The sequence below is a fragment of the Petromyzon marinus genome, chromosome 1 (genome assembly GCF_048934315.1).
Source record: "Petromyzon marinus isolate PM22_M1 ecotype Great Lakes invasive population chromosome 1, UKy_Petmar_22M1.pri1.0, whole genome shotgun sequence".
Classification (NCBI taxonomy): domain Eukaryota; kingdom Metazoa; phylum Chordata; class Hyperoartia; order Petromyzontiformes; family Petromyzontidae; genus Petromyzon; species Petromyzon marinus.
The window spans coordinates 21000051-21144229 of NC_133667.1; the positions used below are offsets into that span (position 1 = coordinate 21000051).

Here is a 144179-nt window from a genome sequence, read left to right on the forward strand (position 1 = left end):
CGGATGAAGACCTCCCCATTCTATGCTGTTGTGCTGGTTGTATATATGTTGAACTTCATTCGCACCGTATGTAACCAACCGTGCAAATCAGAGGTGTGGGGGAAGGCCAACAAACTAAACACAAAAAGCAGTTCCAAAGAAATTAGTTTTCAATCTAAATTTAAGAGTGCATAGCTCCAGTGGTTTCCTCATATCGGAAGGAAGAGGATTTCAAACTGCCGCAGAAGCGCATCTGAAAGCGGAGCGATACAGCGACCGTCTTTGTTCGATGGCTCGCGGCCAAAAGCCTCTGCGAGGATGACCGAAGTTCGCTTGATGGTTTATGCTCCTTGGCGAGATCAGCAAGGTATTGTGGCTCATTTGTGGCGAACACATTTTGACCATACGTTACCACGGTGGTCACTGTGGGCTCGTGATGTGGGGGGGGTAGAGTAAAAAAAAACTGTTCAGATATGACTCCACCGATGTTACCTGCGGCAGTGGGAACACAACTCGCGCCACCGGGGGGTTCGTAGAGAATTGTTCTGCTGCTCAACCCACATGCACGCTACCTGTACATAGACTGAATTATGACTGCAAAAATAACTTTCAATTCATGCAAATTGTATGCGAGTTGTCTCTTCATATATTTAAAACAAATGAGACAGACCAGAGTCAAATGTTACAAATGAAAAACAATGAGGCAGGCCGTGCTCATGAGACAGAATAAATGAGATGGTTGGTAAAAATGAATGAGTGCACACAGGACAGCACAAATGAGAAAATAATTCATTCCCGTATTGAAATGTGATGAGGGGACATGCAGGGGAGTTAAACCATTACATACCAACGAAATACCTTTACTTTACGAGCAAATTTTTTCATTCAATTTATATGAGTATAGAAGGCATATAAACGCCTTGAAAACTGAGTTTTTTTTATTGGAACCATATTTATTCACACATTCCACTGTGCAAAGCAGTGAAAGATATTCATAAATACCTTACATTAAGTTTAAATAGTTTGTGGAAACCAAGCCTTCGTGTACATTATATCATAAGAAACAGGCATACTTTTGGCATATTCGTAATTGTAATGGCTTATCCTCATTTTGGTTAAAGCCTAATAGCTAATTGAACAAACCTTGCTCTTAAATAATCATGTTTCTGGTAATGCTAATATTTACTTAAGGTACATTATCTTTGATGCTGCACGTACAGCGGCTACTTAATTATGAGCATGCACGTTTTATCCAGCACATAAACAGGAGCTGGTTGAAAGGCTGCGTGCAAATAGAATCCAGCAGCAGGAAATGTTCGTGCTCAAGAAAATGCTCTTACATACAAACATAATTTGATTATACTTAGTGTGTACGTAGTCGCATATGTATTGCATGCATTATAATTCAAATGTTGGCTATTTAAACAAACTGCGAACTTAATTGGCAGAACTGCTTTTCACATGATTTCCCATCTGAATAGCAGCAGCATGAAACTCATTTTAAATAATGACCCATTAAAAAAGACATTATGCAACGAAGAATGATATACCATTCCGAGGAGTCCCATCAGCTGTCAAACCATTCCACAGAATTGTTTAACAGCTGAAAGACATGCTGATTGATGGAATGCTTTTTTGGGAGTGGACGAAGAACGCTTGAAAGAGCAGGAATTTTAGCATTGCACCTGCAAAGCGTTAGTTAGGGTCCACATTCTGATTAGTTAGAGGTCCTGTTTTATTAAAAAAATAGCAGGTGGCAAAATCGAATGTGAGCGGCTGACGTTTTCGCATAACAATGAATCTCATAGGAGCTGCAAAGTTGGACATGTATATGCCTTTTTTGTAAATAATGCCAGACGGTTGAAATTAGTTGGCTGTGTTACCCTGTGGTCTGGGGCTGAAGGGTGGACAACCACAATGGCAAGTGAATGGTCACACGGAGTGCCATGCATGGACTTACACCGGTGTTTATAGCCTTGAAAGATACTTGTATTCTCAATGGGCTGTCACTTGGTCATACATAAAGACAACTATACAAACCAAAGTAAGTGCATCTGCTTACATCTTACTCCCCATCCATATCCCTGTCTCACCCCTCCCCTCAAAAACCACTCCTCTCTTCCCGACCTGAATTTTGAAACACTCATTCATACGCATATATTAAAACATACATCTAGTGTTCCATGGTTTATTGAACCAGAATGCAGATTGAGCTGTATACGTTCCCCAAGATAAGTCCATTGGAAAGGTGGGGAAATTTCAACCGGATGAATTTGATGTTTGCTATTGCAAAATGCCTCATTGTTAAGAGGTTGGCACGTCACAACTCGTCATGTGTTCATACTGCCATCCGTATTCATTTAAATTAATGTTTAGTTTTAATAACACGAAAGCGTCCATAGTTTCATGGCACTATGAATTCAACATGGACCACAGTGGCAATACAGTAATATAATCAGAACTCACATCGTGACAATGCCTCAAATTGCAGACAAGGTGAGTCATTTCACCGCGGCTAACAAATCTGAGGGGTGGAGTGTTGGCAAAGTGATTAATTAGCGTGCTGCACGATGAAGCCAAGAGTAAAGTGAAGAGTAGCAGCATCTGAACCTGCCTCTGCACCCCACCACTTCATCAACCAACATCGACCAATGCGGCAAATTACGCTGATGACGTCCGTTTGTGTTATGGTCGAAACGTCGTGAGAAATTTTTTTATTGTTTATATATATTTTATTATTTTATTGTTTCCCTTCAACGTGACTTTACCGAAAGAGCTAAGAACATAAATATTATCTAAATAAAGTTATTTTGCAAATTAAGGTGCGTACGGTCAGATACAGCATTGTGCCATAAACGGACATGGTAAAACTCTAAGCTCATCATTTGTAGGGAATTCGAGATGTACATGTCACCACTTGGAAGTGCAACGTCTTATCGTGAACTGTTCTAACAAATGAATCTTTTGGCGGTACCCCGGGGTACCATAGTAACCCGGCTCTCGCACAATGTCCGTGATGCAGTCGTTTTTAGTCTGTTGATGGTCGGCGATGCGGCAATTGACTCATCTCGACGAGCTGTACACTTAGAGTTGTACACACTACGAGTTGTACACTACGAGTTGTACACTTACAGTTGTACACACTACGAGCTGTACAATTAGAGCTGTACACTACGAGTTGTAGCTGTACACTACGAATTGTAGCTGTACACTTACAGTTGTACACTTACAGTTGTACACTACGAGTTGTACACACTACGAGTTGTACACTTCGAGTTGTACACACTACGAGTTGTACACTTAGAGTTGTACACTTAGAGCTGTACACTTAGAGTTGTACACACTACGAGCTGTACTCACGATGCACCACCACGGTGCGTGCGAGCGTTCAGGGTTTCAGCGCAAACGTCCTCGATTTATTGTTACCCCCAGTCGCGGAGTGAAGCCCACCCCTGGGTAAAAATAGTGTCCCAGAAATACAATATTTAATTGTCTCGGATATTTTGTGTTATTTGGTACCCCGGGGTACCGCCATAAGGATCACTGGATGTGCGTTTGTACTGAGGCAGTTCCAAAGCTATATACTTATTTGTTGCATGGAATGCAGTGACCCTGTGGCCTTGGATGTTGTAGAACATCCACGTGCTTTGCTACTGCTATCTATATTTTTTCACTGGTTTTTTATATGTATAAAATGCATTCTTTAAGCATGTTATATCCAGTGAACATCGGCCTTCCATGTATGCAAAATTCTAAATATTTATTCCATTGCCATATAACGATTCACTCCCTCACGATTTGATACAGTGTTATGATTTTGGGTCGTGATGTGATTTTATAAAATGAAGCTTCTCTATTATTTGAACCAATAATACACAATGTAAATAAATACAAAATAATATATTCGTACATGCAATGTGCAATGCGCTATCATGCATTTAAGAAGCGATATTAATTGGCGAATCGATGCATCATGACATGTCTCGTATTTATACTCTACCTTTTCATGTAAATTCCGTAACTGCCGCTACGTATTCTACATTTGAAATGACTTGCATGACCTTGCATGACCCCGTCTCGTCTGCGTTGGCATTAGTTAACCACCTCTCCAAAGCCAAACTTACCGTTATTGCTGGAATTTTCTGAAAGAATTTCACCACTAATGAGACAGTGACTTTCTACTGGCACTGGGTGGCACAAGATCTCATTAATATTCATGACATGCGTGCTTGGCTTCACGTCTCCAATTGATGGTATGCGCTGTCGTGAATATGAATGTAATATACATAGTATACTGCATTTTTTTGTTTACTTGAGATCTTAGTTTTTCATTGGGAGAATAAAATTCTCTAGGACATAAAATAATACTGTATACATATCTGGAGAAAAGTCTTATGCTGCTCTGGTCTGCTGCCTTCTTCAACAATGTGACCGGCTTCAGTATAAAACGTCTGACATGTAGCCATGCACTTGAGAGAAACCCTGTCAGACGTAAGCATATTCCAGCTAAAATTAGTTTACATGGATTAAAGGCAAAACATTACCTGCAATTAAAGCTGACAATAGGGTATTGAGTATTGCAATTGTTATCCATGTGTAATGACCGAAAAATTAGCCCAAGCCAATGTGCAGCCTAACGGCCATTCGAAAATAACCAAAAGGTTCTCCGATGGGTATAAAGAGGCCTACGGGGTGTATTGGTCAGGAGGCAGACTTTTAAAGGGATTGGAGGAATATGGTTTGAACGGGATTAGGCGGAAAACAGAGAGGATCCGCGAGAGTGGAAGGACAAGGGATTGGCTAAGGGGGAAAAAAAAAACTGTGACAGAAGGTTCCAGAAAGTGGGGCACGGGGAGTGCAAAAGGGGGAGAGCACGAGGAGTTGGGGACGTTCGGATGAATTTTACAAGCTGAAGACAAGAACGAAGCCGGGGGTCCCGTTATTGTGGCAGTGTCCCAATAAAGTGGCTCTCATTATATTGTCGTCAGAGTCGTTTCACATGATAACCATGGATAGCGAACATAAATAGGACATGAGGCATGCAGTGGTGAAAAGTAATTTAATGAAGGAAAGTATCCACTGACCTTTCTCTATTAACTGCTGGACGAATCTCTCCACACCGTAGGTCATGGGGGGTTGTTTGGCCATACTTCATCACACTGGTCAATGTGTTTGTGAAGGGGGGGGGGGGGTGAAAGGGCCATGACTGGTTCAAATATGACGAGGTAGTAATGTAAGCTGTAGCCAGGAATCTTATTCAGGAGGCAGCATACATAGGAAAGCATGCAAACACAGTGTTTCTAGTGGAGTATAAATGTCTCCATTTCGCAACCATGGTGGTGATGAAATACAATAATTAAAACTCGTTGAGCAACCACCGACGACAAAATAAACAGCTGCTGTACCACAGAAAAAACAGTCACCTCTGCCACAGGAATGCAGCGTTGACAGTGCAAATGGATGCACTGAATTATTAAATGCATTACATAAATGTAATGCATATCACCACATCGGAGGATTATTTCATCTTACAATCATGAGATGTGATAATGATTGTGAGATGGAGCATATGCACTTTCAAATCTAGATTCAAAACTCATTTCTTTACAACTGCTTTTTTGTGTTTAGTTTGTTGTTCTTCGCTCGCACCTCCGATTAGCGCGGTTGGCTACGTACGGTGCGAAAGAAGTTCAACATACATGAGAGATGGCAGCGACTTTTGGCGATCTTCATCTAGCAATGGATTGATCATGGTTGCTATCACAAAATAGTGTAGCTTGACTTACACGAAGAGGACATGGGTGTAACATTAATGTAGGGGGGTGGTGCACACTACCAGAAGTTTCCTGGGCACGTTCAGGACTGTCACAGACTCATATTTGGGGCAAGTGCTGTTATCGAGCACCTATGAAGGTTAGAGCGCCCGGCCGCCTTTATCTACCCAGTGGCGATGTTTACACTCAGCGCCAGGTACTCTCGTTTTGAGGCTGAGTCGACCTAGGGGGAGACCCACGAAACTTTCAAATATTCGTCACAGACGTTCGGTGCGCAGCGCGTCAGTGTTAATCCCCCCCCACCTCCGCTTCTCCATCGTCACAACAAGCGCTTCTGTGTTGCCCGGCAACTTGCTTTGTTGTTGACACGCCGAGAGAGTTTGTAGCTCTCGACTGGCTTCAGAAACCCCCCCTCCACCTCCTCCTTCTCCTTCACACTGATCTCTGTGGCACTGATTTTTTCTTTTTACTTCGGGTGTTTGTTTTAACCCGGAGGAAACATCGCATCGCCACACAGTGGGGGTGAGACTCAGCTGCTGGAAACGAAACCTCGGCAAAAGAACGTGGAGAAGGTACACGGCCGTGGAAGCGTTTAAGTTGTCACATTTGATGGGCTTGTGTCTCTGCTTTTAGAGTTATTTCTGCGGGTTTGTAAGGACGCCTTCGGTTGACAATTGTTCACGAAAGTTCTCTTTATGTCAAATTTAATTAATGTATTGTGTTATGTTTGTGCCTCTTATACTACTAGAGGTTTAATTGGATTGCGTTTGCTATTGTACAGAGTTGTGCTTGTATGAAATCCTGGTGTTTATTCATGAAATTACCAATTGATAGTACAGTATATGTGTTTTTTGAAAAACGCAACACTTTAGCCTGATGTGAAAACATTTGTAACAGGGGACGTTTCGGGCAAATTACCCTTTGTAGCACGCAAATAGAGGGTCCAGCGAGATGGAGTGGATAATACGAATTGGAGACTGTACTAAACACCATGGGGCCTGATCATAATAAAATAATGGTAATGTGATATGATGACCAGACTTTAAATAGATATTTGCATAGTTTCATTACAGTAGGTATTAAGTAACAGACAACCCCTTTAAAATAAAATATGTATAAATAAACCCATTTCTATTAAAAGTATCATTATTTAACAAAATATGTTGTGTGGCAGGTCTGTATTCCTGACTATTTACCGTAAATTCATTGAGGGTACACATGATGACCGGTGTGATATTATTCCACATTGTGATCAAAGTACAATATAGTATTTTACTTTTAAGAAGAAGTAACACATTCATATATGCGATCTAAATACATTTGAAAGTGATCTTTATTAAATATTAGACATCCTGTTAAATGTAACTCGTGTCTTGCGAATACATGAACATCTGCAAATGTGTAAATACAAAGTCATATATTTACAACACATGTTTATTTTATTTAAATGGTCTTGATAACAAAAATACTCGGTTTTTCCAAAGGCAATATTTAAACAACCAGATGTACAAATAGATATGAAGATCAGCAATCGTGTTGCAGTGCCACAAAATCTGGCATTAAGTTAACATTTTAGTAAGCAATGCTGGATTTGTGGCGAGGCATTTTTGAAGGAGAATCATTAAAAGCGTAAATTACATAAGAGGCTTCGTTTCTTCAGGGCGTTTATGCCCAATTGAGAACACTGAACTAGCACCAGTGAAATCCATGAATTGAATGTCCTATGTCTACCCAAGATGAAAGTCCACATACGTACTTGCCTTTGATGGTCTCACTCCAATGGTTGTGTGAAATACACCGTTACCATTGTAGTGTACAAAGCAATTGCAAATCCACGTGATGCAATTTTTGAGTTTTCCAAAATCTTTGTGGATCTGCTGATACAGACGGTTCCGAAATAGAAAATTATGGATTGTTCACGTGGATATCAGTATCATGACTGAGATATAGCTTGTTAAAGCGCAATAAGTATATTAAAGAGGACAGTGCAGTACTGAAACCGACATAATATGTGGGAAAAAAGAGAAGGTGAAAAGAGTTTCTGGGTTCGCAGTCCCAAGGCCTTTGCCTTGTCGGCCTTGGTTGTTAATGATCAGAATGAAGGTGCTAAGCGAAGGTAGTGTTCCTGGTGGGTGAGGATGGGAGTGGAACATTTTGCCACATGAGTGATTATGAATTGTCGTGATTCAAATTCGCATTTAAATTTAAGAATCCCATATTGAAGATTGCAGTTAACGTTAATGCCTCAAGTGGTTAAATGGGGGGCATGAACCATTTAAATCGAGCTTATATAAATATGGTTTATTATGCACAGAATTTTATTAAAGTATTATGAGCATAACAATTAATTGTATTTTTCCACACATTGTGTATGGGGTAGGGCAGCTCGATGCTATTGTCAGGTTAGATCATTCAGCGTGCATGCTCGGTACTAAATCCTACAGTTAGTTCAGATTCTGCCAATCAATCCTATATTTTGATTTAAAGCTTTTGTGACTGTAGGGATTCATATTCTTGGTTCTTTCGGTAAAGTCACGTAGAAGGGAAACAATAAAGTAATTTTTAAAAACGCCACTTTTTTCAAATTTTCTTGCTGTGGTTTTCACACCTGATGATGATTGCTTGTGTTGCAGTCGAAACGTCGTGATAATTGTATTGTTTTATATTTTTATTATTTTATTGTTTCCCTTCTACGTGACTTTACCGAAAGAACCAAGAATATCAATCCTATATTCTCACAGTTTACCTGACAGAACACATCTCAGCAGCTCTAGGGTGGCCTTTCTGTTTGCGTTTCAGGGATGCCAGTCCAAAGTTAGTATTTACTCGGCAACGTTTGAGTGTTAGCCACGAATATGAACTTGTTTAAAGAGTACATCTGCAAGACAAGTTCAGATATTTTGGTTTCAAGAACAACATCATTTGAGGACAGTATATGAGGTATCTTATATCTATACACATTTTCCACATCATTAAATGAATTCGTTGCCATCATCATCGTCCTTCATTCTCTTCATCATATTCATGCATATCTGTAATCGTCATCTTCTTTCCGCGGCTTTGTCAATCGATACGCACCCTCATCGTCACCCACACCTTTATCTGGGAGGCTCAACCATGACACATGATGAGCTAATAGCTCGCCCCTCTGTTATCCTAGCCCACATTTACATAGCAACGCCCGCTAAATCACAAAGCCCTGCACACGCATTTAGTTGCTTCTCTTATGTATAACGTTGGCCCTGCTTTTTGGTCATAGGCAACACCTCCTCCTCTGCCAACCCCAACCACTACTCAGGTTAGCCCCGCCCTTTGTCCGTATACGAAATGGCACATGAGGTCAGACAATTTAAATCAGGACAGCATCCCAACAATACAAATATAGACCACCACATTACCTTAATCTTTATCAATCATTGACAGCTAATTGTTGAGAACATAACAAAAAATTTGAATACTTACATTGCACAGCTGAAATTATATATATAGAATTACATTAGGAACAGAAGACTTATCAAAATCCTTGTGAGTCAGATTATTGTGTTAGTCTAACATGCAATGATTATATTTTTTGTTTCACGTTCTGCAAACAAAACAACGTTATACGTTGCTCATATGTTTTATTTATGTTTTCATCCTGCACATTCAGAACAAGCCCACAGTGCTTCCTGCGGGTGCCGGTACCATTATCACCTATTTACCAGGTTTTTTTCTTGCGTGTGTTATTTTTTGCCACCCACGCGGGAGCATTGCTAGGTGTCGTAGTAAATCAAATTAGACACGCCAACCCTCAACGGGGCAGGAGAGATGCCTAGCCAGCAGTGCTTTTGCGTAGGAAATGTATGGGGTGGAATTATCGAAGCAGCATCGTTTATTTGACCATCGCATATGCGCCCTGTTGTGCATGGTGTAACACACATTGTCTATAGATGTACACCAGCTTTTTCACGAATAGTTTTCCATTGTTAATCTCTTGTTCACATACTTCTATTGTCAAGCATCCCCCCCCCCTCCTCCCCCCGTTCAAAGGCGTTTTTCACTTTATTTATGTCCTGGTACCTTAATTGTACATGATGTAACCGTCACTTCATGTACACATTCACATTTCTGGCCTTTCCACATATCTACCGGTATCTCAGTCGCCAGCGAGTCTGGTGTGTGACGCACTCGAACCGAGCATGCAACGCTTCTCGTCTTTTGAAGTTCGCTGGCAATGTGTGAGGGCCGGCTCAGGTGGGGGCTCTGTTGCCATGCCACCTACGAGGCACGCCGTTTGTCAAACGGAGTAACACCATCGACAGCAGTTGTTTTTGCACACTGCCCGAGGGCATAGTGACCCCAAATCCCCCCCCCCCCTAATCTCTTTTGCAGGAAAGTAATAGTTATTATGGATACAGCAAAAACAGGGCAAAACATGTGTGACAACATTTTCAAGTAAAAAAAACGATTGTGCTAAATGAAAAATAAACTAAACGCAGCTTCAAAAGAAATGCACTGGGCATGGGGTGACATTGCCAGGAAGAACTTGTGGGTGTCCCTCACTCCGATTCAGTCGAGCAGCATTTTTTCATCGGTTGCATAATGCTGTGTGGAAGCTACCTGGTTTCTCGCTACGCACGAAGCTCCAGGTCTTCTCGGCCACGGTCATTCCTTCTCTACGCTTGCGAAACGTGGACCCCCCTCATGGAACATCTTCGCCGGTTAGAAACATTTAGGCTGGCCTGCCTACGATCCATCCTGAGTTTTACTAGGCTGGATTGTGTGAGGAGCTCACAAATCCTTGAAAGATCTGGACAAAGTCCCATCGGTGAGCTCCTACGGCAGGCAAGGCGGCGTTGGCTGGGCCATGTAGCCCGCATGCCCAGCCACCGCATGCCTAAACAGCTTTTGTTCGGCCGGAACGAGGGGGCTAAACGGGCACGGCACGGGCTAGAGGAGAGATGGAGTGATGTGGTACAGGAGGATGTGGAGCTGAGTGGACTTGCCGATGACTGGTACCAGCGGTGTCAAGATCGGCCTCTGTGGAGGAGGCTCATGAAGGATGTTACTGGGCAGTTGGAGGCAGTCGGCCCTCCAACAACAATGGAGGGTGGAGGAGCGACGCTCACAACAACGAGCGGAGCGCCAGGTGGCTAAAGCACAGCAAGTTGGCACAGTAGGGGGCACAGGTGGTGTATCAGCCAATCATCTCAGTCAGTCGACCCATGGCACCTGGGTCTGCCCCGTGACCTCCTGTCAGCGGGCGTTCGACACTTCACGTGGCCTTAAAGTGCACATGGCCTGGCACAAGCGTCGTGGTGACGTCACCATGGCAAATGGCGGTTGTTGTTGTCTCTCTCTGTGTGTGTCTCCTGCTGCGCACTCTATCCCCCTATTGGCTGATATAACGTTATTACACTCGACCCTCGATCATCTCCGCGCCTTTCCTTCACCTTGTTCAGCTCTACCTTTCCTTCACCCTGTTCAGCGCTCTAGCCCCCTAGTGGCTGACATACCGTCAATAAACATTGACATGCTAATCTCTCACAATACAATGGCCACCTCCTTAGCACAAGCTCCAGCCCCCACCCTCTTGCCCGATGCGGCACCCACCCTCCCGCCTCTATATATAAGGACTTGTTTCAGCAGCCTGTTTCTCGCTCCCACCTGAAGACGGTTGCTTGTGTAGCGATCGAAACGTCGTGATCTATTATTTTTCTACCTATGTGACTTTATCGAAAGAACCAAAGAGTATGGATTCCTGCAGTCACGAAAGCTTCAAATCAAGTATGAATCAGCTTGGGTAATTTGAAGATAGATATATGCAGCATTTTGTCAAATAAGTGAGTCTATGGGAAAATTCAACATTGTATGTATACAGATTGCAAAGCATTGATACATTTTTAGAGGCCATTGCATAGTTTGGTGGACTGTGCTGCCTCATCCACTAATCTGCAAACCTGGTATAGCACATCCAGATGATCATAATTTTGTCCTTTGTGGAATTGCCTATGTGAACGATGTTCCAAAAATGGCACTGCAACACATAGTGCTCTTTGCAAATATTTAAGCATCTATGTATGTATGTAGAACTTCTTTCGCACCATACGTATCCAACACTGCTAATCGGAGGTGCGGCTGTTGATTTGTTGATGGAGCTTAACGACGACTAAATGCATTCACCGTTAATACCTTGACAAAGTGGCACTGATAAAGCCTTCAAACATTATGAAATGCTACGCCAGGTTCCCCGTATGTGTATGTGCATCAAAAATAATGGCGTAAATTTTGAAAATAGCCAAATGTTCTTGCCATTCCCATGAATATATATCTACAGTTGTGTATCATGAGCTATGTACTGTCTACTGCTGAATTAAGAATTCCCCACAGTCACCAGTCCTGCAATGCCACAAATCATCTGGCACCAGCGCATAAGCTGATCTTTCCTTTGGCTACCACACCTTCACCAGGTTTGTCCATATTATATCATTTTTTCCAGTAATGCATCCTGCCCAAGACCACTTTATTTTCTGAAGAGTCAACATGATGTATTTAATTTGTGTATATTCTCTGATCCATGTATTCCTATTTATGTCATCACAAGCATACATCTCTGCATGTTTTGCAGACTTTCCAGCTGTTTCCATGTACGTTATCAGAGTCCATATTTTTAATTCGCTTTATGTACTATAAAAATTAAGATGAAAGTTTATACATAATTCTTCCACTAGTTTAGCCTTTGTATGCGTTCTATAGAAATGTATTGAGGCATACAAACAGGAGACATTACTTTTGTTGTATAGTAGAACCACGCAGAGACGGAATTTACTATAAGGGCTGTTACCGTTTATTAAACACTTACATTCAGCACTCAAGCTCACACCAGGGGTAGGTGCTCTCTATTCTAGGTCCTTACCCTGGACCCCCGAACACTATGTCGTCCTACCCTCGGCTATCCCTTGGGCTCTCTCACTCGGGCCGGGGGCTCATCCAACACTTCCTGGCAACGAGGAGAGAAGAACCCACTCTCTCACTCAGCTGATCCTCACTGAATACTTGGAGCCCTACTCCCCTTGGCTCTCCCACTCGTCTGCCCTGGACGGGGGTTCAGCCAACACCGTCCGGCGACGAGCGGGAGAGACCTCCTGCAGCTGATCCTTACTCCGGGCTCCCACAACGACCCCGCCCTCGTCACGGGGTCCCCATTAAGTACCCCTTGGGCGGCTCCTCCCCCTAACTCGGACCCGCCTTTGTTCCCGAAGGTACCCCCTTACAGCACCCGTGACATGACCAGGGGCGGAGCCAGGATTTCAGGCCGGGGTGACATTCGACAAATGTTAATTTCAAGAATGATTAGAGCGTCAGGCTGTTGAACTAGACGCCATCGGTTGGCGACGCACTCTGACAATGCAGTTGCACAGAGTCCGCCAGACCGAGTGTCATACACTTATATGGAGAATGTCACCCCTGTCACCCCCCCTGGCTCCGCCCCTGGACATGACGTCATCTTCCGCTGTCAACTCGCTTGCACTTCCCTCTATATGCCCTCTCATGGTTGCTCACATTACTCCTCTACATTTTTAAGGCATCCTGCACACTTACCATGACCGTTACATCAGAACTATACTATAGTTGCATTATAACCGCTTGAGTTCAGGGAAATGGCATACATTTTATTTGAATACTGTGGCAAGTTTTTCCTCCGCATATAATAGTTCTAGTTGGTGAGGAAGTATACAACCTTGGACTATTGAGTCTTCACACTTGCGTGACTTCACAAATTCATATTCCTTGGTTCTTTCGGTAAAGTCATGTAGATAGACTTTACCGAAATAACCTAAGAATATGGAGTCCATTTAGCCTACTCAGAGTATAATTTCATATATTTAGGGTTAATGCATGACAAAATCATTCAAATATTTACACATCAAGCTGAATAAATATGGCCAAAATGCAGTCGTACTCAGTCATGGAGATAATTTGTTTTGTTTTATATCGTGTGCTCTTTTATACGAGCCAGCAAAATCAGGCCATGTCTTTGCATCAGATGAGGCAACATGTGGAGGAGGATAAAGGCCTCGCCACTGGTCCGCCCTGTGGAATCCACTGCAGCACTGAGAGCACCACACTCACAAGAGCAAGGGGTGTTGAGCCCACCAGACAAGACATCGACAGCCTGCCAACTAACACAGCTTTTCGCACCAAAGGTGAGTAGCGAGAGGCAGGTTGGTGTCTTTAGTATACAGTATCTGAAATACTGGAGCATTTAAAAAACAATGCTAATTTTATACAATTAAACCCAATGTGCAACCAATGTATATGTTATTATGATGAGGAACATTTTCTCCATAACACGTGTAGTGAGTTCTAATCAGGCGCACACCAAGACTGGGAGGCAACACGTTTTATTCTCTAACACAACCAACACTATTCAACGTTCCAAGGTTAACTATGTACATTCCTAGCGACTATGCACATTACAGGTTAACTACATAAGGTGGTGGCCACCGTTCCTAACCACCTAACCACTTGAACGGATTCTCAATATGGTTGAACCAGAACTGCCGACACGCCGTCGTGTCTTTGCGTACTTAAGAGCGAAGATCGGAGAAGACGACTTCTTCCCGGGTTGAACAGCCACGCTCCCTCTCGGGGCTCAGCTTATATCTCCTGTGGCGTGACCGAGCTCCACCACTGGTCACGCCCCCTTCTCGATCCTTCGCGAAGAGTCTGGGTCCACATCACGTGGCCCGCTCGCCCCCTTCTGGGGGCCCCCGTGCCCCCTCGTCCGGTCACGTGCTCTCGCGGGTTCACCCAGAGTGTCATGTCGTGACCCGACCTCCGTGACATCCGGAATCTTCCCTCTAGTGAGCCCTCGTGTATAGTAAACACACCATCGCCATAGAACGGCCCATTTATGTCGTTACACATGCACTCGTACTCACGAGGTGATGGTTTTCTGGCCAGAGTATGGTATACTTTCACTTACGATTCCAGTGCACTGCTGATTTAAATGCCTTTCCAATTTATAGTCGAGTTAAACTCCTTTTAGCTACAGCTAATATCCATGGAATCGGGTTGAACCATGATTATTTCTATTCACAAAGTGGCCCTTCTATTAACACAACTTAGAGGTAAATGTTGCGAATGGGCACTACATCTACCCTATTATCTGTGGAGCACAAGCGATGATTGTGGGAACTCTACATGAGTCGTGGGAGGGATGATGATGGTGACAATGATGGATGAAAATGATCATCAAGATTATGATGATGATTAATGTTGAATTGAATTTAATGATTTTGTCCAGACCCCCAACTTATGCAAGCATAGTATCATGATCATGTATCTCAACGTAAAGATTGATGAGTCCCAGTGTGAATACTAACGATTGTGAATTAACTTCTCAGAATATTGTCCAAAAACCACTTGGTCAAAGAAAATAAACTACGCAAAAAGATCAAACACAAATGTTTATTGTTGACAAATGTTATACGGTACAGCCGCTGGACACATTTCCATAGCAATCTGTGCCCATTCCACTACGATTATTATTTTTTTCCCCAGGAAAAAGGGAGATGCTACTTGAAAAGACTCTTCGTGACAGAATAAGGTACGGAAAGTGTAAAGATTAATATTGCATGGTATCATACCACATGCGTGTAACCCAGTACCATGGAGGCAGGATTTGTGGATCATGCTGATTTAATATGCATGAGACTCTCAACCTGCAGGGCTGCTAGGTGTTCAGTAAATGGCAGTATAGCAAGTAGGCTGTTAACCCTCATACGCTATGGTTTGCTGTTGTAAGTTTCTTATGACATGCAATATTTGAAAAAATGTGTCAGTTTTGCTTTATCTAAATATATGTGTAACCTTTTGTTTTCAAAACACGCTTACCGTGTGTTTACTTAAACAGGGTTTTTTTTAATAGTGAAATTCAAGGTCTTGTAGCTATGACAGTGCATTGAATATATTATTAAAGCTGCCACATATTTATTTCTTGACATCCAGTACAAATATAATCTCCATCCTGATATTATACATGGCAGTCTATTACAGCATGACCTTTCAATATGTTATGATAAATAATCATATAATGCAGATGCAATTTCTGTTAATGGATTTGACCAATCTATAATTGTCATTTATCATTTTCAATGCTTGCTTTTCTGGAACAAATATACAGTATAAACATATTGGGCTTCATCACATCTTAAAATTAAATATTACACTTTCAATATAGACTTCGTAATACATATGAATTTTTATTGAATTCACCTCTAACATCAATATACTAAATCTATTATTTAGTGCACATTTGGGGGTAGGGCAGGAGGGAAAGTACAGTTTAGTACAAAAAGGCTAATTGAAAGATATTTGGTCCATGTGGCTTTTTGGTATCTCTGTCTCAACAAGTTTTTCACTGCCCTGATACAGAAACTATGCCAATTAAGGTGGAACAATTATGCAATCGGTAATTTATTAATCAGTTCGAGTTTAAATTACTAACAAAAGTGGGTGAACACAAACCACTGCTGACAATAGTAAAGGAGAAGAGACATGTGACACGAAAGGGGGAACGATCAAACATTATCTCACAGGGCAGGGGAGAAGGAAAAAAAGTGAATGACCCCAGATCAACTGTATGACAAATGTGATATCATGGACTGACAAGCCGCCACAACACCTAACAAAGACCGCAAAGGACAGGCAACTGTTAACAGAGATGACAGCCCAGGCATCGGTGGTGCCCTCACGACCATTGTGGTTAAGAGAGAGGTGAAGGATGAACAGGTGTTGTGGGTAACACTTGGAAAGGAACGAGGCCACAATATCATCACTGTTTCCCTTTGCTCAATATTGTATCGAAAAGTCACTTTACATATTCTGTATTACCACATCACCACACGATTTGCTTAGCAGCAACTAGTTTTACAACGTATTTCATCAGGGATATTTGTGACAGATAGATATACTGGTGTCTAATAAGTGCTTTATAGAGTGCACAATAATCATTTTTGTCAAATGCTGGTTCTGTATGATTTAATGAGCAGCAAGGAGGTGCTGGAGAAGTCAAGTCCAATTCCTCCACCCAAGCAATATTCAACAACAAAGCAAGCTTTCTTTCATTACACCTTCAAACCAGAGCCCCCTGTGCCCAATAAGGTAGGCCAGAGGCTTGACCACTTGTGATTAACAGTTAAGTTTGACATATCGTCTGCAACTGCAAAACGTATTTTTTATGTATTTTCTGAGTTTATTATTACTACTACATATACGGAAACTAAAATCCATTTGACTCAGAAATGAGTCAGTGCTTTCTTTCATTCTCTTTTGCATTTTCCTTAGCCGATAGCAAATTTACATTCAATTAATACTTCTCTTGCTGTTTGCAGGCACATGATTATCACACAGAGCAGCCAATCACCTATTGGTCCAATAATGTTAACAACATACAGGTGAGAGCCTACACTGTTTTTCCGATCTAAAGAGATAAACCGTGAGTTTTGATTTTACATCCAATTCTGTATTTGGACATTGAAATGAGTAATCTTCATTTTGTTATTCAGAAGATACAATGTATGAACCGACAATGCATTTTGTCCTTTGTTTTAATATCTGTGCTGCTGCATAAGAGACTAATGCCATCAAGAATGGAAGAACAAATGTTACTGGAAAAAAGTATACATTCCATGGTGCCCAAAGTTATTGAACGCTTTCGAAACGTGTTTCATATTATTGTATAATAGAAAATACCACAGCACATTTTGCAATTGGAACTGTTGCAATAGCATACATATAACATTGATTATAAACAATAAATGTAAAAATACAATCATTTTTCGAGTTATACTTCATATTACTTCAATCTCATACGAATAATGTGACTTCATGAACGAGCAATTCGAAGGTAACTACGTCGCTGTGCTGCACTGGAGAGTTAGTCGATGAGCGATTGGGAAACGATGGGGAAGGCTGACAAGAGATTTTGTTGAGGAAGAGTTTTGTACAGTTGTTTTCGATCATGCACAGTAACATTTTTACCGTCATCATCATCATCATCAGTACCACCTTTATGCTTATCGTAAATTGTACTACCATTTAATTCCATCTTGATTTTATGAGGGCAAGAACGCTTCATTTCCCCAGTGTCTTATTTTGAATCCTCACAAAGGCTTGTCTTCCACCTCTACAGAATTGGGTTTTTACTGTTATATACATGGTCATCTCATTTCCCACAATCGCATATGCATTTTCAGTTGTACGTAATGTGATTTCAATTTGTATTTCTTCACCTCGTATTTAAAAAAAAGTTTTAATAGATATATAAAGGTTGAACATGTTTTATTGGCTACACTCCCAACTGTTTGAGCCGTGTGTTGGCAGTAAGGCAGTTACCACATATTTTCAATGGAAATAGCAAAGGATGCAAAATATAAGACTAATTTTCTATTGGCAAAAACTACGGTAATTTTACATAAACGCATTAATTAAATCCATTATTTTTCGCTGGCATCATCTCCATAATATTGTTTGTCCTGGCCATATATGTAATGTTTTGGTAATGATAACAATCTAAATAAACAGCATTCATACGGAGTACATCTCTACAGCAGATGTGAAATTACCCACGTAATGGTTTTATGTCCACAAAAAATATATGATTGTTTGTCTGCAAGATTATCTTGATATTGTTTGATGTTTATTGTACTATAGCCATAAGAAAATATGCACAATTTTAATTCAAAGTTGCAAGAAAGTATTCCATATTGTAATACCACTCACATATGTAACTATAGATGTGTTAGGAAACACTCCTTAATAAAGATATTTTAATGTCCTCTATTATATACAGTACTTGGATTCTTTATAATGTGCATTTTATTTTATTTTAGGGAGTAACAGACATCAAGTCAAGAGAGAAACCCTTTCTCAAGAACACCACTTTTAGCAAACCAATCAGCGAGCGCCTGGACACACCATTTTAATGAAGCAATTTTAATATTTAACCCATAAAAAGTGGACGCCAGTGAATTTCATTTTATTACAGGATACAGAATAATATATACCAAGGATACAATAATTCACATACCTTTTACCTTTAGACTGCACATATTTTATGCCCGCCAAACAAAATTGTAATACTAAATGTGTGCGAAATGAAACTGTAAATCATATCAAATCCATCGTATTAAAATTCCAAGTGTTTTTGTTACATTTTGTTTTTATATTCATCACGTGTTGCTAAACACAGTATTGCTACAAAGTTACATGTTGTTGTGGTGTTCATGTCAATATAAATTCAATAAACATATCACATTTAGAATGTTTCACATTTTAACAAAATAGTTTAAAGTGTTATTTACAATATGAACAATAGAATGCAATCCCATTGGAGTCCAGGCTACATTTTCAGGGTTAATTTCATGATTTATCATGGTATCTTCCAAACATCCATAGTGAATGTAGGTATGCAAATGATTTGAAAATATCCCGTTACATATACAAAAGTGCAATAAATACAGTACTAATAAACAGAAACAATTCCATCTGCTCTTCAAGGAAGGTTACAATCAAAATAATTCAAGTGATCAAATATAATAAAATATTTACATCTTGGTTGAATCATTTGTTATGCTTCTGGATTCTCCTCAATTTCTCCCAGAAGCCAGTATGTCCTCATTTTCCCCTTTCCCTGCAAACAACGACAGTTACGAGGAAGAGAGGGAAAGCGTTCCCAAGTGGTGAATGTGTAGCAGGCAACACAATTACAATAAGCAGTTATCATTTACAAACGTAAATGCAGCACAATGAGCTCCTCTTATCTGTAATGATATGGGAGGGACCCTATAGCAGTTATACAAAGCTATGGATAAATAAAGATGCCATCTCAACCAGGTAACAGCTTGTTAAGACCAGGAGGCTCTATTTTTTTTTTTTAAAAGCTCCTATCAGAGATTTAGGAGATACAAAAAATAAACAGCCATTTGTCAATCCACTGCTGGATTAAATCCTACACATGCTGTCTCAGTCATGGTGATTGTTTGACTGAGCATTACCACGCTGATTAGTGTAGGTTTTAGTTGAAGTGGAGCCCAGGACCAGTTCAGATATTATTCCCCACCGATGTTTATTCTGGCCAGTAATCAAATCTAGGTCACTGCGTTTATAGTACAGTGTGCTAACCACTGCACCACTGCTCCATCCCATTTCGTGAAGCTTTTATGAACGTATCTAAACATTGTATTTTGCAATTGACAGCCAAACAATGGTTAGGTTGTCACTAACACCTATCCGAACATTATCATTTGTATGCACATCTGATGCACATATTTATTTATTGAGAGCAAAGTGTAATACTTCACCTGTTATGAAATTCATACAACACATTTAGTACAAAATTCCTCTCCATTTAATAACATCTTCACATTATTCATTGTTATGACAATGCCTCTCTGTATTCTTTCTATTATCCATGAAAAATAGATCGCAGGAATAATTACTCTGCAAATAATCGGATTATTTGTGGGTCAGTACAATCTTAGGGATAATAGGCATCAAAGACATGATGGAAGCACAAACATGAGTCTAAATTTTTATTGTTTTCAAAACAAAGTCAGGCAGAACACAGCTATAAATAGGAATTTTGCTTAATGGATTTTAAATTGCCTTTGTACATGTGCAAATTCAGCCCTTCGGTCAATTTATTGCTGTGATAGATTATGAATCAAGCAATTCGAAAATACGTATTTTATTTATTATATGTACATAAGCACATGAGTAATAAACAGTCGTTTTCATTACAAGCTTATGAATGGCATTGGGATAATCAAGACTATATTAATTAACCAATTTGGAGCTAATTTGGAATATATATGTATAAAGCCATCACATTACATTCATGAGACCCTATATTTAAATACTATTACTCATGAAAGATTGGAATGTATGCACATGTATGAATATTTAAGAAATTATTGTTAAAATATGCAACAGTAAATAACAGTAAAATATAATTTCAAAGTGCAGAATGAATGCAGTTGCAAAAGAAAAGGCTCTTTGTATACCTTCATTTCCACATCACCACGCAACTCCAGCCTGAAACAGCCAAACTCATCCAAAACTTCCTTTGTAGTTTGTGAAACGTGAATTTTTAAAGCTGAAAAATACAAGAGTGGAGATTATTATTATTTACAAACGCGAGCAGCATCCCCCATCAATGTTTCAAGTTTATTTGACTTAACCAGGTGAGAAATCTAGAGACCAGGACAGCCTCATTTGCAAGAGTGACCTCGGGCATTCGTCTTACAGTGGGGGGCAATGATTGCTTTGTATAATCCAAATTGAGTAATTTTGTGGCAATTATCAAATTTGACAAATATGAACCTGATGCCAGCACACAATGGTCTACTCGTGTGAATGACGTCAGGGGTCTTTAACGTCCACTGTGAATTAGCCTGCATATTATATGTCTTTTTTCACCCGCAGTAATAATCAGGGCAGCCACTTGATTTCAGCTGTGAACCTCTGCAACAAGCAGTGACACACTACCACTAGCCCATGTCACCGCCCTTTATGTGATGAATAGGACAGTCGGACAATTCTTAGGATGTGCTAATTACTTGGTTTAAGGACAGCTCACAATGATTGGGGACTTCTCTCTGTAGCAGTTCAATTTCAGATTGTTATCATCATATCTACTACTGATGTAATTGTGAGGGGAGAGAGCGAGATATTAAAATTGGAGGATTGGAAAGTCTATGGCCTGGGATTGAAAGCAATTACTGACCTTCATTAAACTGTCATTTTTTTCTACATAGTCCCCGTTGACATCCAATGTAATTGATCCATTGACATCCCAAGGTTTTAATCTCCACACAGGACAACTCTCTGTCTCACCCCCTCGACCATGCATTGACATTACACGACTTCACTCTCACGAGCATTGCAGGAGCTACTCCTGACCAATTAGGTCAGGAGTAGCTCCTTGTCTCACCTGACCAATTAGGTCAGGAGTAACGACCAATTAAAATGCATCGTGCAATGTCCCAGCTTGTCTCACCTTTTTTACTGCATTGCACAATTTTTAAAGTATGTATAATACTACCCTGTGATTATTCCAACATGCTGCAAATAGTTTGACTCAAACTGCATCATTAAAAGTTGAGTTCAATGCGTTTACAGCAGAGGCTTACACTCTGAAAAGGCAATGCCTAACTATGCCAAACTGGTTCATTTCTGGTTGACAGATTACATTCTAAACGCCCATCTTACAGACACCTTGTGTATCCTCAAATTGTCAGCTTGTATGGTATCATATAAAAGGTCAAGATTCTCAGAAATCTTTACAATTGTCAAACAGTTGTTCACAAGGGGATCATGAACTGTATTGACATTTGAGTTGCTCAAGTTGGAAGATGCCCAGGCTGTGGATCGATCATCTTAACGAGCCTCTTTCAACACTAAATTTGTGTACCCCTCTCTTAACCATAGAACACGATGGAACAGATTCACATAATGCATGTCCCATGTCAGTAATGGATTTCAGGCAGGGTCATGTCCTTTTAAATATATTTTATGGCTGCTTTCAGCTCAGAATTCCACATTTTTCAGTTCTCACAAAATGTGATTTCCGATGTTGTAATTCTCTCATAAATAGTATAATTTTAGGTGAACACTCACCCTTTATTGTAGAAAATACTTGTATGTCAGGCCACAGACTTCAATCACACCTGGTAACTGCCTTGTTGCTTTATCGTCATGAAATTTAAATAGACCACCCTTTCAACCTCAGGGTCTGTACCTAACACATGTATGCCAAATAGGAAAAGCAAGCTATAGGACTATCCACAGTGGAAATGTGAAATTCACATACCTCAGTGGGGATGAGTACAGCTACATCACATTGGAATCATGACCTCTCAACCTGGTGTTTTTATTTGATACAGTTTCAGAAAAATGTGTTACACTTAACTGAAATCTATCTTGCTGTGGTCAATAAGCACACTGTAAACTTTAATCAGGTCCTTTACACAAACATTGTTGTAATTTTAACATCTTTCAGATAATAAAGCTGCGCGTATCAATCACATACCTTCACCATTGGACTCCATGCGCGAAGCAGTGTTTACGGTGTCACCAAACAAACAGAAGCGCGGCATTTTGAGTCCTACCACACCGGCACAGACTGGACCTAAAACACAACGACATGACTAACATTACACTGCTCATTTTGGAGGCTATGTATTGTCTGTGAAGCCAATTGTTATTTGGCAATGTCAGAGGAGACATTTGCACCCTGTAAATTGTTCGCAGAAGTGATGAAATGTAAATTGTACTGTAAACATATGCGTAACGTCAGGTGGACACATAATGCCATGCACATATATTAATGTACTGTAATTTAAGCAATGCAAAACGTATGATTGTCTCAGCAATACACAAACAAATCAAGTGATGCAAAGTGTCACTTTTGTCATTAACTTAAAAAAAAAACTCTTCAATATGTTTAAAATATATATATTTTTGTAAATGACAAATTATGTTGAATTTGATTTCACAATACTTGCGTACAACATCCTTATATTGAACACTGTTGACATACTCAAAAAAGCTCTCGGTAAAATATGCTTATATTCTAAGTTTTTTCGGTAAAGTCACGTTGAAGAGAAACAACAAAATAATAAAATATATATAAAACAATAAAAATTCTCACGACGTTTCGACCATAACTCAAACGGTCGTCTTCAGGTGTGTTGGTTTGCATAAATGTATTTGTAAACGGCGCATTTATTTATTTATTTAAAAAAATTACGCGGACCAACACACCTGAAGACGACCGTTTGAGTTATGGTCGAAACGTCGTGAGAATTTTTTTATTGTTTATATATATTTTATTATTTTGTTGTTTCTCTTCAACGTGACTTTACCGAAAAAAACTAAGAATATGAATTACTGCAGTCACGAAAGCTTTAAATCAAAATTTAAAATATGCTTAGTTTACCATGAAATAGACTGTCTAATGCCTTTTTTCTGAAGCCTGTTGGCCAAGTGACTGACCAGTAATTTTGAGTGAGAGAGCCTTACCATTTAAATTTTACTTCTGCATAAACCAATCTAATGCAGCACCAACTTTAGTTTTTTTTATCACCATTACTCACACATGTAAATACCCATGGCCTAGCTGTTGTCACCTCCCCTTTAACACTGGTAGGTATTTAACAAATTTCATTACATTGTATAAATCATAAATCTGGCTGTCGCCTGATGAAGCTAGTTGTAATTACTGGCGAAACGTCATACTCAGTTTGTAAATTTTGTGGATTGTCTCTCCAACACACTGGTGTGCTGTACTAGTGACGAATTGGCACGTTCTGTTTACGTGACAAACCTTACTAATTGGCTGTGTCGGGTGGTGGCGTGTTTAATGATGCATTTATATTTACGCGATCTAACCCAAAAATATATATTATGGAAAGATCCAGGTTCGTTTCAACACAGTACACAAAATCAGTGATTTGATCCCATCTGTAAAGGATGTGATTCCTGACAAGCAATTTCCTGGTGTCTACAAACTAAGTTGTGGCTGTGGCAGTAGTTACATTGGGGAAACGAAACGACATGTCTCGGACCGTGTTCGCGAACACAAGGCAGATCTGAAGCACGGTAGGACCAATACCTCTGCCGTTGCGGATCATTGTTTTAATGCTGTGGGCACACACGAAAATTATTTTTCCAAGACAAAGGTACTCTGAAAACCCACTGGTTATCATCAGAGATTTGTTCATGAAGCCATCCAGATATATAAACACAGACACAATTTCAACTGAGAAGATGGGTACAAATTGAGCAATCATTGGAAGGACGTGATTAACCAGGTACAGTGTTAACCTGCTGTGATGTTTCCATCCTTCCTGCGATTTTAGCTGACTCTCTGAGTTGCATGATTAGGTTGGATGTCTTTGTATTGACGGGCTGGATGTTCTTCTCGCTCAGTCACGGATGCTGTGACATACTAGGCAAGTCACCGATGCTGCAGTATACGAAGCTCATTCATATGCTAATCTCTCACAATACAATAGCCACTTGCACAGCCTCAGGCAGACCATCTCTAGCCCCGCCCTCTTACCCTGAGGCTGCACCCATCTCAAGCCTACATAAGACCTTGTTTCAGTAGCGTTCTCTCTCTCTCACCTGAAGACGGTCGCTTGTGTTGTGATCTCAACGTTGTGACCTATTAATAATGTTCTATCTACGTGACTTTATCGAAAGAACCAAAGAGTATAGACTCCTGCAGTCACGAAAGCTTCAAATCAAGATTGAAACCTTTAAGAGTCGTAATCACAGCCATTTATCCGATGCTGTGTGGACCGCCTAATTATATCCGACTAAAAACCATTGCCACAACTTATGATTGATACGATTATTGAACTGCGATTGTAATGAAAAATGTCTTTGTGGTCTACCTGTGTGAATGCCTATCCGCAGTTTGAGCTTGTCTTCTTGTCTGTGCCGTATTTTAAATGTTTTCACGGCATCTAGAAGTGCCAGGGACATGCGGGCGATCTCTTTGGCGTTGAGCTTCCCATTCCGCACGGGCAGCCCCGACACCACCATATAGGCATCTCCTATTGTCTCCACCTGCAGGAGATGCCACAAACACGATGCCACAAACATGTCACCAAAGTGGATTAAAGATGTCGTCATAAAATTCTCGGAAGAGAGGCAAAACTGGGAACCAAGGAAAAATGAAGCACTGAGATTTGCAGAGGGTGAAGTCATCAATATGCTGATCTTGACAAAGCTATGGTACTGGAAGGAAATGCACATATGCAGTAGAAGTCTGTGTGAGCCCTGTGTGAAAGCTGTGAAATGGCAACCGAAGCATTTAGAAATTCTTCATTTGAATCTTTCCATATTATAATAAATACAGTTGCATGAAATAGCGCTCTTGAAAATGCATTAAAGAAGAAACTTGATTAGCAATTTTGTGGGGAGATTATTAAATAATGTTATTTATCTTCTGATCATATTTTATACATATATAATTCCACTAAAACATTTCCAAAGCATGTACTGGATATGCAAGGCAATGTTATCAATCTTTATTTTGCTTTCCCCAATGCTTTATTGCTAAGTGTAATGATCACATTTTTGTTGTTGTTTAACAATTATGTGAGCACTTTAAGTAAATTCCAATATTTATACAACAATGCTTTTGGTCACCGCAATATACTATTATATGGTATTATACATGTATTATATTGAAAAAGTGTTAATATTTAATACTTTTAAAATACAACGTTATGTTATAATATGAATGTATTATGACATACATGAATGCCTTAATGTGAATGCCAATGCACGTACGGTTGCTTAGTCCTAAGTCTAAATAGTTTCTTATATGGTTGAAAAATAGAGGATGCCATGCATGTGTAGTGATGCATGGCATCCTCTATTTTTCAACCACATAAGAACTGTACAATGACATCCCGCGATGTCACTACACATATATATGTTGTGAGTCCAACTGAGTTGCAGACATTATCTTGGGAGCAACACTATTTATTCACATAACAGTACGTAACATAACACAACCTACTCTTGGGTCTCGAATGCCCATCTGGAGAGGCACCACTATGGTGTGGGTGTAGTACGGGCCCTAGAGGGCTCAGTGAGCGCTGGTTGACAGCACTAGGTAGCACCACGCTTGGCGTGCAGTGCCAGCCCTACAGGATAGGGTGTGGGAGTGCCGGCTGTAGGAATGAGGTTACTAAAGGCCATGGCACTCTGGTTGACCCAAGAGGACACGTGACCAGTTAAGTCGACAAAGAGGCCGCAAGTGGGGGCTAGGGGTGGTCACGTGGTCTGGGGCCAGATCCAGCTCGAGGATTCTGGAAGGTGGTCGTGGCCAGGGGCGGAGCCAGCCACGCCACAGAGAATATAAGCCGGGTCCCCCAGAGGGGCCGGCGTTGTTGTTGATCCTGAAGAAACCTTCGTCTACGTGCTACATCCTACCGAGTCTCCAACACGTGGACCTGGAACAGAGTTGTGGTCCCGGTCCGTAGTAGCTAGTTACGTTGTAATTAGTGTAGTTAGCCTGGTGGTCACCACCATAGGTTGTTATTCTGTTAAGGGGCAGTTACCCCATGTGTTGGTGTTAAATAAATGTGTTGCCTCCAAGAGTACGTCTGCGACTCAGTTGAACTCACTACATATGTATGAAAAATGAGAAGAGTTTTTAGCCTTTCTGGCAATAAAAACAGGGTTTAAGATGTTCAAACACCAAATAGATACATTTTGCAAGGAATAAAGGCAAACATGCAAACAAACAAATGCTGATAATTATATATGCATTGACTTTGAAACTGATTGGCTTACACCGGAGACAACGTTCTTTATGGCCTTGTCTCACCAGTGCCAGACCAGAGAATGCCAAAAGGTATGTATGTTGAACTTCTTTCGCACCTTACATAACCAACCATGCTAATTGAAGGTGCGGGGGAATGTGTGTGTATGTATGCAATCCTGTGTGTACAAAGTATTTGGTTCTGTGTGCATCAATCATGGTTTACACAGCATTTACCTTGTATACATCAAAGTTATCGATGATGGCATCAAAGCATGTGTATAGATCATTCAGCAGAGTGACCACCTGCAAAAGAGAAATAATTTAGTGACCAATAACGACAGAAAATAAAATATGCTTCCACCCCATTGTACACAGGCATACAAGACACTCATTGCTCAATTGAAAAGAGGTAATGCAGTAGTGTTTCCTTTAGCACAGAGAGCGATGACACTAAAAAGCGCATTTTTAAGTGAATTAAGATAATTATATTGTTATTGTTGTGTAGAAAGCAATATCAGTACCTTTTAATGGATATGTTTATTACAGTCACTAACACATGATTTGGTTAAAAGCAATACTTTGCTATTAAAATGCTGGTTATTTATTTTACAGCAACTGTAGAAAGTATTAGTAAATACAGTTACTGGGGGAAATGCATTATGATAGTTTAACACGTAGGCTTTCGCGACCAATATTATTCATAATAAAGTTTTTTGAGGTAGATCCCGTGAGTATGAATGTGTCGTACCCCCTGTCACGTAAAAATGCACAAATTATTTACTACTTCAGCTCACAGGTGTGTTTGAGAGTAAAACCACAACATTTACAATTTGAATGCTCTATTTAAGACCGAAAGCTGGTGGATGGCTTCACTATTCTGGCAAATCGCCCGATGATGTTGGATATAATTACTAGAGAAACGTCGTATTCAGATTGCAAATGTTGTGGTTTTACACTCTAACACACTAGTGGACTAAATTAGTAACTGATTGGCGCGTTGTTTACGTGACAAACCTTCCTGACTGTGTCGGATGGTGGAGGGGTACGACACATTTATACTTACGCGAGCTAACCCAAAAACCTTTATGCATTAAATTAATCAAAGTTCTTTGGGTCGTTCGGTAAAGTCACGTAGATAGGTACAAATTAATAAAAAATATAAAATAAAATAATAATTAAGATGTTTCGATCGTCATCAGGAGGAAAGAGGGGGAAAGCTGAGGAATGCAGACTGTTTTATAGGTTTAAAATGGGTGACCCTAGGACTACACCATTTTAAACCTATAAAACAGTCTGCATTCAGCAGCTTTCCCCCTCTTTCCTCCTGATGACGATCGCTTGTGTAGTGATCGAAAAGTCATAGTTTTTGGTTAATTGTATTTTTATTATTTTTGTAGTGGGTTCGATTGAGGCGCACACTCAACTTGGAGACAACACTATTTATTAACGCATAACAACCAACGTGAACACTATATATAAGGTGGTGACCATCGTTCCTAATCTCACTAACACTCGGGGAATACTACACAGCGTGACCAAGGCAGGTGACAGGTTGCCTGGTCACGAACGACGATCGGAGACTCGAGGACCGCTGATGGCGTCTTCATCCCAAGGTTGAACAGCCCCGCTCTCTGTTCACGCCCCGCTTAAAACCGCTGCGGCGTGGCCGGCTCCGCCCCAAGCCACGCCCCCCTTTCTCGATCCTTCGAGAAGGTCCGGGCCCCCAACCACGTGACCCCCAAGCTCCCCCCTGGGGCCCCTAATCCCCCTTTATCCGGTCACGTGTCCTGTTGGGTTCACGCAGAGTGTCACGGCCTGACACGACCCCGGTGACACCTGCCTACAGCACCCATACCGAGCCAACACAGTAGTGACGTCATGTGTCCCTACGCTCGTACAGTCCCGACACAGTAGTGACGTCGTATGTCACTACATTTTTATTAATTTGTACCTATCTACATGACTTTACTGAAAGTCCCCAAAAATATGAATTCCTGCAGTCAAGAAAAGCTTTAAGTCAAGATATAATCAAAGTTGTTTGGGGAATGGATCAATTGCCAAATAACTGGAAAAAGGATATCATACGATGCAGAGAATTTAGAGAAAACAGCGGTCGTGGTAAAACATATTTCCTATGAGGCAGAGAATACAGAAGAGTGGGGTAAATAAGGTTATATGAATTCAGTATTTTGATGTTAAGCAAGCAAATCATTCTGGTTGAATTGAAATGCTACGATAACATCGAGCATCAGTAACCTTTAAGGGTAAGATATGTTGACCTGCTTAACAACTATTTTGAGGTCAGGACTTTGATCATGGATGTGCTTGACTATGCTTTTCCTAAATTCAAGGTGGATTTTAGTGATGATAAAATATCCAGGAATGACAATGGGTAATTTTCCACCAGAGAATTTGATTATGTATATGATGAAGATTTTTTTTACAAGCACTTTGGTTGGGGATTCGTGGGTACACCTTTCAAAAACACAACAACAAAAGCCTCAATAATGAGGTTGAGTTATTTTGGTTAATTGTGCTTGCGCACCACCGCCAACGTTGCATCACCAAATAGTAGTTTCATTTTCAAAAAGTAGGTTACTGGCAGTGGTTGTATGTTGAAGTTCTTTCGCACCGTACGTAGCCAACCGTGCTAATCACAGGTAGTTACAGATTTCGTTCATACAACTTTATCACGTGTGCCATCAGGAAGTTAACATTTTATAGTAAGTCATATTGTGAATTGATCATAATTGAATATTGTAACGTGCACAGTATTCGTTCATTCTCAAAGAAAGAGAATGACTCAGAGCAACGAGGAACCATAGGACAAGCAGGAAAGGGAGCCAAGCAGTGAGCTAGGGCTAAATTCATCCCCGAGCTCTGTGATCCTCTATATATTAAAATGCTATTGGCCAACGAATGATTGTTTATATATGGGAGGAAACTGGAATACCCAGAGTAAACCTACGCATGTGAGGGGGCAATACTTTATCCCATGCAGACAGCACAGGTGGAGTCCACATTTGCTGTAGAGCCTGCTCCTGCCAAGCCAGAGTATGGCACCTCGATTCCCACGGGAAGGGTGTTTTACAACATTTCTGAGCCATTAACCCTCACCTCCACAGTGCTGGATTATAGGCATGTGCCACGGCCAGAAGGAGTGTAAGAGAAATAGCATTTACATGGTAGAATTGTAATTTATAAACAAAAATAAATACGTTTTAAAGAGTGATTATCGTTGATGTAAAATTTGGGTGTTTAAGAGAGTAGAAATATCGGTATTTCCTGATAAAAAATGTAATTCACAAACGAAAATGGACTCCTCTGTAAATTGAATAGAGATGTGCGCAAGTGTTTAATGGATTACCATGGCAATAGCGGATGAACATCTTGGAATTTTAAACGGTTAAACACGGCAGGAAAGTACTATATGGTAGAAATAATCAGGTATATATGTTTAGATGGGCGGAGCACGTGTGCTGGATTTGCGGAAGGCAGGCTACTTAGACAACATTAGCTTGGACACTCACGGGTTAGCAACTCAAAGGGAAGACGAAAGCCAGGTGGTGGTTTGTTTTTAGAGTAGTCCTTGGGGGAGGGTTGTTGAATTTGCAACAACGGTGGGTTTGGGATCCAGCAATATGAAAGCAGCGATGGTGAGGTGTGGCAGCACTAACGGCATTAGCTTTAAATATTACGTGATTATTAGGGGGAGGGAGAATAAATATATCTGTGTGATATAATGCTATAATTAAAGTGCCTTCCTACTCAAGCAAGCGATGGAGCAGCACTTGCCTATGTTGACAGCCCTTAGCTAGAGGTGAAAATTCCACATTGCCGTGCAGGTGCCAGGCTATCCAAATTATAACTACTGTTAACTTCCCATAAAGTGGCAAGCATTTGTATCTACACTTGATAAATAATGGACTAAGTCGACTGCCAACAGGGATTTGACTTTCTGATTGTTACTCTGGGGCTACAACTGCAACACCACCCGGCCACATGATGATATATTGTGGTCGTATATTACATTATAAATACGACGCCACAATCACATGACGAACATTAATCTCCACGCACACAGTGTACGCTTTATATTTTTTAGGAATTTATGTTAATTGTGAATGACTTTCAGAAAGATGATATACTAGCAAAGACGACGCATCAAAGAAGGGGTTGCCGTTGCTGCTGACAGCCCATTTACAGGGGTTGCACTATGGAGCAGGGGACTTGTCAGTTGCCCTCATTTTCCATTAGCACGTGCTTCCTGTGATGCATACAAACTCTAAATGTATCAACAAATATGAGAAAGTGGCAGAACTGATGTAATAAAAACGCGGGCAATTGAAGCAGACAGCAAAGGACAGAGCCACTTCACTTACGCATGTCGCTACAGTGCCATGCTGTGTCGTGAACAGGCTCAGAGTGCTTGGTTGCTCACCAAAACGTATCTCAATCTAAAGGCTTAAAATCTATGAGGAATATGAATATAACCAAAATGGGTTTCACTGTAGCTTTTTTGAGACGCAGTGTGGTAGAAATAATGTAATAAAAATGTGAAATAAAACAGTGATGTGTCACACATTGCATACATTTTTAATTATTCCTTGTATTTTGTTATTTTCACTAACAAGGTATGAACGAAAATGCCATTGAGCATGACTGGCTAAACAAAAACGTACCCGTTTAACTCCTGGTTGTGTGATTTAGCTTCGCTACAGGAAAGTGGTATATGCCAACCAAAATATTGTTGAGAAGCGTTTTTGAGCAAAGCACTCTGAAGATGGAAGCTAATCCTTCGTTCTGCTCGAGAGTGCAGTTCCCTTAAATGTTTACCATCACAATTTCTGAGACAGTATAACTTTGCTTAATAGTGCATTCCAACTGTGGAAGCTTGATAAATAAAAACAAGACAAATACTGTGCAACCAAACTGAGGTGTGTACGTTGAACTTCGTTCGCGCCGTACGCAGCCAACCGTGCTAATCGGAGGTGCGGGGGAAAGGACAACAAACTGCTCAATAGAAATGAGTAAAAGAAAACACATCGGAGCTTATAACATACACGGTAACTCATTAGTTACTTAAAACAGTGGTTACTTAACGAAGAGCCTGCTAAGGTTATTGTCAATGGATATATTACAGAGGTTTCTTTGTCAGTCTGTCATACTGCCAACCCACAGGAAGTCATAGGGGCAGGCACCTGGCTAGAGCTGGACTAACCAATTATTTAAGTAACCAATTGCTCGATCAATTAATGGTTCGATTACTGAACTAATCGACAACACACAAAAAATGTTGGGAAAAAAAAATCCTCACCTCCTTTCCCACGTGTGCTGCTGGATGGGAGGTGATGGGTGGAGGTACGATATCATCAGGATCATCAGCTGTGTCATACTGGGTGTGGTTTTGGTGGGGGTTTCCCACCTTCAGGAGGTAGGATGTAGAAGGTTGGCTACCAATTTTAAAGGCGCATGAGTAATCTACCATAGAAAATATGTAGTTGATTGCAATATTTTGTTGATTAATCGACTTAATCAACCAACTGCCCAGCTCTACACTTGTGCAAGGTTTCATCAAGATGGGATATAGGTTCAAACACGGGTGAATCTAGTCAGGGATTAATCTCCTTCGTTAACATTTTGACAGTCAATGTGTCTGCAAGTTCCAACAAGTATGAAGTGGTGTTCATCTCCATTGTAGAGCCAGTGTTAACAATTCTACATTTGGTATGTTAACCAGGAGCCATTTGTATGAGCAAGGACATTCTGGCACTGGTTTTGCACTTCTGGGTTTCATCTGCAGTCAGACTTGTTAAATAAATAAGGCTAGTTTAGTCTGGTTCTTTAGGTAAAGTTATGTAGATCTAACTACGTGACTTTGCCGAAAGAACCAGAGAGTAAGGCTAGTTTACCAGACGTGATTAGTAAGAGCACTTTTTTACTGAAACAAATGCTGCTGGTTAACATAAGTCATTAATTTCGTCTACAGACCAAGAGGCCAATAGACTAGACAGCATATTATTTTGGGTGGAAATACAGAACGGTGATGGATCTGTTTATTCACCAATTACACAGAATGCACCACACCAGTGCATAACGAGTTGTAACCTATACAAGCTGTAGATTCACAGCACTCTGGATTATATATCACAGTTGTTTTGAATCTATAGGATAATTTAGTCTTGTGGATATATTGCCACTTCAACAGAGCACTCTTGCTGCGGTGAAGAGACTTGATTGCCTTGGAGACCTGACTAGCTCTGCTGGACAGAGGCACCTGTACCAATCAGGTACTCGGCAAAAGGGCGCAACATAATATTTTCCCTTCACCAATCTGATCTGACCAGCGTGGTGAAGTTGTTGAACCCCCACTCCCCCCCACTGCCAGAATCTCTGCCTCCACCAGCCACAGCATTGGGTGGGTAGGTGAAGGAGCATGGGGTACAATTCATCGCTCGGTCAGTTTGTGTACAGGTGATTGGTAGATTATTACATCGCAGGACCGTGAAAGGTGGTGGCTAATTGGGGAGGCCTTCATCTACCAGTGGATTCCCCATGGCTGATAGTGATGATTGATAATGATGAGAATCTAAAGTAATATAAAAAAAAACTATAAACAAGTAAAAAATAGAAGTCATTTCTTATGAATCGATGCATGTATTGTGAGCATCAGCACTTATCGTGGTTAATTGCTTGGGGGCCGTCCATAAATGACGTCACGTGATTTTGGACGAATTTTGACCCTCCCCCCTCGCTCGTCACTCGGCGTCACAAAAAGTCAGACCCCCCCTCAAATATGACGTCACAAAGCTCCGCCCCCCCCCAAAAAATATATAAAACATGCTTCAAATCGCTTTAAACTATTGTCATTGTAGTGCGTATTTCATGTGGTGCTGCACTCTGATGTTGTAGGAGAAAATATTTACTAAAAAGTCTATTTAATTAAGTAGAACGTGTTGTCTATATTTGTTTAAAGTTGCGCATTTTGAGGTGACGTCACATTTCTTAACCCCCCCCCCCCTCGTCACACATCGTCACAAATGTCTGACCCCTCCTCCCCCCCAGGTGCGTGACGTCATTTATGGACGTCCCCTTGTGGCTAAATATTTCCCTGGTCTTGATTTTCCCTCCATGATTCATTTCATTGTCACATATCTGTTCCCTGATTCTACCCATGAATCAAATATAGTTTCTCCCTCTTCGGTGTATGTACAGTTAACAGTAGCGACAGACTTTACATGAACCAAGGAACCGCTCACGTACAATACTGTATATATGAATAGGAAATTATCGATTCTTACACGCACGGTTTGGTGCATTATCGTGAATATAAAAATAACATATTTAAAATTAATAGCTAATGCCTTAACACTTAAGGTAATACAGGTATTGCAGTACAATGTGTAATAAATATAATCATGAAATCTGATCCCAATTAGTCAATCGGGATTGGGTTTCAGAAATCATATAACTAAAGTAGGGAGGGTGTGCAGATTGCGATTGGAAATTTGGTCTTGTTATATTTATGAACTAATTGTCTGTGTTAATTTATGGTTGATTAAACGCTATGCTAACTTTTGGACATGCCAACAAATGTAATTCCTTACAAGAAATACATTTCATTTTAATCAATGAAATTCATTATAAATATATTTGTGACACCATTGGAACCTCCTTTGCCAGTAGCAAAATATGATAATTGTTTTTTTACCGGTTTATCTGGCAACAAAACTGACACCTTTTTTTACAAGGAGTCATGTTTGCATTGACCACAATACCTGCGGTCGGAATACAAACAAAACACATAACTCTGCTAATGTATGCACTGTCCTTGAAATTGATTGGTCTCACATGGTGTTGGACCAGTGCGCCTTTTGGCGTCATCTGGTCCAACACGATGTGAGACGAGGCTCTAAGGAAAGCTGTCTCGGGTGTGGACCAATCAATTTCAAGGACAGTGCATACATTATCAGAGTTATGTTTTTTGTTTGCATTCCGACCGCAGGTATTGTGGGCAATGCAAACATGACTCCTAGTAAAAAAAGGTGTCAGTTTTGTTTCCAGATAAAAGGGTAAAAAAACAATTATCATATTTGTGACAGTTGACTCCAAACAAATGCTATTTAGAGATGTACTGGGATAATAGCAGACTATCTGTAATTGGAGGCAATTCACTTTTAGTGTTCAATGGTCCATCATGTTTGAGTTAACTGTTTTGAAATTTTTATTTAAAGCTTTTGTGACAGCAGGGATTCATATTCTTGGTTCTTTCGGTAAAGTCACCACGTAGAAGGGAAACAATAAAATAATAAAAATATAAAACAATATGATTCTCACGACGTTTCGACTGCAACACAAGCAATCATCAGGTGTCAAAAGCACAACAAGAAAATTTGAAAAAAGTGGCGGTTATTTTAACGTTAGCACCACAGATAGCGATTTGGTAGTTTGTTCAGATGGACGAGTCCAACCAAACGACATGTCTCGGACTACATTCGTGAACACAAAGCAGACCTTAAACACGGTAGGACCAACACCTCGGCCGTGGCAGATCACTGTTATAATTCAGTAGGCTCACATGACATTGACTTCTCCAAGACAGAGGTTCTTTGCAAGCCATCTGGCTACCATGAAAGATTCGTTCATGAGGCTATCTACATATACAAACACAGAGACAATTTCAACCGAGAAGATGGATTCTGGCTTAGCAATCATTGGAAGGATTTGATAAACCATTTCGGGTCTTAATTGATTGATCACGCTTAAGGTGGCTTTCAGACCGCATCCATTATTTTTCGTCTCCCCCCTCCTCTTTTCCGAACATAGATGGACTCATCCATCTGAACAAACTGTCAAATCCCTCTCCGTGGTGCTAACGTTAAAAAACCGCCATTTTTTTCAAAATTTCTTGCTGTGGGTTTCACACCTGATGATGATTGCTTGTGTTGTAGTCGAAACGTCGTGATAATTTTATTGTTTTATATTTTTATTATTTTATTGTTTCCCTTCTATGTGACTTTACCGAAAGAACCAAGAATATGTTATATAATTATGAGGAAAGCACCGAGTCTTATAATTATGAGGAAAGCATCGAGTCTTATAATTATGAGGAAGGCATCGAGTCTTTGAATGTATCATACGTTTTTCTCTTCCCTCTTCATGGAACACTCCCCCCATGCATCACCACGGCTGACAAGTATTATGTGCACAAGCTCAATTCTGCATCCCCAGAACCATACTTTCTCAATTACCCTGTCAATCACCAGCTATTTGCCTGTTATTTCTCTGACAAGGTTTAGAAAAAAGATTATTGACATTTCAGCCCATGATTATCCTTCTTGTATTGCCTGCCCTTTTCCTGCCTCACCACCTCTCCCACCTTACATTGCTGTCAGTCCACCTCCAGTTACACCACTGCTATTGTCTCAAACAAAAACATCATCTTTCATCCTTGATCCACTACATTGATTCCCAATTTGTTGGTCTCCTACATAAAGGCATTTATAAACGCCTCTGGTATTGTTCATCGCACTCACTTGCATGATTGCAGCTTCACTATAATCTCGAAAATATTATCATCAGACCCCAATAATCAGAAAACTTTTGCTGAATCCCTAGCATTGCTTTCACAGAAAAACGAAAATATGTGAAAATGTATATATTTCCACTTTTCCAAACAAAACTTTTATTCTGCTCATTCTATGCCTGAATACATTCCTAACATCTCTAGAGTGGCTCCCAATCCAACAGTACTCGCTCAACTACACATTCACCATTTAACCCTTCCTTAGCTCAACTACACATTCACCATTTTAACCCTTCTTTAGCTCAACTACACATTCACCATTTTAACCCTTCTTTAGCTCAACTACACATTCATCATTTTAACCTTTCTTTAGCTCAACTACACATTCACCATTTTAACCCTTCTTTAGCTCAACTACACATTCACCATTTTAACCCTTCTTTAGCTCAACTACACATTCACCATTTTAACCCTTCTTTAGCTCAACTACACATTCACCATTTAACCCTTCTTTAGCTCAACTACACATTCACCATTTTAACCCTTTCTTTAGCTCAACTACACATTCACAATTTTAACCCTTTCTTTAGCTCAACTACACATTCATCATTTTAACCCTTCTTTATGCTCCTCCATGGATGGACCTACCCTTGCCTACCTCTCCCATCTCATCTCACTCTTCTCTTCTCCTAATGCCATCAACTACAGAAGCCAAGGTCTTTTATCGAAAACTCGCAAAGAACCTCTGCTCAATGAGATAATATTTTCCTCTGCTTGCCCTGCTACCTCTGGAACTCAATCCCTCTAACTATCTGTATGGCCGACTCCCACTTCACTACATACCCAGGCTTTTCACTGTCACTGTCTACCCAATACATTATCTCTAACCTATGTGACAGTGCACATTGTATGTTGCCCCATCGCATCTATTCTTATAACTCTCGCCTCATAAACACCCTCTTCATTCTTATAAAACTCTATTTCCCAGTTATCAGCTGCCTTTGAAGTCCTCTCGATGTGCATGTCCACATTCGTTCTACAGGTTCTTAAGAAGTTATTACATTTGCCAGTCTATAGATCAGCATTGTAATGTTTTGTAAAGGTCTTATAAAAAGGTATTTCCCATGAATGTTGATGCGCGGTTGTCGTAAATTAACACACCGGCTGCTTAGCACACAATGCTGTTGATGTACTGTGCGCCAATCTAATACATTTCAGGTCACCCCATAGACTCCCCACTTTGACAGGTCCAGATTTCGCCCCCCCAGCACTAACCTGCATGGGAGTGCTTTCAGCTGATAAAGATGTAAACCCCACGATGTCACTGAAGTAAATGGTGACGCTGTCAAAGGCCTCGGCCTGCACCGTCTCTCCACGCTTCAGCTGCTCCGCCACGGAACTGCCCAACACAAAGCACATCTTCAAATCAAGGTTGTGAACTCAGACCATGCACACCTTGAACATGAGGACAGAATCACCATATGCATCTTTTCATACCAATATTACCGTCGCGCAGGTTTTTGGCTCAAATTCATACGTAAGATGATTCAATAATTTCCCATGAGTCACGATTCGGTTAAACTGTTTTTATTATTTACATCGGGGTGAATGGTAGCACCTAACGCCAATGCTGTTTTGAAGCGAAACCATTACATATATAGAAATTGAAAATATTGATTCTTATACTTTTATTGCGTATATTACCCAATTTTATTATTTACCATTAATTGAATAAACGTTTTGGTTTCAAATCAGAACATGTATTTATACTGGAAGAATTCTATGAGCCATAAAGCTCTTTTCCACAGATGTCCAGTAGGGGTGGGTAAGAACGTTATAAAATAAATCAAAGCAAAAACATAGAAGTAGTGCAAAGTACAAGCAAGGTAAACAAAATCACCCAAAAACATACAAATTAAACTAAACCATCCCCATCCTACCAGGCAATGCTTCTATTTGATGGCAGTATCGAATCTGGGCAAGCTCTATGTGCCAGTCGTGCAGGTAAGCGAAGGTGAAAAAAGTAAGGACTCACACCTATCCTAGCCTATAATATATACACGTTTTGAAAAGGTATGTTGTGGTTGGCTAGAATGGCTCTAAAACATTTGCAGTCTGTCTAAAAACAGATCGGGAAAAAAAGGAAACACCACATATAGGCTTTTGACATGCATTTCCATATCAGCAGGGTAAGAGAGCCACCCCTGCTGTTCTCCATTAGCCGCAAGCTGTACCCCTCGCCTTGCTCAGCATGTGTGCTCGTGAGATGCGGTCAGTGGCATCTTTCACGCTGCCGTGCGTGTGCAGGTGCCTTTTTGAGTGCCTCTTTGTCAAATCAACAATAAGGCACTCTTATGTTGTTTATTGAAAATTCACTCCATATATGCAGTCGTTTTACCAGTGCCCCATTGGCATTGGATGAACAGTTGGACATTCAGAGCAACACGTACACACAGTCAAGCAATGAATGTGTTCTATAGCCATATAGAATTAACATTTATGCATAACACGTGGGGTAATTCTGCACTTTCTAAGCAGAAACCCTATGGCCTATAATGTAATGCAGCAACAGAAACATAAGAGACTAACAATATGAACTTCTTAATTAAACGCACAAATAAATACATACAAGCGAGCATGAGACAAGTATCTTCTGGCACCTACCAAAATGTTAGATTAGGACAAATAAAGATAGATACAGGTGGTGGCTTAACCTCAGGCAGTATCAAACACCTACTAATTTGTGACGAAAAAGAGCAGTTCCCACCAAATATTTTGTTGAGTAAATGCTCAAATAATTGTAAAGTTTAGTATTGTTTTTGCCATCATTCTGAAGAAAATTGTCAGACAAACAGTTGTTTCTTAACCAAGCTGTATTTTTTTTACGAGAAATACGTTTGGGGCACTGTCAGTTTAGATTACAATCGGATTCAACATAGTTTTTGTGACAAATTAGGTTCAGATGAGATGGTTGGACTGACAGCACATGGATCAGAATGTTGCCCAGTCATCAACCTGATCAATATATTAGAGATGAGTCAACTTTAAAAAATATTTTTTTTTTTACATAAATCTATCATATCCTTTGAAATGTGATGAATTATTCATACATACTACAATATGGAAGTAAGGAAGTTCTTCCTTCCACAATGTTATGATCTGTCCCAATTCCGGTTATGAAATAAATTAACAGATCACTTGTTTTTTGCCCTTGAGAATGCAGAGATAGAATCTGTGGTGGAGTGCATTTATGGACTCAAATGTGGAGATGCATCTATACTGTGATAATTATCTATAACATGCACAGTGGTGTGAATAAAACATATTTCTAGTGGTGTCTATATAATAAACAGTCGTGCAAATCTATAAGATATATAGTGGTGGAAACATTTTTAATGTTCAATGTTTGACTGAGTGGGATCTATAGTGGTATAAATATATATATAAATTGTGCAACACGTATCAATACATTTTTGTAGCATTAGCATAAAATTCGAGTATAATTTCTGAATCAACAAACCATTACATTCCTGAAGTGAACACTTTTTCTCTGTCTTAGTCGGGATTAAATAATACCCCCAGGTTGCTCAACTTTTAGGATTAAAGGTCACAATTCCATTCACAAAGTGGTTATTTAGCTGCCGTTGTATGCTAGGTCAATTTATGTCAAAAAATATTGTATGGCATACTTTATACACGATAATACAATAGTTTATCGTGATTACATGTTTCTGCCAAGCGATCATATGTGAAAAAAGATAAGGTCATCTCAGAATCCGATTCAAGTTGTCGTTGAACACAATGTGTATTAGGTTCCTTTAGAGTTAAACAATACACCCTGAGTAATATTCTTAAATTAATTTAATACATGCGTGTTATCCTAACTTAAGTATTGTTAATATTAGTTTTCTCACCTCTGTAGAGGAAAGTGAGGATCAAACGTTACAATATAATTTGCAGTTACTAAGGGTCTAAATCTAGCTGCATCTCAAGACACTGTCGACGTTACGGTGATATGTGCAATAATATGATCATAAAATGTCAAACTGACACTAAATTATGTTATACAAAGCACACGTGAATGTTATTACTTTGTTATTGTACTCGTTTACCCCTCACTGAGTCTCAGGAAGGTCCTGCAAGTTTCTGCAGTAGGAGGGCAGTGTTGCGATGTGTAATCCCAAATTGAGTAATGTGCAGAATTTTTTTAGCATTGGCACATTCGGCCAATACCAGTGGAAAGCCAAGCAGAACAGGGGGAGAACATACAAACTCCGCACAGAAAGTGCGAGCTGAAAAGACATACCTTTAACTTCAGCTGGTAATATATTGAAATACAGCCAAACTCCACAATTTAATTGTTGAAAAAATAATTATTATTCTTTGGGTCTTTTGGTAAAGTCATGTAGATAGGTTCAAAGAAAATAACAAAAAACTACACGACGTTTCGATCGCAGCACAAGCGGTCGTCATCAGGAAAAGGGGGTTAGCCTCTAAAGGCAAACTGTTTATAAAGGTTTAAAATGGGCGTAGCCCAAATGTCATCAGCATGGGCAGGGTAGCTAATGTTAATGTAAGTGGTGGTACTCGTAGAGGGCAACGACGGTGCTGGTGGTGGGTTTCCACCAATTAAAGGGCTGCCAAGTAATCATTGCACCTCGCTTTACCCACTCACACTGTTGACGGTGGAGGTTGCTGTTGGAGGTGATGGTACTCGTAGAGGGCCACGACGGCACTGGTAGTGGGCTGCCACCAATAAAGGGCTACTGCTAGTGGTGATGGTAGTAGTGGGAAGTGATGGGCCTGGTGGTGGGCTTCCACCAATTAATTGTTACCCTCTACGAGTACCATCACTTACATTAACATTAGCTGCCCCGCCCATACTGATGACACTTGGGGTATGGCCATTTCAAACCTTTATAAACATTCTGCCTTTAGAGGCTAACCCCCATTTCCTGATGACGACCGCTTGTGTTGCGATCGAAAAGTTGTAGTTTTTGTAATTTTCTTTGAACCTAACTATGTAACTTTACCGAAAGACCCAAAGAATATGAATGTCTGCCGTCACGAAAACTTTAAGTAAAAAATATAATTATAAAATGTATGTCTCTTCGTGTATGTCATTCAAATGTATTATTCAAAAACAACTCTTACTCATTAGACAACTATTTTTAACTTTCTAAGTCACACAGCCATTCACTGCAATTTAGTTCTGAAAGCAAGTATGCCCTAGGCCAAAAATAAACAGCCTATTTTAAGCCATCTTGTTTGCATAATTGAAAGCAGCTCCAAACATAGAAGACAAGCTGGACATTGTCCCAATGCAAAGATTGCAGTTGTTTTAGGTCAGGATGACCTATGAAGGTTGGAATGCAAGTCAGGCAGAGATTACACTTTGAGTGGATATGTTCTGACAAGATAGAGTACACTGAGAATGTGAACTTACATAGCAATTGAATCATAATCTAACTCACAGAGCAGAGAATCGCTGCAGTTTGCATGTGTTGCAAATATATGGACCACAATGTACCATCTACTATGAAGAGGTGAATTGTACAGTAATGTATTCTAATCTAAATTTCAATGGTAGAACATGCAGTGCATTGCAATGTTTAGCCAATGTGTAAAAGATCTAGCTAGTAAGACAGCTGATGTAGGGAGCACTTGTTATAAAAGGATTCAACTAAAAATTATTATTTACACAGATACACACGTCAGGTACCTGTTAGGCACACTGTGACACATGCGATTACATTCACATGCTTTGATTCAGAATCTTAATTTATCCTAGAAGAATTCAATGAGCTATTAAGCTCTCTTTCACAGATGTCCAATAGGGTGGGTCAGAAAATTACAACAACAAATACAAAAAACGATAGGAGTGCAAAGCATAGGAAGGCTCAGTAAGTCACCTGCATCTTACCTATAAACGTCATTTTTTGTCTGTCTGTCTGTGTGTCTGTCTGTGTACAAAACTTGCGAAGGATTTGGCTCGCAAACCGTGGGGTTCAGGTTTTAAAAAAAGTACCCAGGAACCACGCCATAAGCCCAGTGGTGAGCCAGCGCTATTCCATTGTTACATCCGTCAACTCTAAAGTAGTTAAATTAACAATTTAGTGCTATATAGTCTTGGTTCTTTCTGTAAAGTCACGTAAAAGGGAAATAATAAAATAATAAAAAATTTAACATTATAAAATTCTCACGACGTTTCGGCCACAACGCAAGCAGCCGTCCTCAGGTGAAGAACAGAGTTGTCGGAAATACAGCGTCCTAATGAACATTAATCAAGTTTGGTAGCGTATTTTAAGCTGGGTGGGAGGAGGAGAGCGCCTTGACAAAGGAGTTTACATATCAACAGAGGGATTTAGCATATTGATGACTCGAAATTTAGTGCTATTTATGATTATTTATTTCCTTACGCCACTCAGCACGCCAAAGCACACATTTGCGCATGCGCGAAAAAAGCCGTGGTTGCCCCTAGCAAGGCACACGCGCGATCGGTGGAGTTGGGGAAAAATTCTCATTCGCGTTAAAAATGCAATATAGATACACAAAATGCTGAGGTTCATTCTTCACAGTGTGATGTCCTCTTCTCCCCCCCCCCACCCCAATGTGTGCAGTAACTACTATAGAGTCGGCAGATGTTACTACTATAGGCCGTAGTAACTACTGCAGAGCGGGCGGGGGGATCGTGGTTGGGGGGGGGTAGCAGCCGAGCCTCAGCCTGCCAAGGTGCCACCTCGGACGGCTGGGCAATCTAGGCGAGGCCGGGGGCTCTGTATGGGACTAGGCCTCACCACTACACTCTGTTACGTTAGGACTATTATAGATTTAGACTTAAAACTTTCGTGACTGCAGGAATTCATGTTCTTTGGTTCGTTCGGTAAAGTCACATAGATGGAAAAATTATAATACAAAATAAAGTTAATAATAATATAACAATATTAATTGAAACCACTCATGTAGACTGCTGCCTGGTTCTGATTTGGAGTGAGTAATCTGGCAGTCCATAATGTAAACTGTAGCCTGGTTATTAAGTTTGGTGAGCGTACTGCCAGTCTATAATTTAGACTGTAGCAATGGTCATTAAGCTGGGTGAGTGTACTGGCAGTCTATTATGTAGACTGTAGCAATGGTTAAGCTGGGTGAGTGTACTGGCAGTCTATAATGTAGACTGTAGACTGGTTCTTAGCCTCGGTGAGTGTACTGGCAGTCTATAATGATGACTGTAGCCTGGTATTTAAGCTTGGTGAGCGTATTGCCAGTCTATAATCTGGGCTATAGAAATGGTTTATTACACGGAGTGAGCGTACAACCAGTCTATAATGTAGACTTATTCTTGGTTTAGGATATAGGAATAGGTTTTACCCTTTTAACTGGCACAAAAACTGACACCTTTATTCAAGGCATCATGTTTGCAATAACCACAACACAAGCAGTCAAAATGCAAACAAAAAAGACAACTCTGATAATAATATGCACTGTCCTTGAATTTGATTGGTCCACACCTGAGACAGCTTTTCTTAGAGCCTAGTCTCCATTGGTGTTGGACCAGAAGACGCCAAAAGGTGTACAACTCAAAAACAGCACACTATCAGAGTATTGAGGGCTCGGGGTGAGCATTTACATTATGAGACCTCCTTTGCCAGAAACAAGATATAGGAATAGGTTTTACCCTTTTAACTGGCACAAAAACTGACACCTTTATTCAAGGCATCATGTTTGCAATAACCACAACACAAGCAGTCAAAATGCAAACAAAAAATACAACTCTGATAATAATATGCACTGTCCTTGAATTTGATTGGTCCACACCCGAGACAGCTTTTCTTAGAGCCTAGTCTCCATTGGTGTTGGACCAGAAGACGCTAAAAGGTGTACAACTCAAAAACAGCGCACTATCAGAGTATTGTGTGGACCAATCAAATTCAAGGACAGTGCATATTATTATCAGAGTTGTCTTTTTTGTTTGCATTTTGACTGCTTGTGTTGTGGTTATTGCAAACACGATGCCTTGAATAAAGGTGTCAGTTTTTGTGCCAGTTAAAAGGGTAAAACCTATTCCTATATCTTGTTTCTGGCAAAGGAGGGCTCATAATTATTCTTGGTTCTCAATAACTATTGATACAGTCTACATTATAAACTGCCAGTGCACTGACTGATTAAAAACCAGGCTACAATCTACATTAATTGTTATTTATTAATTTTATTTTATTCCTATTTTTTGTTTTCATTTATATTGTTATTATCATTATTATTTTTCTATCTATGTGACTTTATCGAAAGAATACACGTTATTATCATAGAGTTAGTATAGCTACTACTACAGCCAGTACATACTGCTGTAGTGATAGCTACTACTACAGCCAGCACATATTACTGTAGTGATAGTAGCTACTATTACAGCCAGTACATATTGCTGAAGCAGTAGCTACTATTATAGCCAGTACATACTACTGTAGTAGTATGTACTGGCTGTAGTAGTAGGAGCACTCCCTTTAAGAGCACTCCCTTTAAGGGTGTGCTCCTAATCTCAGCTCGTTACCTGTATAAAACACACCTGGGATCCAGAAATCTTTCTGATTGAGAGGGGGTCAAATACTTATTTCCCTCATTAAAATGCAAATCAATTTATAACATTTTTGACATGCGTTTTTCTGGATTTTTTTGTTGTTATTCTGTCTCTCACTGTTCAAATAAACCTACCATTAAAATTATAGACTGATCATTTCTTTGTCAGTGGGCAAACATACAAAATCAGCAGGGGATAAAATACTTTTTTCCCTCACTTTATGGAGTGATGAAATAAGTTAACGTGTAGCAACGAAATGGATTGTGGCATCACAGGATCTTGAGAGATTGGCGACGATGCGAGTGTCCTTCATCAAGAAGTGGGTAAAAAATGGCAGCTGATGGTTATCTGGCCAATGTGTAGGGTGTCCCTGTGGTAAAGCACTTTCCTCACTATCAAAAAGTTGTGAGTTAAAATCATGGTTGTGGGTTGACTCAGCCCATCATTTATCCAGGGCAAAAAAAAAATGAGTACAACTTCGTGATAATAAACAGTGGTTGTCCTATGGAGGGAGAAACATGGAATTCATACCACTGGCTCGGGGCCACCAACACACACTGCCCCATGCTTGTGTGAACAGGGAGAGACTATCAGCAGTAAAAAAATATATTTTGGATGTATTTTCAAGCTGCCGTATGTGTAACATGGCACAGAGTGACCTACGGATAACACAGTTCAGGTGACATGACCCGTGCAGGGCAATTCCTTTTATCCGTGCATAACTTATTTTACTGTATCTGTATATTGGCCTATCTACAACCCAGTTATTCCACATGTCACAGATATGTGTGTATACAGCCGAATGTGACTTTGATATACAGACATACATGTTAAATGTGCTTTTGTGGACTGTATTAAATAATGTTTGTGCTGCTGGTGGCCAAGTGGTCACTGGGTCAGAGCACTGAGCAGGAACCTCTTCGATCCTAGGTTCGAATCCAAGCAGCCACCTGTGATTAAATTGGGTTATCAATGAGAGCGAGTTAATGGTCTCACCCCACTAACCAACGACTGCACAAACACCGCATCAAATTACATTTTGTAGTTCCCTTAATTTGGTTCAATTCCAGTTCTGAGAATTGTAGATATTGGTTTTTACTCCCTTGTGACAAACAATTCTCTCTAGCAGGGCATGTCTAAAGGTTTGTCCTCTAATGTGAATAAACAAGGCTACTGGAAGGGATCTCAGAAGTAATTATGTGGCATTGCCTTTCACAGACTATTCCTTAACACTCCTCTGCACGAGTTCTGAGTGTGCATTTTTTATCATAAAATTGAGTGATTAAAGATAAATACAAAATAATAAAGGTTGCAATTGAGATATTTTGGATTTACTGCTGCTCCAAATGAGTGGTGGATGGTGCTCATCTCGATTGAAGCCAGCGCTGGACATTCCAACTTTCTTGCAATCTTTACTTCACGTGGTACAAATCTTTCACTTAGTTTTCATTTGAGCAACCTATAATGATGATGTAATTATTGTATTGGGCAAAATGAATCGTGATTGGTGTATTATCATTAGCATTGCTATAAATTGTAATGTTTGCAGAAGAGAACACATGTAAATCTCTTAATTAGCTGCCACCACTCACTGCCAGGCAAACTATACACTCACGAGTTTGTGTCATGGCTCAGAGCCTGATTGGGCAGTTCTGTCTGAAGGTGGGGGTTACACGTTGGCATCACGGTCCGTGCCGAGTGCAAAAAGAACGCAGCATTCCCAGCCTGCCTCAGGATTCCTTGCCGTCTGCAGCGCAAAAATCTGCCCATTTTACCCCCAGACAATGATACATAAATTGTAACTTGATTTCAATGAATGCCACTTGGCAAAATGTTTGCGCTGCAGAATTATTTAAACGCCATGACCTTCAACCAATGCATAAACTGTCCTTATTAAATTTGACTCTCGCTGAGATTACAAATAAAGTAAACTTGCGATTTACGTTGATATTTAAAGCTGATGAGGAGACTCATAACGCAATGGAAATATTGAATGCTAGTCAAGACTGTCCCGATTGACATCCAATCTCAACAAATGTAACCTTCGGCTTTAGTATCTGACATTGATTGCATCTGGGCTTACTGAAACAATGTAGGTGATGTATTTGGCTCCTAATCCCAGTCCCAGAAAAACTAAAAGATCTCCCTCACCATCTTCCAGGTTCTGCATAGACTTGTCCCTGCCTACCTCTACCATCTCATCTCGTTCTACTCCCCTTCATGTGCTCCCTGCTTCAGCAAACAACTCTTTGTGTCACTCCTCCTCTGGTACACCGCAGTCTGGAACTCCCTTCCTATTTCTGTTGATGTCTTAGCTCACGCCATTCCCCCTCTCCTCTGCCCGACTCTCCCTTTGCTTCAGCATTATACTACATATACACCTCCCTGTTCCCCTGTGATACACATGTCCGTTAATGCGTATACACAGGCCCAGTCCTACGCATGCGTGTATGGATACGACTATGCCATTGCTCAACTAAACATTTACCCAGTGGGCCAGTCGTGGTTGTACTACCTTTCTGTTAGTCCAAGCTCAATTCATGAATATAGCGAGTGGAAATTTGTACAGCACAGGAGGTGTTGGGATTGGGTGGTCGGTGGGTGGGTGGGTGAGAGAGGGGGGCTACGAGGAAAGATGATAATACAACAACAATGAATCATGGGAGTGGGGATGATATGCGACTAAAAGTGTTGAGCTCGCAAATTAGAGCTGTTAACAGCAGTACCACGCTTTTCCAGCTCCCTTTATCTTCCAAGCAGCTACTAATATGCTGGGGTGATTAAATACACCCACCATCCAGAATTTTGGAGGTAGGATTGGTGTGACATCATCATTCAGTGACTGAGAGGTGGTAAATAACAGGTAATACACGAAGCCATTTTCTGCTCCACTTTCTGTATAGTTTTGGAACATTTTCCCTCATACATTTTCCCCAGCCACTCACAAAGACTCAATTGCATTTGACCAACCTTTTTCAACGAGGAACCATATAAAACAATGTCTTGAAGGCTAAGTGACGTAAACATTTGTTTATCTCAATAAAGGACTCTGGTTAGATTTGATATGTTAAATAATTGTCTTTGGACAAGCTGTTCAATGTGAATTCTGGAAAACTGATTTATGAACCTTGCAAGGTGAATGAAAGTCAAACCCAGCAGCCAGTCAGCACCGTGCCATGGCTACATTCATACAGCACGGTGTATATTAAATTAAACCTGTCATACAGAAATCAGCCTTTCAAATTTGTACATGTATGTAAAGGGTTTTCATGACCCCTCCAGCCCATAGAGATCACTAAATTCATCGCAATGTAAAAAAAATTCACCTCCGATTATCATGGTGGGCTATGTATGGTTCAACATACATACATATGGATAGCAAAGTGGCAAGTCGCTACACCCATAGCATATACAGTACATGTTGTTGAAAAAACTGCATTTCCATTCATTTAAAATCACATTTCCAGTGAAAAGGCATTTAAGGTGAATGGTTTTCACCTTGGTTATGGTGCAATAGAAATTGTGCTCGTTCTCATTAGCAAACCGTCCTAAATCGTTTAACAATAACCAAAGAGTGTTAATGGAATGCCCCCCCTGTTGTGAGCGACGGCAAGAGTGTTATGCGACGTTCGAATTTGGGGTGGTGGATATCGGTCCCAGGGTGAAAATTAGACAAATATAGCAGGACTCCAATAACCTGAAAACTCCTGTAACCAGGGGTTAGTGACTCCTCCCATAATCCACGGCATACCACAGTGGAAATGTCCTATGGACTGCATGCCGCGATCCATAGAAGTGGGCGAGGATAATGCGGAGGAGCTGCAGGGGAAAAATTAGTGGCAAGATATTTTTTTAATAAATTAACACTTTTCGTTAACACATTATGTCACTCTCGTGACATAATGTGTTCAGTCAGTCGAAAAGAAAGCTGCACAGTGCTGACTCGTACATCAAAGACAAAACATCTTTTAAGACAGACCCATATGGGAGATTTGTGCCATTTGGGTCTCAGAAAAACATGTAACCTTAAAATCCGCAAATTATTGCAGATTAATTTGGCCGATAGTCACGTGCTCGTCCTTCCTCCCCTGTAATCTGCACATTTTTCGCGGATTAGTTTGAGCAGATTAATTTAATCGTGCGGCTAATTCCTCCCATTATTGATGGTACACCGCCATTGCGTGATGTTTTTCGCGGACAGAACTAACCTCAGCGGTGCACCGCAGATTACAGGATCCACGATATGGACCCTCCATATCAGTGTGGATTATTGGAGTACTGCTGTCGAGTGAAAGATGGTGAGAGAAGAGGTGAGGAGATTTAGGAAGTTTGTTGAAGCTTAGTGAGGGCAATCGTGATTAATAGCTTAACTTAGGCAGAGATGTCCAAATGGCATTCAAAATTAGGTAAAACAAGTAATTTTGCGAATACATTTTATTTGTTGAGGTAAATGATCATTCTAAATTTATGCAGGTTCTGCTGGTGCAATATTTAGCAATGTGACGAGTGCTAAAGTTGTAGTGAGCGGGGGATTCACTTATTTTAAATATAATACAGAGAAGGATGGTTTAAATAGCAGTTCAGTTTTATACAGATCCTTGTCAAATTGCCTCATACTTTGTCTTAAGGGTAATAAAATACAAGACAAGGGGATTTCCAGAGCTGTTACCTATTTGGAGCAAAATTATCGATTATCCATTGGGACGTGATTTTCCCATGCGGTACAAACTGGTCTATGAGGAATTTAGTACGATACATTGCATTGTGTTTTGGGAAATAAGTGGAAATTGGAAATATTATCGAGTGCTAACAAGGAGGAGAGCTATGGGATTATTTAGTGGTTGTTAACAGAATCGTGGTCTCAACAGTCTTTGATTTTTGGTGGAAGTTGTAAAGTGGATTACAATGTTAGGTGTGCATTAAGTGTTTTATCGAATTTGTGACTGGCATCAAAGGAAGATGGTTGATTGTCGATATCCGAGCAGTTGGTTGGCATTGCATAGCAGTGTCCTACTAGTGGAGACAGAGTGGAATACACGAGCTAGACCTGTGTGTCACGTGGGTGATAGTTGTGGAGACAAAGCACTGGCAAGTGAACAGTCCATTTATCGGGATAGGGGAAGCCAGGTGCTTAGCATTTACTATTTATTGTATGTATGTTGAACTTATTTCACACCGTACATAGCCAACCATGCTAATCAGAGGTGCTGTGTTATGGCTTGGGTTATTGACACTCAAATCCTTATAGCTTGTTCATTTTGCTCTATTATTTTGAATATAATTTAATTATTCCTTAAATGTAGTACAAATAATAACGGATAATTGCTCTTCCCATCTGTCAGTCATTCTATGAACACTAATAACAAGAAAATAGTCCAGGTCTGTTGCGTTATGCAATCTTCCCAGGAAGAGACTACATTTTAATTCAATGACTCTTGACCAAAGACGTTTTTTTGTATATTTTTCTTTCAGAGGATGTACATGTTCAATTAAATTTACAGTAATTGACTTCATGAAGCAGCATGTTTGATTCTGTTTTGGTAAGTGCTGTCAGCGGCACCTGTTCAGGCCAGTATGGTAAAAATAAAAGTTTTTTTAATCATTGAAATTTATAAGGTACAATTCATCCAGGGATCTCAGTGCACCAAGCAAGAAGTTTGAAATATGAATGCGACAAGGTCCGGAGTCATACATGGGAAGTGTAAGCAGGGAAAAAGTTGAGTCTTTAGAGAAGAACTAAACAGGGTGAGTGAGTTTAATATGGCAGGGTGTTCCATATGTTCTGTAGGTATGAATAATATCGCTCATTGTTAACTATGGTTATTGACCACAAACCTAGAGTCCCAAAACGCCAAGCAGCCAGCAACAAATAGCCGATGTTTCTTGAATTGAGCAAGATTGTAAGAACCTGGCAAAATAGGTGTTGGTGGGGAATTAGAAAGTTGAAGAATACAAATAAAGACAGAGAAAACGAAGTGTCTTTGACCTGCAATATGGTAGATGAACACTGTCCGGATGAGACAAAAAAACGTATATTTATGACGTGCATGTGTAATGTGACCTGAAAGATTTTAACTGCTTCTCCTGATAATGCCAGAGAAGATTATGTTTCCTCAGTCCAAGCTTCCCGACATGCTGCCACTTACTGTGGTAGAATCTGATAGAGGAGGGTCTCAGCTTTGCGCTTTTCTTCCAGGTAGGCCTGCGTCCTCTCTTCGACCAACTCCTCCAGGTTGTTTGCATACTGCTCCATGCGGGATAACAGGTTGTCCAAAATGTTGGTGCTGTTTTCTCTAAAAAGCATTCCAACAACACACCAATACAAAAAATCCACTTGTAATTGTATATACTGCATAGACGCATTCAAAGAGATTGTCTCTGAAACCAACATCAACCATGTTCTATAACCTGAGAGATTGGGTTTGTTCAAGATAAAATAGGCGTTAATGCTGAGGAAAAACATGTAAAAAACATGCAATTGCATCATTAGACCTTTGCCAGTACCACAATGTAATAAGAGTTTTTCCCTTTTTTTCTGGTAACAAAACTGAAACCTTTTTTACAAGGATTCATGTCTGCATTAACCACAATACCTGCAGTCACAATGCAAACAAAAAACATACTATGATAATATATGCATTGTCCTTGAAATTGATTGGTCCACACCAAGGGACGGCTTTCTTTTGAGCCTCGACCCAATTGGTGCTCGACCAGATGACGCCAAAAGGCAATTGCAATTAATAAAACACAATTGTTGATATTAATTGCCCGATTTGTACACATTTAGAATGATTTTTGTGAAATGTAGTTTTTCTTTATGTGAAAAACTACATTTGAAGACAACGTAAATCAAACTGCCAATGAATCTCAAAGAAAACTGCAACTGGATTAAATTGGACCTTTTATCTGTAAGACCATCACTAATTGCAAGCAAGACTAAATGGTTAACCTTTGTGTCTTGATTCTTTCACAACTCTCATCTTATATACCTTACTGCTCAAATTTTAAAAGTCCTATACAATATACACATTATTACTTCCTCCTGGCACGTGTGATACAATTAGAGGAGGTTCATTCCTTTTCACTATCACTACATTATTCTCACTGTCAAAGAAGATTCTGGTTTGAGTGTGCACCTCCTGAACTCTGACATTACACTGGCGAAGAGTGTGTGAATCCTGGGAGTTGACATTGATCCCAAGCTCTTGTTCTCTCACCATATATCTCAACTCGACAATCCATGCCTTCATCAGAGATTGATTCAACAAGTGTATATCTCTCCTCTACAGCATTACAAAATTCCTCATCTTCAAACCACAGGTGATATAAATATCATTGCCGAACTTTTCACCCACGTCAGTAGACAATGTCACACCTTCCCATGGCTGAAAAACCCTCCACTGGCTTCCCATCCACTCCCAAATGAATTCCTCGATTGCACGCGCCATCTGCAAGATATTCCATACACTCACCCATGTCTACCTTTCCCCTTCCACCTCGCTCAACTCTCTGCCACACATTCTCCTCCTCAGCCACTGGCTTTCTGCCAAAGAGCCTAGTCCCTTTTCAATCAGTGTTAGGTCACTTATTCTCTTCTGTATGTAGAACTTTTTTTTTTATTTCGCTCCGCACGAAGCCACGCGTGCAAATCGGAGGTGTGGTGTTGTTTGACCATACTTCACCACTTTAGTCAGTCCTGGTTGGTGAAGAACGGACTAAAAGGGCCAATTCAGATATCACTCGCCACTGATGTGAGCTGTGATACGCAGGTTACCGGGTTCATTGTGCAGTGTGCTAACCACTGGGCCACCACTCCACCCGTACCATATTCCAGTAAACATGCCAATGTTGGACCAACAATGGCCCAATGTTGACACTTGTTTTCCCGGGATATGATTAACAAAACACGTATATGTATGTCGAACTGCCCAATAGTCTGGAACTTCCTCCTCCCTGCCATCCATGCTGGCGACTCCATGCCCCTCTCTCCAGAAAATACACAAGCACACTGTTGCTGTACAGCATATTGAGATGCGGTCGACTCTAAGTCTGCCACGTACATCCAAATTGCGTTGCGTTGTCTGCAGCGTTTCTTCCATCCTTGCAACAACAGCGTCACAATGAATATAACTCAAAGTGCAACATAATGGCATTTCTGTAACCCCAGGTGAGTTTCAGTTGACACTTAAACTCACTTTTGGCAGGGAAGGCTATGAGAAATATGATTTATGGGCAAAGAAATGTGACGGAGAGGGGGTTAATGAGCCTCGTGGGTGCCTAGCGACGAGCCTGTGCACTATCGGCCTCCACCCACGCAAATCGTCTCACGAGTGGCAGCTGTGTGAAGCCGTACTCACACCGAGCCACGAGTGCGCATTTATCTAAAACTCTCCCCGAGATAGAGGGACACATTGAACGCACTGTACAATTTTTTTACTCTCGCTCTTATATTTCACAATGGACTTCGCCTTTTTGATCAACGCAACAACAAACAAACAAAAAAAAGAGTAATTTGCCAAGACAACATGCGACGAGACGCCGTGTCGCTCTGTTGGTTCTGCACGGTCGCGATGCATACAAGCCGTTGCAATGTTTGGCAATGCTAAAACGTTTAATGACGGCGATGTACCGGCCACTATGAAGTGCACGCACATACAAGATTGCTGTATTATTCGAATAACTGAGCATTCACTGTCTGGATAATAAAACAAAATATTAGGAGCCGTAACAAATTCCTAATGTTCGCGAGAGTAAGCAAAACATTTTATGGTAAACATTGGACTATAAAACCGATAGTGGAGGAATAACATTGTCTTCCGGGGGGGGGGGGGGGGTGGATAAGCTCTTGCAATTATAATTGCACTCAAGGTTTCGTACAATCTTTAGCGTTCGCTCGCTCGAGTCGTAGGCTATTGGATTATTTTTGCCATTTAAAGCCAACGGTGGCGTTGCTTATCGCAGTGGAGTGGGAACAAACATCGTTTGGGGAGAAGGAAGGGGTTGGGGGAGGGGGGTTGGCTTGGGTGCACACTACACCAGACGTAACACTTATTATTTTAGGGCTAGACTCAAATGATCTGCCGCAGAATTTTTATTTTATTTCCTGCATGCGGCACAGTGTCGATTTAAGGGCGCTGCAGCGGCGTACAAAATAACAATGGTGTGTGGCTCACTTGCTGCGTAACAGTCCACAGCATGGAGAAACGTGCACGTGACTCATCGTTATGACACAATGGGTTTTTTTTGTCCAAGCTATGGTCTGCCATGCATGAGTTTGCACCAACAATTGATGCATTTAATATTAGCAAACCGTTAACAATGTATCATTATTATTATTATTTGCTTAAGCTGCAGTCACATACAGTAATTCATTACCAGTCTTGGCGATGCATATTTTTGTGGTCCCCTAATCTATAACACTCTTGGTTTTTAACCAAAGTTCTATGCAGGTATCAAAGCTCTCCTTGGTTATTATTGCTGTGTTTGACACGATTTACCAGTGCATTCTTCTTGAACGTCCCCAACCCTGCATGGGCATCTCTCCTGGTTCTTCTCCCGTCCATCTGAATGTGCATTCTTTGTAACTATACCACTGTGCTACTGTGCTCCACAAGGTTATATTCTGACTCCTTTGCCTTTCTCAAAGCTATGTCTTACCACTTGGACACATAATTTCCAATTTAAATGAGTCACAATTGCTATGCTGATGCCACACAGCTCTACATCACTCTTGAACCACCAAACCCAAATAGCATGGTTTGCCCTAATACCTCACATGGATGATGTATCAGATTTGGATAGGTCCCAATTTTCTGCAGCTCAATGTTGCAAAAATATAAGTTCTCCTATTCAGGGAGAAATCTGTCCTAAGGAAGGCTTCCCTGTTAAATGTTCGTCTTCTTAACGCTAATATCAAACTGGCAAAGAGAGCACGTCATCTGAGCATTTCAAGTATTCCCAATATATCTACATTTTGTAGAACATACTACTTTAATGTCCCATATTTGCAGTGTAGGTATGCCGACTGTTGCCGAAACCCTTATTCATGCATATGTCACTTTTTGGCTAGATTGTTGAAATTATATCCTTTATTGTCTTCCCAAATCGTTCATCTAAAAACTCGCCCGAATTCTCACCCACACCCACAAATGTGAGAACATCACCCCCATACTTCGTTCCCTCCACTGGTCACCCATCCACCCTCACATTAATTTTCAGATTGCCATCACTGACTTCAAGATTCTTCATGGTTCCACCCCACCTACCTTTCATCTCTCATCTCTGTTTATTCCCCATGGGGAGTTGCTCTATCTCCTCAGCTGCCCCTGCAGTGTGGAATTCCCTTCCTCTCAATATCCGTGCTACTGACTCCCTCTCATTGTTGAAGTCCACACTATGATTGAGTGTATGACTGTTTTAGACCATTCAAGGTGGTTGTGTGTGATTGTGAATATATGGTAAATTGGTTCCCCCTCATTGCATTGTATTTATACATCAGTCGCATGCAGTGCGTTTGTTTTAACATTTTTTTTTTCAAATTTTAACCATATTTAATGTCTGTTACTGTTATCCATGCTTGGTCACTGTGGCAAGTTTCTACGATATTTAATGTTTTTTTATATATATAGTTTTTCCTTTCTAGTGTCTTGATATGTATATAGTGTTAAGACGTTGTCTTAGTGTACATTATCATTATTACAACAGTACCATTACATTTATAAAGCTTTCTGAAGTAGTGTTCCCAATATCGTAACAGTATATTCAGTATGATAAATGGACTGCTTTCAGCCCACATTATGCACAGTGATAATACAAATATGACTGGTAGATGTAAATGTGAGTGATCTTTAAGTAGAGAAAAATACCATTATATTGGATAGAATAAAACAAAAGCAGTACTCATATTTAGATTTTTTTTAAAGTATAAAATACAGTAAAGTATTAAATATTGAGTTTACTGGATGTCATTCAGGTGTATGAACATTTTGTGTATTATTTGCAAGGGAAATGCCCTGTAGCAGTTAGAAGCAGCAATATATCATAAATCTGGGTAAAATAGATATGGAATTTTCCCAGCTAGAGGTTAAGTGGCAGTTTAGATGTTTTAAATTATGTTCATATTCTTGGTAAAATATTGTATAATAACTTATAAATATTTAGTAAATTGTGCAGAAAAATAGATGTAATATCACGCACCTTCATTCTAAATTTGCTAAATAAATTTTGCAAAGAATACAAAATAAGCATAATATAAAAAAGACATGCTGAACGTAAAAAAAAAACAATTAAAAATAACCTCACGTAATGCTATTGGATTTTTGAAGGATTTAATCGACCCAAGAAATACTGCCAAGGAGCAAAAAGAAAGTGAGAGTGAATTGCACTGAGTGGGGGTGATAGACAGGCCAGCAGATTCCATTTTCTCCCACTACATCACACCCTGTCAGACATCGTTAATAGTGCCGCCGCCCATCCTTACAGCGTGTGACCCGTGCTTTGTGACACTCTTATTTTGCCTTTAAAAATACAATGAATACCAACAAATGAGCACCTATTGGTGAGTACAGTATGACCCCTTCATACACTTGAAATGTGCAAGCCTTGGAGCAAGGACATACTTTCTGAGTGATACCAAAGCCGAGTGAATGACTCTTCCAAGAGTTTGATAGAACTTCTACCCTTTAAAAATACCCCATTTGCCACCACATTTCGCCATGCAATGTTTAATAAAGGCCATGTCAACATGACCTTGGGGAAGCAGGTTCACCACTTGTTGCAGAGTTCCGTGGCTCGACTCCAGTGGCTACCCTGGTTAATACTGCAGCTGTATTGACCATACAAATGTGCCGTCTGCTTCAGAGTGGACGTTAAAATATTGCGTGACGTTATTAGCAAGAGCGTGCCAGTGCCATGGCCCAAATTTGCCATATTCTAAAAATCACCCATACATTTTGTGGTACGGACTAATTTCATTTACTGGTTGGGCATTGACTCAGCCCATCATTCATCTGGCATCCATAAAATGAATACCACAAGTGGAGAAGTCAACAGTGGTTGTCCTATGGATCGACTCACTCCTGTTAAAGCAATGTGGACTTTCCACCACTGGCTCAAGGTTCGGAACAGGAGATGAGCACCACATAGATGCTCACATGAACAGGAAATCACTTGTCGATTTTGAACTAATTTACAGAATGTGAATTGAACAGCGCTATGAAGACAAGAATATTTCCATTGTTTAAGAACAAATCTCCTGCCCCTAAAAAACAATAATATCCACCCTTAACCACTCAGGATACTAAACTTGATTGCAATTATATTCTTGGTGAAAGAAGCAAGAATATGAATCCCTGCAGTCACGAAAGCTTTAAATCAAAATTTGATTGCAATTACTAATTTAAGACTCAAACTGAACACACCAAGAAACTGCAGCAGACCATACTAGACTCAAGTACCTCACATTCCTTTGAACTTTCACACATTCCAGTGAGGTTGCATTAACCTTATTATGTGCATATATTAATACACAAACTCTTACTCATTTCCTCCACGAGGCCATTACAGTTTGTTCAAATTTCTAATGCGCCTAATATTACTACCGTTTAAATATCTGTCTATTCTCACCTTTGCATTCACACTTAATTTATGCTATTAATAATACTTCAAAGGAAATCGGGTCCCTTTTATCATGCAAATTCTGAGTTTAGTCATCGTGATCTACAAATCATTAGTCTGTTTCCGGAATGGAGTAGAGCTCCCACATCTGGAGTGGTTTGTCAAAGTCAACACCAAAATACCTTCACAGAATCCAATAGGAAGCTGATTGTTGATACAGCCCCGTTTCTCATCATCAGTGATGCCTCTCTCTGCCCCTTCTACAGGTACATCTATGGTCAGTGTGCTGCTGAACTCTCCCTCAATTCTATATCAACGTTGCTTTACTTGTGAAACTCTCATCTCGTCATGTAAATAAACCAGCCACACAAAGCCCTTAGCATCTTCCAACACACCTAACACTCGTAATATTTGCAACTCCTTCCCCCTCCTCTCCACTCACTTTATTACGACTTGCACTCTATTAAGATGACTATGTCAATCACTTATCATGCTCATACGGATTAGGTATATCCCTCACGTGGCCCTCAGACCTCGACATTGGTATTTAGCTCCTGAACCCATTGCCATGAGCATGAATAGAATTAGGGTCCATTATAACTTCACACATCTTGCTGTACATTTTCAATTTAAAACAACGGACTGACCATATTTACAATTCAGGCAATCCTATCAAACAAAACACTTCTGATGATCTGTCCCTGAAGCTCACATTAACCCCAGATATGCAGATCATTGTTATCGAGAAAATAAATTACCAAATCCTAAACCATTTAGTTTAATATATTCGTCATTTGCTTTGTAAAACAGTTTTTATATTCAGTATTTATATTATGAAACATTTCTGCAAATTAGTTCCATGAATGCCATTTTGGTATCATGTTGACAAAACCTCATTATTCTTCTCATGATTATTACTCATCAGTGGCACTTGGCACATCAATTCCAAAAGAATAATGTGTTGACTCATGCCCATAATTGGTCATCTTGAGCTGTTTACTTTTATTTGAGAATGATAATGTTGAGCCTCACTCACTTGCCGTGGTGAATAAACATGCGGATTTTTTTCTCACTTGTGCTTGTGATTGCCTCTTGATTCTAATCCGTTTCAATGAATTAGTAATCTATGGCCTTTAACCAGGTGTGAGGCCATTGACCTTTCTTGCTTTTGCAATGGGTACTAAGGTAATTGTAATCATGTGGTGACATTTAGATTTCTTTCTGCTGTTTACGGGTAATGTTCACTTTTGGGATGACCTACTTTTGTAAATGATGTCACAGGGCCTTTAATAACCACTTCACAGTAAATGGTGTACTTTGATAATTCCCTAAAGGAGTTACCCAATTGCTGTGGAAATTGAATCACTGACTAGGCGTATAACGTGGCTCAGTCGTGAGTGTGCTCGTCTCCACGTTGCCCAATTGCCTGCACTCACTTGTTGAATTTATGAATGAGCATCTTGATCTGACTGAAATCCGGTCGCTCCGCTGGGTCTTCGGCCCAGCAGCGTTGCATGAGAAGCCCAAGCTCCTCAATGTGACAAGATTCATCCGTGGATGGCCGGAAGTATGGACGCTGGCCATTCTTCACTTTCTGTACAATCTCTGAAAATAGCAGCAGAATAAATTCCAGTTATAGCCCCATTCAAACAGACGTCATTGTCACGAGCCAAACTCTTCCAGAAAACCACCACCTGGTAGCATTAACTTAGTCGGCGTTCATATTCTTGGTTCTTTTGGTAAAGTTACGTAGAAGGGAATCAATAAAATAATAAAAATATAAAACAATAAAATTCTCACGACGTTTCGACTGCAACACAAGCAATCATCATCAGGTGTGAAAACCACCAACGTTTCATAGGTCTATATGCATGGCACCGTCTCCATGCTCATGACAGCGGCTCACCTTTAGGGCTGAGGTCCATCCCCTCCACATAGAAGGTTCCATTTCTTAAGGCAATCTCCTGCAGGATTATGCCAAGGCTATAGACATCACCTTTCTGGGTGCCTTGTGGAGGTGGGTGCTCTAAACGCAGAAGCTCTGGTGCTGTCCAAAGCTTCTCTGTGGAACACACGACAAGGTTGAAGTAATTATTTTCTTGCTATGCTTCATTATAGATTGGTTGCAAAATGTTTTCAGTACCTGAAATTATCAAAAACAAAATTACGTTGATTTTGTAAAAAAAAAAAAGTATTGCATAGATGTCATGCTGCTTATGACATCTATGCAAATGTTGCATATTGTAATGCAATTGCATTGTGAATGTGTCTCAATCCATTAATATAATAATCATATTCTCTTTTTAATAACAAAGTAAAATAAAACCCTATGTAATAAACTTTTTGATTCGGATCTTTCTTTGTGAAAAATAGTTGATTCAAAAGCTGACTGAACAGTGAGACCACAGAGACTGTTGACCATATCTGGGAATAATTGACCAACCTCTTTAAACAGAGGTACTCCCATTCAGCTAATGAATTTAATTTTAAATATGGGTTAAGATTGCCAAGCAATCCTCCTTGAGATTTTTGAAAGCAAGTAAATCCCCAATTTTAAAAGGAAATTTGCATTTCCTAAAAGGGAATTTTTATTTGTATTTTCTTTTTATATATCTAGGCTATTATTAGCCATTTTTTTCAGAAAAGTGCGAGCAATTATGTGACTGTTCATATTTTAGTATTATACTTAAATTCTCAAGCAAAATCAGTAGATATAGTAAAGTGTGTTTTCCTCAACATGGTTCTCATGGCATCAAAACAATGCAACAAGAACGGATGCATGCATGGTTCACAACGTTTAAATTGGCTTGTATTTCCTCTTACATAAAATACATAGAAATGACCAAAACTTTTCTTGTTGAATGTGTAAATGTACGCAGTTTATGAACAAGTAAAATATTCACTATGTTATCGTTATGCAACTTGACAGCCTAAGCAAGAGTGTGGCAGGCCACAGGCACACGTATAATGAAGCCACATTCCATGGAGTAAATGAACAGCTGTAGGTGTCTGGATGCCTTTTACACACAACGCCATTTGGCAGAGCCATCCTGGTTGACTCCCCTCTGCTGAAAGGGCTGGTCGTGTCTTTACGAATTCATGCACTTCACTTGACAGTGCTTTATTTTCTCCAAAATATGTGGGTGGGTCATGGTCGTGGCAAGTGAGCACCAATTCAAACCGGGTAACTCAATTGCATGCAGCCACTTTTTTGTGCCAAAGCAAAAGAAAAGCGATGCCATCCAAAGTGGGAATTTTGTTAAGAGGGGTGCCTTAGGTAATCAGGAGGCAGACATCAATATCAACAATTAAAAAAAGTGTCTCTCACACAGAGTTGCTAATATAGCACATGCACCTGTACACATGTACAGCACACTGACAAACACACACCAAACATTTCCACTCTACACCACTGGGATACCGTATCGTGCGTAAGCTCCGAAATAAAAATGCCAGAAGATCAAGGCTATGTCAAATGGCGTCACGTGGAAGGTGCTCCGCTCATTACACCAAGAGATACGGCAGTCGCGATTGTGACAGCAGCAACACAGCTATGTACAATTGCAGCCCAATGATGGAAGCCCATTGTTTTATTATTATTTTGTCTGGTCGCAGCTTGATAAACCACGTAAGAGCATAAATGTAATGAATTAAAATAAACGTGGACGTAATAAAAAAAATGAAAATAAACAAATGTTAAAATCGACTCACCTGACCCATCAGTTTCCACGATCACGGTTTCAGTTTGCTCATGGTGCTGCTCCGTGATCGCCCAGTACAGTACAGCACGTGACAGTGCTGTTTTTAGCGCAGAAACAAGAAAATATCTCAAAAATATATTTTAAAAATTAGCAACCATGGCAGCAATCGCTGCTATGCATGTCACTAATTTTTTTAAAGCCATCAAGGTTTTATAACAAATTTATGCGCTAAAAACAGCCTTGAAGTGATGTCACAGATTATTGATATGCGTGAGCACATGGTTGTGCATTATTACGATTTGCATTGCGTTACTGCAAAACACATGCAAATCAGCACGTTACTTGTACTGGACATGATTTCTACATTGGGTGCAATCTTTACGTGACTTATCAAGCGCTTCAAAGGAAAAAAATCAAAATGGTCTGACATTTCGGACAGCGGCATTTTCATTTATAAAATGGCAAATACGGAAAATGAAATAAAAGGGTAAGCAAATCATAAAATAATAAAAATCCAATCATCATGGCGTTGGTAATAGAATAACTGTATGGCCTAATAAGGTAGGCAAATTTGAAGCCGCAAAAGTCCATCATTGGACATTATTTGTTTTTTTTATTTCTAGAGTATTTTCCTTGTGCTGCAGAAAAAGCAGACACGATTGGGACATGGAAGAACATACTTGCATAAAGGGAGTGCATATCCTCGCATTCACTGCATGAGCGGAAGCTGGCCAGCCCGTAATCCGTGATCTTGAGGACAAATCGGCTGTCCACCACACAGTTGGAGGATTTGAGGCTTCCGTGTGATCCAATGACACTGTTGTGCAGGAACAGCATTCCCTGTCGTGGGAGTGGAGGAATAGCGCATTAAAAAAAAAACTCTGATTGCGTTGATGTACCTGTGCTGGAGGCTTGTGAGGAGGCTAAATCTCTTCTCTTATTTGCTATTTAAATCGCCCCACTATTTGCGTCCTCTTTTCAAGTGTGTCCGTTGGCATAGCATGTTTTTTTTTTAAAGCAATTGCTGGGTTGATTGGGCAAGCATTGCCAGGAAGTGCTTGATTCAATTTGGTTTGGTCACAAGGGAAATAGAAGAAGTGCTAAGCTATCACCATGCTTCACTGCTTTTATCCCCTTAGATTCTGAAAATTGCAGACCTCATTTGTGAGTTGAATCAACTTGGAGCGAGAGAATGCACATAATATACAAACCAATATTCATTTAAAAAAAAAATGAAGATGCATTACATTTAGCGAAACACCTCAATTGGGAAGAAAGTAGTTTGGGACCACGTAATGAAATCTAAATACAAACAAATAACACATTAAGTAAATTAAATAAAACGATAGCAGTTAGGGTTTGTATTCAGGTTCATGCTATGAAGCATGGAACGCAGTGTTGGTCTTACCTTCACTATGTCATTGATTAAGGAATATCGGAACACCCAATCCAGCGTAATGCTTTCATTTTCTAAAATGTCCTGTTAAAAGAAATATCGGGGCACGTCACACCTTTCATTACACGCACATGTAATGATTAAATACACACTTAACTAACCTAAACTGCTACAAAACAACACGAAAATAAGATGTGAGCCACACACTGCTTCATTGGGAAATATTCTGAGGCATATTATATCAACATTTTATTAAGAATACCTCTTCAAATCAGGAGAAAATGGGAATAGGTTTAACCCTTTTAACTGGCACAAAAACTGACACCTTTATTCAAGGCATCATGTTTGCAATAACCACAACACAAGCAGTCAAAATGCAAACAAAAAAGACAACTCTGAACATATGCATTGTCCTTGAATTTGATTGGTCCACACCCGAGACGGCTTTTCTTAGAGCCTAGTCTCCATTGGTGTTGGACCAAAAGACGCCAAAAGGCGTACAACTGTGCCAGTTAAAAGGGTAAAACCTATTCCTATATCTTGTTACTGGCAAAGGAGGTCTCATACAGGAGAAAATGGTTTCGAACACTTACAAAAGTTCACGTATTCACTATTAGATAAATAGTAAATCAAGGCACTTCAAATCAACACCACTAATGTGTTGTAATTCGTGACTGTTGATATTAAAAGCTACACAGACTTCCTTCCAATGCTTTAATTAGGCTGGGGACTGCAGAGGTTATTATCTCCAGTAATACACTTAATTGAACATTCATTAATTAAGTCTCACATTTGTCCTTCTTGTCCGTTTAGAAATTTTTAATTAATAAATAAAGACACGAATACCATAAACATCGAATTTGCATTTATATTGATTTCTCAATCCAGTATGCGTAGTTTGTTATAAACACGGAAAAAATGATTTTACCAGGTAAGGCCCACTGAGCTGTATAGCTCTTGTTCAGAAGTGACCTGGCCACAGATGATAGCTCAACGAAGTGGCTTATCATGTTCAAATTTATAGCAGCCAAATACACTAAACGCATGTTTCTAAATTTGGGGGGGGGGGGGGGAAACCGAAGGACCAGGAGAAAAATCCACACGACCACAGGGAGAGTATGCAAACTCCAAATATACAGGCGTCAGGGTTGGAATGGAATCCACAACCTCCAGTATACCTGGCAAGGGAGTTAACATCTCGCCACCATGGCACCCTGAATAATAGGGCACAATTGAAAGATAGTATGACCATTTAACTTTCCCTGAACTTACGCACAATAATCCCACATTTCCAAGACCATTTTGCACAGGTGCCAAATTCAGGCCGAGATCTGTCCTCATTAATTTAGTGGACTCATACCCTCCCATCCTATGCCATCCCCACTACTTGCCCCTCCACACCCCTGCCCCTTCCCACATCATCCACCTGTGACTTTGTGTCCAATCCTAGGCGGACACACCTACACTGGGCAAGTATCTAAGCAAGATCGTTTGATGGTGGTGGTCATTAAAAATGTATATACGGTATAAACACTATCTACACATATAATAAGACAAGACAAGATTCAAACATGCACTGAATCCGTTTGATCCTGGTTACTGTCTACCTGGACAAGGACATGCTATCAACGTTGGCCTTAAAGGGTTTAACGTGATGGTAGCTTAGGCTGTTAGTTATATTTAGTAGGTAAAGGTATTACTTTGAAATATGTGTAAAAGTGGTAACCATTTTGATTAAACAAACGTGCATTCAGAGTTTGAATGAACACTTAATGGAAGAGTTCTCCCAGGCCGTGGCTTGGGTCTGCTTATCAAAACCCGGGTCTGCTTATCAAAACCCGGGTACATTTGTAGTGACATCAGGGATGTCACTGTATGGTGCCGGCCTGAGAGGGCCACGGCACGCGATGCACCGTCATCGCGTGCACCCCGTGGGCGGGTGTAGTACCAGCCCTAGCAGGGCTTGGTGAGCGCTGGGATAGCGCGAGCACCACGCATAGCGTGTGGAGTGGGAGAGTGTCAGCCCAGGGGCAGGGTTGCCCCGGGCCATGGCACTCTGGTTGACCCTGCAGACACGTGACCTGGAGTGTCCACAGAGAGCCCCCCAGGTGGGGGGACTAGGGGGGGATCACGTGTCCGGGGAGAGCAAGAGCTCTCGAGAGGGATCGAGAGGGAGCTGGAAGGCTCCAGAAGGGGGCGGGGCCAAGGACGGAGCGGCCCCGGCGGGTCCCGGAGAGGAACCGGGGTCGCTGCATTCTAGAAGCGGGCAGCTCTACGTCTCAAGCTGGAAGCACTACGTCTCAAGCTGGAAGCTCTACGTCTCAAGCTGGAAGCTCTACGTCTCAAGCTGGAAGCTCTACGTCTCAAGCTGGAAGCTCTACGTCTCAAGCTGGAAGCTCTACGTCTCGAGCTGGAAGCTCTATGTCTCAAGCTGGAAGCTCTACGTCTCAAGCTGGAAGCTCTATGTCTCAAGCTGGAAGCTCTACGTCTCAAGCTCTACGTCTCAAGCTGGAAGCTCTACATCTCAAGCTGGAAGCTCTACGTCTCAAGCTGGAAGCTCTACGTCTCAAGCTGGAAGCTCTACGTCTCAAGCTGGAAGCTCTACGTCTCAAGCTGGAAGCTCTACGTCTCAAGCTGGAAGCTCTACGTCTCAAGCTGGAAGCTCTACGTCTCAAGCTGGAAGCTCTACGTCTCAAGCTGGAAGCTCTACGTCTCAAGCTGGAAGCTCTACGTCTCAAGCTGGAAGCTCTACGTCTCGAGCTGGAAGCTCTACGTCTCAAGCTGGAAGCTCTACGTCTCAAGCTGGAAGCTCTACGTCTCAAGCTGGAAGCTCTACGTCCTACGAGGCAAACACGTGGTCACGGACCTGAGTGAGAAGGTCCGACCCGTCGTAGCTGTAACTCCTCTGTATAGTGTAGTTAGCTGGGTGGTCACCACCCTAGGTGTATCTGGTAAAGGGGCAGTTACCCCTTTGTGTTACAAATAAATGTGTTGCTCTAAAAGGAACAACGTCTGTGACTCAGTTGGACCCACTACACATTTATAAATTCATGGGTACAGGCGAAATGTTAACTACTTCGCCTGGTATATAGGAGGTCGTGGGTTTGATCCCGTGGATTTTTCTCCGGGTTCTTAGGGTTATTTCCTTCCACATTGAGAAACATGCGTTTAGAGTATTTGTAAATGTCCACCTGATAAGCCACTTCGTTGAGCGATCATTTGTAGCCAATTCACTTCTGAAAAAGAGCCACATAGCTCAGTGGGCCTTACCTCGCAAAAACATTGTTTAGTTTAAACTCGGATTCACGACTATCCCAGCTTAGGTCTGCCAAGTATTGAAATATGGCATCGAAACAAGGTGCAAGTCTCTGGTCCTCAGCTCCAACAATTCGAACTGGCTTTCCCCTTAACTGGCTGTGCTATGAATTATCTCTCCATGTTTAAATATAACAACGGCTTCTTTGGAATCCTCCTATAGAACCATCAGTAATGTGTACCTCCTGGTTATCACCACTTATTCTGTACAGTGTCTTGAGATAAATATTGTATTCCACACTGATAGATCTAAATGGGATTGATGTAGTGCATGCTTGGTGTACGTACTTAATTTCTCACAGCATGAAATGTATTTGCAAATATAGTATATAATAATGTATAATATTCTTGAGACAACATCTGTCATTAAACAGTGAACTTCAAACAAGCTGCTTGGCAATGGCATAACATTACAGAAACAGTCAATAGCTACTGTATACCATTTTAGAGACTGCTAAAGGTATATTCTAAAAGTGTACAAGGTAATGGTGCAGCCTTGCAGTTGCTTGCTCATGCCAGTGCTGGTGGAACAGCCTCCACCAGTGTGCTGACCATAGCTACATGGAAGCATCCCCACACTATAGGCAGTGCATAAACTTGTACACAAGCAGAAAATGCCATGTTTTACATGTGCTCAAGAGAGGTGCCACAATTTAAGCTTCACGCATCTGGTATTGGTTACAGTTTTGGTAATTGGATTTTAATTTTATTACATTGCCATTAATTGAATGTGCACTAGTCCACTCCTAAAATCGAATCAAATGTTATATGTACAGAGCCCCTTCACTCAAGACGCCTGACAGATTAAAAGACGGTGACAGAATATAATGATTCAGATGGGAGGGGCGTGAAAGGAGTGAGGAACGAGGGTACTTGGGGATCACGAAAGGGTAGGGGAGGGACGGGAAGGAGTGGGGGGGTGAGAGGAGGTAAGAGGAAGATAGTGGGCAATAGAGAATAAGTAAACATACACAGCTGTGCATTTCAGATTGGGCTTACCTGTAGGCTGCCCCGTGGACAATATTCAGTTACAATACAGATGTTTGGGGGATCGATGCATGCTCCCACAAACCTTGTCAAATGCTCATTCAGAACATCTCTCATCTGTCAATACATAGCGCAAGCCAGGCAAAGAATGAGCAGTTCCATACTTGCTTTGTCAGTCTCCAAAAATTCAATATTTTGTCTGATCTCACGTATGTTGCAGCAATGTGACAACAGATTCACAAAAGCATGCCAACACATAAAATGACAACACAAATTTTAAAAAGCACATTCACAAGCCAACTGTATTAAGTCACAAAGCTTCATAGTTTACATTTATACGTGCATGAGTATATATAATCCGAGATGTATGATGCATTCAACACAACACACGTTTATACTTACATGTTTAAGCTCAAACAACACCTCTCTGGTCAGCTCAATCTTCTTTTTGTTGATTGGCTTTATGGCCACCAGATTTCCCTGTCAAACGATATCAGTATTGCACTTTAATGCCATATTGCATTTTTGTAGATAAGAGCGCATTGTAAGCCGCATGTATTAATACATATTTGATGAAACTGCTACTTTTACAAAATCAAACTATTCATTTCCCTCAAACCGTAGTATGATCGAAAGCAATAATCTATCACCATGTGTGTGGCAACTGATACGAGAATGGCAATTATGTAATTCTCTGAAGCTTGTTAAGTCTGGAAAAATAAGGAATTTTAAAAAATACTGCGTGTTTTCCTGAAATACTGAAGTTTTGAATACATCAGGAATATAGTATATATTTAAAATTAAAAGTTAATCTAGACCTATAAACAGTTTGTGTAGGTATGAACTCATTCCAATAATAATTAAAAAAATAATTGATCCCATTAAATTCGTTTATCATTTTCGGTTGTGCTTGTTGAAAGGGTGATCATTTACGTTACATAGGAAAACCACTAAATAACCATATTTTTTTTTCTATTTTAGTCTGGGACTTCCCTATGCAGTCTAAGCTTGTAAGCCCATGGACCATAATGTCAATCATACAAGTTTGACAAATAACTGTAAGCCAGTATGTTGGTGTAAAACATACCCTGTAATACCCCGTCTTCGCAAACATTTGGTTCCTTCCCTGTGTGGTGAGTAGTGATCCACAGCTGGAGCCTCTCTGGACTCAGACACATGCATCAAAAAATGATCACAGCTGCAGATGGTCATATACTCATGGGATGCCTGTTATTGTCAAATAATTGTCCCGAGATGATCTCAGAAGCACACACGTGTTCAACATTTATTTCCATATTATTTCCCACAAATAGCTCAACACTGTTCAAATGACAGTCAAATTAACATTTTTAAAACCAATCAACGCATTGCGTACTCATTTTGGTATGTGTCCACCACACAATTATGTCACACATAATTAGTTTCTCATGGAAAATGGATACATACATGATATCAATTCCTTTGTGTTATCCATTTAGAATTGTGTGAGCTATGTACATCATGCCTAATGATCTCCTTGTGTTTACTGAAATTCACGTGAGAATTACAGAAAAAAAACTTTCAAAAATGCCATGATTCGAGTTTTTCTTCCCTACTTCCAAATCCAAAAATGTATGATTGCCTTTAACAACAATTACCAAATGCAAGTTGCTCTTAATAAGTGGTATTTAAAATGTATCCGTACACAGTCACAACCATTAAACAAATAATGAAATGAAAGGATTGCATGGCTTAACTTATACTGGTTCATAGGTTGGTTTGAGATCGAGTCTGGTGATTGGACCAGTCGTACATTGAATCAGATGTGATCATCAGAATCAGAATCAGAAAGGGTTTTATTCGCCATGAAAGTTCGCACAGACAAGGAATTTACTTTGGCAGGAAGGTGCATACATTCAACATGATGAAGCTTCATGATGAAGCTAGTTGTAATTACTGGCGAAACGTCGTAGTCAGTTTGTAAATGTTGTGCCTTGGCTCTCCAACACACCGGTGTGCTGTACTCGTGACGAATTGGCATGTTCTGTTTACATGACAACCCTTACTAGTTGGCTGTGTCGGGTGGTGGCGGGTTTTAACGACACATTTATATATTTACGCGATTTAACCCAGAAAAAACCTCTATTATGGATGATATTGGTCGCGAAAGCCTACGTGTTAAATTGACTAATAATGTTATGGATTTTGATTTAAAGCTTTCGTGACTGCAGGGATTCATATTCTTGGTTCTTTCGGTAAAGTCGCGTAGAAGGGAAACAATAAAATAATAAAAATATAAAACAATAAAATTCTCACGACGTTTCGACTGCAACACAAGCAATCATCATCAGGTGTGAAAACCACAGCAAGAAATTTTGAAAAAAGTGGCGGGTTTTTTTAATGTTAGCACCACGGAGAGCGATTTGGCAGTTATTCAGATGGACATGACATTGACTTCTCCAAGACAGAGGTTATTTGCAAGCCATCTGGCTACCATGAAAGATTCGTTCATGAGGCTATCCACATATACAAACACAGAGACAATTTCAACCGAGATGGATTCTGGCTTAGCAATCATTGGAAGGATTTGATAAACCATTTCGGGTCTTAATTGATTGTTCACGCTTACGGTGGCTTTCAGACCGCATCCATTATTTTCGTCTCCCCCCTCCTCTTTTCCGAACATAGATGGACTCGTCCATCTGAATAACTGCCAAATCGCTCTCCGTGGTGCTAACGTTAAAAAAACGCCACTTTTTTCAAATTTTCATGCAGTGGTTTTCACACCTGATGATGATTGCTTGTGTTGCAGTCGAAACGTTGTGAGAATTTTATTGTTTTATATATTTTTAATTTTATTGTTTCCCTTCTACGTGACTTTACCGAAAGAACCAAGAACAATGGTATGGATGACTAATAATTATAATTAATGTATAGAATTAAAAACATAAATTATATCAATAGATGGCGCCATACTTGGTATGTCTCGAGTAAATAACTAATTAATCTGGGAAAGTGTTGGTCGTAGCTTTCTGGTGGGTCGCGGTGCCCGTTGAGATCCACCAAAATTGATCACAGTACTTGGTGCATTGGCCACCACTTACCTAAATGGTCCACAACAAGTCCTATTATCCGTGGTTTCACAGATAAGAGGAGTTGCCTGGAAGATTCATACTATTATCTGCATTCATATGTGGGTAAGAGGTGCATCCAGAAGTGGATGGTGATTGCATTATTATCTATATTTATCTGCGAGTGGCCATGCAGATAGGCCGAGTTATTTTTGCGGTTAAATATTAGTAATGGGATTCTCCTAATAGCAGCCCCTGCATCAAGGTGGATAACAGGCGTTTCAAATAAATAACACATTTGAAACCCAATTGTACACATTGATTCAAGTAACCACATAACCAATTATACTGTATTTATGATAATATAATTTTTATAAAATGTACTTTATAAAACATTCTAATATTCGAACCAAGATAAGCTTGATATGTTAATGATGCAGTCCCCAAGTGACAGTCCTAAGCTGAGAGATATTGCTCATCGGGGAGTTGGAGTTAATTTTGTATTCAAATTTAAGTAAACAAAAAATGTCTTTACTTTCAGTAGTTTACAATTCTCATGATCACCATTATTTATCCACTGCTGGGTGAAGGTATCCCCGTGCTATTGCCCTCCCCCATGATCCAGGCTGCCATCTCATTCCTGTACATGTGTAATGACAGGGTGACACCTGTCGGCCTGGAGTGGTAATTGTGGTCATAGGTGCATTACATAATGCCTTATAATAAGGGGGGGGGCGTATCTGGGGTAAAGGTGAAAGGCGGAGTCAGTCGAGAAGCTCCGGGAACCGGCTCGAGGGTTCTGGAAGGGGGCGTGGCCAGAGCTGGAGCTTGGCCACGCCGGGGCAGCTATAAGGAGGACCAAACCAGAGGTTCGAGGCTGTTTGGAGTCTTAGGTCCTTGCTGCGTCGCTGTCCACGTGGCTGATCTGCTGCAAGGCCCTCTCGGCCGCTGTCGCTACGCTAGTCGGACAGCTGAGTAGTTGTATGCTGGCGATGGGGCTGTCAGTGTTAGGGTCGCCTATGTGTAGCTGCGTTACATAATGTATCGCCCAGTGTGCTCTTAATAAATAAGAAGCCTTCTACTTGATGTGTCTCGAAAGTCATTCACTACACATGGACTGATCTTATTGCTCCATCTCCATGGTGGTAGGTACCCTTTGATGCATTGTGTCCTTCGGCTGCCTCATCCATCAGCAATCATACCATCGAGTAATGTGTCCTGCCCAAGCTTATTTACTTATCCAAATTGACAATATTCTAATTTTAGTTTGTTCCATAGACCATGTGTTCCTTTTAATGTGTCTCTCCATACTTCTGTTGACACATCTCAGCTTTTGTTCCACAATCTTTGTTAGTGTCTGTGTTTTCCATGTCATAGCTAGATGTATGCACTGATTTTAAACTTTATTCTTCAATATGATATTCAACTCTCCAAATTCACTCCATCCTGTTACTGTTCTGTATTCCATCGCTTGGATCCCAATATCTCGATTTACCTTCAATAGCTGCCCGAGCTAAACATATTCTGCTGAGTTTTCCAGTTGCGTCCCTTCAGTGGTTATTTCATTTTAAGCAAACTGGTAAATTATTTATATTTTACTTATATATCCGAAATCAATATTTACAGCCTTCTCTGTGACATTGCATAATTTTTAATTAATTTCAGTGCTTCATAAAATAACTGTCATCAGCAATTCTGAGATGGCTAAAACCTCTAAATTCATGTTAAAGCCTTTAAATCTTAAATCTAACCTTCAGAAGATATTATCTGTCGCTGTGAATTACCTTTGTACGAGCATATCTCCTTTCACAACTGCTCTTCTGATTATATTTACTGCTCTCTTCGTGCAACTTCAATATTGCTGTTGTTTCTTTGTAAATAGTAATGATGTCTGTACGTTTGTTATTTTTGCCTTCATTTGTGAGAGCTTGGTTGACGCTACTTCAGTTTTCACTCACTTAAACGCCCTTTCATAATCGTTAAAATCCATTTGTCTTTTCTAGGCTTTGATTGATACCGTGTGTGTGGTCAATGGTGGAAAAGCCCTTCCAAACTACAGTTTGCTGAAGTGGTTGATTGACCTTAAATTGTCAATAAATATGAGTATTTTATACGAAAACTTAATTACCTTTTTAACGTTGATCGGTGCAATTGTATGCCATAATAAAACATTACTTATAAGTTCAGTCAAATGATCAAGTCAGGTTCTGCTGGCAATCAAATTCAATCAGTTTGGGATATGATCTAGTCAATATGAACTCTAAACCTCTCTTAACTATATTAGTGTTTAGATGGATTAATCGAAACCAGATAAAAATCAAATACAGATTGCATCAGTTCCACTGCATCAAAATACACATCAGTATCTCGATAAAACTACAGTTTAAAAAAATCAAGAGTCAGAACATTTTCACAAGCAGTGAAGAGATGTCCCCTTCCCAAAGGCTTCTGGAATTCCCATCACTGGCTTAGGGTCGTAAACAGGACATGGGGTGACATGGCTTGAGATACAGCACATATGCATGCTGCTATTTGCTAAATTTCGTGGTTCGAACCCAGCGGCTACCCTGCTAAATACCGCAGGTGCATTAACCAAATATATGTACCGTCTGCTTCACAGTGAATGTTAAAGACCCTGTGGCATTATTTAACTTTAATGGATACTTGCAAATTACCTAATCACCCTCTACCGTGAAACGAATGGCAGACTATACTCGTCTTTGAACTATATAGTTCCTTATGCTAACCTTGCACTACAGAAATGGCACAAATACCAAATGTACTCATGACTGAATGAGTACCACCCCAAAAGGGAAACCCCTTTTTTACTATAATAACCCTGGTGCTACAGTACACTGATTGTTTTGGTTCAAACATATAATATACACAATTCACACACATCAAATACGAAAGTATACAACTCAAAACTATAATTTTACTCCAACAGCTATTATGCTCCTCTATCCTATTATCATAACAATTCAAATGTCCCTAGAGTAAAAATATTGGCAAGGCACATACTCTCATTCAGATTGAGCGGATTCAACTTGGAATGATTTCCCACACGCACTAAAATATGCCGCCAGTCTCTAATTATTAAAATCTATAATTAAAACTAACGTGTACAACATTTGTAATTGTTAGCTTGTGAATATTCTCTGTGAAACTGCGAGTGAACCCTGTTAATACGTGCTTGACTTTTCATAGGTCAATATCATTCTCCGCGAAATTTTCTATTCACTATCATCTCCGGAATGTAACCCTCGCAAATAACTAGGGGATACTGTAATACGCAACATGCATAACAGTACAAGATGCATGTATACACACATTATTCAAACCTTTGTTCGCACAAATACAGTTCACTACTAGCATACACAAATTATACGACTCGGATAAAAAAATAAATACATGCACAGAATTATAAGGATCGTACACACATACTGTATCGCCACACATACGGAAACTACACTTATACATGTGCAATGTGAACACGCAGATACATACCGCAAATGAATAAGACAAGTGTACAAGCCGTAGTTCCTAAAATATGCACACATTTCTTCAACACATATAAATTAACTCGGTCACAATGTATCCGTGAATGCCCAACACACATGCGCAACACAATACCGCACGCGCATAAATACATTACTCATTGTTCTACAATGAAATACACACTCGCACATACACGCTACATAAATCCTCCCCGAACACAGCAAACAGGAGCTCATGCCACACACAAGGATCTGGTGCATTCTAAAACAAAATCAAATTATGATCTCTTTTCCGTACAATAAACTCTTCTCCTTCCCGCAAGTACCAAAAAAAATACCGCAGTTTAAATTAGCTATCATTATCGCTGAGGCATTCGCCACCGACGTCTGCAAAAAAGGGTTTATTAAATTGGCCTCTCGGAAAATGTGTTAGCCTGAGCAATGCCTTTCCTAAAAGAAGAGTAAATAATCAACGAGCAGGGCATTGATAATTTAATGAGCCACCAGTAAGGCACGTCATGATTAATCGATTAAAACAAATTGTCTACGCAAGCTAATATATCTATTGATGTGTGTAAGAACTACTACTTTACGTGAAAATTACATGTGGTCACATATAGTCAAATGGAGAGAACGCAACTGGACTGTGATAAAGAACAAATGAGAAAAGATACAAGTGAGATGAAAAAAAAACAAGACAAAATAGTAATTGAATATTGAATCACATCGCGATACTGAATAATGGCAATTTATCTAATCATACGGAGGCGAAAGCATTACACTTGTATCAACCACTGTAACCATGTCACCTTTAGCACAAACATCACAGCTTGCAGTGCGACAGCACAGGTCCTGCTACTCCCCTCCATGCCAAAAAACAATTTCATTCCGCCGCCTGTGGTTATGATCATCCTGAGTGGCAATCTGGTCTTCCATTGTCCATTCTTCCTTTGCCTTCGCCTTGCTGGAAACTGTATTGCCACTGCTCTCTCCAACCACCAACTATCTCCTCAAATAAAGTCAGTTCAGCGAAATTCGTTTTATCCACAGCCCTCTTACACGCGAGTCCTGACACCTGCAGGGTGACACTGATTAAAAAGTATTCCCTTTATTTGAAAAAGCAGATGTGTTTTTTTATTTATTGATTTACTATCTTTATTTATACTCTTCAGAATTCAATGAGCTATGAAGCTCTTTGTCACATGTCCAGTAGGGGCGGGTCAGAAAGTTCCAACAACAATACAAAAACACGATAGGAGTACAAAGTATAGGAAAGGAAAGTAAATCAATAAACGTTTTATTTTAGCAGGTAAAGCCCACTGAGCTATTAGCTTATTTTTCAGAAGCAACTTGGCCGCAAATGATCGCTCAACGAAGTGGCTTGTCATGTGGACATTTTTAGCAGTCAAATAATCGAAACACATGTTTCTAAATACATATCAAGGGTAATATCAAGGGTGTAGATAGTGAAATGTAACTTTTACACTATATCTGGTGGAGAGTATGAGATTAATACTCTTGTTAGCAGAGCAGGGTTTTTATGACTATTTTGTGTTGCTGAATCGGATAGAAATCTGGACTTTAACAAAGCACCTTCAAAACAAACTTCTGACTTTAAAATACATGGGCATGCTGACCATGCTAGAAACTGCACAGCAGGATAAGGAACGCAATTTGAAAGTTCATGTCAAAAAGTGTAGTAGATGTAATCAGGCAGAAGCAGTGGTGATGGGTGGGTCATGTGTGCAGGATAAAGGAGGGCAGACAGGAATTGCATTGACACCTATAGATTGGCAACACAAGACAAGATCTAAAGCCAGAGGATGGGATACTGTAATACACCAGACCTCCAAGGTCTGGTGTATTACAGACCTCCAAGGTCTGGTGTATTACTGCATCAGCTGCAGGATTCAACAGAAGGAAGTGAAGGCAGGTCGTGGTTGCATCAGCAACACTAGCCACAATAACCTCTTGACCTTCATAAGGTCAGATTTACTCATTGTTTTTTTTTCGGTAAAGTCACGTATGTAGAAATACAATAAAATTATATTAAAATAAATCACGACGTTTCGACCGCAACACAAGCGATCATCATCAGGTGCAAAAAACAAATAGCGAGGGAGCACATAGGGTGACATCAACGCAACACACAGAGAGCGTTAAACTGCACGGAGGTAAATACAACAAGAAGATGAGAGACGAGAATTCAGCAAACCTAAGAAAAAATTACGTGATGTAAAACCAGTCGGCCAAGAACACAGTTAGACACTTGCCCGGTGGACCACGAATTTCAGAAGAGTGCTAAATTTCGTGTTCATCCTCTGGGTTGAACACACCAGCATAGACAGAGTGAACAAATACGAGGTACGAGGTAGCAGAAATACTTTATACAGGGACACCAAGAGGCAAGAAGAGGAAAGACGGACAGAGAAGCAAGAAAAGGGCCGGAGGGATGAACAGACAGGGGCTTAAATAAGCAGCAGAGCTGGGGGCAGGGGCCGAGGACAGCAAGGTGCGCAAGCGTGCGGGCGGAAACAGACGGAAGCATAGAGACAAACACAAAACCACGGTGAACAAAAAACAAAAACGAAGCACATTAAACAAAAGACGAAGCACATTGAAGCACTTCGAAGAACAGACAACACAGGGCAATAAGTTTAGGACAGAATTGTAAAGGTAACTTCCCCGTAGAAGTGGGTTAATATAGAATTAAAGCTTTCGTGACTGCATAAATTACTCATTGTTTTTTTTTCGGTAAAGTCACGTATGTAGAAATATAATAAAAATATATTAAAATAAATCACGACGTTATTAAGGTCAGATTTGTAAACAAAACATTTAAGGTATATCTCTTTGGTTTGCTGAACCTTTACACATTCATATCAAAACTCAATTTAATGTGGAAAGATGATTGACGTCATTTTTTTTGTTTAACACGTAGGCTTTGCGACCAATATTTTCCACAATAGAGTTTTTGGGTTAGATCGCATAAATGTAAATGTACAAAGCTCTTTTTCACAGATGTCCATTAGGGGCGGATCAGAAAGTTACAACAACAAACAATACGAAAAGACAATAGGAGTGCAAAGTATTGGAAAGGTAAGCAAATCACTTAAACAATTAAAATAGTACATTTTTTAATTACTGGTAAAACATCGTCCTCGAATTGTAAATGTTGTGGGTTTACTCTCTAACACACCAGTGTGCTGAACTAGCAACGAATTGTCATGTTTTGTTTACGTGACAAATCTTACTAATTCGCCGTGCCGGGTGGTGGCGGATTTAACGACACATTTATGTTTACACGATCTAACCCAAAACAACCCTCTATTATAGTTGTTATTTTTTTGTTGAACTGCTTTTTATTGGCAAACAACACACAATGTGCACTGAGTCAAATCCCCGCCATTACTGAACAGGGGACTAAAGAATATAAGTGGAAGCGTCGTGAAGCCGGTGTTTTTGCATCCGAGTACCATGGAAAGGGTAAGCTTGCTGCCGGCGCTGCGCCGCGCTTTCTCCAGGCTGCTGACCTGGATGTTCTCCCAGCGCAGTCGCCACAGCATGCTGGCCAGCTCCTTTTCCAACTTAAGCTTCCTGCATCACTCACACACAGGTCCACACAGATCGTTACTTTCATGAACGCATGATTGTGGCTGAACAAAAGTGAGAGACTCAACGCCAAAGAAGCTGAGCCGGCATATTTTTTTTGTTACACATGAGCCTGCTTCTCTTCATGACAGCACTTGTCAGGCAATTCCCTGCACACTGCACTGGGGCTTTATAGATGGGGGTGGGGGGGAACGTCAGCAAATGAACTCCACCGGCTGCATAGCCAAAAACAAAAGTGCGGCATTGTAAGGTCCAACCTAAACTTCCATCACTTCCTAAGTGGAACACATGTGAAAGCAAGCAAACAGAAGCACAGTTTTTGCAATGACCCAGAAATACCCCCACACTGGAATACATAAGTATCTTAGCTGACTTGGTGATGGTGGTGTCCTTAATTTTTCAAACCAGGTGTAATGGCAGACGTTTAAGAACAAACCATGCCCATGGAAATGAGTTTGATGCCAGCCAACTGGCAGATAAATTAGGCCACGATATGAATTGCTGAAAAAAACCTCGGCTAATATAATTTTGTTTCACCCTTTCTAAAAGCAATGTTATCAAATGTACATGAAAATAAAGTGGCATTGAAATTTTAGGCTCGAAACTGTAAATGTGTCCATTATACATATGAAAACAAGCTGTGCGCAACTTTTAAAATAGGCCCTGGCTTGTTTTTCTCTTAAATTCTTTGCGTAAAGTAAATTTAGCTATGGGATGGAAAATGATGGTTAACTATGGCAAAAAAATGGCCACGTTAACAGCTGAAGCCTGAAAGACACCATGTGTTTTTGATACCAGCATCACGTGCAATCACACTGGTGAATGTTTGAAAAGGCACAAGAACTGGCGACACAACCATTGTGTTCATCGGCCGATTATCGCTCAGGAGGATCAAACAAATCCAACTCTCTTCAACACATTATTCTAGGGAACACTAAAACGTACATAAAAACCATAAAATATACGAAAGTCATCAAGTATTGATTGTCATATTGTGAGAAACTTGATTGCATTACATCACGCCGTAATCTGGTGATGGTGAAGGTTTAACATCCCAGCAGCCATACGTTGTTAAAAATAAATAAATAATCCTTTACATTTTTTTCTAGCAGGCAGTGGCTAACACACTTTGCTATTAACCCGGCGACTTGATTTTGATTCATGGCCACGACTAACATCAGCGGTGAGTGATATGAGAATGGCCTTGAGTAGCCCCCTTCACCAACAAGCACTGGCCGGCATGGTGATGTTACGGTCAAGCAACTCAGATGACCAAGATGGCATGCAAAGATCATCATCCAACAGTGGATTAACAAAGGCCGTTAATGATTATCCATTGTATTTAGTTTTGATTTATAGCACGGAATTATATTTTTAAAACACTCAATATTTTATATTAATTAGTCATTTCAGTTGTCTTTATCCAAAAAAGGGAACAGCTTACTGCAAAATAGAGGTTTATCTATTCTTAAGCTCATGATACATTCATTGAATCACATATGAAAAAAGTGGAGTGCTACCATTTACCAAAGGGTTAAAAATATATATATATTCCCACCTCCTAATCCCCCTCCTCACCCCCTACCCTCACCCCAACCCCCACAACATTACGAATAAGGTCGAGATGGTTTTGTAGCCGGCTCAACTGGCCTTCCCTAGAATTCCCTAGAACAGTTACACGATCAAGTCTGATATTGTACGTATGATGAGCGGGGTGGGGGTGATAAATGGAACGTTGTATCTAATTGCACCCAAGTTGGACCTTCCCCCACCATGATAATTGCTTCCCGTTTATCTTCCCCTGACACTGGGTGACGATCAGACAAAGCCTCCAAGTAGCACGGTTGACTAAGTACGGTGCAAAAAAAAATTCAGCATACATACAGCCTGCTTTTCCTGCTCATAAACCTGTACATTTCATGACAGCAACATTCTTATATATCTTCTTCGCTTAGTACTCTTGCTATACTGAGAGTAATGTTACTTTTAGCTGGTTTGTATAAATATATAAATAAGCATTCTTTAAATGAATTGTGACAGTGAATCACATAATTTGCATTTAATCGCCAGGGGAGGTGAACCATTCTCGCTCTGGCATGTTTTTTTTCTTCCAGAAAAGATATAACTAAACATAGCTACACATTTTTTTTTTAAATTTACATTTTAATCATAAATGTTACAATTACGTTGCATGTATCTTTGAAGGTTGAGCTTTCGTCTAAAAATCTGGGACTACTTTCGTAAATTACTTCCAGGGTGTTTAATGGCCAACTTTACCAAAGTCAGTAGTATGCTTTAATCCAACAGAAATTACCAGATGCCTGCCAGAATGGAAATGCTCACGCAAACGAGAACTGGCTCGGTGACAAGTGTGCTAACCACTCTGTTCTCAAGCCACCTCATATCTGGTGGGTGGACCGATTTTGTTTTCATAAATGTTTGCTGCTCACTACCAAGCAGAGGAGTGGACATGCAAGAGAAGCCTTTTAAGTTAAACAAAAAAACAAGAGATATTCACATGCTCAGGAATGTATATCGGTACGCTGTGCCACTGCGTTGTGTGCAAACAGATGCACAGCCACGCAGCTCTGTGATTTTGCAATAAACGTGCTAATATGTTAAACAGCTGTTTTAGCATACACTCAATATGTGTAATCGATGTTTTGTATGTGCTGCTAACCTGTATATGAGAAAGGACGATACTGCAACTATCAGCAGTATGAGGCTGAAGACGATCATTAAAACCTCCATGGTTGAAAATCCACCTGGTTAAGGTAAAAAACACGAGGAATTAGTTGTTTTCCATACTTCAGTCGTACTATATATAATATCGAGATAAACACGATACTGCCCGAGTAGGATTATGATATATAGTTAAATCAAATTATGATAAAATATGGTACACTCAGCCATATGATACTTATTGTCAAATACTGTGCAACGATATTCTTTATTAAATACTGTATAACAAATCGATATATCCAGCTCCTCCAGATTAGAATGTACCATAATAATAGCTATGCTAGTTCATATTTAAGTATATAATAACAATTTAAATGTGCATGTGCAGTTTCAATGATACAAATACTAATGCATCTCAAGACACTACGAAACGTGGGCATGGAGGCAAACGAAAAAAAAGCAAGGAAAAGAGTTGATCCAAGACAGGAGCCAGCCAGGATAAAGTTACTAAATAAATAACACGAATCACACACTGAGCACAATCACTGCTGGCCAGACAAATATGTTTGGCTCTCTGTCGTGCTGTCTTCAATATTTGCGAGTTGTGTTCACACCAGAGATGCAGGCCTCATTCTCAAATCCACACAGCGGGACGTCTTTGGGGATGGATCCCCCAGGCCACTGTATCTCCAGGCCTGGGACCTCAATAAGCTTACTGGATGCCCCATCGTAGCTGAGAACTACCTGCAAAGAAACATGTATGACAAATATTACTGAACAGGCTGTCGGTAAATGTGTCATTCATTATTAAAGAATTCTAAAAGCGCAGTGTGAACTGCACGATTGTATGTTGGGGTTATGTGAAAGATGAAGTGCACACCGAAAGATCTGAATGCTTGAGTTATGTGCAATCACGCTTAAAATAATAATAAAAAAAACACCTGGGGACTCTCGCAAATTATTGACTGCGATGAGTGTCGCTAATGTCACAGGCAGACATATGGAGGAACATCTTCATATCACTAAGTGTCTAGGTTTTAGAACCCAGCTAGAACTGGTGTCTAATTATGAATATTTAACAATGCACGGTGCCATATGGATACCCAGTATTTTAAGTATTATTTAACAATCATTTATACTTTGCCTCAAGCATGGAATATCGTTTTGCATCTTTTACTACGGTTTTAACTTCATCCTTTCCAGTAACAAGCAATATAAACAAATACTATTAATTAAAGAGAAATATAACATTTTTAAATAAAGCATTAAGATTACGTTTGTTGCTTCTCAATGCAATAAATGTATTTGTCGTTTCTAAAAAAAATGTTATGAACACACAAAATAAAGTTGGATAGTCAGGTTATTTGAACTTCTAGCAACAGACTGGTTAAAACATGGAGACATTCTTAAAATAAAACTTACATTAAACTCCCCAGTGTTCATGTCTGTCAGATCCCAAAGAGAAAAGTCAGTTTCCCTGTCACCGTTTCGGTCTATGGTGAACTCTCCAGTCACACCTAGAAAAAAATGTATCATTGTTAAAAAACATTTAATTTAAGTTTTGCACATCTGAATTAATGAGTTCTGGTATCTTGATCTGAAAATCCTCTCTTTCCTTCTTGGGCCGCAACACATTTCACCACCCAAAGCAGATTAAACCATATTTTGTTGTTGTTGTACCTTCAGATTTACCAAAACGGAGATTGGTATAAACTCTTTAAAACGTGAAGTGAAATGATTACATCGGGCATATTTTATCTGTGACTCTGAAACTCAGTACATTTCAGTGTGTCGCAAAAAAAGGTGAATAAATTCGAAATTCTAAACGTTGTGGCTTTCATGGCAATTACATTTATTTCACACAAGTGCTGAAAGAGCTCTATGCAGTCAGCCCAGCACTACATGTGTACACAAATGGGCAACATTTCCTGAGAATGCGTGAATACCAGTATTCATTCCAGCACAGCTTCACTCACCCAGAGCTCTGTAACTTAATCTAAATTAATAATGGGACTGAATAAACTTGCGTTTAATTACCGCGATACGTCCTGTTCCACATGTGCTTGGTAATTGCGTGACCATCGTGCACACCACCTCCCGAAGACAGCGTCTTGTTCAGCGCTGCCGTGTACATCATGATGGCGTCGTAAAAGGAGCCCGCTATTAAATTCATCTGTTTGCATTTGAACACAATGAATAATGTGTTGAACCACATCCGTATGAATTAAAAAAACAGTTTAGCTCTCTTTCGGTTTATACACATCAGCATTAACAAGAATCTCAACAAAAAGGCCGTCGCGTTCTGTATTTGGCATTCCTTTGAATGTCTTTACAAACACGGTGCCGAAACAACCAATGTGATTTGAGCACATCCACACTCGAACATGTGAGCACGCACAGATGCATAATGCTGGAAGAGTCACGATGAAGTGTGATGTCATTATGGATGCACTATACAGTTATTTGTCAGATTTACAATCATAACTGTGTTTTACATATTCATGATAGATGCTTCCAAAAAAAACTGCTTAAAATTCCAATAACTGAGCAGCCCCAGAGATTTGATTGATTTCCACTGCAACACCTTGTTCCACAAAATGACAGCTATAATATTAAGGTGCCAGTCGAGCCGGACATTTATATTATATAATAATTACAAGTATTATCAGCAATGATCTATCTACTGCTTGATAAAGGGATCGAATCCACATTACATCCCCATCCCTCATGATCCTGACGGGCCACAATCCATCTCGCTAGTGCACATGAGTTATCATTGCCCCTTCCCCCTCTCAGCCATGCTTTACTCCGTTAGCTGTTATTCCATCACCAGTCTTATCTCTTATCTTCCCTTCTAGCGATGTGTCCTGACCAAGTCTGCTTACGTTTCTTAACAGTCAACATGACGTATTTAAGGTTCATTTGTTCTCTCATCCATGGGTTCCCGCCTGTCTCTCGGTGCAATTCCTAGGATGCATCTCTCCGCCTCCACGTTTCCAATGCATGTCATAGCAGGTGCCATGGCCTAACTGAAAACGTTCTTCTTGAAGCACGTTGCTATATTTCTGTGTGAATCGTCTAATCAACATTCATAAAATCTCACAACTGCTAAGATACCTTCATCCAACAATATACAAACAAACACCATACAAAGCTGCACATTCATTGAAGTGAAATGTTTTCTGTTTTCATCTTCGATATTATTGCTCGTTGACACTTTATATTTGGTACACACGGGGTCACGCATACTCACCAGCGTGTCTTCAATCGTGAAATTGAACTGCTCCTTAGCCCGTTTCTTTAACTTCACAACAAAGTCTTTGTATTCGATGTTCTGAGGTTCACGATAAGAAATGATCATAACAGCCTGTGGAACAAACACGTTTTGCTTATAAATCTCACGTTACCACTGAACATAAATGCTGTTTAAGTCAGAGATTCCATCGTAAGTGGCGAACAGTGTGTACCTTGTAGGTAGCTAATGGTGTGTACCTGGTAGAGAGTGAATGGTGTGTACCTTGAAGGTAGCGAATGGTGTGTACCTGGTATAGAGTGAACGGTGTGTACTTTGAAGGTAGCGAACAGTGTGTACCTGGTAGAGAGTGAATGGGATGTACTTTGAAGGTAGCGAATGGTGTGTACCTGGTAGAGAGTGAACGGTGTGTACTTTGAAGGTAGCGAACGGTGTGTACCTGGTAGAGAGTGAATGGTGTGTACCTGGTAGATAGTGAACGGTGTGTACCTCGTAGATAGACAACGGTGTGTAACCTCCGTAGGCAGAGTGAACAGTTGTTGTACCTTGTAGGCTTCCTTCGCCTGCTCGTCAAACTCATCGCCACGTTTCCAGGGTTTGCGTGACTCTGAGACATTGCTCTCGCTCAGAGACTCGCTGAACGGATCGACGTAGAAGAAGACGTAATCGCCGGCTGTCATGCCCTCCGCGTGCGCTTGCACCATCGTCTGCCTGAACACGGCCGCCGAGCAGCAGAAGTACACGACTGAAACACAGTCGCGCGCAGAGGGATAAGCAAAAAAAAACGCTTCGTGCTTTTACATGCATCTTGCCCAACATCGTGCCCATGGCAGTTTCATCGCACCGCAATGTCTGCTTCAATTTCGCATTCGTCACCAATTGGCTATATTGATGAGGACAGCACGTGGGAGTGAACGCAGATCAATAAGCTTCATCGTGTCTACTTAATGCGATATATACAGTAAACCCTCGCTATTCGCGAGTTTCGCATATATTCGGCGAGGTACCAAATGCATACTAATTCCCTATTCACGGCCCGCCGGACTCGAGTATCCGTGAGTGTATGTAGCGCCAGACCAGTGATACCGAGGAGCTGGGCGCAGGATGTTTGTTTCAATTTGAAGCTGCCTGCAAAGATCAGGCACACGCCACCTGGGCTGCCTGCTACGATCTCAGTCTCACAGTAAATCTCGTGCACCACGAATTTGCCGCTCCTGTGAACTCGCAATTGTGCATTTTTACTTTATACGTACTACACTTGCTTCATTGCCCCTAATCTTGGCTCTAAAGTGTATCGCGTTGCATCTCTCGAGGGGTCCCCCTCCCGAATTCCTCACCATCACCTCCACTATCGTCAAACCATTATCATCAAAGGTAATAATAAAAACACATTGTTCTTTATAATGTATTCTTTATTTATTGTAGTCATTGTTATTAAACATTTACCATTTCACCCCTATGTTCACTCCTACCAGGAACTTAACCCCATTGTTCCTATTATAATAATAGGGTTTTCCTATTTTTTCTGGCAACAAAACTGAAACCTTTTTACAAGGAATCACGTGTGCATTAACCATAATACTTGTGGTCAAAATGCAAAAAAACCACTGATAATATACACATTGTCCTTGAAACTGATTGGTCCACACCAGAGACGGCTTTCTTTTGAGCCTCGTCTCAATTGGTGCTAGACCAGATGACGCCAGAAGGCGTCACACAGCTCAAAGACAATGCACCATCAAAGTAATGAGGGCTCGGGGTAAGCATCTACATCATCAGACCTCTTTTGCCAGTACCAAAATATAATAATAGGGTTTTACCTTTTTTCTAGCAACAAAAATGAAACCTTTTTACAAGGAATCATGTGTGCATTAACCACAATACTTGTGGTCAAAATGCAAACAAAAAATATACTCTGATAGAGTACAGATGCATTTTTGCCAGCTTGATGTGAAAATTCAGGAGGTGGGTGCTGGAGCTGGACTGTTATACAGCCACTTAAAAGTTGTATTGTAAAATATGGGACGACCTCCAGTTGGGAAGACATTAACCGAAGCGGGGGGGGGGGGTTGACAGAAGGTCTTGGTTGCTGAAGTGGAAATAACGTGGAGAGGCTTATCGTGAGATTAAATGCAAGAGGTCAAAAGGGGTGAGAGTCCATGGAGGATCTTGATGACAATTGAGAGTGACCTGAGATTAGATTGAAAGCCACTAGAGTAGCCTGGTAACAGGGATAATGGTTTCTTGTCTGTAGATGTTGGCAAGAAGTTAGGCTACTAAATTTTTGATCGTTTTGAGCTGAACAGGTGAGGAATTTGGGGACATCATAGAAGAGAGATTTAGTTGCAATAACCAAGGCAATTAAACGGATCTCGGCAGAAAACCTGGCAAAAAATATTAAAATTTGGCTGATAGGATATGCTCGAAAGTTTAAATATAAGAGAGAGAAGGATGTTTGGGAAGATGCCAAGTTTTTGCAACGCTCTAGGTAAGCTCGAGGTCAGAATTAAAGAGTACATTCAAATTTATATTCTTGGTTCTTTCGGTAAAGTCGTGTAGAAGGGGAACAATAACATATTACAAATATAAAACAATACAATTCTCACGACGTTTCGACTGCAACACAAGCAATCATCAGGTGTGAAAACCACAGCAAGAAAATTTGAAAAAAGTGGCGGTTATTTTTCATGTTAGCACCACGGAGAGCGATTTGACAGTTTGTTCAGATGGACGAGTCCATCTATGTTCGGAAAAGAGGGGGAGACGAAAATAATGGATGCGGTCTGAAAGCCACCATAAGCGTGAACAATCAATTAAGACCCGAAATGGTTTATCAAATCCTTCCAATGATTGCTAAGCCAGAATCCATCTTCTCGGTTGAAATTGTCTCTGTGTTTGTATACGTGGATAGCCTCATGAACGAATCTCTCATGGTAGCCAGATGGTTTGCAAAGAACCTCTGTCTTGAAGAAATCAATGTCATGTGAGCCTACTGAATTATAACAGTGATCTGCCACGGCCGAGCTGTTGGTCCTACCGTGTCTTAGGTCTGCTTTGTGTTCACGAATGCGGTCCGAGACATGTCGTTTGGTTTCTCCAATGTAACTACTACCACAGAGGCAACTTAGTTTGTAGATGCCAGGTTACTGTATGTCCGGAATCACATCTTTTACAGACGGAACCAGATCACGGATTTTATGTAATGTGTTTAATCGGACCTGGATCTTGTGTAACGTAGATGGACTCGTCCATCTGAACAAACTGTCAAATCGCTCTCCGTGGTGCTAACATGAAAAATAACCGCCACTTTTTTCAAATTTTCTTGCTGTGGTTTTCACACCTGATGATGATTGCTTGTGTTGCAGTCGAAACGTGAGAATTTTATTTTTTTATATTTTTATTATTGTATTGTTTCCCTTCTACATGACTTTACCGAAAGAACAAAGAATATGAATCCCTGCAGTCACGAAAGCTTTAAATCAAAAAGAGTACATTCAGATTATACTTTTACCGAAAACAATTATTCGCAATCAGGACTCGGGTTTTCTGTTCATTCTGTACATTTTTCATTGTTAATCACCCCCATCATTTATATTTTTCAAAAAAAAACCTGTCACAATGATAAAGTACAAAAACGACATTCGGAAAGTATGACTGAGCCAAGATCTACAAACTCATATGCTACGTATTCATGTGCACCTACATTCAGAATGTATCCATTTTTCCTGATACTGTGCCCTTAGGCTGTTTGGCCATTAGGAAATGTATATATATAAATAACATGTATATGGCTTGTTTCAACGTTCATTAGTAACAGGATGTTATTTTATTAAGTGCGGGCAACTTTAAAGAATGTTTAAAGTAAATACCGTTTCTATTCATGACTATTAATTGGTTTTGACAGCAGAAGCATTTTGGAAAATTATCCAACTGAATGTCAAATGAACAAAAATGCATTCATGCTGCAGTATGTTTATTTGCTATCAGTACACTTATTCTATTTTTTATATTAAAGTTTATATTCAATTTTTTTTAAGTACTGTAATTGTGTGAATGATATAGTGAGCATACAATACATCACTAATATGCTCAGATTTTGGCGTGAATCGAATTCAAATCTTTTGACATTTGCCTCATGTCTCCCTCAAAACATGTGGGGGGCCTTCCCTGCAGAGAAAATATCGCCTATGCACAGCAAGAAAAGCTCGTCAGCATTTAATTGATTTTATCGCTGGTGCTATGTCTGCGATAAACATAACACTTAACAGGGTCACGGTAAAATCCCTCTGCTAAGCAATGGCTAATGCTTACCTAATGTATCTTGTGGACATACAAGAGACAGAGAGAGTAGAATGTCATGGCTGAATGACATCACCCGATTACATCTGAAATGACGCACTTTAATAAAGAATTAAAGCTTTCGTGACTGCATCAATTACTCAGGTTTTTTTTTCGGTAAAGTCACGTATGTAGAAATACCATAAAATTATATTATTTTATGGTATTTCTACATAACGGGACTTTACCGAAAAAAAACAATGAGTAATGACGCACTTTATTTAAAAATGCCGAATGTATAAATCATGCTGATTTTAATGTCTGCTGTAATCACAATAGTTTTTCAAGGATCATATATTTAATTTAAAACACAGAGGCCCCAGTGCGCACCGCTGCACGGAAACTCAAACCGCAGATGTAAAATTGCAATTGCAAATGCAGTTCTCTGTCATTACAATGTTCTGTGAATTCCTGAGAATCCTTGGATAACAGTGAAAAGAATTGTTCCCCTGGTCTGTTGAAAATAACAGGATTCACAGGGAGGTGGGTAATGGATAATAAAAGCTCTACATTCAACAGCGCGAAGAGTCCGTGTATACTCTCAATGTTACATTCTCAAAACGTTTAGTCTACTCAGTTACGGTGGACATGTGAGTAAACAAGCCTTCCCCAGCTAAACACGTTCGGCGCAGCTAGCTGCTGTAGAGCGTATAACATTTCCATTGTTCAGGCTACGTCATACTGACCAATAACTCATGAGAAGAACAGGTGGCAACAACGCTGAATTGTTTTAAGTAATCACACACTTAAAACGAAGTGCCAATCACATATCGGTTCGGCAAAGTGTCTCTATTTTAAGAGCCCTGCGCAGCCATCAACGATGGGATTTAATCCTTTGCACAGCACCCAATTCCAGAAAGCAACACGACACCACAATGACTCATTGTGAGGCCTTGCTTGAAAATAAAAAAAATATATAAATAAAATAATTATCTCATTGGGCTCTAACCTTTGGTAAAATAAAAGCAACTCACCTATTTGAAAGTATTTATAAGTTCAGTCGACTGAAGTAAAAAAAAGTTTCACTATTTGTTATGCTGGGCCTGTTTAAATGTAAACCTAGAGCAAGTGGCAATTACTGCTAAGAAAATAATTTCAAAAAGACCCCTTTCACATCAAATAAATGAATTTACTTTGTAGAGTTATTTTTACAAATAGGTTGTCTTTATTGCTTGGCTTGATATTACAATATGCAGTCACTGCTGCGCTCTAAGACACCAGTTACTTTCTCAGTTTTCATTGGCAAGACAATTTAAGTATTTAGTCTTCGTCTTGCAGTTGCAGCTAACTCACCAAAGTGGACTTTGTAAGGCAAAACGGAAAGCACTTATGCTCAATGGAGCTATTGTATTACCTTGGCTTCAAGCTGGGGTTGTGGGATGGAGCTGAATATTTTTGTTACGGGAAATGACGTGCATTCCAGCATTGCAAAATATAAACAAAGAGAATTAACCTAAAAATATAAATCTATTCAATTATAAGCACATTTTTAAAGCAATCTGCATGCTTCGGGTGAAATATTATTGTGAAAAGCTTCCTACTGTATTATTTTTCAAAAGATGGTACGTATATTAAAAAGACCCTTGCGTTCACTTGTTAATAAAAACACCGAGTGAGAGACATACAGTATATTTCAGTTTGAATTCTGTGACTACCATTAATTAATACTTACGCAGAATGCCATATCTTCCAGACAACCACAGCGGTTCCAAACAATATTTCACAACTCACCCACACGTTGTCTCTTCTTTCCATTCATCTCACACGTTTTCATCATGTTTTACTTACTGATTAGGTTAACAGTACCACTTTGCACAACATTACTGTACATGCATTGCATTGCTCTCAACATTGATACTCCTGAATACTAGCACATTTTTCATATATTTAGAGATTCTTGGAAATACATTTGTTTACCGGAGGTAAAAAAAAAAACATAAAAGTAATATACAATTTACAACCCTTTGTCAATGTGAGAGGAAGCCTCTCGGTGCTATGCCAGTCAGTCATGGGGGTTTGCTTGACCAAACTTCACCAAGCTTGCCACTGCAGGTTGGGTAAATATATAACTCGCCACTGATGTTTGCTGTGGCTGGGAATTCAACTTAAGTTGCTGGATTTTTTTGAAGTGTGCAAACCACTGCACCACTGCTCCACCTCACAATATATGTGACTAATAAAGTAAGAGCCACTTTAGATGGTGATACTCCAGAAAATGAGTTTGTATTCTAGCTCAAGTGTTGGGGATTTTTGTTTTACAATATTAGATTGAATAGCCTGTAATTGTACACCATTATATAAATATTAATAAAAGTGCACCATTTTATTTGTGTGCATATATACTGTATAAACACAAGGCGTACCTTTAGGTATGTAGAACTTTTTTCGCACCGTATGTAGCCAACCATGCTAATCAGAGGTGTGGGGGGAAGGACAACAAACTAAACACAAACATAAGTTCTAAAGAGTTTGATTCCCAGCCATGGCAAACATCAGTGGTGAGTAGATTACAAACCAAAACTGGGTTTTCACCGTCAACCAACCTGCATTGATCAGCATGAAATATGGTTATACAACAACCCTCACATTGTGGGACTTCACATATCAGTCGATTGTTAAGTGGCTGTTAATCTTGATTATTACGTGAATACGTCTAACACAATTACACAAATGTTATGGCGATACTCCGTTGGGAGTGGTGCGTAAGCACAAATAACGAACAAAAAACTCACATTTGTCAACAATATAACCTTAACAAGGAGAAATATATAACACGTGCCATTTTGGGCAATGGCCCTTCTTTGTAGCACATACTGTAATACACATTCAGAACCATTCCACACTTTGTAGAATAACTCCACAGATTGCATTTGTTGCCTGTAGCATGCAGAGGATGTAAAAGCCATAATAAGGGACAGGAACTGTGTACCCTTCATTTTTGGCACATCAACACGAAGTACGGAACGATGTACAGCACCTCCTTTATAAATGAGTTAAGTATCAAGATTCAGTGTCACAACTTAATTGAAGATACAATCATTTTCGTGACATTGTGAAGAATGTACATTAAGGTCCTGGAGTGGCCTAGCCAGTCTCCAGACCTTAACCCCATAGCAAATCTGTGGAGGGAGCTGAAGGTTCGAGTTGCCAAACGTCAGCCTCGAAACGTTAATGACTTGGAGAAGATCTGCAAAGAGGAGTGGGACAAAATCCCTCCTGAGATGTGTGCAAACCTGGTGGCCAACTACAAGAAACATCTGACCTCTGTGATTGCCAACAAGGGTTTTGCCACCAAGTACTAAGTCATGTTTTGCAGAGGGATCAAATACTTATTTCCCTCATTAAAATGCAAATCAATTTATAACAGTTTTGACATGCGTTTTTCTGGATTTTGTTGTTATTCTGTCTCTCACTGTGCAAATAAACCTACCATTAATATTATAGACTGATCATTTCTTTGTCAGTGGGCAAACGTACAAAATCAGCAGGGGATCAAATACTTTTTTTTCCCTCACTGTATTACACATCAACACGCAACACAACACGATCTACACTCGGATCTCGAATGCCCATCTAACCACGCTTCGGCAGAACTAGACACGGTTCGCTATCCCGGTCCGGACCACAAACGGGGTCCCGGACCGCGTGGCTAGAGGCTTCTTCTCCCCGACGTGGATCTTTGTAACACCAGCACACGAAGCACCTCGAGCTCCTCACGGGGCCCTCGTTATACGCCCCCAGGCTGGGGCTGGCTCCGCCCTTCGCCCCACCCACTTTCCAGGTCTCTCGGGCTCCTTCTCGAAGGTTCCCGAGAGCTCCTTTAGACCACGTGACCGTCCCACGGCCCCCGTCCACCGGTGGCCCCCCTCCAATATCATCCGGTCACGTGACAGCACGTCAACCAGCGTATCATGCCCCAAGGTAACCCTGGCTGGCTGACGCTCCCTCTCGCTCCCTCACCAGGAGCCCGCACCGCACACTGCTCCAAGGCTGGCACGACCCGGTTTTATTCATTCGGGTTTTAATCAGTTTTTACATAAAACCAGAGCACCTGGATCCTGCCCAAATCCGGTTTTATTCGGTTTTATTAAAGTTAAGTCGGGATATCAGTCGCACGCACCCATTAGCGGCGTTCGGCCGGGGCCCGGGCTCAGCCGCCATGCGCGCTCCAGAAGATCGCCATCAAACTGTTCAGCTTGGCCACGTCGACCGCTGCGTTTGAGCGAAACTTCTCGACGATGGGATTTATCCGTTCCAAGTTGAGGAACAGCCTGGCGCCCAACACAGTCGAGAAGCTCGTCTTCGTTAAGTCGAACCTCAACGCGTTCTACGACTACCCGATGCCCGACGACGGCCACGACAACACCGAGTCCAGCGGCGAGAGCGACGACGAAGACGAAGACGCGGCGGCGGACGACGACGAGGAGCAGGACTGAAGTGTGCACGAGACGCCGATAATAAAACGAGGTTTTAATCGGCAAAATCGGGTTTAATTCCATTAAAACCAATAACCCGATTTGTCGGGCAAAAAAAAATCAGGTTTTTCCCACCCTTGCACTGCTCGCGATGCCTCCGCGCTAACCAGCACTCACCCAAGCCCCGCTAGGGCTGCCCGTAATGACAACACATTACCGGCCGTGGCTTCGCAAGCCCCGGCACCATACAGTGACAAGTACAGTCACTACACTCGTCTCAGTAATCTGTCTTCTTTCAGCCTCCAACATTTGCTCCCCTCATCACAATCTCCTACTCCTAATCACATAAACAATGCTTCCTTTCCATGTGCATTCTAAACTTCCAAAATGCTTCCTAAATATCCCGCCATTAAATTCCTATATTCCTCTATATACACCAACATTTAAAGAACATAATATTTTTTGGAACAGTAGGCACGCACACTACTTCAAACACTGATCTCTTAACACTAAAATGGTTAATGTAATCCACTGAAAACCCAGCCCACTAATGCAGTACATCTCTTGAAATCCTTCTTACAGCCCACTGCATTATGCATGATTCATTGCCCCCAGCGCAATTTGATGGATTGTCATGATTTGGGCGGGTGAAAATGCAATTCAAGAATATATTATTTCGTCTCGTTTGTACTGGTTTATTTGTATTGTTGGTTTTGAGTGTTCTTTTCATTCATTCCATTAGCCTAAGGGGTAATATTTCCATAGAATTTCCATAAAACCCTAACACGCACAACTCTCAGTATGCATTGTTGATTATAAAAATAAAATGTAATCAAAGAATCATTACATGCTGAGCACATTACCACCTAAATACACAAAGTCCTCCACCACCTCCCACATCCTTAATTCCGACTGACAGATGTGTTCAAGAAGCAGGAGCCCTATTCCTAACCACTGCCATCAATATCATCAATGGATCGACAAATCAATACATTTTGATTTAAAGCTTTCGTGACTGCAGGGATTCATATTCTTGGTTCTCCTTCTTTGGTTCTTTCGGTAAAGTCACGTAGAATGAGAATAAAATAATAAATTGATCAAATAAAATAACAATAAAATTCTCGAAATTCCTGGTTCTTTCGGTAAAGTCACGGGACTTTACCGAAAAAATCAATACATTCCTAAGAAACGTACAGGTGTGTACATAAAAGTCAATAGATGATCAATGTTGGTAATGCCACTACATATTGTCCTAATTTTCTCTCCACTGCCAGATCCTACAGCTGTTGGACAATCACAATATACTGGCAAGGTCTACTCTTGTAGCATCTCAACATCTGAATTTAGGCCTTAAAATTGAGTGTTCATCTTTGGGTGACCATTAGAATACCAAAATATATATGATGTGTGCATCATGCCAGAATCAAATGCTTTATAGCAATGTTGGTACCATTCCGATGCTGAGTTCATTCTGGAAGAGGCAGGCAGGTGTGCAGTGGTTTGTGCGCTGCACTATGAACCCATTAACCTCAGCTTCATGGCTAACATCAGTGGCGAGTGATATGGTGAAGTGAAGTATAAGTAAAGTCTACCAGCATGGTGAATAATTGTCAAGCAACCCCCACGAATAATGGGGCATGATAAAGCTTTTATTCACCAGTGGATTAACAAAGGGTTGTAATATAAACGATCTGCGATGTAATTTTTGACACACTGTCAAAAGGGGCATAGCAAACTCTCTTATAAACATCATGGAAAAGGGTCACACTATTCTCCACCCAGTCAAACTTCAAGGTAACTCACTGCATTGCATTCAAGATCCTCCATGGACTTGCACACCTCTCCCTCGCATCTCACAAGTTCTCACTCCAGCAATCAAGTCCTTCTGTCAAAGACTCCGGTCAACCTTCACTTAGCGGAAGGTTACTCTCTCTCCCCTGCAGCCCCTTTCGTCTGGAATTCCCTCCCCCTAGGCCATCTGTGCTGTCAAATCTCTGCCCCTGTTTAAGTCTAGACTCAGGACCATCCTATTCTCTGCTTATGCTGATTTTATATTATGTAAATATATATTCCTTCTTTTCACGTAGCTCACACCATTCTGGGATGAAGATATTGCCCTACCTCGCAAGATGGCCGCCAGAGGCGTGCGCGCTCCCAGCAGCGGCTGGCGGGGCCGTTTGTGAGGGGGCCCAGGGAGCCGACGGAGGGAGCCGATGGAGCTGAGGGGGCCAACGGAGCTGGGGGGGCCGACGGGGCCGGGGGAGCCGGGGGGGCCGACGGGGCCCGGGGGGGGGGGGGGCGACGGAGCCAGGGGGGGCCGACGGAGCCAGGGGGGGCCGACGGAGCCGGAGGGGGCCGACGGAGCCGGGGGGGGCCGATGGAGCCGGGGGGGCGGACGGAGCCGGGGGGGCCGACGGAGCCAGGGGGGGCCGACGGAACCAGGGGGGGCCGACGGAGCCGGAGGGGGCCGACGGAGCCAGGGGAGGCCGACGGAGCCGGGGGGGGGCGACAGAGCCAGGGGGGGCCGACGGAGCCGGAGGGGGCCGACGGAGCCAGGGGAGGCCGACGGAGCCGGGGGGGGCCGACAGAGCCAGGGGAGGACTGACGGAGCTGGGGGGTGGCCGACGGAGCCAGGAGGGGGGCCGACGGAGCCAGGGGGGGCCGATGGAGCCAGGGGGGCCCGACGGAGCCGGAGGGGGCCGACGGAGCCAGGGGGGGCCGATGGAGCCGGGGGGGCGGACGGAGCCGGGGGGGCCGATGGAGCCAGGGGGGGCCGACGGAACCAGGGGGGGCCGACGGAGCCGGAGGGGGCCGACGGAGCCAGGGGAGGCCGACGGAGCCGGGGGGGGCCGACAGAGCCAGGGGGGGACCGACGGAGCTGGGGGGGGGGCCGACGGAGCCAGGGGGGACCGACGGAGCCGGAGGGGGCCGACGGAGCCAGGGGAGGCCGACGGAGCCGGGGGGGGGGGGGCGACAGAGCCAGGGGGGGCCGACGGAGCCGGAGGGGGCCGACGGAGCCAGGGGAGGCCGACGGAGCCGGGGGGGGCCGACAGAGCCAGGGGAGGACTGACGGAGCTGGGGGGGGGGCCGACGGAGCCAGGGGGGGCCGACGGAGCTGGGGGGGGCCAACAGAGCTGGGTAGAGGGCCGACGGAGCCGGGGGGGTGGCCGACGGAGCCAGGAGGGGGTCCGACGGAGCCGGGGGGGGGGGGCCGACGGCGCGAGCAGAGGGAGTCGGCACTGACTTTCTCATACATCATACACTGACTCACTCACACCATGCACTGACTCACTTACACATTATGCACTGACTCGCTCATCATCCGCTTACTCACTCACACATCATACACTCGCACAACCACTGACCCATTCACTCATCATACACAGGTTCACTCATCGTGTGCTGGCTCACTCGCACATCATACACTCACTCACACTGCCGGTGACTCGCTCACACATCATACACTGACTCACTCATCGTGTGCTGGCTAACACATCGTGCGCTGACTCGCACATCATACACTCACACTGCCGCTGACTCACTCGCACATCATACACTCACTCACACTGCCGCTGACTCACTCGCACATCATACACTGATTCACTCATCATGCGCTAACACATCGTGCGCTGACTCGCACATCATACACTGACTCACACATCATACACTCACTCACGCTGCTGCTGACTCACTCACACATCATACACTGGGAGTGTCGTGCTGCCAGCTATGGCTGCAGGTTTTTGTCGTACGTGTTATGTATATTGCTTATTGTTAAATTTAAAATCACAGTTCCTATGATTACTGTTGTTACATTGTTTTCTTAGCTTTATTTTGGTCTGGTTGTGGTGTAATAGTTTTCTGCAATGTATATTCATATTTTGTTTGTTGCGGTTGCACCAGACTAAAGAGCCGCATGGCTCACAGGGCTATACCTAATAAATGAAACTTGAACTTGAAACTTGAAACCATTACTCCTGTTTTGGTACATAATCTTTAAGGTTAAATCTAAATGCACTTTAAATTGCAATTTGAATTGCGTGTAAAATGTGCTTAACAACGGCATTCCTCTGCTGATTACAGTTCAGGTAACCTTTCTCCCATAATTGCACTCTGAAATTCACAAATTAGAATTATGTGTTTTTACTTATTGTGGAAAGATGGAAAAATTATTAAGGCAGTATGATCTCTGGATTTATGATTGTCAACCCTCTCTGACTTATTTCTACTCTGAAGGTGGCTCATGGCTCAGACGATTAGGCTCCTATGTTATATTTTATTGTAAGAAAACAATACATTTAGTTTATGGGGTATTATTTTTACTTTTGAGTGGTCAGTGATGTTTAAGGTAAAGGAAGAGGAGAACAAGGTTAGAGAGATCCGTGTTTAGAAGGACAGGAGGAGCCCCACACACAGATTAGCATGTAGGGCCTCAGTAGAATAAACTTAGTTGAAACAAGATTACAATGGATTGTAAATACCTTGACAGTATCCTGGATAATCATAGTATCACCAAAGCCTGCCTGCAGTTGACCAAGAGCTTCAACAAAACACTTGGGGTGGATTGGTTACAGCTCAGGGTTTTATCAACAATCAACCTTACTATTAAACTCTTTGGTTCTTTCGGTAAAGTCGCGTAGATAGAAAATAAAAATAATAAAAAATAATAGATCACGACGTTTCAATCGCAACAGCAAGTGATCGTCTTCAGGTGAAAGAAAGAGACTGCTGTGGATGAGGCCTTATATAGACCGAGAGGGGGGGAGGGGGGGTGCCGCATCGGGCAAGAGAGTGGGGGCTAGAGATTGTGAGAGTTAACATGTAGGGCATGTGAGAATGAGAGTGCAATCCACAGGGCATGTGAGAGTGTGCAATAAAATGAGACTAAACGAGTGTGCAATGAAATGAGGGCATGTGAGAAAGAGAGTGCAATCCCACGTGGGCTTAGCTTAGAGAGAGAGAAGAAAGCTGAGACATCAAACTTAGCAAAACTTAACAATGCAATGCAACTCAGAGAGTCGGCCGTCACAACAGTTAAAAGTTTACCTGGTTGATCAAGTCCTTCCAATGATTGCTCAATTTGTGTCCAACTTCTCGGTTGAAGTTATGTCTCTGTTTGTATATCTGGATGGCTTCATGAACAAATGTTTGATGGTCGCCAGAAGGTTTGCAGAGCACCTCAGTCTTGGAAAAAAACAATTTCGTGTGTGCCCACCACGTTAAGACAGTGATCTGCCACAGCAGAGGTAATGGTTCTGCCGTGTTTCAGATCTGCCTTGTGTTCGAGACATGACGTTTCGTTTCCCCAATGTAACTGCTGCTGCAGACACAACTTAGTTTGTAGACACCAGGGTATTGCATGTCAGGAATCACATCCTTCACAGATGAGATCAAGTCACGAATTTTGTGTACTGTGCTGAATCGAACCTGGATCTTGTGTTTTTTCAAGATTTTTGAAATATTTTTGGTGACCCCTGCTATGTATGGCAAGGCGATGGTTTTGATTGGGTCCCCAGATGGTTCTCTCCCCATGGTTGGGAATACAGCTTTGCAGATTGTGCGGTCCGAATATACATTCATCTTGAGGGCTTGGTGTATGTGCTCCAGCTCACTGGCTAGGTGGTGCTGGTCGGAGATGCAACGGGCCCTATTGTATAGTGTTTTGATGAGCGAATTCTTCTGGTTTGGATGGTTGTGAGAATCAGGCTTTAGATAGGAGTCCATGTGGGTGTCCCAACGAGCCATCAGGTCTCTTCTCGATCAAAACATCCAGGAATGGTAGCTTGACATCATTTTCCACTTTCATGGTGAATTTGATGGATGGGTGTATGGAATTGATGTGGTTGAAGAATTGGTTCAGTATCGGCAGGCCATGTGGCCAGATGACAAACGTGTCAACTTCGTATGTCTTCCACAAGGAAGGACGTAAGGTGGAAGTCTGGATGGCATCTTTCTGAAATTTCTCCATGAAAACATTCGCTACCACTGGCGATAAGGGAGAACCCATTGGGGTACCTCCATTTTGTTTGTAGAATGTACCATTCCAGGTGAAGTAAGTGTTGGTAAGGCAGTGCCTCACCAAAGTGACAGCAATCTGTTTCTTTCACCTGAAGACGATCACTTGTTGTTGCGATCGAAACGTCATGATCTATTCTTTTTATTTTTTTATTTTCCATCTACGTGACTTTACCGAAAGAACCAAAGAGTATGAATTCCTGCAGTCACGAAAGCCTCAAATCAAGATTAAACCTTACTATTGTTACCTTGGTCAACATTTAGTTGGGGCGGGATAGAGCTATGGTAACTCAACATTTTCAGGATTGTATTAGGGGCTAATGAAGGGATTTGATCATTGGAGTCACAATTGATGGATGCGAGTAAGAATTCTGGCAGTGGCATTTTTATCATCTGGAGCTTCCAGGTGAAGGAGTTTTGTTGACTATGGAGTAGAGAATTATGGTTGATGATTTAAGGTAAGATGAAGCTATAGATGTTAAATATAACTTATTCGCAATGCACATGATTTTCAAGTGAAACCCTATTATCTAACATGAATGTGCAAGTTCTTTGAAATAGTAACCTTTTTCATACCCACATACACTTTGCCTATGTTCACATGCACAGGCATGTGTTCATAACACGTAAAACAATAATAATAATAATAAGGTGTATCTGGAAATTTAACACACATAAATAAATACATGGCTGTTTTAAACCCTATAAGGTGCACAGTGCACAGAGAGAATGTAAAAGAGCATCCTGCTCTCACCCGAGCCTCAATGCAACACAGAAAAAAGACCACGTTTTAGAAATATCATGGGCACTGAGTGAAAATGTTCGATATAACTGTCATCAAAGCATCCGCAAGTCCTTCCCATGTCATGAACGGTAAAGTATTTGCAGGCGATGTAGTAAACCATAATACTCAAGGTACATGTTATGCTTTTAGTGTTCTGATTTGTGTGTTAGTTATTGTAAAGGTACAAGTGCTGTATTCTGCCCAACTGAGAGGGATAGTGCCAGGTACACACTCAAGGGACATGCACGAGCGTGCAAGGTTTCAGAGGTTCCTGTATGTGAGTTTGACAATGGTCACAATGTTTGTGTCGATGTTAGGAATGCAAAGGTTATGTAGGATGACTTTTTGATGACATTTGATGGGTGGCACGTTGATATACATGGGGCCCTGTCACGTGTTCTTTGGTTGACAAGTTGTGTTGCTATTTCACGGTCGACTGGGAAGATACTGGGTGGGCACTGTCTACTTTTTAAGGGTACCGTATTTACGAATGGCACATAAGCCCTGCATTGCATTGGTCCTCCTGTAAAAATATCCATCATTGCCAGACAAGCAACGAGGAGTGAAAAATTGCGAACATGGAAATGTGCCTGTGGACAGCCACATTAATCTGTTCATTTGTGTAATATAAAAATGTTGTAACCTGGGTGAATTGTATTGCTGTATATAATTTGTGAGCATACTGAATGAAGGGAACACGCTCTTCATTCGAACAAGAGGAGATGCCTCCAGATCCATCTCACACATCACGCTAAAAAAAATCATTGTATTTGGCGGAGGATGTGCTGTTATAGAGGTAGCCTGTACAGGAGGTGACATACTTAGGGCCCATACTTGTGCTCATGGCATCCATTGAAAATAGATTTGTTGAGGAAGAGAACAAGGTAACCTCGTCGACTTCAACACTCAATTGATGTTGATAAAGTTTCGTGCAAAACTAGCTACTACTGGCCAAGACTAATTAGAGAATCTATCGAAATTGAAATAAATCAAAATAACTTTAACCGTTCGGATAGCTACCATTTTAGTGCTACGTGGAAGCGTACGTAGCCAACCATGCTAATCAGAGGTGTGAAATGAATATCTCACTTCAACATAAATCTCAAATATTTTACATTGAACATTTTTCTGCTCATAATAGGTAACTGTTAATGTCCACAGAATGCAATGACTGACATCACAGTCCACTTTCTCAACTTACCTCGATTCTGTCTCACCTTAGATTTGTTCTAACAATGGAATCGCTACAGATTCAATTACCTTTGTGATTTTGCTCAACTTAGATGTCAAGCTCACAAATTGAATTTAAAACCTTGGTTTTTTTCATTGATCCTGAAAACATTTTACGTGAACACTTCTCTCAAAGTTATGAAGCCAAATAACCCCCCCCCCCGCCCACCACACTGTGCACCATCTCCCACATCTGCCACTTAATTGCTCCATCCACTACTCATCCATGCCTCTGTCACCGATTGCCTTAATTAATGTAACTCTTTCCACTGCGATTTCCAAATCCCTCACTTCCAAACTGCAGGTGACATTTAGTCCACATCTTCCCAATAATCAATTCCCTCAACTGACTTTCAACCCCATCATGAATCAACTCCAAGATCACCCTTACAATCTTCAAAATCTTTCTTTCACCTGCCCTCACCTCCCTCTTCCATCCCATCTCACTCAATATGCAGTTCCATCGCTTATGACCTCTGCTGCAAAAACCGAAGTCTTCTGTTGAAACATCCGACAACATCTGCTCAATGGGATATTTCTCGATTACATCTGCTGCTTCTGATGCCTGGAACTCCATCTCTCTTGTCATCCACCCTGTTGACTCTCTCCACCTTTTGAAGTCTTTCATTAAGGAAGCCCTCTTCTCTGTCTTTAACTAACTGACTCTCCCTCAATGTATTTTCCTCTTTGCTGTGTATCCTCCTACCCAGTATCACCCTCATTCACTGAAGATTTCCTCTAACTTACAAGAAGTGTATCTCCTCTCTTTGTACAGCATCTTGATATGTGTTTATATTTGTATTTACTGTATTTTAAGATAATTGTGCTAGAAGGGTAGATCTTTTAGGAACCGTATATCTAATTTTTAAGAGTAGTGAGGACAGCTTTCGTTTTTATAGATTGGCATTTGACATAGGAATATTATCTCCATTGCTGTACAGTCCAGAGGGCTGGACTTCAACAAAGAAACTAGAAAAGGGAGATTTCACATTTTGAATATAGGCACATACAGATGGTAAAGAAAATACACACAGGATAGGGTAAATAACCTATAAGTTCTGAATGTACTGTATATAGCCAAGGCAGCATTCAAGAGGTTGCAATGGTTGGGATACATGAGCAGGATGGATGAGAGCACTTCATTCAGACAGGCATTATAGTGGGGCACCCTGAGTCTAAAGACCATGGGGACCACCTAATGCTGTGTGGTGGGATATGAAAAGAGCATCCCTTGGAGGTCAAGTGTCGACTACGCAACAGTTGTGGGATCTGGAAGAGACTGTGAGTTATTGTAGTGCCAACAGCATTGGTTGTGATGACCTCTTAACCTTGATCTTTACCTCTGCCTTAGACATAATAGAGGTTTGTATTCAAGTCCACTCTTTGCAGTGTAAGAGTAGGGAAAATGTTGTAAGTGACATGACAACAAAATTGTCCTTTCAATTTAATATTCATAACTTTTTGCTTCAGCAGGATATAACAGCCATACTCAAAATTGGTTCCATCCATCATTCTGCCTAATTCTGTATACTGGAAAAAAATCACGTCGGTTTTACTTCTGTAAGAATAGATGGAAACATGACAAGTGGGCGTTATGACATTGTTAAAGGAAGTTCTTGTGGTTTGTCAAAATATGGCTGACAAAATGTAGCAAACTCGTGCATACATAAATTATATTAACTACTTGCAGAGGCCTGCTCTGGTAATAATATCTGCCCTATATCTCTTGAGCTCTTGTCCAGTTTGATTTTCACGTATCTCTCCAGACTAGTGGATGGAGCAAAGAACTCGAAACACCACCGTGATCATTTACAATTTGAAAATGTGTGCAATATGAACTTAATGGGTCCACATACCAGCAACTTAAAACTTAAGTGAATCTAGTTGTGGAATGTATTCTATAGGTCACCATTTATGTCGCCAGAAAAAAAATGTCTCCTGTTACCTTGGATTTTTATTTTTACGCATTTTCAGCAAACATAGACTAATAGGTCTACTCCTAGATGAGCGCCAGTCTCGTCTCATTACTTGAGGCATTACCTCAGAGGAAACACAAAAATGCCTCAACAGATAATGTATCCACCATACGGATTATCAAGTACTGATTATTGTTCCTCTCTCATTCTTGTTCAATCACCTTCCCTCACCCCTTCTTTAAATACGTCTATGGTCAGTACTCTCCTGAAGACTTTCATTTACCAATATAAATGTGTCGCTAAACCCGCCACCACCCGGCAAGGTTTGTCACGTAAATAAAACATGCCAATTTGTTACTAGTACAGCACACCGGTGTGTTGTGGGTTTACTCTTTTATTTACATTTACACGCTCTAACCCAAAAAAAACCTCGATTACTGTTAATTATGAGGTAGAATCAACAATCATAAGCAATTGCACTCAAACTTTCCAAGATAAGTGTCCAGTTCAGTTATTACATTCCTGCCTTTGGAACTAATCCTGCTACTCATCCCTCTTCATCTTGCCATGTCAATGATTTTACTGCAATCCTACTGCACTCTTCAATATGCGATACTGCTAAATCTTTGAACGTAATAATACCCTGTCTTCCCCCCTGATTGAAACTTGCAGTGTTTTAGGTCTAACGCATTGCTGATGGATTTTTCACTGGTTCCTCCAGTTTTCCTCTCCACATTTAGAAACATGCTGTTTGGTCACTATACATTTCCACGTGATAAGCCACTTCATTGAGCTATCATTTGTAGTAAGGTCGCTTCTGAAATAGAGTTTTATAGATAAGTGGGTGTTACCTGGTAAAATAAGAAATAGTTTAATAGTTTATAGGTCTCCTGGACCAGTTCAGATATCACTCGCCACTGATGTCAGCCATGACTATTTACCCTGCATGTTGAATGTTTATGAAACCATGAGAAGGGCTGCAACAGGTATGCATACCTGATTATGGGCTCACTTGCAGACACCAAACATTTAAACTTGTGAGGCAAGTACTGTTAGCTAGCATATTTTAAAGCCAGTATGATGCACATTGTGGAGGTATTCTAAATACTATTCCTGGCCACCTATGTCTTCACAGTGTTGATATTTGCACACCATACCAGGTACTCTTTTAATGCTGAGTCAACCTAGAGGCTCAGCAACGGTTCAGGTACTACTTGCCACTGATGCCATCCATGGGCAGGAATTGAGTTACCAGGTTCATAGCGCAGTGCACAGATCACAAGGCCATCGTTCTCCTCCAGCTATATATAGATGGACCATAAATATGGTATGAACACATTATGTATGTAAAGCCTTTGCTTGTGTGGCATTTCGGAACATGATTTGTAAGCAACGGAGCAGATTTATGCTTGGCATCATTATGCTCTGGCACAAAAACTCTAAATCCTTTCATCGCATGACTAGATCACTTTGCGTGGAAAATAACGACTCTCTGCCTATTTCGTCCGTGTGGTGTGAAATAAGTTGAGCAGTTGAATTGATAGCCTTTGATTATAGGCTATTCAATTTGAATGCATTTTTTTGTACGTTTGAATTGCTTGCTCCAAAGTTGTAAAACAATTGGGATATGGCAGCTGTGGGGAGGGGTGGTATGAAGGAGGGTGACGCAAGTGAGTCATCAACAAGGGCAGGGAGGGGTTCACATGCATTGTGGAATGGGGGTCTTATTTTTGACTTATGGCCTTTCAGGAGATAGAGATGGAAAGTCCCGTGATGGCCCTCATCGACTCATTTAATTAGATATTTTCTTTTGACGCTTCCCTTTTCAAAGAATGTATTTTTGATCTGTCAATCAATGAAAAATATATCGGCCAACATTGCATTTCGCTTCACCTAAAGGTGCACAATTTTCTGTACGAAGCTGGCGAAACGCATGAGCATTACATTGTCAGCATAACGTTCATTTTACATCACAACACTACACATGAATCAGGCTCTATGTTTATGAGCTGTTAGTCCATCCACAACTTTGGTGAGGTTTTCGATATCTTCTTCTTGTACTGAGGTTGAAAACCATGAAGACTTGCTTTTTATCTTTTCTTATTGGACAATCAGCTGAGACCATGCTGACAGGCAAAATGCACACTGAACACATTGCTTATCATTTATATACAGGTGTGACTATATCACTGGTCTGAATCTGATAGTTGAGAAAAAGAAAATAATGTCATCAGAGGTCAGCTGGGGGATTGTGAATGTTACTGAAATAGCAAGCCTGAAAGTCAATATAAATCACTCAACTTGATATTAATATTGTTTTATAAAACATTATTTATATATCATTAAGTGATACAGTATATGCCTCATTGTTGTGGTAAAGCGTGGGGTTGTTAATTGTACCCATGCATTCTCTCGTCCAATTTAATAACAGCTGCTCAACCAAGCCTCAAGAGGATGAGGCTCAGGCAAGTACCACATGATGCCATGTTGCTGACGATGTTCGTTAATGTAATGTGCATCTTCTATGCAAAGTCTTGCAGATATGTTCATTGCAGATTTAAATTCATGTTTATTCAATTCAGTCGTAACATTCCTCCACCTGCATATATGCACCACTTTGTCAATCTACTGCTGGATAAAGGCCTCTTCACACTGTGCCAGTTATGAGAGGGGTTATGACGGGATAGGGTGGAGTGGAGGTGGGGGTGGTAGGTGGTTAGGACCGGTTCAAATACCACGAGTCACTGGGCACTTAACCACTGTGCCACTGCTCCCCATTGCTTCTCATAACAAACCATATATTATGTACACTGACCAAGTGTGTTAGTCCACACACAACAACAAGAAAACTGCCCACGTAATTTACGTGGAAGTTTTCCATATTTACTTGCTGGACTGAAGATGAAAAACCACAAAATTCATATGTACAAATATCCTACGCAGATATTATCTTGTTTTCATGTACAACGCACAGAATGCAACATTATTTGAATTTATCTAGTGAGATCAAAATACACAGCAATTGTAGAGATATGACTAAAATGTGCAGGTGTGGCATGGTTAAATTCCTTGATAATGAGGTAGTCATTTGATGTACATTATCTGATTGCAGACAAACATAATTGGACGTCTGTTGTATTGAATCCCTGTTTTCGAACTCTTGCTCATGAATAATTTGTAAAAGCTACAGGTTGCTGCATTGGGAATTAAAATCTCATACATTTAAATAACAGGTCAATATATGAATCAGGAAAATAATCGGTGTGTATGTATTCCACACGGTTTAAATATTTTGTCAGTTTGACCATGTGAAATATGTTTTATATCAGAGTTTAATTACGTATACAATTATCTTTATCTAAACATTTACCCATATTAAATATTGTCGATGATGCACTGATACCTACACATATCTTAATGCGTATTCAGAAAATATACACGCACAATTGTCAATGTTAACATATTAAGTTTATCTGATTTTATAATCATACCATTTACATTTATATTCTCAAAATAAACCATATACACTGTAAACGTTCATTTAAAATGTATCTGAGTGAGAGAGCAAACTAATGTGTAAATATAAATATTTGTTTTTCAGTCGCACACATCTCCTTTATTATTGCCCAACATGTAAATATTAAAATAAGCTTAAACGTCCAGTATTTCAAGCTTTTCATACATTTTCTGAACAACTTTGTAAAACGTTATGCTTTAAAATCTAAGAATCACAGCGAAACAGGTTATTCATTCACTTTAAAAAGACTGAAAGAAAATACCAACTGACCAACCAATCATAAAAGTTGTCATGCAATCGTTTAATATATATTGCAAAATCCATACATTTAAACTAATATCTTTGCAGGCGTACTCTTTTCCCCAGCTCTTCAGTATTCAATGCCTTTTACAAATTACTTCTCCCCCTGCTTAAATAAAAATTCTCAACCACTCAATTTAGTTTTGTTGTCTCCATTCTAAGGCTGTCTAATCGCAGTTTATCATACCTTCAGGACCTCGTCTAATACATTTGTCCGACTACTATCTATAAAGTAATTGTTTTCTACTCTTACAAGATTATATATATAATTTTTAAATGTCCCTTTAATATTTTGCATGCTCTCACGCAATGACACATTGTTTGAATGCATTGACACCCTTCTCCCCCACTGTTTCTGCACCCCAAATTCCATTGCTGACAGCCACAAGGGGAGCTACAATTTGTGCCCACCGCCACCACCACACCACAACCACCGGCCCTCTGACAGGATAGTGGATCTCGCGCAGTCATTCCAAAATATTGAAAGCCCTGTTGTACCACCCCCCCCCCCCCCTCTTAGAGAATTCTATTTCATCTGCCTACTTCTGTCAATCAGTACTATCATGAGCCAATCTACCTCTGTTACCCATCCTGCTCTTCATCAGTAGCCATCCCTAATTGGAAGTTCCTTCAACGTAGCTGCTGTTTAAATGCCCCCTGCCCCCCAAATATTTGTTATAATCTACCGACTTTTTTATGGCACCCATTAGAATTCCAAACCTGCCCCTACACATCTTCCTCGATTTTATCCCAGATGTACTCTGACTTGTGCACCAACTAAGTTATGATGTGAACCGTTATTTTACAGCCATTTGCAGACCTCCCCTCCCCCTTGTCATCATAAGAAGTCATCTGGAAGTGATGAGGGCTAATGTGGGCAAATGTAGGGATAAATACCTCTAATGTATACCAACTATGATAAATGAAATCCATCTATAAGTACCCCACTGCTTTCGAATGACCCTCTTGCTATTTTCTCAACAGAGAACCAGAGAAGGAAAGTGGTAGCATGGTTGGAGGTTCTCAGATCTGTGGTACACACACACAACATATATTCCAGGGGAAAATGTGGGCATGCACAACCAGAAAGGAAAATTATTCACATTTTCATTGCATATTCTTTGACACAGGTTCAATAAAATATGTAAAGAAAACAGTAAAAACTGGCCGAACTGAGGAAAAATGTGTACATGATTCCATGCTTAACAGCCCTGCATCACACTCTTTCATTATATAATTGAACCTCAGTGTTGTAGTTCTATATCTATAAATGTATGACCCTGCATTTAGCTATGAGCCAATGATATTCCCAAAAGACCTCGATAATCATAGCACTGGGAAAAGAAGTTGAGCCTGAAGTCGGCCAATGACACACAGAGGAGTGTAGGGTGACCTTGGGTAATGTGTCAGTGCCAAATACAGTACATGTTAGCATGCTATGTTGACAAACATCAGGTTCAAATTATTGTCACCCACTTTGTTCAATGTGCCAAATAAAAAGAGGAATGAGTATTCATGTAAGATACTTATTGTAGTTCTAAGATTATAGATTTTAAAAAATGCATTCACCTATAGCAGCCACACAAAATAATAAGTCATAGGAAGAAGCCCGGAATGTATGCTAGAAATGGGTAACAATAGAGCAAGAAGCCACAAGATTCAGCCAAATTATTGAGAAACATCAGTCAGCTGGTGAAAGCAACTTTTAAGTAGCTGCAAAACAGATGTAATCATAAAGGAAGTTTAAACAATCTTGATTTGAAGCTTTTGTGACTGCAGGAATCCATACTCTGGTTATTTCGGTAAAGTCACGTAGGTAGAAGAAAAATAATAATAGATCACGACGTTTCGATCGACACACAAGCAACCGTCTTCAGGTGGGAGTGAGAAACAGGCTGCTGAAACAAGTCCTTATATATAGAGCCGGGACGGGGAGGGGGGTGCCGCATCGGGCAAGAGGGTGGGGGCTGGAGATTGTGCTGAGGTGGCCATTGTGTTGTGAGAGATTAGCATGTCATTGTTTATTGACGGTATATCCCCCAACTAGAGCGCTGAACAGGGTGAAGGAAAGGCACGGAGAGTATAAAGTTGAAACAGCAGAATAACAGCTTAATGCTGATTAGTAGGAATGTATGATGGAAAAATTGTGTTCCAATGAATAATATAAAATATAGGGTAAAGGACAATTCACGATAACACGTGAAATGCGTATGCAGGCTGAACAAAGACTGGGGTGCGCGGGTAGCATCTAGAAGCATCCAGCAGCATCCCGCCTTGTGTGATGCGACGCTGAGGCAGCCGTACAACCGCTTGTTCCGACTCGCGCGACGTAGTTCTGTTCACTCAGTCGTGTTATATCCGATTCGCATCCGCGTTATAAAATGTGTTCGCTAATACATTAATTGCGTTATATCCGATTCGCGTTATGAAAACACGAGTTATAGGAGAACAGACTGGACTCCTGATGAGACGTTGAAAGAAAGCAGCCAACAGATGTTGGAGGCATTGAATGAGATAATCAAATCTGTTTGGAGAAAATACCTTTTGCCACAGGACTGGAAAGGGCGAGAAGAATATTGGGAAGTTAGGAGATACATCAAAGTGGTTTAGGATGACAGGTATAGTTGTATATTGTCAGCCACTTTGTACAATGTCTTTCATGACTACAGGATATAATTCGTATATATTGCGTACATAAAAGCATGGTAACGCAACGATTATATATAAAATAGTCGAAGTAGAATTAATAGTATTTAGTTTTAACAGACAGGATGAAGAAAACAAGGTTTCATTCTACTCCAGTTAAAATACAATATATGCTTCTTATTGATTTGAAGCTTTCGTGACTGCAGGAATCCATACTCTTTGGTTTTTTCGGTAAAGTCACGGAGGTAGAAAATAAAATAAATCACGACGTTTCGGGCGCAACACAAGCGTTCATCATCACGTGGGAAAGCATGGTCTGCTGCTGATGCAGACTTTTTTTTATTTTAGACATGAATATTATTATGCATTGGGGTATTTATTGTTTTAATGATAATCTGCACATCTGAATTATAGGGCAGTTAGATTGACTAATTTGGCCACTTTATGAAACTGTGAAAACATATTTTTTATGAGTATGAGGAGATTAGTTACCAGGTATCAGCATGTAAATAAAATGTACCAAATGAAAACACTGCTGCATTAGAGGCGAGTGTAAGATTAAAGTAACAATATATTAGCTTGCAAGGCAGTATCATAAATAAACTATGATTGAATGTTTTTATTTAAAGCTTTCTTGACTGCAGGGATTCATATGCTTGGTTATTTCGGTTGCCCTTCTATGTGACTTTACCGAAAGAACCAAGAATATAAACTATGACTGGTTTTATAAAGCTGAAGAAGCAATAAATGCTCAGAACTAAGAGCCTTGCATGTGTGACATATGCAGGGTTAACATTGTAAATTAAAATAAATTACTGCCCCGAGGGCAGTAATTCAATCATAATGTGCACTACTGACAGCATGTATTTAATCCACCCACAAATATCTATACATATCCATATTTTCATTTGACTGGAAGCTTCAGAGAATGCAGCGGGGACTGTACAATTACACAGATTGGAAATGTATACCCGAAAGTCCCAGGTGTCTCGTCTGAATTGTGTAGCCTTGTCCAACAACCAACATATTCCGTGATGGGGGGCCGAGAGGTCTTAACCCTCCTAGTGAACACCATCGCCCCTCCAGCTGCACCCCAGTTCAAGGGAAGCTCCTCAAAGGTGGACAGCAGAGGCCCTGTCTCTTCTAAAAGGAAAGGACGATTATGGAACATGAGAGAAAACACGATCCCCACGCGACGCAGGGCATGCGCATCTGTGGTACTGTTTTAACGGCGTCATTGTCTAATTTAAAGTTATTTCATGATGAATGATAGAATTATGCAAAATAACTTGTACAGAGATTGACTTGAACGCGCGTGAAATGTAAAATATGAGTATACAAGGAGCGACGAATTAAAACATCGGTGATGCCATCTGTAATAAGACGTGACAAACAGACCTTTAGGAACAGATGTCGCAGTGATGCCGAAACTCCGATGAGCAGTGCACCGAACTTTCACTCCACGGTCTGTGTTTGAAATATGACTCGTATGATGGATGCTTCTTGTAAAATATGAATCGTCAGATTTACACTACAGACCCTGTTCCGTGACCCCTTCCGCACTCTCAGAGATGCCGATAATTAATGGTGTGGAGATGTGCCCACAGGACACGAGGTTTAGTGCTAGTGAGTAGACATGCGTTGGGGTGTGATGTACATGTACAATGTTTTCGTTTTAGTGTGTTGTGTGGAGTGCGTACAGCATGGCCAGTGTGTGTGTGTGTGAAGTGTGTGGCGTATGTGGCATGTGTGGTGTTATAGGTGTGTGTGTGCTGTGCTGGGTGTGGAGTACACAAGGCTTGCTTTGTGAGGTGTGGATGGCGAGTTGTTGACTGTACAGAAAATGCGAGTGGTAATTAAAATGATTATTTCCTGACATATAAAGCATTAGCTGATCTCGGTGAGAGATTTTTTTCTTTTCTCCATAGCCTCCTTGAATTGCATTGCGCTCGATCCATTAATGTTCCAATGCGTTAGCCTCTCCTCAGAATAAAAAAAAAACTGATTGTCATGATCCTCTCATTCCAAATCACTCATTCCAAAACGAATCACTGCATTGTCATTAGAAAATTGGTTTCCCCTCAAGTGATTCGTTATTTGTAGAAGCATATATAGGTCACTCCAGCGTCAGGTCTGGTGGGTTATGGTGGATCATCCAATTCAAATCACACATCATAAAGGGCAACCATGGCACCTCAAGATTTAACGCGTTGACCCGGTGAAACAGCATGCCATGTCTCAACTCTCCTCAACCATTTTTATTGCAATTGCACAAGTTTACAATTAGGTCTACATAATGCTCTCCTGTGATGGTGCCTCCATGTTACAAATAATAAACTGCTGTGATTCCATCTCCAATGCAGAAAAATTGAGCCACAAAAGGGTTGAACTCAATATTATCTGGGCGACAGAGATACTCTGTTTAGAGATTACTCTGTTTCATTTATTTGCACAAATCTGGTGAAGCTGTTTCTGGATCTCAATGCTAATGGTCGTGGAATGCATTCCTATATGTTACTCTGGTTCACTTCCGGTTGACGGTCAATATTCTGAGACACCATTTGGGGGAAAGGGTGGTGGGGAGTGATGGAGCAATGGGCACATCTAACGTGAGTGTGGACTGATATCAGAATGGCCCTGGGCAATCCCTTTACCAACAAGCTCTGACCAGCATGGTGAAGCAATGTCAAACAACTGTGATAATCAACACAGTGTGGGGGACACCTTCATTCAGCAGTGGATTAATAAACGGCTGTAAACGATTATTCATATTTATAATACCCTATGAAGAGCAACCACTCTCAGAAATATTTCGATGATGAGATTATATACTTCATTTACATTTCCCTGAGTTGTGAAAATTGGAAGCCATCCGAAGCATGCACCATCTTCAAAACACTAGTTTCTATATTTACACTCTTTTTACCACTTCATAAACATGGAATACAATGGAGCATATATTTCTAATGCGTTTCAAACATAAGAATGGGTTTGTTGCTGAATTATGTTATTTTTCAAATATTGATTTACTTTTCCCATCTCAGATTTCCAAGTTTACGTACTTACAATGTTTTAAACTCCCTTAGCATGGTTGTCTGCGTACGGTGCGAAAGAAGTTCAACATACATACTGATTTGAAATTGGGCAAACGTTCTAATAAATCGTACACATTTTAATTAAACATTAAATCTCCATCGTTGTACCGCTATTTCTGTCAGACCACTGCATTTGTGATCACCCACACACTATGCAGCGAATACGGTAAAACAATTCAGGTGTATATTGGAACTTTGAGTGAGTTTGCACGGCATGTGAGGTGAAGTTTGTAAGTGAGGTACGTGTGCAGGTTGCGTGACTTAAATCGTCAGAGCCGAGGCATTCAGGGAAAGCTATTCCGGCTGATAGGGCAAACACACATTGCTAGGTCTCCTGACAGCTGCGTCCTATTCAAATATGCTTTTCACCAGCTATGTTCCAATGAGTGACCATCGCCTTTATATATAACAACGATAATATTATTACTGATGAGCACTCCTAAATCGGTCAGCGTAGCAACTGCAAGCATTCCTAACTACAAACCTGTCTAAGACGGCGTTAGCCTGAAAACGTCGGTAAGCAGCACATGCCGATGCTTTGATGCCGATTAATGAACCACCGCGCGAATCGCACCTGAAACGTGATTTTTTTTCTTTGCATTCCTGTAGAGCATGAAACCAGGTTATTCATGAATGTGGAAAACAAATAAATTCTATGCTATTTGCCTGAGCGCTTCAACACATCCCCATCTGCCCTTTGCTCTCTGGGCGACCATCTGTGCTGCTCAGCCGTAATTGCCTTCCATGCAGCGCCCACCTTCTGACAGGATGCCTCTGAAGCCAATTAAAACCCTAAAACACTGTGATTATATTGAGAGCTGAAATGCGACAAGAACGCCGTCGTTATTGATAGGAGGAGTACTTTGCGGGCATTGTGTTCATGCTTTTTGCGTAAGTACACTATGCGGTTTCAGGGACAATGTCCCAGGAATGCGTGCTCAGTCAGTGGTCTTTGCATTTGAAAAAGATGTAATTTTGAAATATGTGGTTTATATTGTGGTATGTATATTTTCAGGCATTTTCTATTTTAAACTATGTGTTTGTCTTATATACAAACGTATCGTGGAAAAATGTCAGTTGATTATTGCAATCGCCTTCATTTCAGAATTGCATTTTGTGAATTTCTTAAAACCCCTCTTACCAAGACTAGAGATGTCTACGTGAAAGAATGTGTCTTGGTGTCATACCGTGTCAGTATACAAATACGATCCCACCGAATATCACAGTGGTCAGAGCGCGGGGATTGTAATCGGAAGGTTCCGAGTTCAAGTCAAAGGTTGACTCAGTTCTGAATCCCTCAGGCTTCAATGAAATACTGCTTTGTGAGATGTCGACAGTTTTTTTATATTAACCAAGAGAGAACCCATTACTCGGCAACAGAATATAAGAGACAGCTGTCATTTCCATACCAGTCTCACAATCATGTTCTCAAAGCACTCAAGATAATCCACGTTTGTACGGAATAAAATGACAATATAATGTGTATTGTAAAGCTTTTTCATATTCTCTCAGAATTTCAAGAATATTCTGGCAAAATAATGAAATTAATAAGAGCAGAAATTGAAAAGTTGGAATAATTTTTAATTAACAGTTGTCAGTCTCCTGCATTCATTACTACCACCTCTTCGGTTTCGTTTTCTTATGGTGTCTTCTAAATGTCTTCTGTCGATTAAATTCAATTCAATGTTTATGTGTTCCACAGAAAATCCCATTTATCCATTTGCTCAGATGCTTTCAGTGGTAACGGCCCACAGCCACTAACAAGAGAGTTATCGTTGGGGTGTAGAGGAACCCAGCCAGCAGCCAGCCAGGAATCTCGAAGCAGATATCATTTTTATTAGTCATATGATACACTTTCCCGTGCCTCAGGAATGTGGAATTTCAACATTCCAGAGCTGTAAACCCGCATATGAGTGCAAATCCATATAAGAGTGGAACCATTTTAAATGTAATTTAGAAAACAAATAAAAGGCTACAGTATATACACAGTACATACTGAAAACTTGTATTGCCCTGTGCAGAATATTGGGTAGGTTTCGTTATTTCGTATGCAAATGTTTTCACTACAATATACTGTGTTCGAGTTCTCAACCAGATCCAGTGTACATCTAAAAGACATTTGTCAGAAGACAATGCCTCCTTCATTGTAGTCCTTGCTTCGTTGACAGACTATCCCTGAACTATATTTGTGCCACTTCCATGAGCAATTATTTTCAGAACTAGAAAATCTAATTCCCTGAAGACAACTATGAGCTCCTTCATGAATGCAGAACCCCGGGGGGGGTGAGGGTAGTATCGCTGCGATTTGAGTTTGATTGTCAGCCATGGCTAAGATCAGTAGCGAGAGATATATGAACAAGTCCTGGGCAACCCTTCTTCACTAATCCACACTGACAAGCATGGTGAAGTATGGTAACCAAAAAAACACAACCAAGAACAAACATGGTCTTCATACAGAAGTTATTTGACAAACCGCTGTATATTATGTATTCATTATTTACAGTTGTAGGATACCTTCTCCTGCATGCAACACAATTTCTTTGGGCTTTCCTTGAATATTTTTTTTTATATCTCAATAGACTCTAACATGTTCTTAAAAGAAAGCTAATTTCTACATTCTGTTCCACCGTGTTTGTAATATACAATGTGTGATGTTATGAACAAATAGACAAAATACAACTGTACTAAGTTTTTTTTCTATCTACGTGGCTTTACCGAAAGACCAAAAGAATATGTACTATGGTTAACATTCTATTTATGTTATAAAAATCTAATGTCTAAACGATTTCACACTGAAACTCATCTCTTGATTACAGACCGAAGCTACTGGTAGAAATTATATCTGTCAATGACAGGAGGTTACCCACAGGCTAACTACGTTTCAATTCCTGTAAAGTGATACTCATTTATCAACCCCCACCAAGATTTGAATTTTCAAACTTGAGATTGTAAGTTGAGCACTCTCTTTCGGTAAAGTCACGTAGAAGGGAAACGTGACTTTACCGAAAGAACCAAGAATATGAATCCCTGCAGTCACGAAAGCTTTAAATCACAAACCACTACTTTATATTAAGCATTTCAATTAGAGCAGAGACCTTGTGGGACACGGATCGTGGCTGCTGACGCCTTGAGTTAAGCTGAACAGCGCAAACTTCCCCTGGGTGTTTTTTAGTTATTCCTAATTTCACCAATCAGCTCCATTTACGTTTTATTATTATTTTTATATCTCCGTGACTTTACCGAACAAACCAAAGAATATGAATTCCTGCAGTCACGAAAGTTTTCAGCAAAAATGTAGCTCCATTTTATATTAGAAATTAACCAATCATCTCTATTTTGGTAAGATAAGGTTACAATTAAACGGATATTATATATACATTGAAAAAATATATTTTGCGCTGCTTTTTTTGCACAATGCCCACGACCACAGCCATATCCAAAGTCGCCGTCCATTCACCGCAATGTATGTATGACACATGAAGTGCAATCCCCACTCTCTCTCTCTCTTCACTTTGTCCAAACACGTCCTGCTGTGCAGTCTCTGGTATTCACTCAGTATCTATTGCCCCGTGACTCGCAGATGACAGTGAGGCGAATATCGTCGAGTTGTTTGTGATCTCTCTAAAATGTGTTTTGCCCACTCTCCAAGTAAGGGCACGCCATTTTGAAAAAAGCAACTGGTATTTTTACAATGTGGTATTTTTGGGGATATTTTTTGGGTGTGTTTTATCCTAATCCTTCGAGCACATGTGATTCTCAAGTTACAAGCGAATTAACCGGCAAATGATATTTCAAGCAGATGGTTAAGTAAATCAATCGTATATAAATGATAACATAAACCAATTGTATATTATTGTTATTGATATCAATGATATAGAATGCTTAGGTTTGGTTACAGGCTATAGGAGGAGCAGAGGCGTTTAAACCTCCCGATATGAACCTTATATCTTGCCAGCACAAAACATCACATTCATCTAGTTGAGAAATTACGGGGAGGGGCAGGGTGGGGGTTAATAAGGAGAAAGAGGAAATATCTAAATAAGCATGACTTTAGTAATTGACTACTAACTATGAATCGTTTACAAAGGTTTTCCCTGTGCGTTTTTCAGTTGCACCATTTGATGCAACACACAGTTGTTGGAATTGCAATGAGTTAGAATTTTGCCCAGGATCAGCCCATCATGCTCCTGGGGACAGTAAAGTGGATACACACACCTGATGTGACTGCACCACTTGATGGGATGTTACTGATGGTAATAGTAATTGTTATTTGGGGTGGTGTGGTAGTGCAGTAGTTAGCACATGGATTAGAGCTCAGGTCGCAGCCTCGACTGACATAATTGGTAAATGATATGAGCCAGTCCTGGTTCCCGCCAACCTGCACTGACCAGTAGTGGTCAAATAACCCCCATAATAACTTGCGTGAGTGGCCTTCATCCCTAACCAACAAGTGTAATGGGGCCTTCGATTGACAAACGTATGTTCATCATTATTACAGTGCATATATTGAGAAAAAAATGTTCTCTTTAAATATCCAGCTTAACGATGCATGATGATGATTTTCAATGGTATTTTTTTAAATGCCTTATCCATGAGTTTGAATTTTTTTTAAATGTCATTTAATGACTAGATGACATGGTGAAAGTGCACCACAGAGTTTTCAATGATGGAACTTTTAGACATTATAGATTGCTACTGTAATTGCAATGTCTCACTACAATGATATATAAACCTCTTCAATGGCAACACATCACTTTGTACAGCCCTTCTACATCAAATGAATAACCATTTTAATATCATCTTTTAATAAATGCACGCAAGTCTTCAAGCTGAGACACTAAACTAAGGTGTTGTATGCTCTATTCCGTGGATTCCACTGTGATTATCGAACGACACTCATCATTAGGAGCAAAATTCACGTCTGTAAAAGAAATGCCACTATACTCAAACCCACAGGTCAGTACGAAATTTACCTTCCAGTAACAGTGACTAACATTGGGATGAAGTCAATACACTCATACAATAACAATAATGTTTCAGCCTCTGTCATCGTCAATGCTGGCTGAAAGGCTCTCGTACGCTATGTCGGCTATGGAGTTGTTTGTCCATATTTCACCACACCGGACAGTGTGGGTTGATGGGGGAGACTCACGACAGGTAAAGATACAATTTGCCACGGATGTTAGCCGTGGCAGGGAATCGGATTAATCGAGCAGTGTGCCCACGACTTATCGTAGTAAATCTGGGTGCCGATCCACCCATGTTCAATAAAATTCACAAAAAAACTCAACACGTGTGAAAAATATATATAATACGTGACATTTAAAGCAATGGCCCCTGTTCACAGCACATATGACCACGCATGTTCACATGCATATTCAATGTAATTAAGCCCGTTTTGAAATAGCGTATGAATTGTACGATGCTTGCCTCATTGCCATGACAGGACACTGCCTATTATATTTTTATCGTGTTTTGGGGTGAGGATGTTTCTACGCTTGAACTAAAAAGCTATCGTTGCTCAACTGTGCAGTTACAGCAGAGAGGAACTCATCTCTGATTGTCCATGGCGATGTGGGGGACAAACATTACAGATTCAATTATTTGCGAATAAACTCCACTTATCCACAAACAGATTCCGGATAGTATTAAACACGGATAAACACGGATCATCGGAAGAAGTATTTCCCTATAGCTAGATGAGGCATGCTTTCAAACATGTGGATAGAATGGAATTATACCTTGTGATGAGGATTGTGGCTATGGTGTGTAGTCAAACGTATGCGAGAGAAATAAATACATGATTGGATCATTTATTTTGGTAATAACAACACAAACCCATTTCTGAAAAAAAAAACATGGTCTAATTCAACAACGTGCCCGTGCACATGTTAAGCAACTAATTAGCTGTATTCAACTTTGTTCCAGTGCTCGGCGTTCTGCACGATGTTAGTGAGCACGCTTTGTCTGTTATAATCGCCACCCGTCGGGGAGTCGCTTTACGACCCGTGGATGGAGCCGTACGCAGAGAAGTGCAGAAGAATCCTCAGCCCCAGTGGATCGTGGCACTCCTAGACCCAGTGGCGCAGTGATGCGCGCATTGAAACGGGAAATTTGAGTTAAATTCCTGGCGACGGCTAACATCAGTGGCAAGTAAAATCTGAACCTGTCCTGGGCACCCTCCCCCCCCTTACTAACCCACACTATTCCACAATAGGAGATGTATGGTCAAACAATCCCCACGACCGACATGGCATGGGGGAGGATTTAATCCAGCAGTGGATTGAAAAAGGGCCGTACATTTGCATGATTATCATTAGGAGCGTATTATTATGCTTACATGTGAATGGACGCCGAGCGAAATAGAAAATGTTGCATTGTAATGCGTTGATGATTTGGTACCCAGACAGCACCTTCTCCATTCCTTCAGCACAGGAGTTCGATGTCTCTTAGTTTGACCTATTCCTTGGTTCTCGCCACAACCTTCCTCGCGAAAAGATATAAGCGACGTTCTCCTGTGGTTGCAGTTGGCCCACGGGTTGTCACTCACGTGAACGTGACGTTCCCACCACCTCGCAGCTTCTCGCTACATGTGGCTAAGCCACATCGAGGCACCATGATTCAACGATTACCTGCTTACGTAATTACAAGAACATGTTTTGCATTTCTATGGGTTAAATTATCTATTACGGTAATTTTCCGCAATTTATATGTTACAAAGTGAGAAAACAAATGCTGTTATTCAGTGTATAATTGCCATTTTATACAATACTAGAATTATCGGGGTCGGAGAACGGGGGCGCACTATACCTACGCACTCACCTAAAGAACCTAGAAACCTGAGTTGGATTCCCGGCCACGGGCTACAAAAGTGGCGGCCTCCCTAACCCCCTTTCACCAATCAGTGAGTAGGGAGGTGAAGTAAGGTCAACAACCCCCATCACCATCACGCCATGGGACGACCTTCATCCAGCAGTGGATTGGAATTGGAAAACAAAGGCAGAATTCCACAGGGGAACGATGGCGCAGTGCTTGGCAACACTGCGCAATGAACGCAGCGGAACCTAAGTTTAATACCGGGCCAAGCCAAACATCAATGACAACGGGTACCGTATGCGGATTGCTCCTGCACCCCCCCCTGCCCCTCCACCGATCAGCGTGGCGAAGCACTTTATAGTCAAGCAATCCCCATAGTGAAGCAATCCCCATTGTCCGTACGGCATGAGGAGGCCTTCTTTCAGTGGTTGAAGTAGCATGCGGCTGAAGATGATAATTAGCCTATTTTGCAGGGTGCGATTTGCATGCGTAACAACTGGGCCCACCGTGAAAATGTAAAAGGATGAACGCGCTCGCCAATTCAGCCGCTGTGTACGTCGCCGAGTATCGGTTCTTCCGCAAAAGGCGAGCAAATGATGCGGGTGATTACCAGGCACTAAAAGTGCGCTGCTGTGTGATGTAAATTGGACGCTAAATAGCCCCGTGACTCAATTACAAAGATGACATCTCCGTGCGCTCATGTCAAGGACCAAATCGCTACCTGTTTATAACCGTAACTAAAATGTTAAACTGTTAACACGTTGCACAAGGCTACGTGTGGTTCACTGAATTTCAATATGAAGGGTTATCCGGTTTAACAAAAAAATTATAGTCGGTATGCGCACGCAAAGACACACGGGGTCGGTGTGCACTGCACTGAAGAATCGGCAATGGCGTTGAATATTCGCAAAATGAACAAGTTGTTAGTTGCGTGCAGTTGGATGCGTGAATAATACAATGTGGGTGTACAACAATTTGGTGATACTGCATTGGCAGTGGTCCATAAGCAAAGTTAACAATACACTCAACAGATTCGTCAACAACACTCACTGTCTTATATATTTTAAAAACACAGAATCGGCGACGTTTCAGGCATTCGCCCTTCTCCATGTGTTGTGTTGAGGGTTTTTTTTCTTACGGAACCTGGAAATTCTAAATCGTCTAAGGAGCGGTGACCTGAGTTCAATTGCGGGCCACGGCCAACACCAGTGGCGAGTGTTTTCTAAACCTTCACAAACCCGCCCTGACCAGCAATGAAGTATGGTCAATCAAACCCCCCCTCCCTTAACCGACGCGGGTGGCCTTCATTCAGCAGCGGCCAGACAAGAGTGTGCTGACACTTACGAGTATTACACATATGACCCTGACAATCACAGAAATAAACCATTCTTACTGCGGCCCTTCTTCTTGACCTCCTGGAGGATCTTGCGTCGGTCCACGCCCTCGCTCTCCTTGAATGGGAAGTGCTCGACGGTGATGTTCTCCAACTTGGTGAGCTCCTGGTAGATGCCCTCGGTGGCGAAGAAGCAGGGCCGGTCGTCCGTCTTCTCGTCGTTGAACAGCAGCATGGCCCTCCGCGTCCAGTTGAAGTGCGCGTGCAGTCGCCGCACGTAGCCGCCGAGTTTGCCGTGCGAAGGCCCCGCGCGGGTCACCAGGGCGTACGCTCCCCCTTCCTTGGTGTCGAACCCAGAGGCCGTGGCCCCGGCGGTCAGCAGGGGCACCTTCCAGTGCGTCGTGAACCGCGCCACGGGAGCCGCCGGGTAGACGCAGCCGGGCCCCAGGAACACCGCGGGGTTGTGCTCCAACTTGAGGTCGACGGCGGCGAGCGGCGCGGCCGACTCGGAGCACTGGCCGTGCGCGTCCTCGCTGTTCCCGTACACGGGACGCAGGCGCAACGCGGGCGTGAACGCCTCGGCCGCGCCGTTGACACGCTCGATGGCGAGCTGGATGGCGGGTCCCACCCGCCGCCAGGCCCACGCGTAGCGGGTGTTGTTGAGCGGCAGCAGCACGGCCAGGGTTACGTTGACGGGCTGCTGCTGCGGCTGCTGCTGCGGCTGCGGCTGCTGCTGCGGAGTGTCGAGCTGCCTCGCGGCGCCGACGCCGCCGGCGAGCAGCAGGAGGATGAGGCACGGCGCGCGGAGAGGGGCCATGGCAGCACCACCACCACCACCCAACGGCTGGGGTGAAGGATGTCTTCCCCTCGATGGATGTCGTTCCTCTCTCTGTCTCTCTGTCTCTGTGCGTGTGTGTGTATGTGTGTGTGTGCGCGCTGGGCAGAAGTCGTCTGTCAGTCGCTATCGGCTGCAGGGCGCAGCGCCCGCCGTTCGTTCAAAGGAAGCTCCCGGCAACCACCACCGGACCGCTCCGATGGGTGCGGGATTGAGGGATGAGGCTGAGAGGGGGGAAGGCGGCGGCGGTGGTGGTGGTGGGGGGAACCCAGATTGCGGGCGGGCAAGGAGTGGGTGGGTGGGTGGGGGGTATTTATCGACACGCAAGACTGTTTAAAATATACCCTCCAGGTCAGCCTCCAGTGTCCCTGCAATGGGGCTCGCACTTAATCAGATGCGCTCTTTTGCGCACGTTCTGAGCGCAGCCACGCGTGGCCTGCGGCTCCCGCCCCCACGTCCGTCCCTCTCCAAGCAAGCAGCGGCTCAGCTTCCTCCCCTCCCTCCCAACCTCTCCTCCACACACCACCACCCCCCCCCCCCCGGACGCATTTGCATTCAGTGCGTCCCGCCGAGCCGAAATAGGTAAACAGTGGCGGTCTGCGGGGTGCGGTGGCGGGCCCCCTCCTCCTTCGCCTCCGGCTCGCGCAGCGCTTCGAGCCCCACCGTCGGAGCCGACGGTTCACGCCGCCTCGCTAAAGAAAGCGCAAAACGCCGCTGCCGCGATGGGCACGGTGCAATTTGGGTAAACAAATTAAATAAATAATCGCGACATCCACCATACCGATGCGCGCGTGCACGTGCACGTGCTCCGGCTAAGGTGGGTCTGATGCGACGATGCTGTATATTGTTTAAAAATATAAAAAAAGCAGCAGTCACGTAGCACGATTTTGTAACACGCAGTGTGTGCGCGTGTTTCTCTGCCGCCCAACGCTATTCGAAGCTAATTAGGACTCCTGGCTGCGATGAGCCGAGACATCTTTGCGGGCGCCAAACTGCGGAAAGACATTACCCAGACGTATAGAACATTGATAACGCAACGCACGCGTTGCGCTCGAGAACGTGTTTAATAAAGCGTGTAAGCCTCCGCATCATTCTCACATCACACCAAAACATTTTTGAAAAGTGTAGGAAAACGACGACGAAAATACATTCGTGACCGGATTTCATAAAACACAACTCTTAATGCGTCTTGTGCGCTGATCTCTCTCCACGCGGCCAATTGCAATTGTTCTCGAAGGGCGCCATCATTTGAAATACATTGCAGAGACAATTAAATGTACGTAATGAAATGTCACATTTTAGATTTGTGTCAACATATGCGTTGTCCTTATCTCAGCCTCCCTACATGTTGGCCCTACTATATCTGCAATGCATACAGATACTATTGTACGTTGAATCTATGTCCTTTGCGTCACATTTCACTTTCTGGGGTGTACGTACACCTATCAGCATGGCGATACATTCGTTCTTTACAACCTTGGATCGTGCTCATTTCACTATTGAGCCGAATGGCTCACAGGGCTATACCAAAATAAAGAAAGAAAGAAGAGCCCGAGGTGTGAGTCTCAATCGGATAACCGCCTCTTAGGGGCCGTCCATAAATGACGTCACGTGATTTTGGACGAGTTTTGACCCCCCCCCCCCTTCAAAAATAAAACATGCTTCAAATCGCTTTAAACTATTGTCATTGTCGTGCGTATTTAATGTGGCGCTGCACTCTGATGTTGTAGGAGAAAACGTGTATTAAAAATTATTTGATTAAATAGAACGTGTTGTCTATATTAATTTAAAGTTGCGCATTTTGATGTGACGTCACATTTCTCAAACCCCCCCTCGTCACACATCGTCACAAATGTCTGACCCCCCCCCCCCCCAGGTGCGTGACGTCATTTATGGACGGCCCCTTAACTCGCCAAGTAGTGTTCTGCACAAGCTGGTACTCATTTCACTAACTGCAGATTGAGCTGTGATATAAGGGTGGTGTTTACTCTGCAACAGAGTTTAACACACAAGCTTACAACTGAGAGCTTGTATACCGTATTCAACATCCCATAGCATATACCATGTGGTCAGTACATATACACTTTACAGTGCATTAAATGTGTGAAAATACAGTATATCAATGAACATATACACAACGCATACTCTCGTAAAATGCACCACGCACTCTTGGGCAATGAAATTACCATTCTGATGAGACCCAGACGGTCGAAACCAGTTCACAGCATGAAATATCGTGCAGTGAATTAGAGCAATACGCCATGAAACTGACCACCTGAGTTCGATTCTTGCCCGTGGCTCCCCCTTCACGAACACACACGTGCCAGCGTAGTGAAGTACGGTCAATCGATCCCTTTGACTGACAGGGCGTGGGGAGACATTTATCCAGCAGTGGAATGACAAAGGGATATCCTGTATAAGGAAAGCGATGGTCCAGTGGGTCGCGCACTGCTCTACAAGTCCACCCGCCGACGTTCGATTCCTGGCCACGACTATCATCAGTGGTGAGTAATATCTGAACCCATTCTACACCACCTGTTTCACCAGCCCGCACTGGCCAGGGTGGTAAAGTATGGTAAAAAAAACATGACCGACACGGTGGGAGGAATTGACCAAATTATTTAAATCATATTTAGAAAAATATGGAAATTACTATTTTCATATACAGTATGACAATATGCCTTGGAACTATATAATGTATTTATGAAAGTATGCCATGGCCTCCTAAAATGTTGTATAGTATGTGTGTGTGTATGATGCATCACATTGAGGAGACTATGACTGCCTATTGAATGTGGTGTGAAGACATTTCTCTATCCATTTGCCTTTTGTGATCGCTCCATGCATGCGGTTGCGTCTGGCATTCTCCCCACATTCGGGTATTGGACCACAACCACATGCGATCCAATCTCGTCTGGTATTCACCCTGGGCAATTGCTGCTCTTCCTCGCCGTATAAAACCCCTGGGTAAATATCGGGGGGTGAACGAAACTCGATTTGGGAAAAAAAACACTTTCTGGTTTTTCCTGCCGCATGGATCCAATGATACGTGTTTGGCAACGTAGGTTTAAAACATTATTTTGTAACTCAGGCAAAAACATCGCAAAATGTACGTATTATGTTTTTAAATACGAACAATAATCTGTAGATGTGCCTACTCACAATACAAATCGACAGGAAGTACTTTTTAAAGATCATTTGCTTGGCATTTGCCTGCTGAGATCAAATGCATCAAAGCAAATACAGAGCGAAAGCAGTGATTTCCAATGGTAAATATATAGCGGTGGCCAAACAAAACGAAGGGATTGTGTCCTCGCCCAGCAGTTGCTGCACTTAATTGTCTCAATGTGTGGCCCAGCTTAAAAGAAAATTGTAGGAGCTCGGGTGTCAGGAAATTCATTGATCTACACCATCGTGCAAAAAAAATTACGGTCATTTTTAAAAGCACATTGTAGGCCGTTTTCCAGCCTAGTAAGCCACTGAATCACTTGTCTGCTGGATATGCAACTGTTGAAATTGTCTGTAGAGAAAAAAAACAGGCCTTTCAGTGCAATATGAAATTATAGTGGGTTAAGTGGAAAAGCAGCGGTTCTTGCAATGACGTTGCAGCTTCATTTACATAAGCCAATGGAATTTTCACCCCATTGCTACAAGCTAGCTCAGCGGAGGATCGGCCCAGTTTAATCTTTTCCATACACAATGACGCACGTGGAAATTCGCCGATTTAGATATTGCCTACATGTATTAATTACTTAACCCGTGACCATCATGAATGAAATCCACGATATTAAAACTCTAACAGTGTGACAATTTAAAGACATGCTTTGGTTCTTTCGGTAAAGTCACGTGACTTTACCGAAGGAACCAAATAATAATTCCTGCAGTCACGAAAGCGCCAAAACAAATTTAAAGACAGTTTAAAACTAACACTTTTAATTTTGACTTAAAACTTTCGTGACTGCATGCATTCATATTCTATGGTTCTTCCTGATGACGACCGCTTGTGTTGCGATCGAAACGTCGTGATATTTTTATGATTTTTTATTTACTTTATTTTCTTTATTTTCTTTTTTTATTGTTATTATTTTTTGTATCTACGTTACTTTACTGAAATAACCATAGACTATAACACTATTAATGCCACAGAGATAGAAATCGCAGAACTCAACCCAAAAGTGGTTTAAGATGTCATAAACAATGAGATAATCTAAATAGTAAAAAGGAAGTTGATTAATCGCAAATGATATGTAGCTCTTGGGAGAAAAATATGGAATCGGAATGCATGATATAACCAGAATCATAAAACTAGTGGATGACTTACATAAATCTCCTTAGATGAGGATGATAATGTCCAGATGTCACATCTGAAGAACTACTTATTACCCTTTGCGATATGAGAAAAGCAAAGCTAACAGAACAGATGGAATCACTAGACATTACCTGATAAGCCAGACTGGCTGTTAACATAAAATGTGCAAATTAATTTAATAAATGTTTTCGCAAAAAAATTATATATACATCGTTAAATGTTTCAATCGTCCTGTTTAAATGTGAGACAAACCTGATTTTACAAAAATATTACATTAACATCATATCAAATATATAGATGGTTCAAATGGGTCTTAAGGAAATTAATCACGTACGTTTAAAAAAAAAACAACCAAGAAAGTGGATTAGCTACACTTCAGAAAACATTTCCACAATTGTCTACGTACTGGTAATATAGTCCGGGACTTTCATGTATTGTAAAAAAAACATTAGATTCCATGCAAACCGAAGAAGTTATAGAAGCTCTCAAAAACCTTAGCCATAAATAATATATATGCATAAAACGCATTTGCAAAACCATTCACATTTCAGGAACATGAGGAACATTGGGCATTGAGACTGCATGAAATAGGCAAGATACAAATTAGGAATATGAGTCACATGAGGAGATACGCTCTCACCAAGACTATGCACATCAGCTTTAGAATATAGTATTAAATAAATAAAGGCATATACACACCAAGGAGAGAGTATGAGCTAGCTCAGAATTTCTGAAGACCAAGTCATGGAAGACGAAATAGCTTGTCATTTAAATGTCAAGCAAGGACGCATGGTCTCCTACTCCCTGGTATACATCATCGCCCAACTGAGAGATATTGTTTTTCTAAGTCATCATCACTGAGAAATATGCAGCGTTGCCTCAATGCCACTCATCAACCACACGCCCCCCCCCCACCCCCTTGCCTCACCTCACCACCTACCTCCACCCTCCTGTGCCATTAAGTCAGGTAGCCCCTAGCATCCTGGACGTCCCAAATAAAGACCTCATTTGGGACCCAAACATCGCACCTCCTGGCTTTGACATCCCTCGAAGACACTGGTGTGCCATCAACGGCATCAAAACATCAATAGGCCGATGCACACATCCCCTTCATAAATTGAAAATGAAAGGCAAAATCCAGAGTACACCTGTGGCCATGAAACCTTACGATGGACCACATTGTAAACCGCTGTAATCTGTGCTTCTTCAACGAAGGAATAGCAAGGCTACACAAACTGTCTTCCCTTTAGCGGCTTGCGGACCTCACCATTCGAATTTAGCTCCGGAACATTTCCATACACAAGAACAAGATAAACCCTACTTATAAAAGATGTAAGTTGGTGGTTCTGGCAATCATGCCAAACAAGAGGAGCATCCAGAGTGGCAATGGCAACCACATACTGAAAGACAAATAGCCACAACTCAGTGTTTCTTCCAATAATCATCACACTGACATGAGCGCTGCTGTTATGAGAACCCATATCCTAATTTTAGGAGTGAGGGCTGGGTAACAGGAATATTATTTGTACCAAGACAATGTAAACGGAAGTCCTTGGATCAACATCCAGATATGAATGAACCTCTCATGGAAATTCACTGAAGGTAATGTTAGAAAAACTAAATGAAGAAAAAAAAATATGAGCTAAATAAAGCTCATGTACAACAAGTTAGCCAACAATGGAGATATCTGTCCCAGGAACACCACTCGAGAAAAAAAGCATAATTTTTATACCAATATATAACTTGAAATTGGACCGAAATCCAAATGATGAAATGTTGAACTTCTTTCGCACCATACGTAGCCAACCGTGCTAATTGGAGGTGCGAAATTAAAATGCCATCGAGAGCATATTGGGGTGCTTTTGGAAAACTGAACTTTATAATGAAAAACAACTTACCATGTGCCTCAAGAAGAACTTTTTAATCAATGTGTAATACCTATAATGACATGGATTAGAAACTTGTACATTAATTCATACAATCTAGAAAAAAACCTGAAAAATACACAAATAAACATGGAGAGATGCATTCTGGGAATTACATTGACAGACAACGCGCAACCTATTAATTATAGAACAAACAGGTTAATAAAGACCTGTTAAGAAAAGTAGTAAGACCTATTTGAACCATCTATATGGTGGGACGATGGTCTAGGATAATAACGGAGTGGCAGGGATGGAATACATCCATGACGATGTCCAGTGAGGGGATGGAGCGTTGGAATCAGCTTGTATGCAGGTGCTTGATGGATAGTTATATCAGTGCAGCGTGAGAGATGGCAAAAACTTGTGGAGGCCTTCATCTGGCAGTGGACTAACAATAGTTCATAACGATGATTATGATAATGAATTGCCATATGACACTGGATTGTATAAACCCTCGACCAAGCAGGTAAGGTAAGAATGCTGTTGTGGGGTCTTTAAAACAGTGTGGACTCAAGATGGCAATGTACCACAACACGTTGAAATACGGAGCAGCATCGAGCATTTATAGGGATTATCATGGTAATTAAGAATGCAAAGTGCCTTCTCACATGTATACCAGTAGATAAGGAGATCATTTAGGTTGCAATGAGAATTCAGCATTGCGATTTCACAACAGTTGCAACCTATGTGTGTTACTATTGAGAATATACTTGAATATTACTCATTGTCTTGAATATAACTCTCAAGCATGATGTTTTGATTTTAGAACACAAGTGTACAGGTAAGCACTAAGAATAATTAGTAGTGACATTTGCTCGACCAGAATGGGATAAACACGAGATAGATAATTAAGTTAAGATTGCTTTAATTTTTCCATGGCATTTCAGTTGCAACTTTAATGCCCAGTTGTAATAGAAATAGCCGCATAAAATGACATAGGTATCACCAGTAAGTAAGACTGAGACGTTGATAGTTTATGAAGACTTCTTGGTCTTGATATCATCTATATTAATTTACATGGTTTATCCAGCACTCACCCTCCTTATACACACAACGGGCAGTCTAGTGATGGGTACATACGTGCACCAAGGGGCTGGGAACCACTCATATATGTAATTGCCTCCTGTCACTATAAAACACTTGATGGAAACACTTACAAGTGGAACAATGAAAAATCTCATGACCTGTCCACCTTTGAACATTGTCTGAATCTGACGCACGAGGTCTACGTGGTCAAATATCTCGGGCCTCGCTGGCCGTCTCAAGGAAGGTGCCGCTCCCCTTTTGGTGAATTGTTACTGGCTAAACACGCCACAAATATTATTAATGAAAAAATGCATTTAACCAAAACGTGCCAATCTAGATTTGAAAACGTGCCAATTAGTTACTACTTCAGCACACCAGTGTGATGCAGAGTTAAATGCACAACAGTTACAATGAAACTATTATGAATATTTTTTACGTTGCTTTGTTGATCATTCAATCCCGTTGTATAATCTGCCCATCACTCTCTCTTCTTTGTATTTATATTTCTTACCTCTTCTTTTTTCTGCCTTAGATCACAACTTGGTTCTCTTTTACATCCATGTCTGAATCAGACATGGCAATCCTCTGTAGCTTTGATCTGCTTTTACATGTTTGCTTTTATGAAAATATTAACACAATCATAAATAAAATGTTTGATTATATGTATAGTTTGATCAAGCAATGTTGGGCTGAAAAGGCAAGATTGTTTATGTTTTTCCTCAACTTTTATATTCGTTGCTCCATTTCTAATGCACAAACATGGACACTGAGAGGCACACTTCTGTGTTCTTAATAATTTTTTTAACATCTATACGTTTAATATCAGAGCATGTGGGATTCGAATTATTCGTCACAACTCTATTAATATTGATTACAATTGTTGGTTGCAACGAACGATGCGACTGCATATCACTTAACGCAACGGTTCTCAAATTCCATCATCTCATCCACAAAAACCTCCATTCAAACATTCCATTACCATCTTGATTTGAAGCTTTCGTGACTACACGAATCCATACTCTTTGGTTCTTTCGGTAAAGTCACGTAGGTAGAAAAATAATATATCACGACGTTTAGATCGCAACACAAGCAATCGTCATCAGGTGGGACAACCACAGCAAGAAAACACTGGTGAAGTAGGCCTTCAGCTATTAACTACCTCGCCTGGAATATAGGAGGTCGTGGGTTTGATCCGACACTAACGCCTGTATAATTGGAGTTTGCATGTTCTCCCCGTGGTCGCGTGGATTTATAAACATGCGTTTCGAGTATTTTGCTGATATAAATGTCCACATAATAACCACTTAGTTGAGCTATCATTTGTGGCCTGATCGCTTCTGAAAAATCGCTATATATCTCAGTGGGCTGTACCTGGTAAAATTAAAAAAGTCATTTTTTTTATATTTCACAATGCTGGTCGCTCCGAATTGTTAAAGTGGGGGAGCATAGATATTGGAGCATATAAATACTACTGCCCTCTGCTGACACAGTAGCCCTGCAGCAGACGACATCCACTGTCTTTATGCATGGTGGCCACTCATCCAAGCATTATCCAGACACAATCCTTCTTAGCTTCTAATTATGATGGGAACAAATATATTTCTGGTATTTTGGCCAATAAAACAGAATGCATTAAATAAATACAGTTACGCTCCGGTTTGTTCTGGGTAAACAGGGGCCGGGTTCCAACCGAGAGACGTAGTCATGGATAACCCCGGATCATTGGAAGAATGTACCGAATAACTCTATTTATCCGTGGTCCCGACCCCAGATAATGGGAAGTACAGTGATACCCCGGTTTACGTCGGGGGTCCGTTCCTGAAAGGCGCGACGACGAATATCCAAACGACGTAAATCAAAGCGATTTACAGGGTTAGGTGGAGGCGAAGGCCGAGGCGACAGAAACGGGACGGATGATGCTGTCAGCGACGTTAAGTGTGGGGGTTGAGGCGACGCAAATCAGATACTGGTGTTCATAAAGTGACAAAGTATTTGCGAAACGACGTAAAAGGAAGATACATAAATCGAGGTATTACTGTATATTGCCGAATATTTCCGTTTAACTGTGGTCTATACCCCGGATATTTGGATGGCCATGCCCCCTATATATTTGGAAGAGAGAGAGAGAGAACCGGGTTTTGCCGACCCTGTATAAACATTCACGGATAACTGGGTCACGGATCAACGGAGTTTGTACGAGCTTCGGTGTGGCGCTGTCTCACTACCACAGCCGCGCACACAAGAAGGGTTACCGCATTCACGGGAAGCGCAATCCCCACGCATCCGACGTCGCCTTGTCTAAACACACATTCCGGTATTTGCCCAAGATCTAATTCTATGCGCTTAAAAGATGACAGAGAAGTGATCGTCAAGGAGCTGTTGCAAGAATGCTGGACCCATGATCACCAGCGTTAGTCAAATAACTCCATGGAAAGTGAAGAGTTGCTGGAGACACTGGGTCCTGGCATGGGAATGTGGCATTTCCACCCAGGGCCATCAATGGAGATGGATTCTAAACATTTGTTCTCATAACCAGGAAGACACTTTGACGTAATTGCAAGTGGCTATATGGATATAAAAAATACCCCCCCCCTCCGTTAACTTATCTTCCTCTCAGACACAGGAGTAGCTTGTTTTGGGCACATTCTCATCGCTAAATGGAATCGTATGACGATTCCCAAACTCAAGTCCTCGCGACCGACCGCGCTCCGTCTTTCCGCGTTCCCCAATTTACTCCCCGTTCAAATTCACTCATTCCACGCTGCACGCGACCGACGATTGTTAAACGCGTCATCTGTGTCACGTGGACCACGTGTACCTTGAGCACGTGCGACACGTGTACACCAACGCACAATGAGATCTCGATCTTAATTGGAATCGGCTCTATTAACGCATAAATACGGCTTTTTATAAAGACATTGTACATTTGTTAAATCAGGAACTTGGGTGCGGTTTTTTTTACATGGGTGTAGTTCTATAGCTATTGAATTTGCAGGTTGTTTATGTGCTACGCTGCGAACAGATTTAATTGCCAAATCACAATTTTCTAGTAAACCTTCACACCGTCATATTTTTTTTTATTTAAAGCTTTCGTGACTGCAGGGATTCATATTCTTGGTTCTTTCGGTAAAGTCACGTAGAAGGGAAACAATAAAATAATAAAAATATAAAATAAAATTCTCCAGACGTGTCGACTGCAACACAAGCAATCATCATCAGGTGTGAAAACTAAGCCACTTTTTTCAAAATTTCTTAATGTAGTTTTCACACCTGATGATGATTGCTTGTGTTGCAGTCGAAACGTCGTGATCATTTTATTGTTTTATATTTTTATTATTTGATTGTTTCCCTTCTACGTGACTTTACCGAAAGAACCAAGAATATATACCGTCAGAAGTAATCATGCCTATTATGACTTGCCCCCTCAATATAAGAAAAAATATCGCTATTCAGGGAGATTTCTTTTCAGTGGTGAATGTAGCGACCTCTAGTGGCTGGAGGGAAATTCTTGTACAGGTACAAAATACTGTGAAGCACACAAAATACTGTACATTTTTACACACGTGCGTTGTTTCATGTATCGTGGGCTTAAGTCATATTCATGAAGCCATGCATTTTCAATACACCCCTATTTTGTGCCATGTACACCGTGTTTTTCGTTGTATAAACAATGACCTATGGTTGATGGTAAATAACCATGCTCCTGTCTACATTGCTGAATCTTCATATCATGTTCTAAACCACAGCCAATGAACCCACCTAAATATTTCGGTTATATTTTTTCTATACTGTCCTGTACATTGCGTTCTGCATGTATGTTGAACTTCTTTCGCACCGTACGTAGCCAACCGTTCTAATCGGAGGGCAGCATCCTGAACTTGCAATCCAGAGGTTTCCAGATTTGATCTCTCATAAACCAAATTAGAAACGACACAATCATGAATCGTATGATAGTGGCGCGACTGTACGGGCCATGCCCCTTCATATACGAACGTGTAGACAGACACGGTCAGTTACGTGCTGTTGAGAGTTGACATGTGCATACAGACCTCAATGCTTTAATTCTAATATATAGGCATCCGTTGTTACAGGACAGCACAACACACATTTTCAGCTTATTTGGTTATTTCGGTAAAGTCACGTAGAATGAGAATAAAATAATAAATTGATAAAATAAAATCACACAATAATATTCTCACGACGTTTCGGCCACAACACAAGCGGCCTTCATCAGGTGAAGGGACGAGACTGTCTGAAGGACAGTCTCTGAGAATATTATTGTGTTATTTTATTTTATCAATTTATTATTTTATTCTCATTCTACGTGACTTTACCGAAAGAACCAAAGAAGATGAATCCTTGCAGTCACGAAAGCTTTAAATCGACACATTTTCAGCTTATATAGTATACATATAGAGTTAAATCTAATATCGTAAATGTTTGCTAGATTTTAGAACGATATTTTATAGCATGTAGAAGAGTGTAAAGTCACAACACAGGACCATGGTCCTTTGGGAGGTGAGAAGCAGGTGCATCTGCTGAGTCATGATGACCTCATGTCACGTCTTAGCATCAACGATACACATTTACTGGCTTTCACTGCATATATTCACAATGTTGATGGTAACTGTGTGGATGGCCATCGAGGCCTAGTTAAACTAGCATATGGAGGAGCCTGAGTCGGGCCTCGTCGGTCGCGCACGTGGTCGAGCCTTAAGTGGGCCCTTTAGGTCGTGCACATGGCAGAGCCTGAGATGGGAATCGTAATGTATGGTAGTGTCTTACTGTTCCGTTTTGTTTGAATTCTTAGTTATTAAAGTAGTTGCTCATGCTAATTAGAGTTATGTATTTAGTAATCTGTGACAGTTATATAAATAAAGTAGCTTACCTCATTCAAACATGGGCTTTTCAGGGTAACTTTATGGTTAATCGCGGAGCCCATTGAGATCCACCAAAATTGATTAATGCTTGGTGTATTGGTCACCACTGGCCTATAGCTTGTTTGAAACAACTAAATGGGCGAGTTTATTAAATACCCTATCTGTCTACCCAGCAGTATATATTAGTGAACCACAGTCAATCGACAGTTTTGTTGGGGTAAGGTATGTCAAGCCTCTTTCAAGATGTCTAGTCAGTGTGAACAAGAGACATATACTGTTTGACCTATACTGAGTGTTGCAGACATAAAAAGAGACTGGAAGAGACCGGAGGAGAAGGATAATATGCATGTAGACAAACAGGAGACACTGAAAAAACAGTCTAAAAGACAGAAAATTAATTGTGGTCTGAATCAAGCAGAGAGGGAATATAAATATAATCCACAAAACATGTGAACCTATGCAAAGCATGTTTCATAATAAGACCTTGTGTAATTGAGTGGAACACTGTCCAGAATAAACACCTTATTCGAGACCCAAACATAACACCGCTACACAGTGAAGGTGCTCGAACTTGTTATTTGTAAGGCAACACGTTGCTTTTTTACTCTTGACATTCAATTATACTCTGGAAGCATTACACCTGTCTACAACGTAGGTCAGAAACATGCTGTAATAAAAATGCAGCATACGTGGAGAGAAAGAAAACCCCTTTATGCTGAGGGAACACAAGGTCACATTTCCAAGAGGAGTGTTTTGAAACTATTGCAAGAGACAATATATTGATTTCTAGGCCACTTGTCTCGATAAAAAGGAACATTTTTGTTGATATTCTCAGAATACATTCTATACCAAAGATGTTCTGTTTAATCACGTCCATACATGACATTGCAATTATTCTTTAGATTCAATCTCGCACGTATTTTATCAAATACTGCTTGATTTGAATTATGAAACAGTGGGATCCGCTCGCATCCGCAACCCTCATCCATTACTCCTTTCAAGTATCTGTAAGAAAACAATGTGGAGGTAAATAACCTCCATGGACTCCCCCACAATGGAGAGGCCTTCAGCCAGCAGTGGATTAACAAAGGGCTGTATATAATTATTTATAATGCGCAGTGTAGGGAGGTCATCAATATTGAATTAGAATGGTATACATCACCTACTTTGGCGGAGGGGAACCTCAGTATGAAGAGGTGAGTGAGGCAGAAGCGCCAGAGTAAAAGAGTTGTGATTTTATTCATGAAGGAATTTCAAATATCTTTAAAGCCAAAAACAGAACAGAATGGTGGCTGATGTTGCACGATTGGCTCAACTCTGCCATTTACAAAACATGCAGGTCATTCTAAACCACTAAGTGACTGCATTCTACGACACCTCAGTATAGCGGATTGGGCCAGTGGACAGGCCTAGGTGAACGCTTAGGGCATGTCTTGAGTCGCTCTAGAGTGGATATGGCGGCACATTTGGCGTTATTTATTAAGTGTTCTGCTACATCCACTTTGCCACAATGCGGTGTGAATTCCACCAAAAGATGACACCTGCTTGACCATCCCATAGAGTGGGTTTATGCAGCAGAGCTAGAAGTTTTGTCCAAAGTGGTTTTGTTCCATCAAAGACAGTTCTGTACCATCCCTGCAAGATCTGTACAAACACTTGTGGATCTATGCTGATCCTCCATTGTCCAAACATGCACACACAAAGATCCCCTGTGTAGCTGTGACAGACTTTTGAGGCAAGTGCTGTTAGCGAACACTTATGAAGGCTGACATGACATACGAAGGGGTGGGTGGACAGCACCACACCTGGCCGCCTTTGTCTCCCCAGTGGTGATGTATACACACCGCACCAGGTACTCATTTGAGGCTGAGTCGACCTAGGGGAGGCCCAGGACCGGTTCGCTGGTGTTGTACCGTGAGCGAGAATCTAAATCTGGCTGCTGGGTTATAGCGCACCGCGCTGACCACTGCGCCACCGCTCCCCATTAATGCACACATGTACGCACATGCGGGTGCTACCTGTGTACATTTATACAAGCACATACGAGCACAGCCATACATTAACATACGTACACAGACTGGGGCTCGTGCCTGAGGCACTCATCATAATTGTCATTACGACCGTAATTAACTTCCCCGAGCATTCAATAAAATAACCAGTATTTTGAATAGTGGAAAATCAACACGAGTTGTTGTATGGATGGGCTCGGCCCCACATTAGTCCTGTGCATTTGCACTGTTGGCTCAGGACTACTAATGGTTCACTTCGTTCATTGTGAGAAGTTTCCTTTCTTTGGGACCCATCCCACTTGGTGTGTGCATGCACACGTAAGTACCTTTAGCAGTGAGGTAGTTCAAGGCAGTGATACCATGTCAGAGCACAAAGTCAACATTATTGAGCTTTTAAGGTGGTTCTCAACCTCCAAGAGCCAAATTGCATGCAAAAAATCGTATTAAATGTTGCTTAATCATATGTATTAAATCTCTTGATTACAAAAAAATTCCAGCTTGCTTACCATGTGTCATACAAGGTACTGCATTAGGATCTTTGGCCAATATCGTTATGTGTATTGTGTTTGTAAGGCACCAGAGTCCCCGCATATACAATGGGATAACATTCAAAAATCTGTAGAGATTGCCACTTCATAGCCCGGCAAGGTTAGGAGTAATGGCACACGATGACATTCGCGTAATCCACGAAACTTTCCAAACAAAACAGTCGTGTGCCATCTTCTTTGGTTCTTTCGGTAAAGCCACGTAGAATGAGAATAAAATAATAAAATAAAACAATAAAATTCTCACGACGTTTCGGCCACAACACAAGTGGCCTTCTTCAGGTGAAATGAACAAACCTGTCGGGACGACAGAGCTACAATGAACGCTGCTAAGATTCGCAGCGTCTTTTAAGCTGGTTGAGAGAAGTGAGGCACCTTGACAAAGGGGTTTACATATCAAACAGGAGAATTTAGCATTGAAACAGTTGAGGGATTAGCTTGTGACTGTTCACAGAAATAGCTATGTTAAAGTCAAAGCCTACACATCCTTTTCCACTAACCCCCTCTCGAATCTTCCTCGTTCGTACCTTCTACCCGTTTTTCTTGCCTCTTTCCTTTCAAAATCCTGGTCAGTAACCCAGCCATTTACCGATCCTGGCCTCACCTTCTGATGCCCACTTCCTGTGCCAGCTTCCATATCAGGTGGCAATAAGCCCTGCCACACTTGGCAGTAGTTCTCATTAAGTTCGACTGCCTCTCGGGGGCAGGGGTCCATATGCCTACATTTAAATCAGAGGCTTTTGTAATAATTTACAAAGAGCATCGTTAGTACAGTTTGGTGTTTTACGACTGATATGGCATTATGCAGTTGACAATCTCCCAGCGTAAGCAACATTGGCACACGATTAAACAAATTGTTATTTTTCCCTCCATCTCTATACTGGTCATCCTCTCAGGTGGTGGTAATCTTTGGTATACGTACTCTATATTTGCATTCAAATTATTGACGTACATTTCCCTTAGTTGATGGTATTAGTTGTGTTTAAGGTAACATGAAAACACTTAACAGGCGGTCCGCATGAAGGGAAAGGGAGTTTACACATTTTATTGCCAATAGCCAGGCTATCAACCAAGATCTAAACAATCTAACTCGCCTGCGACTCAAGTCCCGTTCCCCCTTCTGGGATCACGCTGTTACCATCCTAGAATATCACCCAAATCTAGAGGAATGTTAGTGAACAAATGGGAACAACACAGACGTCCAGAATAACTACCTCAATCCAGACCCAAACATTGCACCTCCTGCCTTTGACATTCCTTAAAGACAATGGTGAACCATCAACCCCATCAGAACATCAACACTCCCATGTGCAAATCTCCTTCATGAATGGAAAATAAAAGACAAGCTGCAGTACGATTGTGGCCATGCAACCCAAACTATGGCCCATATAGCAAACCACTATCGTCCTTCAAAGGAGAAATAGCAAAACTACACATTCTCTCCTGAAGCCCTCTCGTGGCTAGCAGACCTGGGCATTGGCATTTAGCTCTTTAACATATTGCCATACACAAGAATAAAATCGAATTTGCATTCAAATACAGAAAATGCATTTTGGAACAGTGAATAGATTTTATTTTTTTAAAACCTAGTGCTGAATTATATACAGTCACGAACAGTTATAATCAGGAACAAAGCTATAAAATTATGCATAAATCACAGCATACCGTACAGAAGAAAAAAATAATTAGAAAATGGTATATTACTTAAAATCATTTTTTTTCGAGTATTTGACTGCTGTAAATTCCCACGCAATAAGCCACTTCGTTGAGCTGTTATTTTGTGGCCAGTTCGCTTCGGAAAAAGAGCTATGTAGCTCCGTGGGTCTTGGCTGGTAACATGTTTTTTTTATTATAATCCCGGTGAAGTGAACGGTGTGGTCTTAAAACAAAGATACCTGTTGAAGTTACATTAGAGATAGTTCATCATGGCATCATCTAGGGGCTGTACTGTGACAGAGACTGGTATACTATTTTTTGTGATAATTATTCATGGAAATGACATCGTCTTATTACATTTGTAGTGACATCGCGGGATGTCACTGTGCTGTGCCAGCCCTAGAGGGGCACAGCGTGCGATGTAACGGCATCGCGGACACCACTATGGTGTGGGTGTAGTACCGGCCCTAGAGGGGCACGGCATGCGGTGTAACGACATCACAGACACCACTATGATGTGGGTGTAGTACCGGCCCTAGAGGGGCACGGCGTGCGATGTAACGACATCACGGACACCACTATGGTGTGGGTGTAGTACCGGCCCTAGAGGGGCACGGCGTGCGATGTAACGACATCACGGACACCACTATGGTGTGGGTGTAGTACCGGCCCTAGAGGGGCACGGCGTGCGATGTAACGACATCACAGACACCACAGCGGTGTGGCTGTAGTACCGGCCCTAGAGAGTCACGGCGTGCGATGTAACGACATCACAGACACCACTATGGTGTGGGTGTAGTACCGGCCCTAGAGGGGCACGGCATGCGATGTAACGACATCACAGACACCACAGCGGTGTGGCTGTAGTACCGGCCCTAGAGGGGCTCGGTGAGCGCTGGTTGAGAGGGCTAGCTGGCACCACGCTTGGCGTGTAGTGCCATCCCTACAGGATAGGGTGTGGGTGTGCCAGGGTTACTAAAGGCCATGGCACTCTGATTGACCCGAGAGGACACGTGACCGGTTAAGTCTACAAAGTGGCCCCAAGTGGGGGCTAGGGTTGGTCACGTGGTTAGGGGCCAGATCCTGCTCAAGGATTCTGGAAGGTGGTCGTGGCCAAGGGGAGAGCCAGCCACGCTGCATACGATTTACAGTAAGCCAGGTCGCCCAGAGGGACCAGCATGCTTGCTCATATTGAAGAAGCCTTCGTCTACGTCCTACATTCTACCGAGTCTCCAACACGTGGACCTGGACCTGAGCTGTGGTCCGGTCTGTTGTAGCAGTTACATTGTAATTAGTGTAGTTAGCCTGGTGGTCACCACCATAGGTTGTTATTCTGTTAAGGGGCAGTTACCCCATGTGTTGGTGTTAAATAAATGTGTTGCCTCCAAGAGTACGTATGCGACTCAGTTGAATCCACTACAACTGGTGCCGGAAGTGGCCAAACGTTATTTTATTAGTAAGCTAGCTGAGTAAGCATATGTTTACGTGAAGCAGACTACATACCAGGACGTTGAATGATGAGGATGACGAAGCTATCCCTCAAACAGCCCCAGGGATGGCGACTCCGGGGAAAGGGAGTGAGGCACCGTTGGCGGAGCATTGCGTCGACCATCCACGCGACAGCTCACCGCTGTTGGGGAGGGAGCGCCGCACAGCCCACTCCCGCCTCGCAGAACTCCTCCAAGCCGCGGCGTCGATCGTCACGGAGCTCCATCGCGAAAAGCCAGCGGTGGAGGAGAGAGCAACGGAGCCGTGCGGGACTGAACATCCTGTCGCCATTTCCCGCCAACGGGGAACCTCCATGGCACAGCCCGCGCAAGCGGCCGCCATTTTGATCGTGGAGCGAAGAGCCCGCCAAATCTGAGACTGCGTCGAACTCGCCTGGGGACATTCCATCTCTCAGGTGACAACTGCCCTTTGTCAAAGAATTTACAGCCACCGGAGGCGACTGGGTGGCCTTCAAGCGCTGGTTCCAGACGAACTGTGACTTGACGGGGTGGATGGAGGCGGAGGTGCTGAGAGCGCTGCCCACCGTGCTTGACGACGACGCCTTGGCGGCGTTTCTCACCATCCCGCCGTCGGAGAGGGCCATGCTACATCACGCTTTTGCGCAAATGGCAGCAATCTACGAACCGCCATCAAATGTGTGCAATAAGTTCGCTGCGCGGAGGAGGGGGGAGGCCGAGACGCCCCTCGCCTTCCGTAGCACACTATTGGCGCTAGGAAAATATGGACCACGACGGAGCCAATTCGCTGGTCCTCAAGAGATTGTTGACGTTGGCAAAGGACCTCAACATCATCCTGCCGGCTGTCGACGATGACGACTTGTCTTCTCTCAAGATGCATCCAGGCGCACCTGCTGTTGCAACGGCATAAGGGGTTGGCGGCGTGTACCGCGTCTCGTGTGGCGCGGGATACACCCGAAGATGTGGAGCCCGTCCAAGTCTGCGCTTCAACTCAAGGCAGAGGCTGGCGGGCGGACGGCATGGTGCGACAAGATGAACAACAATGGCGGAACACCTCTCCTCGTCCTGTTAGCGGGCTCGTTGTGTGCTACAACTGCAGCCTGCTGGGATACATCTCTTTTGGCTGCCGCGTGCCGTGGCGATGCCTCCCCGGACCACCGCCGTCATCCGCCCGACAGTCCTCCACTCCACTATAGCTGAAGGCGAGTCGCAACACATCACACACTCGGCCTCTGAATCCACCTCACTCATCGCATTCGGTCGGTTTTTATTCCTGTCATGCGTCGATGCGTGAGTGTTCGGAAATTTCTCGGGCTGACGGGCCGCTCCGACCGGGTCAGTGGTCGGAGGGGGTTGAAATCAGAATGCTCGTCAATACTGGGGCGTCAGCGTCCGAGTTGATTTTTAACATCTTGCCCCATAAAAGTCATACCCTATGTCCCGTCGGGGCTCCGTGCTTTTGCCGCAAACAGCAGCTCATTGGGCATCATTGGGAAAATAACAGTGGAGGTGTGCATTGGAGATATATAAAATTGACGGGACGAGTTCTTGTATCAACGTCTCTTGCTGTTCCTTGCTTGCTCGGGACTGATTTTTTGGGGAAGATGCCCCTGAAAATTTTGATCGATCAAGGGTGCTTTGAATTACCTTCGGGCTGTCGAATGGCCTTTTTTCTTTCCCCGACTCGATTGTGCACGGCCAACGCTACTGTACAAGCGCTTGCGAGTAAGACGGTAAAGGTTCCCCCCGGCGCACAAATGTTGGTTCCCTTACGATTGCACAAGCCGCTAGACCAGGCGGCGACTGTGGGTGGAATTCTCCTAGGATCCTCAAATAAAGCCATTCGTGGGTTGACGTTGGTGGGGGCCCAGACTCTGGTATCCAATGACCAGGAACCGTTCATCCAGGTCCTTTATGCTGGGTTAGAAACGTCTGTCATTCAGGAGGGCACCGTGCTAGCCCATGCGTCGCCCGTGCTTCGCGAGGGAAACATCGTTGGCGGTGTAGGGGTCGCGTCGAATACAAAGCCGCAACCGGTTTCTGATGAAAATGGATGGATACATTTTGTTCTGAAAATGCGGAATTGTCCGAGTCCCAGAGGGGGGAGTTGAGGTCGTTTTTGCATGAATTCTCCAATGTGTTTAGCAATGGCAAATTTGACATCGGTCGCACTACGCTTTTTGAGTCACCACATCGATACGGGTGATGCCAATCCCATGCAGCAGAACCCCTACCGGCTGAGCCCTACGGAAAAATAACATGTACGGCTGGAGGTTGATGAAATGTAGGCCGCCGATGTCATCTCGCCGGCCACCAGCCCGTGGGGAGCCCCGATTCTTCTTGTTAAAAAGCAGGATGGTTCGTTTGACCTTCTGTGTTGACTTCCATAAGCTTAAGATCTCTGTGGCTGATGCCTACCCTCTTCTTCGTGTTGCGTCGTAGAACCACGCGGAGACAGAACTTCTTATAAAGGCTTTTGCCATTTATTAACACGGGTTAAACACTCGGCTCACACCAGGGGTAGGTGTTCTCTATGCTCGGTCCTTCCCGTGGACCCCCAAGCTCTACTCGTCATAACCTTGGCTATCCCTTGGGCTCTGTCTCTCGGGCCAGGACAGGGGTTCATCAAACACCGCTCGGCCGAGGAGAGAAGAACCCCACTCACTCTCAGCCGATTCTCACAGACTTCTTCGATGCTCTAGTTCTCTATGCTCGGTCCTTCCCGTGGACCCCCAAGCTCTACTTGTCATAACCTTGGCTATCCCTTGGGCTCTCTCTCTCGGGCCAGGACAGGGGTTCATCAAACACCGCTCGGCCGAGGAGAGAAGAACCCCACTCATTCTCAGACGATTCCCACAGACTTCTTCGAGCCCTACTCTCGACTATCTCTTCGGCTCTCCCACTCGTCGACCCCGGACGGGGGTTCAGCAAACACCGTCCGGTCATGGGAGAGACCTCCTTCAGCCGATCCACACTGCAGGCTCCCACAACGACCACGCCTTTGTCACGGGCTCCCCTTTATTACCCCGTGGGCGGCTCCTCCCCTTCATTCGGACCCGCCCCTGTTCTCGAAGGTGTCTCCTTACAGCGCTCATGACATGACATCATCATACTACTCCTCTACACTCGAATAGACGATTTCCTGGATGCTCTAGGGAGAGCACGTTATTTTTCGACTCTTGACCTATCTGGATTTTGGCAGTTGCTGCTAGATGAATCCTCTAAGCTCAAGAGCGTCTTTCATACACCGCAAGGCTTATTTTAATTCAATCAGCTTTCAATGGGTCTTCATTCCACACCGGCTACGTTCCAGCGATTGATGGAACTGTTTCTAGCTGGCCTCCAGTGGGACTAGTGCCTGTTATATCTCGACGATGTCATCATTTTTAGCCATACGTTTAAAGAACATCTCGAACGGTTATGGGCTGTCTTTCTTAAAATGCATGAGGCGAACCTCAAATTTAAACCGCAGAAGTGTCACCTGCTCTAAAAAGCTGTTCGGTATCTTGGTCACATAGTAATTCAGGGATAGCGACGGACCCGCACAAAAACCGCGTGTTTTCATACTTGGCCGAACCCCACGTTGGTAGGGGAGGTGCGGAGTTTTATAGGATTTGCGTCCTATTACCACCGTTTTGTTGCCAGGTTCACCACTATCGCCAAACCTCTGCACGCCTTTATGGCAAAAGGTCAGAAGTTTCATTGGGGGGAGGAGGAGGCCGCATTTGTTGCACTCCGAGATGGCTCGGTGAACTCCCCTCCCCTCCGCTACCCCGACTTTTCCTTGCCGTTCGTCCTTGATACAGACGCTGGTAACATCGGAATTGGCGCTATTCTGCCTCAAGTTGGCAATGGCATCGAGAGTGTTGTCGCATATGGCAGCAGAGTGCTCTCTCCGGCCGAACAACGGTACTGTGTTACACGCCTTGAACTTTTGGCATTGTTTTTTATGTGCAACAGTATCGCCCCTATCTTAATGGCAGATGCTTTGAGGTGCATTCTGACCATGCAGCGCTACAGTACGCATTACGTATTGAGCAGCTGTCTGGCCAACTTTCACGTTGGTTGGAAGTCCTCCAGGACTATTCCTTTACTGTTTCCTATCGCAAAGATACCCGACACATGAAAGAGGACGCCCTGATTACCAACGAGCGACAGGTGCATGTATTTCTCGGGCTCGGGACATTGTAAAATGCTGACCGAGGACTCGCTCCCTCCCCTTGCGGTGTCGGCCGGGGTTGAAAACTCTGAGGTAGCCGATGGTCCTGTGGTGCGTGACACCATCATTGGCTTGGACCATGCGAAGTGGGGGCGCCTCCAGGTTGAGGACACTTCCCTGCTTAAGTTACGATGCCATGTCAAGGAAGCCAATGAGGGTGGGGATCAACTGGGTGTAGCCTCGGTCATCCTCAGAGAGACGGATTGCTCATGCATTGGGATGGAGGGTTGTGCCGTTACAACATTGTTGTGCCCACTGCCCTATGGGGTAAAATCATTTTGGTGGTGCACGAGCAACTGTTGCATGTGGGGGTGCATAAGCCGCTAGCCACACTTAAGCTCGACTTCTTCTGGTCTGGCATGGCGGAAGACATCGCAAATTTATTGAAGGGGTGTGTGCAGTGCGCATGGCAGAAACCCCCGTCTAAACCCTATTGTCCACCATTGCAATCCATTCAGGTCTCCCGCATAAACGAGCTGGTCGCTCTCGATATCATTGGTCCATTTCCCACTACCCCTCGTGGGAATAAGTATTTGCTAGTGGGTGTCGAGTATTTTTCATGCTGGCCGATGGCCTGGCCGCTCCCCAACCAGTCGGCGGTGGCCATCACCGACGCATTCCTCGATGGCTATGTGATGGACAAGGGTGCCCCTGAGTGTATTCTGAGCGATCAGGGCAAAAAAATATATAAATTACTGCGGGAGGTGTGCGACTTGTTGAGAACAAAGCAAGTACGTACTTCACCATACCACCCCCAGACGGATGGAATGGTCGAGCGGCTGCACAGGACTCTGACCTCTATGCTGAGCCATCAGGTCAGCGAGTTCCAGCTTGACTGGGACTTGCATGTTCCCAGAGTCCTGGCTGCCTATAGAATGACACTCACCTTTTTTATGTACGAAAGAGAACAAGACCCCCCGATTGATGTCCCATTACGAGCCGCGCCAAACAAGGCTAAATCTAAAATTTCTGACTCCATGTGCTTTACCCTTCAAAAGCTTTCGGAAGCGCGTGAGGCTTCTAGAGAAAATTCCAATTCGCGCCAATTAGCAAACGAGCGGCTGAGGGATTCCCGTCTATCCACACATGAGTGGGTTCTAGGTGACAGAGCCTGGCTGCACTGTACACAGGTACTGGTGGGTATGTCACCCAAATTGTTTAAACCCTGGAGGGGGCTGGTTTATGTGATCCGGGTCGTTCGGCCCCAGTGTGTTCAGATTCGCTTGGGTTAGCGGAGTTGGTTTGTACATCCCTCGCGCCTCAAGCCTTTAATCGCACTGCGTGACTTCATCCCATCTCCACTACGCAGGGGCCGAGTGTAAGATGTGTCTGACAAGCTGAGGTGTGTACCCAATGAGGTTGGTCCTCAGGGGAGTCATGTGATCCCGTTCTCAGGGGCCGCGCGTGTAACGTCCCCAAACCCGCCACCAGCGCCATCTTCACGGGATTCTGGAGAGGAGAGCCCGTCTGCCCGGCCGACTGCTTTTCGTGAGGAGCCGGGTTCGACGGGACATTTGCAAATTCCCCCGGGACCTCCAGGGAGAATGAGCCCACCTCTCCTGGGGGCCTGGCCACAAGGACTCGATCAAAGACTTCGGTTTTCGTGATTAC

At 41.7% G+C, this 144179-nt stretch overlaps 2 protein-coding genes across 10 annotated transcripts; one reads left to right on the forward strand and one right to left on the reverse strand.

Moving 5' to 3' along the window:
* The first annotated feature begins 6085 nt into the window (after window positions 1-6085).
* Window positions 6086-19361, forward strand: LOC116952903 (sperm-associated antigen 8-like). Of its 7 annotated transcripts, none has more exons than XM_076065487.1 (7): window positions 6087-6325; window positions 8553-8693; window positions 13780-13939; window positions 15300-15345; window positions 16790-16901; window positions 17132-17194; window positions 18632-19361. In XM_076065487.1, exons 3-7 carry the CDS (start codon window positions 13780-13782, stop codon window positions 18722-18724), a joined length of 474 nt encoding a protein of 157 aa, XP_075921602.1. In that variant the 5' UTR covers window positions 6087-6325; window positions 8553-8693; the 3' UTR covers window positions 18725-19361. The 7 variants fall into 7 exon arrangements, with proteins under 7 accessions (XP_075921613.1, XP_032828618.2, XP_075921602.1 ...); XM_076065490.1 differs by lacking the exon at window positions 8553-8693 and adding an exon at window positions 12771-12994; XM_076065498.1 differs by lacking the exon at window positions 8553-8693 and having other exon boundaries at window positions 6086-6325; window positions 13753-13939; window positions 17132-17235.
* On the reverse strand, window positions 15193-120989 carry LOC116952159 (atrial natriuretic peptide receptor 1-like). Of its 3 annotated transcripts, none has more exons than XM_076065442.1 (23): window positions 119759-120989; window positions 83839-84038; window positions 83294-83407; window positions 82078-82213; window positions 81463-81557; window positions 80655-80784; window positions 80039-80123; window positions 77280-77343; window positions 68287-68361; window positions 67602-67679; window positions 67212-67316; window positions 62910-62981; window positions 62182-62341; window positions 61512-61598; window positions 59707-59862; window positions 59237-59405; window positions 51332-51478; window positions 37889-38012; window positions 27322-27390; window positions 25202-25376; window positions 22831-22929; window positions 20804-20895; window positions 15193-19431 (listed from the first exon to the last, which is right to left on the reverse strand). In XM_076065442.1, exons 1-23 carry the CDS (start codon window positions 120513-120515, stop codon window positions 19369-19371), a joined length of 3252 nt encoding a protein of 1083 aa, XP_075921557.1. In that variant the 5' UTR covers window positions 120516-120989; the 3' UTR covers window positions 15193-19368. The 3 variants fall into 3 exon arrangements, with proteins under 3 accessions (XP_075921557.1, XP_032827281.2, XP_032827539.2); XM_032971390.2 differs by having other exon boundaries at window positions 77223-77343; window positions 119759-120988; XM_032971648.2 differs by lacking the exon at window positions 61512-61598 and having other exon boundaries at window positions 77223-77343; window positions 119759-120988.
* Between the last annotated feature and the right edge of the window lie 23190 nt (window positions 120990-144179).

Bases quoted from the DNA above. Each gene is read 5' to 3' on its own strand.
- LOC116952903 (XM_032972727.2), top strand. From the start codon at position 13,765: ATGTCTTTGCATCAGATGAGGCAACATGTGGAGGAGGATAAAGGCCTC. The intron at 16,902-17,131 runs GTAGGCCAGAGG...TGCTGTTTGCAG, and splicing joins AGCCCCCTGTGCCCAATAAG to GCACATGATTATCACACAGA. The intron at 17,195-18,631 runs GTGAGAGCCTAC...ATTTTATTTTAG, and splicing joins ATAATGTTAACAACATACAG to GGAGTAACAGACATCAAGTC.
- LOC116952159 (XM_032971390.2), bottom strand. From the start codon at position 120,515: ATGGCCCCTCTCCGCGCGCCGTGCCTCATCCTCCTGCTGCTCGCCGGC. The intron at 84,039-119,758 runs GTAAGAATGGTT...ACTGTGTTTCAG, and splicing joins GGTCAAGAAGAAGGGCCGCA to TCGTGTACTTCTGCTGCTCG. The intron at 80,785-81,462 runs GTAAGTTTTATT...GTTTCTTTGCAG, and splicing joins TGAACACTGGGGAGTTTAAT to GTAGTTCTCAGCTACGATGG.